This window comes from Mustelus asterias (assembly GCF_964213995.1).
Source record: "Mustelus asterias chromosome 26 unlocalized genomic scaffold, sMusAst1.hap1.1 SUPER_26_unloc_38, whole genome shotgun sequence".
Classification (NCBI taxonomy): domain Eukaryota; kingdom Metazoa; phylum Chordata; class Chondrichthyes; order Carcharhiniformes; family Triakidae; genus Mustelus; species Mustelus asterias.
Genome location: NW_027590107.1, coordinates 64,422 through 208,600, shown reverse-complemented (window position 1 = coordinate 208,600; position 144,179 = coordinate 64,422).

Sequence of the window (144,179 nt, the reverse complement as noted above, 5' to 3'; positions counted from 1 at the left end):
GCCCCACACCAATGTGGTTGACTCAACTGTCCTCTGAAGTGACTGAGTCTGCCCTGTGTTTGTAAGAAAGCTCCAACGATGAATTTCCAAGGATGGACACTAAAGTCAGCAATGCCCACACACTGAGAATGAACAATACTGATTTTGGCACGAAACATCGGTTATGTTACACCACACTAAGGGCCTCATGGTCTGATTTGCCAGCGGGATAAAGCCTCAGACCAGCAGGTTGTGTAGTGTCCAAAGATGTGCAGGTTGGGTGGATTGGCCATGCTAAATTGCCCCTTCGTGTCCAAAGATGAGAAGGACAGGTGGATTAACCATGCTAACTTGCCCCTTCGTGTCCAAAGATATGGAGGATGGGTTGATTGGCCATGTTAAATTGCCTTAACGGGCGCGAAAACTTGGTAAAGTCAGGTGTGAGGCGATTAGTACAATCCGTGCAGATGTCCACTTTACCAAGGCCCGAAAATGGCCACGATCCGAACCGCGCCCGAAATGGGTGATGCATTTAAATTGACTTAATGAGCTGGATGCCCAATCTTACCTGCATTTCCCCCCTTACCATCGCGTTCGCCCGTCCAGATTCGGCGCGGAACAGATGTGCTCGGCAAAGGTCTGTTTCGGGCAGTCCAGCTCTGAGGGGGTAAGATCAGAGCTTCTGGCGGCTCTCTGACTCAGATCAGTGGTGGGGGGAGAGGGGGTGTGGGTGCGGGAGGCCGGAGGTGGATCAGGTCATTCTCTGGTCATGGGGGGAGGGGAGGGAGGTGGATCAGATCATTCTCTGGTGAAGGGGGCAGGGGTGGGAGGGTTGCTGTTGCCATTCTGCGGGTGATTGGTGGGGGGGGGGGGGTCGCGATCGGTCTGGGTAGTGGGGGAGGTGGGTGTAAAGGGGGATAGTTATGTTGTGGGGTGGGGCGATGTCTGTGGGGGCCATCACTCCCACCTTTCGCTCCCAGGTCACTTGATCCGCTTGTTGCTGCCCGGGAGCGATGTGACAGGGGCGCCCATTTCAGATGTATTTCTCACTGCGCACGCGCAGTTCAGAGCTCCGATCGGAGTTGCAGCGTTTCGAGAGCGAGAAGCCCCGCCCACAGAGCGATTCACACTCACAATGTTTTTTCCAGGGTAAGTGCGTATGGGGCCCCCGGAGAACAGATTTCCAATTCAGATCTGAATTGCGTCCAGATTCAGTGCATGAAATCAAAATGGTAAAATCGGGCCCTTAGTGTGCAAAGGTGTACAGGTTCGGGGGATTGGCCATGCTAAATTGCCCCTTAGTGTCCAAAGACATGCTGGTCAGGTGCATTGACCATGCTAAATTCTCCCTAAGTACATGCGAACAGGTGCCGGAGTGTGGCGACTCGGGGATTTTCACAGTCGATTCATAGAGATTTACAGCATGGAAACAGGACCTTTGGCCCAAACTGTCCACACATCCCAGTTTTCACCAATAAGCTAGTCTCAATTGCCCGCATTTGGCCCACATCCCTTTATACCTGTAGAAATCATAGAATCCCTAATGTGCAGAAGGAGGCCATTTGGCCCATCGTGTCTGCACCAATCACAATCCCACCCAGACCCTATCCCTGTAACCCCACCCATTTATCATGCTCGTCCACCTGACACTAAGGGGCAATTTACTATAGCCAATCAACCTAACCTGCTCACCTTTGGACTGTGGAAGGGAACTGTAGCACCCGGGGGAAACCCACGCAGACACGGGGAGAATGTGCAGACTCCACACAGACAGAGACCTGAGGCTGGAATTGAACCCGGGTCCCTGCCGCTGTGAGGCAGCAGTGCTAACCACTGTGCCACCGTGCAGCCCATCTTACCCATGTAACTGTCTAAATGCTTTTTGAAAGGCAAAATTTTACCCGCCTCCACTACTGCCTCTGGCAGCTCGTTTGCAATAAGTGACTTTTCAACAAAATTAACTTAATTGCAGAGTTAATATAAGCCTACTTGTGACCAATAAATAAACTTTAATCTGTAAACGGTGCCATCTTTGATGAAGAGTAAGATAAAAGCAAAATACCGTGGATGCTGGAATCTGAAATAAAAACAGGAAATGCTGGAAAAACTCAGCAGGTCCGACAGCATCTGAGAGAATAGAGCAAATGTTTCAACTCTGGATGACCCTTCGTCAGACTCAAAGCGTTGTTTCTATTCTCTCTTCTGTCTGTGTGGAGTTTGCACATTCCCTCCGTGTCTGTGTGGGTTTCCTCCGGGTGCTCCGGTTTCCTCCCGCAGTCCAAAGATCTGCAGGTTAGGTGGATCGACCATGATAAATCGGCACTTAGTGTCAGGGGGACTAGCAGGGTAAATATGTGGGGTTACGGGGATAGGGCCTGGGTGGGATTGTTGTTGGTGTAGGCTCGATGGGCCAAATGGCCTCCTTCTGCACTATAGGGATTCTATGATTCACAGATGCTGTCAGACCTGCTGAGATTTTCCAGTATTTTCTGTTTTTGATAAAGTTATACCTCCCAAAGTAAACAGACAGTGGAAACAGAAGGTCCCTTATTTTATAACAAAATGGCGATTCTCGAACCACTGCCCAGAATCGACAGTCAGAAAAGGAACTTTGCTGTTAAATTAAAGTACTGTGTTCAGTGACACACGTTAAAATAATCTGGGTCAAATACCTTCAATTCACAATATTGATTACACAATAATGATTACACAATACTGATTACACAATACTGATTACACAAGACTGATTACACAACATTGATTACACAATACTGATTACACAACATTGATTACACAATATTGATTACACAACATTGATTACACAATTTTGATTACACAACATTGATTACACAACATTGATTACACAATACTGATTACACAGTATTGACTACACAATACTGATTACACAACATTGATTACACAATATTGATTACACAATATTTATTACACAACATTGATTACACAATATTGATTACACAGTATTGATTACACAACATTGATTACACAGTAATGATTACACAACATTGATTACACAATATTACAAAGAACAAAACAGCACAGGAACAGGTCCTTCGGCCCTCCAAGTCCGCGCCACTCCCTGGTCCAAACTAGACCATTCTTTTGTATCCCTCCATTCCCACTCCGTTCATGTGGCTAACCAGATAAGTCTTAATGGTTCCCAGTGTATCCGCCTCCACCACCTTGACGGCAGCGCATTCCAGGCTCCCACCATCCTCTGTGTAAAATACGTCCTTCTGATATCCGTGTTAAACCATCCCCCCCCTCACCTTGAACCTATGACCCCTCGTGAACGTCACCGCCGGCCTGGGAAAAAGCTTCCCACCGTTCACCCTAACTATGCCTTTCATAATTTTATACACCTCGATTAGGTCACCCCTCATCCTCCGTCTTTCCAGTGAGAACAACCCCAGTTTACCCAATTTCTCCTCATAACTAAGCCCTTCCATACCAGGCAACATCCTGGTCAACCTCCTCTGTACTCTCTCTAAAGCCTCCACGTCCTTCTGGTAGTGTGGCGACCAGAACTGGACGCAGTATTCCAAATGCGGCCGAACCAACGTTCGATACAATTGCAACATCAGACCCCAACTTTTATACTCTCTGCCCCATCCTATGAAGGCAAGCAAGCCATATGCCTTATTCACTGCCTTCTCCACCTGTGACGTCACCTTCAAGGATCTGTGGACTTGCACACCCAGGTCCCTCTGCGTATCTACACCCTTTATTGTTCTGCCATTTATCGTATAGCTCCTCCCTACGTGAGTTCTACCAAAATGCATCACTTCGCATTCATCTGGATTGAACTCCATCTGCCATTTCTTTGCCCAAATTTCCAGCCCATCTATATCCTTCTGTAGCCTCTGACAATGTTCCTCACTATCTGCAAGTCCAGCCATTTTCGTGTTGTCCGCAAAGTTACTGATCACTCCAGTTACAGCTTCTTCCAGATCGTTTATGCTATCACAAATAGCAGAGGTCCCAATACAGAGCCCTGCGGAACATCACTAGTCACAGGCATCCAGCCGGAAAAGGACCCTTCCACTACCACCCTCTGTCTTCTGTGACCAAGCCAGTTCTCCACCCATCTAGCCACCTTCCCCTTTATCCCATGAGATCCAACCTTTTGCACCAACCTACTATGAGGGACTTTGTCAAACGATTTACTAAAGTCCATATAGACGACATCCACGGCCCTTCCCTCGTCAACCATTCTAGTCACTTCTTCAAAAAACTCCACCAGGTTAGTGAGGCATGACCTCCCTCTCACAAAACCATGCTGACTATCGTTAAGGAGTTTATTCCTTTCTAAATGCGCATACATCCTAGCTCTAAGAATCCTCTCCAACAACTTCCCTACCACAGACGTCAAGCTCACCGACCTATAATTTCCCGGGTTATCCTTCCTACCCTTCTTAAATAACGGGACCACATCAGCTATCCTCCAATCATCTGGGACCTCACCTGTGTCCAGTGACGAGACAAAGATTTGCGTCAGAGGCCCAGCGATTTCATCTTTCGTCTCCATGAGCAGCCTTGGATAGATTCCATCAGGCCCTGGGGATTGGTCAGTCTTTATATTCCTCCTTTGTAATGGAGATTTTCTCTAATGGGTCAACACTCCCCTCCGAGACACTCCCAGTCAACACATCCCTCTCCTTTGCGAATGCCGATGCAAAGTATTCATTTAGTATCTCCCCTACTTCTTTGGGCTCTGAAGCATAATTCCCCACTTTTGTCCCTGAGAGGTCCGATTTTTTCCCTGACAACCCTTTTGTTCCTAACGTATGAATAAAATGCCTTGGGATTCTCCTTAATCCTGTCTGCCATGACATTTCGTGACCCGTTTTTGCCCTTCTAATTCCTCGTTTGAGTTCTTTCCGACTTTGTATTACTCCGGAGCTCCCTCTGTTTTTAGCTGCCTGGACCTAACGTACGCCTCTCTTTTCTTTTTCACCAATCCCTCAATTTCCCTGGTTATCCATGGTTCTCGATTCCTACCTTTCCTATCCTTCTTTTTTACAGGCACATGCCTATCCTGCAGCCCTATCAAATGTTCCTTAAAAGACTCCCACATGCCAGATGTGGATTTACCCTCAAACAGCCTCTCCCAATCAACAGCTGCCAATTTCTGCCTAATCCCACTTAAGTTAGCCTTCCCCCAATCCAACACCTTACCCTTGGGACACCACTCATCCTTTTCCATCACTATCCTAAAGCTAACAGAATTGTGGTTATTTTTGCCACATGTTCCCCTACCGTAACTTTGAAAACCTGACCGGGCTCATTCCCCGGTACTAGGTCCAGTATAGCCCCCTCTCTAGTCGGGCTATCTACATATTGTTCCAAAGAACCTTCCTGTACACATTTTACAAATTCCTCCCCATTCAGACTCCCAGCTCTACGCGATTTCCAGTCTATGCCAGGAACATTGAAGTCTCCCACTACAACAACCCTATTTTTCCTGCACCTATCCATTATCTCCTGACATATCCGTTCTTCCACTTCCCTTGGGCTGTTGGGGGGCCTGTAGCATACCCCCAACATCGTGACTGTGCCCTTCCTGTTTCTAAGCTCCACCCACAGTGACTCGTTACACGACCCCTCTGAATTGTCCCCCCTCTGCACCGCTGTACTATATTCTCTAACTAATACTGCTACTCCCCCACCTCTTTTGGTCCCTCCTCTGTCTCGCCTAAAACACTTGTACCCCGGAATATTCAGAATATTGATTCCACAACATTGATTACACAATATTGATTAAACAATATTGATTAAACAACTTTGATTACACAGTATTGATTACAGCACTTTGATTACAGAATTTTGATTACACAACTTTGATTACACAATATTGATTACACAACATTGATTACACAACATTGATTACACAATGTTGATTCGACAACATTGATTACACAACATTGATTACACAATACTGATTGTACAATATTTGTTGCACAATATTGATTTGACAACATTGATTACACAATACTGATGACACAATATTGATTATACAACATTCAGACAGACAGTGAAGAAATATAAACGGCATCATAATCTCTGTAAACTACTCAGTTTCCTTTAATTGACTGGTACTGGAGTGTGAAAAGACTACAATGTGACCAGCAAATATTCACTTAGCAAAAGCGAGTCACAATCTAAGAGATGTATCATAAAGAGTGCATTATACATGCTGAATTCCAAGATCACAGCATTCCCGTGAACCATCGAACCCACGGCAGTGCAGAAGGAGGCCCTACGGCCCATCGAGTCTGCACTGACTCTCTGACAGAGCATCTTACCTGCATTGGAATGATCCGGGTACATGTTTTCTTTTAAGACCAAAGTTAATATTTAAATGTGAAGACCTGAACGCCTCTCAATGCACAAATATTGTTCGTTTCAACATCATTTCCTGCAAACTTTAACATAAATCTGTTTGTTCTGTATCAGGATATGTCCCTAAATATTACAGTGAGGATAACAAACTTCATTGAACTTTTTGCCATTCATCTCCTCCAATAAATTCGTGAGGTGATTGATTAAGCGCTAAAATAATTCACTAAATTTGTTTCAAGCTTGAGAATACTTGAAACATACAGTGCAAAATCACTGGGGACTTCATTGGGGCAGCACAGTGGTCAGCACTGCTACCTCACAGCGCCAGGGACCCAGGTTCGATTCCCGGCTTGGGTCACTGTGTGGAGTTTGCATGTTCTCCCCCATATCAGCGTGTGTTTTGTCCGGGTGCTCCGGTTTCCTCCCACAGTATGAAAGACGTGCCGATTGCAGTGCAGAAGGTGTCTATTCGGCCCTTCACGCCTGCACTGACCACAAACCCACCCAGCCCCCATGCCGGTAATCCCTCTTTACCCTTGCTAGTGCCCCCTGGCACTGAGGGGGAATTTAGGCATGGCCAATCCACCTAACCCGCACATCTTTGGAGTGTGGGAGGAAGCTGGGGCACCCGGAGGAAACCCACGCAGACACGGGGAGAACGTGCAGACATCACACAGACAGTGATCCAAGTTGGGAATTGAACCCGGGTTCCTGTGCTGTGAGGCAGTAGTGCTAACCATTGTGTCACGGTATGGTCCAGTCATTCACTGGCGCTTGAGACCTTGCAATGTAATCAGAACCTGTCTGATACAGTAAACAATAAATCACATTCTAAAAGATTTATCACAAACTGTGCATCAAATGCTGCTATCCCAGAGTGGTTAGCACTGCTGCATCACAGCGCCAGGGACCTGGGTTTGATTCTTGGCTTGGGTCAGTGTCTGTGCTGAATCTGCATGTTGATATAGAATAGTCATAGAATCCCTACACAGCAGAAGGAGGCCATGCAGCCCATCACATCTGCACCGACCACAATCCCACACAGACCCTGTCCCCGCAACCCCACATATCTATTCTGCTAGTCCTCCTGACACTCAGGGGTAATGTAGCGTGACCAATCCACGTAACCCAGACATCTTTGGCGTGTGGGAGGAAAGCGGAACACCCGGAGGAAACCCATACAGACAGGGGGAGAACATGCAGACTCCGCACAGAGAGCGACCCAAGGCTGGAATTGAACACGGGTCCCTGGCGCTGTGAGACGGCACTGCTAACCACTGTGCCACCGTGCCGCGTTGTCCCCATGTCTGTGTCTCCATGGGTTTCCTCCGGGTGCTCTGGTTTCCTCCCACAGTCCGACCGACGTGCTGGTTAGATGTATTGGCCATGCAAAATTGTCCCTCAGTGGAAGAACAAATGTAGGGGGGACGTATACAATAAATGGCAGAGCCATCAAGAGTATAGAAACACAGAGGGACCTCGGTGTGCAAGTCCACAAATCCTTGAAGGCGGCAGTAGAGGTGGAGAAGGTGGTGAAGAAGGAATATGGCATGCTTTCCTTGATAGGACGGGGTATAGAGTATAAAAGCTGGAGTCTGATGTGGCAGTTGTACAGAACGCTGGTTAGTCCACATTTGGAATATTGCATCCATTTCTGGTCGCCACACTACTGGGGCGGCACGGTAGCACAGTGGTTAGCACTGCTGCTTCACAGCTCCATGGTCCTGGGTTCGATTCCCGGCTCGGGTCACTGTCTGTGTGGAGTTTGCACATTCTCCTCGTGTCTGCGTGGGTTTCCTCCGGGTGCTCTGGTTTCCTCCCACAGTCCAAAGATGTGCGGGTTAGGTTGATTGGCCAGGTTAAAGAAATTGCCCCTTAGAGTCCTGGGATGCGTAGGTTAGAGGGATTAGCAGGTAAAATATGTGAGGGTAGGGCCTGGGTGGGATTGTGGTCGGTGCAGACTCGATGGGCCGAATGGCCTCCTTCTGCACTGTAGGGTTTCTATGATTTCTATGATTTCTACCAGGAGGACGTGGAGGCTTTAAAGAGAGTGCAGAGAAGGTTTGCCAGGATGTTGCCTGGTAGGGAGGGTCTTAGATATGAGGGGAGATTTGGTGAGCTGGGCTTGTTCTCCCTGGAAAGACGGAGAATGAGGGGAGACCTAATAGAGGTGTACAAAATTATGAAGGGTATAGATAGAGTGAACAGTGGGAAGCTTTTTCCCAGGTCGGAGGTGACGATCACGAGGGGTCACGGGCTCAAGGTGAGAGCGGCGAGGTATAACTCAGACATCAGAGGGACGTTTTTTACACAGAGGGTGGTGGGGCCTGGAATGCGCTGCCAAGTAGGGTGGTGGAGGCAGACACGCTGGCATCATTTAAGACTTACCTGGATAGTCACATGAGCAGTCTGGGAATGGAGGGATACAAACGAATGGTCTAGTTGGACCAAGGAGCGGCACAGGCTTGGAGGGCCGAAGGGCCTGTTTCCTGTGCTGTACTGATCTTTGTTCTTTGTACTCGAACAGGTGCCGGAGTGTGGCGACTATGGGATTTTCACAACGTCATTGCTGTGCTAATGTAAGCCGACATGTGACACGAATAAATAAACTTATCTCAAACAATGACGAGACAGAGTACAGGAATGAGATAGGGAATCTGGTGAACTGGTGCAGCCACAGTAATCCCTCCCTCAATGTCAGCAAAATGAAGGAGATTGTCATCGACTTCAGGAAGCGTAAAGGAGAACATGCCCCTGTCTACATCAATGGGGACGAAGAAGAAAGGGTCAAGAAATTCAAGTTTTTAGTGTCCAGAACACCAACAACCTGTCCTGATCCCCACATGCCGACACTATAGTTCAGAAAGCCCACCAACGCCTCTTACTTTCTCAGAAGACTGAGGAAATTTGGCATGTCAGCTCCGAATCTCAGTAACTTCTACAGATGCATTCTTTCTGGTTGGGTCACAGCTTGGTATGTCTCCTGCTCTGCCCAAGACTGTAAGGAAGTACAAAAGGTTTTGAATGTAGCCCAATCCATCACGCAAACCAGCCTCGCATCCATTGACTCTGTCTATACTTCCCGCTGTCTCGGCTACGCATCCAGCATTATTAAGGACCCCACGTACCCGGGACATTCTCTCTTCCACCTTCTTTCTTCGGGAAAAAGATACAAAAATCTGAGGTCACGTATCAATCGACTGAAGAACAGCTTCTTCTCTGCTGCTGTCAGACTTTTGAATTGACTTACCTCGCATTTAGTTGATCTTTCTCTGCACCCTCGCTATGACTGTGACACTACATTCTGCACTCTCTCCTTTCCTTCTCTATGTTTTGTCTGTATCGCGCGCAAGAAACAATACTTTTCATTATATATTAATAAATGTGACAATAATAAATCAAATCAAATCCAGATAAGCTGAAAATTAAGCTCACATCAATTTTGTGAAGCCCTTTCAGTCCCAGCAAGTCATTTGCAGTTGTCTTATTTACCAAACGGTCGCTACTTATCCGTTTGAGACATTAATATTCAAAAGAAAACAAGAATAAATGACCTTCTTGTTGCCAGGATCTGAGATTTAGTGTTGATCTAAAAGGTAACTCAGTAAAAAGAAAGGTAATTCGACAAGAAAACCAGATGAATGGGAAATCGAATAGCTTTTTCCATAATTCACACAGACCCATAATTTGCAAAATCGTGGTTACATGATGCAGTCATATAACAAAGTGAATTTTAAATTGTATCTCTGCAAATCATCTTAATTTGGATTGCTCATCCACACAGACCACGATTCCAGCTGTGGAAACTCTTTTAATTCATATCATTCATTCTCTCTCTCTATATTTGTTTACCCAACAATAATAAGATCAGATAGTCTGAGACTAGGTGACACAGTGGTTAGTGCTGCTCCCTCACAGCGTCAGAGACCAGGGTTCGCTTCCCGGCTTGGGTTACTGTCTGTGCGGAGTCTGACTGTTGTCCCCCATGTCATAGAGTCAGAGAGGTTTACAGCATGGAAACAGGCCCTTCAGCCCAACTGGTCCATGCCACCTTTTTTTAACTACTCAGCTACTCCCAATTGCCTGTATTTGGCCCATATCCCTCTATACCCATCTTACCCATGTAACTGTCTAAATGCTTCTTAAAAGACAAAATTGTATCCGCCTCTGCTACTGCCTCTGGCAGCTTCTTCCAGACATTCACCGCCCTCTGTGTGAAACAATTGTCCCTCTGGGCCTTTTTGCATCTCTCCCCTCTCACCTTAAAGCTATGTCCTCTACGTTTGGAGTCCCCTACCTTCGGGAAAAGATGTGGACTATCTGGGGCGGCACAGTGGCACAGTGGTTAGCACTGCTGCTTCACAGCACCAGGGACCCGGGTTCAATTCTGGTCTCACGTCACTGACTGTGTAGAGTTGGCACATTCTCCCTGTGTCTGCGTGGGTTTCCTCCGGGTGCTCCGATTTCCTCCCACATTCCAAAGATGTGTGGGTTAGGTTGATTGGCCATGCTAAATTGACCCTAGTGTCAGGAGAATTAGCAGGGATATGTGGGGTTATGGGAATAGGGCCTGGGTGGGATTGTGGTCGGTGCAGACTTGATGGGCCGAATAGCCTCCTTCTGCACACCAGGGATTCTGTGATTTGATGTTTAACACAGAAGTGAATTTGAAACATTATTTCTGTTTTCCTCCCCAGACAAACACGTTCTTTCCTGGCTGGTCTTTCGGGGCGTGGTTGTTGTTTGCGCTTAGAATCTGCTTCAGCACTTGATGTAACATCAACCCAGTCGTTGCATAAGCAGTAACACCGAATATATCATTGTAGAGGACATCAACTCACTTCCTGCGAGCTTCATTGCAGCTGAATATCACATGAAGCAACTAGAGCAGCATCACCTTCTGAGAAATGAAGACCAGAGTGCGATTGTAAACTGTCAACATTTTTAAAATCTTAAGGAGACATTCGACCTTCGGCATTTGTTGAAACTTCTTTTTGTAAAAGTCTTTGAAGAACAATGAGCCAAACTGTCGTGGAAACTGCATTTTATTTCAGGATTTGAATATTTCAAGCAGCCTCATTGTAAGGTTTACTAGTTCCTCAACAGAAAACAGAAGATTCATTCCTGAAACATTACACTGTGCATCACATCATTGAGCTGACAGCAAATCAGCATCATGACATTGCTGTTTTAACGGGGGAATTTGGCCGAAAAATCTCTTATTTATAATGTCGTGCGGAATAAAAAAAGACGTTCCTTCTCATTTTAAACATCGCCATCTGTGAAACATGGGAGCTAAAAAAAACATAGCACGGGAGTTATTCATGACGATGCTTTGTCCGTCAGGCTCCCTTCTCATTTCTCATTCTGAAACCATCCAGTAAATCCCGGTGGCCACATGATGCTTTTGCCTTGTTAAATGTTGCATTATTTTGGGTTGAATGGAATCCAGTGGTTCAGTTCTGTTTTTGCATTGGCTTCAAGCGGATCGAGTTTATACAGCTTTACATTCCATGGCATGACTTGAGCTGAGCTCAAAGCAGGTTGGACGGTTGAGTTCAGTTGAACGGTAAGATGTCACAGTAATTTCATTGCAATGTTAATGTAAGCCGACTTGTGACACTAATAAATAAACTTTTAAACTAACATTTTTATTAAAGACAACCTTTCTTGATTAGTGCCCTGCACCCTAACAGCCTCTCCACCTACAGGGAAACATCTACACTCGAGATACAGAATTTCAGTGACTCCCTATTCACAGGATAATATATCGACATATCGATTGTGGTCCTTCAGTACTTTTCCATTCACAGAGATATACGTTCTAAATATGTCTCTTTGCGCATCTCTATCCACACCTCCCATCCATTGACTCTGTCTACACTTCCCGCTGCCTCGGAAAAGCAGCCGGCATAATCAAGGACCCCACACACGCCGGGCACTCTCCCTCCCACCTTCTTCCATCAGGTGACCTCCGTCTGAGGTCACGTACCAACCAACTCAAGAACAGCCTCTTCCTTGCTGCCATCAGACTTTTGAATGGACCTACCCCGCATTAAGTTGACCTTTCTCTCCACCCTGGATATGACTGTAACATTCAGCACCCTCTCCTTTCCCTGGAATCATAGAAACCCGACAGTGAAGAAAGAGGCCATTCGGCCCATCGAGTCTGCATTGACAACAATCCCACCCGGGTCCTATCCCCATCGTCCCAAATATTTACCCTGCTAATCCCTCTAACCTACATATCCCAGGACACTAAGGGGCAATTTATCATTGCCAATGCACCGAACCCGCACACCTTTGGATTTTGGGAGGAAACCAGATCCGGAGGAAACCCACGCAGACACAGGGAGAATGTGAAAACTCCACACAGACAGTGGCCCAAGCCGGGAATCAAACCCAGTTCTCTGGAGCTGTGATGCAGCAGTGCTAACCACCATGCCATTGTGCTGCTCACCACTGTGCAATATGCATTGTCTGTATAGCGTGCAAGAAACAATACCTTTCACTGTATACTAATACATGTGACAAGAATCAAATCAAATCAAAACAAATCATCACAAAATTAAATAATTTAATTTATTCCTCCATCTGCCAACTTGTTCCCCATTCTGTTCTATTGTCTATATCTCTGTGCAGCCCCTTTGAATCCTCCTCATAGCTTTAATTCACAATTAGTTTAGAATCATATTGGAAATCTGGTAGCTTACTCCCAGCAACTTCAGTTATTTTGTTGACATATATTGGCCGAGTGGTATTATCGCCAGACTATTAATCCAGAAACTCAGCTAATGTTCCAGGGACCCGGGTTCGAATCCCGCCACGACAGACGATGGAATTTGAATGCAATAAAAAATATCTGGAATTAAGAATCTACTGATGACCATGAAACCATTGTCGACTGTCGGAAAAGCCCGTCTGGTTCACGAATGTCCTTCAGGGAAGGAAATCTGCCGTGCGGACCCGGTCTGGCTCACATGTGACTCCAGAGCCGCAGCAATGTGGTGGACTCTCAACTGCCCTCGAGCAAGTAGGGATGGGCAATAAATGTTGGCCCAGCCAGCGACGCCCATGTACCACGAACAAATAATAAAAAAAACATAAACAGCTACATCCCCAATACAAATTTTTGCAATATTTCATAAGTTACAGCCAACCAGCCTGAATGTGCTTCATTATCCCGACTCACTGTTCCGTGCCTGCTGACGAATTATCTATCCAATCCAGGCTGACAACCTGAGCCACAATCGGACACCTCGACTCTTTGTGCTGCATGCTATGGGATTGTTGTAATCCAAATCTATGACATCAACTGGCCCCATCGTGTAGGGCGGTGAACTCACTTGCCTACATGACAAGGGTGTGATTCAGTATACTACCAATGATGTGAGTTCAATCTCCCTACAGGCTGCAGTGATTTGTAAATATTGTCTCCACAACTTGTCCAAGAGTGGCATAGACAGAGTGGATAGTCAGAGGGTCTTTCCTCGGGTAGAAACGTCAAGTACTAGGGGACATAGGTTAAAGGTGCGTGGGGAAAAGATCAGAGGAGATCTGTGAGGCAAGTTTTTTACACAGAGGGTGGTGAATGGCTGGAACGCACTGCCCGAGGAGGTGGTGGGAGCAGGTACGATAGCGGCATTTAAGGGGCATCTCGATGAATACATGAATGGAATGGGAATGGAAGGATACGGATTCTGTAAGTGCATACGGTTTTAGTTTAGGCAGGCATTATGATCGGCGCAGGCTTGGAGGGCCGAAGGGCCTGTTCCTTTGCTGCACTGTTCTTTGTTCTTTGAGTGGTAAACTGAAATGGGCAGCACGGTGGTACAGTGGTTAGCACTGCTGCCTCACAGTGCCAGGGACCCGGGTTCGATTCCTGGCTTGGATCACTGTCTGTGCGGATCTGCATGTTCTCTCCATTTATTGCCCATCCCTACTTGCTCGAGGGCAGTTGAGAGTCCACCACATACCCAAACAGGCGCTGGAGTGTGGGGACTAGGGGATTTTCACAGTAACTACATTGCAGTGTTAATGTAAGCCTACTTGTGACATTAATAAAAACAGCACATTTACTATATCAGCAGTTATCTATTTCAGAGCACTAAAGTCAGCTTTAAGTTTTGGCGATGTTATATGGTTTAATTCCCTCGACTTATATTTATACTTCCACTCCAGATATTGAGAGCTCCTTGCTCTTATGAGTAAGTCCATTGGTTATCCTCTATTCCTGCTATGGAAATGACGTGTTCCACTGTGAAAACAGATGCAGAACACAGAATCCTCAAAATAAAGATTCAGAAGGGTCCAGAGGGGGAATTCTTTCACATAGAGTGTGGTGAGTTTCTGGAACAAGCTGCCAGAGGCAGTAGGAGAGGGGGGTACAATTTTGTACGTTAAAAAGCCTTTAGTCAGTTACATGGGTACGATGGGTATAGAGAGACACGGACCAATTGCGGGCAATTGGGACGAGGTTAAAGGTAAAAACTTGGCGGCACGGACACGTTGGGCCGAAGGGCCTGTTTCCATGCTGTAAACCTCAATGACTCGATAACATAGGAACATAGGAATTAAGAGCAGAAGTCGGCAAATTCAGCCCTTCGAGCCTGATCCGTCATTCAATCAGATCATGGCTGATCTCTCCCTGGTCTCAAATCCACCTCCCCACCTGTTCCCCATATCCCCTAATCCCTTTTTTATTAGAAATATATCCATCTCCTTCTTGAAACCATTCAATGATTCAGACTCCCCCGCACTCTGGGGCAGCGAGTTCCACAAATTCACCACCCTCTCTGCGAGAAGTAGTTCCTCCTCATCTCAGTTTTAAATCTATCGCCTCTCAACCTATACTCTGTGACCTCTTGTTCGAGATTGCCCCATAAGAGGAAACATTTGGTCTACAGTTACTTTATCAATCCCTTTTAAAATTTTATATACCTCCATCAGATCCCCTCTCATCCCTCTGAACTCCAGTGAGTACAAGCCCAAAGTGATTAATCTCTCCTCATACGTCAATCCTCTCACCCCCAGAATCAATCTGGTGAACCTCCTCTGAACTGCCTCCAATGCAGCAACATCCTTCCTCAAATAAAGAGACCAAAACTGGACACAATACTCCAGATACTCTGTGGGATTTTCATAGAATCATAGATAAAGATTCTTATCACTTGGAAAGGTTTCATCAGTAATGAGGGGACCTTAGTACATTTTGTTTGACCCGAAGTGGGAGGCAGCCATTCCTGATCGAAACTGGACGATCTTAATATCTTGGAACAGTGGAGTTCAAAGAGGTGCGAGAGACAATGAAATGGGGGATGGGAGGGAAGGAGGAAATGTAAGGAAAGTCACTGAGCTGAGTTATATGATTATATATAGAGGTGAGAGGGGAAAGATTTCAAAGGGAACTGAGGGGCAACTTCTTCAAACGGAGGGTGGTGTGTGTATGGAATGAGCTGCCAGAGAAAGTGGTTGAGGCAAGTTCAATAGCAACATTTAAAAAGTATTTGGATAGAGGGAAAGGATTAGAGGGATATGGACCGAACGCGGGCAATTGGGACCAACTGGGAGGGCACCATGGTTAGCATGGACTGTTTGGGCCGAAGGGCCTGTTTCCATGCTGTATTGCTCTGTGACTCGATATAGGCTGTGTGACGAGATATTCTGTGACTAGCACTCTGCTGAGTGAAGTTGTAAAACTTGAAGAGTCCATCCAGAAACCAAGAAAGATTTATGTTTCAAAATACACCCCTGTTTCTGAATATTTTGGATTTCCACAGTGCAGTGGAAGAGTGTCAGAATTCATGTGGTTTGCCTTGAATATTGTGATAGCAGTTTTGCCTTGAGTCTTATTTCTGGAATTTGATCGATCAACATCTGGAAGAGATAATTGACAAGAAATTAACAGGGGGGTAGCAGGGTAAATATGTGGGGTTATGGGGATAGGGCCTGGGTAGGAATGTGGTCAGTGCAGACTCGATGGGCCAAATAACCTCCTTCTGCACTGCAGGGATTCTATGATTCTATGATCTTGGTTTCAGATAAAGCTCGGCACAACATTGTGGGCCGAAGGGCCTGTTCTGTGCTGCACTGTTCTATGTTCTATCTATGAAAGTGCTTATAAGACTATTCTCACCAACTGGAATTTTAATAAGACTGTCCATAATATACCACCTAAATCTCCCACACCTCATTTTTAAATTTTGCCTCCTCGTAACTGACCCTTCAGCTCAGGGGAACAGCTGCTCTCTCACCACCCTGTCCATGTCCTTCATAATCTTGTACACCTCGATCAGGTCACCCCTCAGTCTTTGCTCCAGAGAGAACAAACCAAACCGATCCTACCTCTCTTCATAGCTTAAATGTTCCATCCCAGGCAGTATCCTGGTGAATCTCCTCTGGACCACCTCCAGTGCAATCACATCCTTCCTATAATGTGTCGACCAGAACTGCACACAGTACTCCAGCTGTGGCCAAACCAACGCTCCTATACAACTCCATCATGACTTCTACGTTTTTGTAATCTATACCCCGATTGACAAAGTTGAACAATAATATTCCAGCAAAGACGAATCGCTGGCAACCCCTCATCACACCTCAGCAGCTATAGACGCTGGTCGGGTCTGTGGTCCCGTGAGCCGTCCCTCTGGTCAGGAGGGAACCACTGCCGTTCCACCAGCCCAGGTATTCTGCTGCGGGGAAGCAACTTCACTCTCTCCAAAGTTAGGAGGTGGTGGGAGGAAGCTTCCTCATAGCAGACGTTATGTCCAATCTATTTAGGGTCTACCGGTGACGGAGTGGTTAGCACTGCTGCCTCACAGAGCGAGGGACCCGGGTTCGGTTCCCGGCTTGTGTCACTGCCTGTGTGGAGTCTGCATGTTCTCTCCATGTGTGCGTGGGTTTCCTCTGGTTTCCTCCCACAGTCTGAAAGACGTGCTGGTTAGGTGCATTGGCCATGCTAAATTTTCCCTCAGTGTACACGAACAGGAACCGGAGTGTGGTGACTGGGGGATTTTCACAGTAACTTCATTGTAGTGTTAATGTAAGCCCGCTTGTGACACGAATAAACATATTTTAATCTGTTGCAATCACCGACCAGGAACTCCAATGGCAGCGAGAATAGGATAGTAACTGGCTCCAGCTTGACCGATAGTGGATGTGTGTTTTCTGAGAGAAGCGATGGTGTCTGTCTATGGCATAAACCATGGCCATTGACTGAGGTCTCACACTGAATGTCTTCTCTTTAATAAACAGCAGAAACACTCCTGAGACTCGGCAGAGCAACCTATTAGAGTAATCAATTACAGGTGAGAAAACAAACAACACACTGCAATGCTGGCGCTGAGAAGGAGCAATGATTGGATTTGATTTGATTTATTATTGTCACATGTGTTAGTATACAGTGAAAAACACTGTTTCTTGCGCGCTACACGGACAAAGCATACCATTCATAGAGAAGGAAAGGAGAGAGTGCAGAATGTAGTGTTACAGTCATGGCTACCGTATAGAGAAGGATCAACTTCACATAATAATTCAGTATTATATAATATATATATTATATGTTGTATGCGGCTACCTGAATATAAGGTAGGTTCATTCAAAAGTCTGACGGCAGCAGGGAAGAAGCTGTTCTTGAGTCGGTTGGTACGTGACCCCAGACTTTTGTATCTTTTTCCCGACAGAAGAAGGTGGAAGAGAGAATGTCCGGGGTGTGTGGGGTCCTTGATTATGCCGGCTGCTTTTCCCGAGGCAGCGGGAAGTGTAGACAGAGTCAATGGGTGGGAGGCTGGTTTGAGTGATGGACTAGGCTTCGTTCACAACCCTTTATAGTTTCTTGCAGCCTTGGACAGAGCAGAAGCCAGACCAAGCTGTGATACAACCAGAAAGAATGCTTTCTATGGTGCATCTGTAAAAGTTGGTGAGAGTCGGAGCTGACATGCCAAATTTCCTTAGCCTCCTGAGAAAGTAGAGGCACCGGTGGGTTTTCTTAACTTTTGCATCGGTGTGGGGGGATCAGGGCAGGTTGTTGGTGATCTGGACACCTAGAAACCTGAAGCTCTCGATCATTTCCACTTCATCCCCAATTTTCAATGAAAATAGTGTTTCATTGTGATGAGAAATTCAGTTCAGAAATAAGTTTCATGTTTTTCATTCCGGTCTGTTTCATTACATTAAAGATACAATATAATTGCAATTTATTCAGGCTGTCAGTGGGGTGAATTATAGGCTAAATTTCCCCTTCGTGTCCCGGAATGTGTCGGTTCGAGGTGTTGGTGGGGTAATTACGTGGGGTTGTGGGGATAGGGCCTGGGCGGGATTGTTGTTGGTGCAGACTCGATGGGCCGAATGGCCTCTTTTGCACTGTTGGGTTTCTGTGATACAATTTATGATGAGTCTGTACTGACCACAACCCCACCCAGGCTCTATTTCCGTAACCCCACGCATCCACCCTGACAATAACAGGCAATTTTTAGCACGGCCAATGCACCCAACCTGCACATCTTTGGACTGTGGGAGGAAAGTGGAGCACCCAGAGGAAACACATGCAGACACGGGGAGAATGTGCGGACTCCACACAGAGGCCGGATTTGAACCAGGATCCCTGGCGCTGTGTGGCCCCTTTGAGAATGTTACTGATACAATGGTGTAAGACAGGCATTCTCTGCTTTGCACACAGGGCTGATCACGTTTCTAAAGCTTATTTATTCATGAAACAAGTAGGCTCACATTCACAGTGCAAATAAGTTACGGTGAAAATCCCCTAGTTGCCACACTCCGGCGCCTGTTCGGGTACACTGAGGAAGGATTTAGCATGATCAATGCAACTAAACAGCACGTCTTCTGGTCTGTGGGAGGAAACCGGAGCACCCGGAGGAAACCCATGCAGACACGGGGAGAACGTGCAGACTGCGCACAGGCAGTGACCCAAACCGGGGATCAAACCCGGGTGTCTGGCACTGTGAGGCAGCAGTGCTAACCACTGTGCCACCATGTCACCCATACATACACAGAACAAAGGAAAGGACAGCACCGGAACAGGCCCTTCGGCCCTCGAATTCCCTACTCCCCCATGACTGTATCCAGCAGTCCAAACAGAAGGATGATGCTCTGGAACGTCCACATTATGGTAAATTCTCAACCTCAGCGTCTCCTGTATTGTGAATTCTCGCTTTATAAACAAGTGTGCTGCTCCCAACTGAGTCTCTGGCTCTTGGCTTCATGCGGAGCTTGTGACCTGGCAGAGGAATGAGCCAAGGTGACGATACTCTTGGCAAGGATGAAGAAAGGGTTGTTGCAATGTATAGGAGAGACGTAAAGGATGGGGGAGCTGGCGCGAGATGGATTGAGGAATGATGTATTTTTCGGGGACTTGCCTTAATATTTCCAGGAATTATCCAGCAGTTTGCTGAACATTTCAACATTTACATATCAACTGAACAGGAGAAAGCTGCGTGGGAATGAAAGCAAATGGAGTCAATAAATGAATACAAAAACAGAAAATGCTGGGAGATCTCAGCAGGTCTGACAGTATCTGTGGAGAGAGAATAGAGCCAATGTTTCACGTCTGTGTGACTCTTCCTCAGGGTCCATTCGTGAGACCATTTTGATGATAATGTAAGCAAAGTTGTCAGTAAAGGAGACTACATCCTGAGGGTGTCATCCAAGGTAGTCAATAATCAACAAAGAACAAGGGAAAGTACAGCACAGGAACAGGCCCTTCGGCCCTCCAAACCTATGCCAATCATGATGCCCTAACTAAACTACAAAAAACAACTTCTGCCCTTACCCGGGACTGTCGGGGATGAGGACCTTAAAACGATCACTATTACTAAAGAGGTAGGCTAATGGAACTAAAGGTAGGCAAGTCTCCTAGTCCGGATGGAATGCATCCCAGCGTACAAAAAGAAACAACAGAAGTAATAGCAAATTCATTAGTTGTAATTTTTCAAAATTCACTGGACTCTGGGGAGGTGCCAGCTGATTGGAAAACAGCTAATGTAACGCCACTGTTTAAAAAAGGAGGTAGACAAAAGGCAGGTAACTACAGGCCGGTTAGCCTAACATCCGTCGTTGGGAAAATGCTGGAATCTATCATTAAGGAAGAAATGACAGGACACCTGGAAAAGAATGGTTCAATCAAGCAGACGCAGCATGGATTCTTGAAGGGAAAGCCATGTTTGACTAATTTACTGGAATTGTTTGAGGATGCGACGAGTGCAGTTGACAGAGGGGAACCGGTGGATGTTGTGTAAATAGATTTCCAGAAGGCATTCGATCAGGTGCCTCACAAAAGGTTGCTGCATAAGATAAAGGTACACGGAGTTGGGGATAAAGTGTTAGCGTGGATTGAGGATTGGCTATCTAACAGAAAGCAGAGAGTCGGAATAAATGGGTGCTTTTCCGGTTGGCAATCAATGAGTAGTGGCATGCCGCAGGGATTAGTGCTGGGGCCTCAACTATTTACCATATACATCGACGATCTGGAGGAGGGGAGCGAGTGTAGGGTAACAAAGTTTGCGGATGACACAAAGATGAGTGGGAAAGCAAATCGCGTGGAGGACAGAAAGAGTCTGCAGAGAGATTTGGATCAGCTAAGTTAGTGGGGAAGGATCTGGCAGATGGAGTATAACGTTGGTAAGTGTGAGGCTATCCACTTTGGAAGGAATAATAGTAAAATGGACTCTTATTTAAACGGTGAAGAATTACAACATGCTACTGTGCAGAGGGACCTGGGGGTCCTTGTGCATGAATCACAAAAACTCAGTTTGCAGGTGCAGCAGGTGATCAAGAAAGCAAATGGAATGTTGGCCTTTATCGTGCGAGGGATGGAGTATAAATGCAGGGAGGTCATGCTGCAACTGTACAGGGTACTGGAGAGGCCGCACCTAGAGTACTGTGTCCAGTTTTGGTCCCCTTATTTAAGAAAGGATATATTAGCTTTGGAGGGGGGACAGAGAAGGTTCACCAGGTCGATTCCGGAGATGAGGGGGTCAGCTTATGAGGAGAGATTGAGTAGACTGGGCCTGTACTCATTGGAGTTTAGAAGCTTGAAGGGAGATCTTTTAGATACATATATGACAATGAAGGGGCTAGACAGGGTAGAAGAAGCGAGGTTATTTCCACTTCCAATGTAAACAAGAACTAGGGGGCATCGGCTCAAAATATGGGGGAGTCAATTTAGAACAGAGTTGAGGAGGAACTTCTTCTCCCAGAGCGGAGTGAATCTTTGGAATTCTCTGCCCAATGAAGCAGTCGTGGCTACCTCGTTAAATGTGTTTAAGTCACAGATAGATAGATTTTTAACCATTATGGGAATTAAGGGTTATGGGGAGCGGGCGGGTAAGTGGAACTGAACCCACTATCAGATCAGCCATGATCTTATTGAATGGCGGAGCAGGCTTGAGGGGCTCGATGGCCTACTCCTGCTCTTATTTCTGATGTTCTTATGTTCTAACATTCCAGTCTATTGTTGTCAGATTCTGATCCAGTATTGTAACATCCCGTTCTATTATTCCCAGATCCTGATGCGGTATTGGAACATTCCAGTCTATCGTTCTCAGATTCTGATACATTATGGGAACATTGCAGTCTATTGTTCTCAGATTGTGGTCCATTATTCGAACATTGCAGTCTATTGTTCTCAAATTATGATCTTTTAGTGCAACATGACAGTCTATTGATCTCAGATTCTGATCCAATATTGGAACATTAATGTCCATTGTTCTCGGATTATGATCCTTTATTGGAACATTACAGTCCATTGTTCTCAGATTCTGATCAATTATTGAAACATTACCATCTTTTGATGTCAGATTCTGATCCCGTATTTGAACTTTAGAGTACTGTTCTCAGATTATGATCCTTTATTGAAACGTTACAGTCCATTGTTCTCAGATTCTGATCTATTACTGAAACATTACCGTCCTTTGTTCTCAGATTAGGATCCTTTATTGGAACATTGCAGTCCATTGTTCTCAGATTCTGATCCAGTATTGGGACATTACAATCTATTGTTCGCATATTCTGATCCGGTATTGGAACATTGCAGTGCATTGTTCTCAGATTATGATCCAGTCTTGGAACATTTCAGTCTATTGTTCTCAGATTCTGGTCCAGTATTATTAAATCCATGTCTATCGTTCCCAGATTCTGATCCAGTATTGAAACATTGCAGTCTCTTGTTCTCAGATTTTGATCAAGTTTTGAAACATTGCCGTCTATTGATCTGAGATTGTGATTCATTATTGGAAAAACAGTAGAACAGCAATGGCAGGAGTTTCTGGGAGTAATTGAGGACACAGTGCAGAGGTTCATCCGAAACAAAAGAAAGGTTATCAGTGGGGGGATTAGGCAGCCATGGCTGACAAAGGAAGTCAGGGAATGCATCAAGGCAAAAGAGAGAGCCTATAATGTGGCAAAGAGTAGTGGGATGTCAGAAGATTGGGAAGGCTATAAAAACAAACATAGAACATAGAACATAGAAAGCCACAGCACAAACAGGCCCTTCGGCCCACAAGTTGCGCCGATCACATCCCCACCTCTAGGCCTATCTATAGCCCTCAATCGATCACATCCCCACCTCAAAGCCTATCTATCGCCCCCAATCGTGGGGGATCTGCACACTGAGGTAATATGGGCTGAAGTTAGAAATAGGAAAGGAGCGGTCACGTTGCTCGGAGTTTACTATAGGCCCCCAAATAGTAATAGAGATGTGGAGGAAGAAATTGCTAAGCAGATTATGGATATGTGTGGGGGTCACAGGGCAGTTGTCATGGGGGACTTTAACTTTCCAAATATTGATTGGAACCTTTGTAGGTCAAATAGTTTGGATGGGGCCGTTTTTGTGCAGTGTGTGCGGGAGGGTTTCCTGACACAATATGTGGATGGGCCGACTAGAGGTGAGGCCACATTGGATTTGGTACTGGGAAATGAACCGGGCCAAGTGTTAGATTTGGTTGTGGGAGAGCAATTTGGAGATAGTGACCACAATTCGGTGTATTTTGTTATTGCAATGGAGAGGGATAGGGCCGTACGGCAGGGCAAGGTTTACAATTGGGGGAGAGGTAATTATGATGCGATTAGGCAAGAATTAGGGGGCATAAGTTGGGAACAGAAACTGTCAGAGAAAGGAACTAATGAAAAGTGGAACTTTTTCAAGGAACAAATACTGGATGTCCTTGATAGGTATGTTCCTGTCAGGCAGGGAGGAAATGGCCGAGTGAGGGAACCATGGTTCACAAAAGAGGTGGAATGTCTTGTGAAAAGGAAGAGGGAAGCTTATGTAGGGATGAGGAAACAAGGTTCAGATGGCTCGATTGAGGGTTACAAGTTAGCAAGGAATGAGCTGAAAAAGGGGCTTAGGAGAGCTAGGAGGGGACACGAGAAGTCCTTGGCGGGTCGGATCAAGGAAAACCCCAAGGCTTTTTACTCTTATGTGAGGAATAAAAGAATGACCAGGGTGAGGTTAGGGCTGGTCAAGGACAGTAGTGGGAACATGTGTATGGAGTCAGTAGAGATAGGCGAGGTGATGAATGAATACTTTTCTTCAGTGTTCACCAAGGAGAGGGGCCATGTTTTTGAGGAAGAGAAGGTGTTACAGGCTAATAGGCTGGGGGAAATAGATGTTCGGAGGGAGGATGTCTTGGCAGTTTTGAATAAACTGAAGGTCGATAAGTCCCCTGGGCCTGATGAAATGTATCCTAGGATTCTGTGGGAGGCAAGGGATGAGATTGCAGAGCATTTGGCGTTGATCTTTGGGTCCTCGCTGTCCACGGGGATGGTGCCAGAGGACTGGAGAATGGCGAATGTTGTTCCTCTATTTACGAAAGGGAATAGAAATGACCCTGGTAATTATAGACCGGTTAGTCTTACTTCGGTGGTTGGTAAATTGATGGAAAGGGTCCTTAGGGATGGGATTTACGACCATTTAGAAAGATGCGGATTAATCCGAGATAGTCAGCACGGATTCGTGAAGGGCAAGTCGTGCCTCACAAATTTGATAGAATTTTTTGAGGAGGTAACTAAGTGTGTTGATGAAGGTAGGGCAGTTGATGTCATATACATGGATTTTAGTAGGGCGTTTGATAAGGTCCCCCATGGTCGGCTTATGATGAAAGTGAGGAGGTGTGGGATAGAGGGAAAGTTGGCCGATTGGATAGGTAACTGGCTGTCTGACCGAAGACAGAAGGTGGTGGTCGATGGAAAATTTTCGGATTGGAGGCAGGTTGCGAGCGGTGTGCCGCAGGGATCAGTGCTTGGTCCTCTGCTCTTTGTGATTTTTATTAATGACTTAGAGGAGGGGGCTGAAGGGTGGATCAGTATATTTGCTGATGACACCAAGATTGGTGGAGTAGTGGATGAGGTGGAGGGCTGTTGTAGGCTGCAAAGAGACATAGATAGGATGCAAAGCTGGGCTGAAAAATGGCAAATGGAGTTTAACCCTGATAAATGTGAGGTGATTCATTTTGGTAGGACAAATTTAAATGTGGATTACAGGGTCAAAGGTAGGGTTCTGAAGACTGTGGAGGAACAGAGAGATCTTGGGGTCCATATCCACAGATCTCTAAAGGTTGCCAGTCAAGTGGATAGAGCTGTGAAGAAGGCCTATAGTGTGTTAGCTTTTATTAACAGGGGGTTGGAGTTTAAGAGCCGTGGGGTTATGCTGCAACTGTACAGGACCTTGGTGAGACCACATTTGGAATATTGTGTGCAGTTCTGGTCACCTCACTATAAGAAGGATGTGGAAGCGCTGGAAAGAGTGCAGAGGAGATTTACCAGGATGCTGCCTGGTTTGGAGGGTAGGTCATATGAGGAAAGGTTGAGGGAGCTCGGGCTGTTCTCTCTGGAGCGGAGGAGGCTGAGGGGAGACTTAATAGAGGTGTATAAAATGATGAAGGGGATAGATAGAGTGAACGTTCAAAGACTATTTCCTCGGGTGGATGGAGCTATTACAAGGGGGCATAACTATAGGGTTCGTGGTGGGAGATACAGGACGGATATCAGAGGTAGGTTCTTTACGCAGGGAGTGGTTGGGGTGTGGAATGGACTGCCTGCAGTGATAGTGGAGTCAGACACTTGAGAAACATTTAAGCGGTTATTGGATAGGCACATGGAGCACACCAGGATGATAGGGAGTGGGATAGCTTGATCTTGGTTTCAGATAAAGCTCGGCACAACATCGTGGGCCGAAGGGCCTGTTCTGTGCTGTACTGTTCTATGTTCTATGTTCTATCCCATTAAATCCCATGTACTCATCCAGAAGTCTCTTAAAAAACCCCAACGAGTTTGCCTCCACCACCACCGACGTCAGCCGATTCCATTCACGCACCACCCTCTGAGTGAAAAACTTACCCCTGACATCTCCTCTGTACCTACCCCCCAGCACCTTAAACCTGTGTCCTCTCGTAGCAACCATTTCAGCCCTTGGAAATAGCCTCTGAGAGTCTACCCTACCCAGACCTCTCAACATCTTGTAAACCTCTATCAGGTCACCTCTCATCCTTCGTCTCTCCAGGGAGAAGAGACCAAGCTCCCGCAACCTATCCTCATAAGGCATGCCCCCCAATCCAGGCAACATCCTTGTAAATCTCCTCTGCACCCTTTCAATGGCTTCAACATATTTCCTGTAATGAGGTGACCAGAACTGCGCGCAATACTCCAAGTGGGGTCTCACCAGGGTCCTATAAAGCTGCAGCATTATCTCCCGACTCCTAAACTCAATTCCTCGATTAATGAAGGCCGGTACGCCGTACGCCTTCTTGACCGCATCCTCCACCTGCGAGGCCGATTTAAGAGTCCTATGGACCCGGACCCCAAGGTCCTTCTGATCCTCTACACTGCTAAGAATGGTACCCTTCATATTATACTGCTGCTTCATCCCATTGGATCTGCCAAAATGGATCACCACACACTTATCCGGGTTGAAGTCCATCTGCCACTTCTCCGCCCAGTCTTGCATTCTATCTATGTCTCGCTGCAACTTCTGACATCCCTCCAAACTATCCACAACACCACCTACCTTGGTGTCGTCAGCAAACCTACCAACCCATCCCTCCACTTCCTCATCCAGGTCATTTATGAAAATGACAAACAGCATGGGTCCCAGAACAGATCCCTGGGGCACTCCACTGGTCACTGACCTCCATGCAGAGAAAGACCCCTCCACAGCCACTCTCTGCCTTCTGCAGGCAAGCCAGTTCTGGATCCACAAGGCAACAGCCCCTTGGATCCCATGCCCTCTCACTTTCTCAAGAAGTCTTGCATGGGGGACCTTATCGAACGCCTTGCTGAAGTCCAAATAGACCACATCCACCGCTCTTCCTTCGTCAATGTGTTTGGTCACATTTTCAAAGAACTCAACCAGGCTCGTAAGGCACGACCTGCCCTTGTCAAAGCCGTGCTGACTACTTTTGATCATACTAAACTTCTCTAGATGATCATAAATCCTGTCTCTCAGGATCCTCTCCATCAACTTACCAACCACTGAGGTTAGACTCACCGGTCGGTAATTTCCCGGGCTGTCCCTGTTCCCTTTCTTGAATATAGGGACCACATCTGCAATCCTCCAATCCTCCGGAACCTCTCCCGTCTCCATCGACGATGCAAAGATCATCGCCAAAGCCTCCGCAATCTCCTCCCTCGCCTCCCACAGTAACCTGGGGTACATCCCATCCGGTCCCGGCGACTTACCAACCTTGATGCCATTCAATAGTTCCAACATATCCTCTTTCTTTATGTCCACATGCTCGATCCTTTCTGTCCACCGCAAACCAGCAGTACAACCACCCAGATCCCTTTCCACCGTGAATACCGAGGTAAAGTATTCATTTCGCAGCTCCGCCATTCTAACGGTTCCACACAAACTTTTCCCCCTTCACCTTTTAAGGGTCCTATGCCTTCACATCTCATCCTTTTACTCTTGACATATTTGTAGAAAGCCTTGGGATTCTCCTTACTCTTACCCGCCAAGGCCTTCTCATGACCCCTTCTCGCTCTCCTAATTTCCTTCTTAAGCTCCTTCCTACATCCCGTATACTCCTCTAAATCCTTAACACCTCCTAGCTCTCTGAACCTTCTGTACGCCTCTCTTTTCTTATTCACCAGGTTCATCACAACCTTCGTGCACCACGGTTCCCATACCCTACCAACACCCCCCTGTCTCATCGGAACGTTGTCATGCAGAGCTCCAGACAAACATTCCTTGAAAATCCTCCACTTTCCTTCGGTACTTTTCCCCAAGAATGCCTCCTTCCAATTTACCCATCTAATTTCCTCCCTGATGACACTATATTTCCCTTTACTCCAGAGAAACACTTTCCTAGCCTGCCTGATCCTATCTCTTTCCAATGCTATCGTGAAGGAGATAGAATTATGATCGCTATCCCCAAGATACTCACCCACCGAGAGATCCTCCACCTGTCCAGGTTCATTAGCCAGCACCAGATCAAGTACAGCCTCTCCTCTAGTAGGCTTATCCACATACTGTGTCAGGAAACTCTCCTGGACACACCTAACAAACTCCTCTCCATCCAAACCCCTAGCCCTAGGGATATTCCAATCTATGTTTGGGAAATTAAAATCTCCCATCACGACAACTCTGTTATTCCTACATCTCTCCAGGATCTGTTTCCCCATCTGCTCCTCAACATCTCTGTTACTATTGGGCGGCCTATAGAAAACACCCAGCAACGTTACCGACCCCTTCCTGTTCCTAACCTCCACCCACAGAGACTCCGTAGTCAATCCCTCCACGGCGTCCACCTTCTCTACAGCCGTGACACTATCCCTGATCAACAGTGCCACTCCCCCCCCTCTCTTGCCTCCCTCCCTGTCCTTCCTGAAACATCTAAAACCCGGCACCTGAAGCACCCAGTCCTGTCCCTGAGACATCCAAGTCTCCGTAATGGCCACCACATCACAATTCGAAGCAGCAATCCACGCTCTAAGCTCATCCACTTTATTCACTACACTCCTGGCATTAAAATAGACACATCTTAGACCTTCAGCCTGAGCACTTCCCTTCTCCATCACTCGTCTAACCTCCCTCTTACCCTGTTTACATTCCTTATCTATTTGCGAGCTAACCTCCTCGCTTTCAGTCCCCTCATTTCGATTCCCTCCCCCCAACCTTTCTAGTTTAAAGTCTCTCCAGTCGCCTTAGCCAACCTTCCCGCCAGGATATTGGTCCCCCTGGGATTCAAGTGCCACCCGTCTTTTTTAAACAGGTCACACCTGCCCCTAAAGAGGTCCCAATGATCCAAGTACCCAAATCCTTGTCCCTTGCTCCAGTCCCTCAGCCACGCATTCATTCTCCACCGATTCCTGTTCTCACTCTCCCGCGGCACAGGCAGCAATCCCGAGATTACTACCTTTGCATTCCTCTTTCTCAGCTGTCTACCTAACTCCCTATATTCTCTTTTCATGACCCCTTCCCTCTTCCTACCTATGTCAGCAGTACCTATATGCATCACGACCTTCGGCTCCTCTCCCTCCCCCTTCAGGATTTCTGGGACTCGACCAGAGACATCCCGGACCCCTGCACCAGGGAGGCAAACCACCATCCGAGAGTCCCGTCTGTGTCCGCAATAACGCCTATCTGACCCCCTCACCGTAGAGTCCCCAATTAGCACTACCCTCCTTTCCTTTCCCTTTTGCACTACTGGGCCAGGCTCAGCTCCAGAGACACTGCCACCGCTGCTTCCCCCAGGTGGGCTGTCCTCCCCAGTAGTACTCAGACAGGAGTACATATTATTAAGGGGCACATCCACCGGGGTGCTCACCATCAACCGAGCTTTCTCCTTCCTCACTGTTACCCAGTTACCCTCCTCCCGCGGTCCCGGTGTGACCACCTGCCGATAGCTCCTGTCAATGACCTCCTCACTATCCCTAACCCGGCGAAGGTCCTCGAGCTGCAATTCCAGTTCCCTAACATGGTCCCTTAGGAACCGCAGCTCAACACACCCAGCACAGATATGGTCGTCCGGAAGGCTAGGCGCCTCCAGGACCTCCCACATCCTACATTGGGAACAACATACTGGCCTCACACTCATAATTGCCCCTTTAAACACACAGGGAAAAAAAAAGTGAATGAAAATTTTAAACTTACCTTTCCTCCTCCTGTTTTCTCCAAAGCCCTGCTCTCACTGGGTCTTTTTTCTTAGGTTAGAGGAGGAGGGAGGGTGGGATACTCTACAAGTGTAGAGTATCGGGATTCCTCTCTGTTCCAATTTATTGGGGAAAAAAAAATCTCTCTCTCCCAGACCTCCCTGCGCGACCACTTCCGGGTTTAGCTATTTTTAAAGAAAAAACCCGCGAAAAAGTAAGTTAAAAAATAACAGCGCTTACCCGCAGCACTCCTCTCGCGAATCTCTCCCTCTCTGCTGCACTTCCAAGACGCAATGAGGAAAACAGAGGATAACAAAGAGAGAAATAAGGAAGGAGAGGATCAAATATGAAGGTAGGCTCGCCAGTAACATTAGGAATGATAGTAAAAGTTTCTTTAAATACATTAAAAACAAACGGGAGGCAAAAGTAGACATTGGGCCGCTCCAAAATGACGCTGGTAATCTAGTGATGGGAGACAAGGAAATAGCTGAGGAACTTAATAAGTACTTTGCGTCAGTCTTCACAGTAGAAGACATGAGTAATATCCCAACAATTCAGGAAAGTCAGGGGGCAGAGTTGAATATGGTTGCCATCACGAAGGAGAAAGTGCTAGAGAAACTCAAAGGTCTGGAAATTGATAAATCTCCGGGCCCAGATGGGCTACATCCTAGAGTTCTAAAGGAGATAGCTGAAGAAATAGTGGAGGCGTTAGTCATGATCTTTCAAAAGTCACTGGAGTCAGGGAAAGTCCCAGAGGATTGGAAAATCGCTGTTGTAACCCCACTGTTCAAGAAGGGAACAAGAAAAAAGATGGAAAATTATAGGCCAATTAGCCTAACCTCAGTTGTTGGCAAAATTCTAGAATCCATCGTTAAGGATGAGATTTCTAAATTCTTGGAAGTGCAGGGTCGGATTAAGACAAGTCAGCTTGGATTTAGTAAGGGGAGGTCGTGCCTGACAAACCTGTTAGAGTTCTTTGAAGAGATAACAAATAGGTGAGACCAAGGAGAGCCAATGGATGTTATCTATCTTGACTTCCAAAAGGCCTTTGACAAGGTGCCTCACGGGAGACTGCTGAGTAAAATAAGGGCCCATGGTATTCGAGGCAAGGTACTAACATGGATTGACGATTGGCTGTCAGACAGAAGGCAGAGAGTTGGGATAAAAGGTTCTTTCTCAGAATGGCAACCGGTGACAAGTGGTGTCCCGCAGGGTTCAGTGTTGGGGCCACAGCTGTTCTCTTTATATATTAACGATCTAGATGACGGGACTGGGAGCATTCTGGCCAGGTTTGCCGATGATACAAAGATAGGTGGAGGGGCAGGTAGTATTGAGGAGGTGGGGAGGCTGCAGAAAGATTTAGACAGTTTAGGAGAGTGGTCCAAGAAGTGGCTGATGAAATTCAACGTGGGCAAGTGCGAGGTCGTACACTTTGGAAAAAAGAATAGAGGCATGGACTATTTTCTAAACGGTGACAAAATTCATCATGCTCAAGTGCAAAGGGACTTCGGAGAACGAGTCCAGGATTCTCGAAAGGTAAACTTGCAGGTTGAGTCCGTAATTAAGAAAGCAAATGTAATGTTGTCATTTATCTCAAGAGGCTTGGAATACAAAAGCAGGGATGTACTTCTGAGGCTTTATAAAGCACTGGTTAGGCCCCATGTGGAGTACTGTGAGCAATCTTGGGCCCCACACCTCAGGAAGGACATACTGGCACTGGAGCGGGTCCAGCGGAGATTCACACGGATGATCCCAGGAATGGTAGGCCTGACATACGATGAACGTCTGAGGATCGTGGGATTATATTCATTGGAGTTGAGGAGGTTGAGGGGAGATCTGATAGAAACTTACAAGATAATGAACGGCTTAGATAGGGACGTAGGGAAGTTGTTTCCATTAACAGGGGAGACGAGGACCCGGGGGCACAGCCTTAGAATAAAAGGGAGTCACTTTAGAACAGAGATGAGGAGAAATTTCTTCAGCCAGAGAGTGGTGGGTCTGTGGAATTCATTACCACAGAGGGCGGTGGAGGCCGAGACCTTGAGCGTCTTCAAGACAGAAATTGATAAATTCTTGATTTCTCGAGGAATTAAGGGCTATGGGGAGGGAGCGGGTAAATGGAGTTGAAATCAACCATGATTGAATGGTGGAGTGGACTCGATGGGCCGAATGGCCTTACTTCCGCTCCTATGCCTTATGGTCTTATGGTCTTATGGAATGTTAGAGACTATTGTTCTAAGATTCTGATCCATTATTTGTACATTGCAGTCTATTGTTCTCAGATGCTGATCCAGTATTAGAACATGACAGTGTATTTTTCTCGGATTCTATTCTGTATTGTAACATTACAGCCTATAGTTCTCAGATTCTGATCAATTATTGGAACATTACAGTCTACTGTTCTCAGGTTCTGATCCAGTATTGTAACATTACAGTGTATTGTTCTTCGAATGCTATCCATTATTGGAACATCCCGGTCCATTGTTTCCAGCTTCTCATCCATTATTGGAACATCCCAGTCTACTGTTCACAGATTCTGATCCATAATGGAACATTGCAGTCTATTGTTCTCAGATTCTAATCCAGTATTGGATCATTACAGCGTATTGTTCTCAGATTCCGATCCAGTATTGGAACATTGCAGTCTATTCTTCTCAGGTTCTGAACCAGTATTGGAACATTACTGTCTATTGTTCTCAGATTCATATCCATTATTGGACCATTGCAGTCTATTGTTCTCAGATTTTGATCCAGTATTGGAACAATACAGTGTATTGTTCTCAGATTCTGATCCATTATTGTAACATCCCTTTCCATTGTTCCCAGACTCTGAACCAGGATTGGAACATTGCAGTCTATTGTTCTCAGAATTTGAGCCAGTATTCGAACATTGAAGTCTATTGTTCTCAGATTCTGATCAATGATTGGAACATTACAGCCCATTGTTCTCAGAGTCCGATCCAGTATTCGAACTTTGCAGTGTATTGTTCTCAGATTCTGATCCAGTACTGGAACATTACAATCTCTTTTTCACAGAAACTGATCCATTATTGGAAATTTGCAGTCTGTTTTTTTCTCAGAGTCTGAACCAGTATTGGAACATTACAACCGCTTGTTCCCAGAGTCCGATCCAGTATTCAAACATTGCAGTCTATTGTCCTCAGATTCTGATCCAGTATTGGAACATTGCAGTCTCTTTTCCTCAGATTCTGATGCAGGATTGAAACTTTGCAGTCTATTGATCTCAGATTCTGATCCATTATTGGAACATTGCAGTCTATTGTTCTCAGAATGTGATCCATTATTGGAACATCCCGGTCTATTGTTCCCAGATACTGATCCAGTACTGGAACATTGCAGTCTCTTGCTCTCAGCTTCTGATCCAGTTTAGGAATATTATATTCTATTGTTCTCAGATTCTGATCCAGTATTGTAACATCCCGGTCATTTGTTCCCAGATTCTAATCCGTATTGGAACATTACAGCCTATAGTTCTCAGACTCTGATCCATTATTGGAACATTGCAGTCTACTGTTCTTAGGTTCTGAACCAGTATTGGAACATTACAGTGTATGGTTCTTCGATTCCAATCCATTATTGGAACATCCCGGTCCATTGTTTCCAACTTCTGATCCATGTTCTGCCGGCGGCATGGTAGCACAGTGGTTAGCACTGCTGCTTCACAGCTCCAGGGACCTGAGTTCGAATCCCGGCTTGGCTCACTGTCTGTATGGAGTTTGCACATTCTCCTCGTGTCTGCGTGGGTTTCCTCCGGGTGCTCCGCTTTCCTCCCCCAGTCCAAAGATGCTCGGGTTAGGTTGATTGGCCATGCTAAAAATTGCCCTTAGTGTCCTGAGATGCGTAGGTTGGAGGGATTAGTGGGTAGATATGGGGGTAGGGCCTGGGTGGGATTGTGGTCGGTGCAGACTCGATGGGCCGAATGGCCTCTTTCTGTACTGTAGGGTTTCTATGATTATTGGAACATTCCAGTCTATTGTTCTCAGATTCTGATCCATTTTTAGAAAATTGCAGTCTATTTGTTTCAGATTCTGATCCAGTATTGGAACATTGCAGTCTGTTGATTTCAAATTCTAATCCTGTATTGGAACATTAAAGTCTATTTGTCTCAGATTCTGATCCAGTATTGGAACATTGCAGTCTATTGTTCGTAGATTCTGATCAATTATTGGAACATTACAACCTATTGTTCTCAGATTCTGATCCCGTATTGGAACTTTACAGAGTATTGTTCTCGGATTATGATCCTTTATTGGAACATTACAGTCCATTGTTCTCAGATTCTGATCCGTTATTGGAACATTGCAGTCTGTTGTTCTCAAATTCTGATCCAGTATTGGAATATTACAGAGTATTGTTCTCAGATTATGATCCATTTTGGAACATTGCAGTCCATTGTTCTCAGATTCTGATCCAGTGTTGGAACATTTCAGTCTATTGCTCTCAGATTCTGATCCATAATTAGAACATTACAGCCTACTGTTCTCAGATTCTGATCCAGTATTGGAATATTACAGAGCATTGTTCTCAGATTCTGATCCAGTGTTGGAACATTTCAGTCTATTGTTCTCAGATTCTGGTCCAGTAATGGAACATTTCAGTCTGTTGTTCTCAGATTCTGGTCCATAATAAGAACATTACAGCCTATTGTTCTCAGATTCTGATCCAGTATTGGAACATTCCGGTCCATTGTTCCCACATTCTGATCCAGTATTGGAACATTGCAGTCTCTTGTTCTCAGATTCTGATCCAGTTTTGAAACATTGCCGTTTATTGATCTGAGATTCCGATTCATGATTGGAATGTTAGAGACTATTGTTCTAAGATTCTGATCCATTATTTGAACATTGCAGTCTATTGTTCTCAGATTCTGATCCAGTAATAGAACATGACAGTGTATTTTTCTCAGATTCTAATCCGTATTGGAACATTACAGCCTATAGTACTCAAGTCCTGATCAATTATTGAAACATTGCAGTCTGCTGTTCTCAGGTTCTGATCCAGTATTCGAACATTACAGTCTATTGTTCTTCGAATCCTATCTATTATTGGAACATCCCAGTGTATTGTTCTCAGATTCTGATCCAGTGTTGAACAGTGCAGTCTATTGTTTTCGGATTCTGTTCAATTATTCTAACATTGCACTCTCCTGTTCTCAGATTATGATCCTTTATTGGAACAGTACAGTCTATTGCTCTCAGATTCTGATCCATTATTGAAACTTTGCAGTCGATTGATCTCAGTTTCTGATCCATTATTGGAACATTACAGTCTATTGTTCAGATTCTGATCAATGATTGGAACATTGCAGTCGATTGTTTTCAGATTCTGTTCAATTATTCTAACATTGCCGTCTATTGTTCTCAGGTTCTCCTCCAGTATTGGAACGTTACGGCCGATTGATCTCAGATTCTGATCCATCATTGTAAAATCCTGGTCAATTGTTCTAAGATTCTGATCCAGTGTTCGAAAATTCCAGTCTATTGTTCAGATTCTGATCAATGATTGGAACATTACATTCTGTTGTTCTCAAATTCTGATCCTTTATTGGAACATTGTAATCTCTTTTTCTCAGGTTCCGATCCAGTATTGGAACAATACAGTCTATTGTTCAGAATCTGATCAATGAGTGGAACATTACAGTCTTTGTTGTTCTCAGATTCTGATCCTTTATTGGAACATTACAGTCTACTGTTCTCAGGTTCTGATCCAGGATTGGAACATTACGGTTTATTGTTCATAGATTCTGATCCATTATTGGAAAATTGCAGTCTATTATTCTCAGAGTCCGATCCATTATTCGAACATTGCAGTGTATTGTTCTCAGATTCTGATCTTGCATTGGAACATTACAGTCTAATGATCTCAGATTCTGATCCATCATTGTAATATCCCGGTTCATTGTTCTCAGATTCTGATCCAGTATTGGAACATTTCAGTCTATTGTTTAGATTCTGATCAATGATTGAAAGATTACAGTGTTGTTCTCAAATTCTGATCCTTTATTGGAACATTACAGTCTATTGTTCTCAGATTCTGATCCAGTATTGGAAAATTACAGTCTATTGTTTTCAGATTCTGATCCAGTATTGGACCATTGCAATCTATTGTTCCCAGATTCTGATTCATAATGGACGATTACAGTGTATTGTTCTCAGATTCTGATCCAGTATTGGAACATTGCAGTCTATTTTTCTCAGATTCTGATCCATTATAGGAGCAGCCCGGACCATTGTTCCCACATTCTGGTCCATTATTGGAACATTGCAGTCTACTATTCTCAGATTCTGTTCAATATTCTAACATTGCGGTCTATTGTTCTCAGATTCTGCTCCAGTATTGGAACAAACCGGACCATTGTTCCCACATTCTGATCCAGTATTGGAACACGCAGTTTCTTTTTCTCAGATTCTGCTGCATTAATGGAACATCCGTTTCTATTGTTCCCAGACTCTGATTCGGTATTGGAAATTTAAAGTCTATTGTTCTCAGATTCCAATCCAGTATTGGAACATTACAGTCTATTGTTCTCAGATTCTGATCCATTATTGGAACATTGCAGTCTATTGTTCTCAGATGGTGATCCTTTATTGGAACATTACAGTCGATTGTTCTCAGATTCTGATCCAGCATTGCAACATTACAGTATATTGGTCTCAGATTCGGATCCATTATTGGAACATCCCTTTCCATTGTTCCCAAACTCTGAACCAGAATTGGAACATTACAGTCTAATATTCACCGTTTCTGATCCAGTATTGGAACATTGCAGTCTCTTGTTCTCAGAATCTGAACCAGTATGGGAACATTACAATCTATTGTTCTCAGATTCTGCTCAGTGATTGGAACATTACAGTCTATTGTTCTCAGATTCAGATCACTTATTGGAATATTACAGTCTGTTGTTCTGAAATTCTGATCCAGTATTGGAACATCCCAGTCTATTGTTCTCAGATTCTGATCCATTATTGGAACATTGCAGCCTATTGTTCTCAGACTCTGATCCAGTATTGGAACAGCGCAATGTATTGTTCTCGGATTCTGATCCATTATTGGGAAATTGCACACTATTTTCTCATAGTGTGAACCAGGATTGGAACATTGGCCATAGGAGACAGAGGGTAGTGTTCGAAGGGTCCTTTTCCGGCTGGAGGTCTGTGACCAGTGGTGTTCCGCAGGGCTCTGTACTGGGACCTCTGTTATTTGTGATATATATAAATGATTTGGAAGAAGGTGTAACTGGTGTAATCTGCAAGTTTGCGGATGACACGAAGGTGGCTGGACTTGCGGATAGCGAAGAGCATTGTCGGGCAATACAGCAGGATATAGATAGGCTGGAAAATTGGGCGGAGAGGTGGCAGATGGAGTTTAATCCGGATAAATGCGAAGTGATGCATTTTGGAAGAAATAATGTAGGGAGGAGTTATACAATAAATGACAGTCAACAGGAGTATAGAAACACAGAGGGACCTAGGTGTGCAAGTCCACAATTCCTTGAAGGTGGCAACACAGTTGGAGAAGGTGGTGAAGAAGGTATATGGTATGCTTGCCTTTATAGGACGGTGTATAGAATATAAAAGCTGGAGTGTGATGATGCAGCTGTATAGAACGCTGGTTAGGCCACATTTGGAGTACAGCGTCCAGTTCTGGTCGCCGCACTACCAGAACGACGTGGAGGCGTTAGAGAGAGTGCAGAGAAGGTTTACCAGGATGTTGACTGGTATGGAGGGTCTGAGCTATGAGGAGAGATTGTGTAAACTGGGGTTGTTCTCCCTGGAAAGACGGAGAATGAGGGGAAATCTAATAGAGGTGTAGAAGATTATGAAGGGGATAGATAGGGTGAACGGTGGGAAGCTTTTTCCCAGATCAGAAGTGGCGTTCACGAGGGGTCACGGGCTCAAGGTGAGAGGGGCGAAGTACAACTCAGATATTAGAGAGATGTTTTTTACACAGAGTGTGGTGGGGGCCTGGAATGCGCTGCCAAGTAGGGTGGTGGAGGCAGGCATGCTGACATCATTTAAGACGTACCTGGATAGTCACATGAGCAGCCTGGGAATGGAGGGATACAAACGATTGGTCTAGTTGGACCAAGGAGCGGCACAGGCTTGGAGGGCCGAAGGGCCTGTTTCCTGTGCTGTACTGTTCTTTGTTCTTTGTATTACAGCCGATTGTTCTCAGAGTTCGATCCAGTATTCGAACATTGCAGTCGATTGTTCTCAGATTCTGATCCAGTATTGGATCAGAATAGTCGACTGATTTCAGATTCGGATCCGTCATTGCCACATCCTGGTCCCGTGTTCCCAGATTCAGATGAATTATTGGAACATTACAGTGTGTTGTTCTCAGATTATGATGCTTTATTGAAACATTACAATCTATTATTCTCAGATTCTCATCCAGTATTGAAACTTTGCTGTCTATTGATCTCAGATTCTGATCCATTATTGGAACATTGCAGTTTATTGTTCTCAGATTCTGATCCAGTATTGGAACATGACAATCTATTGCTCTCAGATTCTGATCCAGTGTTGGAATATTACATTCTATTGTTCACAGGTTCGGATCCAGTATTGAGCCCTGTCTATTGTTCCCACTTTCTAATCCATTATTTGAAGATTACAACTTTTGGTTCTCCGATTCTGATCCATTATTGGAACATTGCAGTCTATTGTTTTCAGATTCTGATCCAGTATTGAAACATTGTAGCCTATTTATCTCAGATTCTGATCCATTATTGGAACATCCCGGTCTATTGTTCCCAGATTCTGATCCAATATTGGAACTTTGCAGTGTCTTGTTCTCAGATTCTGATCCAGGATTGGACCATTGCAGTCTATTGTTCTCAGATTCTGATCCAGGATTGGACCATTGCAGTGTATTGTTCTCAGATTCTGATCCATTAATGGAACATCCATTTCTATTGTTCGCAGATTCTGATACATTATTGGAACATTACAGTCTGTTGTTCTCAGATTCTGATCCAGTATTGGAATCCAGTATTCAATCCAGTATTGGAACATTGCAGTCTATTTCTCTCAGATTCTGACCCATTATAGGAACAACCCCGGACCGTTGTTCACACATTGTGATTCAGAATTGAAACTTTGCAGAATTTGAGAACAACAGACTGTAATGTTCCAATAATTGATCTGAATCTGAGAACAAATGAGTGCAATGTTCTAATACAGGCTCAGATTCTGAGAACAGTAAACTGTAATGTTCCAATACTGGATCAGAATCTGAGAGTATTCGATTTCAATGTTCAAATACTGGAACAGAATCGGAGAATATTAGACTGTAATGTTCCAATTCTGGTTCAGAGTCTGGGAACAATGGAAAGGGATGTTCCAATAATCGATCAGAATCTGAGAACAATAGACTACAATTTTCCAGTAATGGATCAGAATCTGAGAACAATCGACTGTAATGTTCCAATAAAGGATCATAATCTGAGAACAATAGACTGCAATGTTCCTATACTGGATCAGAATCTGAAAACAATAGACTATAATTTTCCAATACTGGTTCAGAATCTGAGACAAATGGACTGCAATTTTCCAATAATGGAACAGAATCTGAGAATAACAGACCGTAATGTTCCAATAATGGATCACAATCTGGGAACAATAGGCTGTTATGTTCCAATAATGGATCAGAATCTGGAAACAATGGACAGGGATGTTCCAATAATGGATAGGATTCTAAGAACAATACACTGTAATGTTCCAATACTGAATATGAAACTGAGAACAATAGACCGCAATGTTCCAATAATTTATCAGAATCTGAGAACGAGAGGTTTTAATGTTCCAATACAGATTAGAATCTGGGAACACTAGACTATAATGTTCCAATAATGAATCAGAATCTGAGAACATTAGACTGTAATGTTTCAATACTGCGTCAGAATCTGAAATCAATAGACTGCAATGTTCCAATAATGAATCAGAAGCTGTGAAAAATACACTCTCATATTTACTTTATCGGAACCTGAGATCAATAGACTGCAAAGTTGCAATACTGGATCAGAATCTGGGAACAATAGACCGGGATGTTCCAATAATTGATCAGAATCTCAAAACTATAGGCTGTAATTTTCCAATACTGGATTAGAATTTGGGAACAATGGACCAGGGTTTTACAATACTGGATCAGAATCTGAGAAAAATAGACTGCAATGTTCCAATACTGGATCAGAATCTGAGAACAGTCGGCTGCAATGTTCCAATAATGGATCAGAATCTGAAAAATATAGGCTGTAATATTCCAATACTGGATTAGAATCTGGGAACAAGAGACCGGGATTTTACAATACTGGATCAGAATCTGAGAAAAATAGACTGTCATGTTCCAATAGTGGATCAGAATCTGAGAACAATACACTGCAATGTTCGAATAATGGATCGGACTCTGAGAACAATAGGCTGCAATGTTCAAATACTGGTTCAGAATCTGAGAAAAATAGACTGCAATTTTCCAATAATGGACCAGACTTTATGAACAATAGACTGTAATGTTCCAACACTGGTTCATAATCTGAGAACAATACACTGCAACGTTCAAATAATCGATTGGACTCTGAGAACAAGAGGCTGTAATGTTCCAATCCTGCTTCAGAACTTGAGAGAAATAGACTGCAATTTTCAAATAATGGATCAGAATCTGAGAACAAAAGACTGTCACGTTCCAATACTGGATCAGAATTTGAGAACAACAGACCGTAATGTTCCAATAATGGAAAATAATTTGAGAACAACACTGTAATGTTCCAATGATTGATCAGAATCTAAACAATAGACTGAAATGTTCCAATACTGGTTCAGAATCTGAGTAAAATAGACTGCAAAGCTCCAATACTGGATCAGAATGTGGGAACCATGGTCCGGGTTGTTCCTATAATGGATTAGAATCTGAGAAAAATAGAATCTGTGATCAATGGACTGTAATATTCCAATACTGGATCAGAATCTGAGAAGAATAGACTGCAATGTTCCAATAATGGATCAGAATCTGAGAAAAAGAGACTGTAATGTTCCAATAAAGGATTATAATCTGAGAACAATGGAATGCAATGTTCCAATACTGGATCAGAATTTGAGAACAACAGATTGTAATGTTCCAATCATTGATCAGAAACTGAGAACAATAGACTGCAATGTTCAAATAATGGACCAGAATGAGGGCTGTTCCTATAATGGATCAGCATCTGAGAAAAATAGACTGCAATGTTCCAATACTTGATGAGAATCTGATAAGAATAGACTGTAATGTTCCAATGCTGGAACAGAATCTGAGAACAATACACTGTAATGTTCCATTATGGATCAGAATCTGGGAACAATAGATTGCAATGTTACAACACTGGACCAGAATCTGAAAACAATAGACTGTAATTTTCCAATACTGGTTCAGAATCTGAGATAAAAAGACTGTCATGTTCCAATAATGGATCAGAAGCTGGAAACAATGGCCCGGGATGTTCCAATAATGGATAAGATTCTAAGAACAATAGACTGTAATGTTCTAATACTGGACCAGAACCTGAGAACAATAGACTGCAATGTTCCAATAATTGTTCAGAATATGAGAACTATAGGCTGTAATGTTCCAACACTGGATTAGAATCTGAGAAAAACACACTCTCATGTTCCAATAATCGTTCAGAATCTGAGAACAATAGACTGTAATGTTCCAATACTAGATCAGAATCTGGGAACAATGGACCAGGATTTTCCAATAATGTATCATATTTGGAGAACAATACACTGTAGTGTTGAATTACTGGATCAGAGTCTGAGAACAATAGACTGCAATGTTCCAATAATGGATCAGAAACTGAGAACTATAGTCTGTAATGTCCCAATACGGATTAGAATCTGGGAACAATTGACCGGGATGTTACAATAATGGATCTGAATCTGAGAACAATAGAATGTAATATTCCAACACTGGATCAGAATCTGAGAACAATAGACTCTATTGTTCCAGTACTGGATCAGAATCTGAGAACAATGGACCGGGATATTACAATGATGGGTCAGAATCTGAGAACAATAGACTCTATTGTTCCAATACTGGATCAGAATCTGAGAACAATAGACCGGAATGTCAGAATAATTGAAAAGAATCTGAGAATAGTAGACTGCATTGTTCCAATAATGGACCAGAATGAGGGAACAATGGTCCGGGCTGTTCCTATAATGGATCCGAATCTGAGAAAAATAGACTGCAATGTTCCAATACTGGATCAGAATATGAGAACAATACAGTGCAATGTTCCATTATGGATCAGAATCTGGGAACAATAGATTACAATGGTCCAATACTGGATCGGCATCTGAGAACAATAGACTGTAATTTTCGAAAACTGGTTCAGAATCTGAGATAAATAGACTGTCATGTTCCAATAATGGATCAGAAGCTGGAAACAATGGCCCGGGTTGTTCCAATAATGGATAAGATTCTAAGAACAATAAACGGTAATGTTCCAATAAAGGTTCAGAATTTGAGAACAGCAGACTGTGATGTTCCCATCGTTGATCAGAATCTGAACAATAGGCCGTAATGTTCCAATACTGCATCAGAATCGGAGAACAATAGACTCTATTGTTCCAGTACTGGATCAGAATCTGAGAACAATGGACCGGGATATTACAATGATGGATCAGAATCTGAGATCAACAGGCTGGAATGTTCCAATACTGGATCAGAGTCTGAGAACAATATTTTGCAATGTTCGAATACTGGATCGGACTCTGGGAACAATACGCTGTAATGTTCCAATACTGGTTCAGACTCTGAGAAAAAAACAGACTGCAAATTAAAATTTCCAATAATGGATCAGTATCTGTGAACAATAGTTTGTAATGTTCCAATGCTCCATCAGAATCTGAGAACAATACACTGCAAAGTTCGAATACTGGATCGGACTCAGAGAACAATAGGCTGTAATGTTCCAATCATTGATCAGAATCTGGGAATAGTAGACTTCAATGTTCCAATACTGGATCAGAATCTGAGAACAGTGGACCGGGATATTACAATGATGGATCAGAATCTGAGCTCAATAGACAGTCATGTTCCAATACTGGAGCAGAATTTGAGAACAATAGACTCCAATGTTCCAACCGTTGATCAGAATCTGAACAATAGACTGTAATGTTCCAATACTGGATCAGAATCTGAGAACAGTGCACCTGGATATTGCAATGATGGATCAGACTGTAATGTTCCAATACTGGATCAGAATCTGAGAACAATAGACTGCAATGTTCCAATACTGGGCCAGAATCGGAGAATATTAGACTGTAATGTTCCAATACTGGTTCAGTGTCTGGGAACAATGGAAAGGGATTTTCCAATAATGAATGAGAAACTGAGAACAATACACTAGTGTTCCAATAATGGATGACAATGTGGGAACAATGGACCGGGATGCTCTAATAATGGATCAGATTATGAGAACAATAGACTGCAATGTTCGAATAATGGATCAGAATCAGGGAAACATCGACTGCAATTTTCCAATAATGGATCAGAATCCGAGAACAATAGACTATCATGTTCCAATAATGGATGGCAATGTCGGAAAAATGGACCGGGATGTTCTAATAAAGGATCAGAATCTGAGAACAATCGACTGCAATGTTTCAATACTGGATCAGATTCTGAGGGCAATAGACTGTAAAGTCACAGACCTCCAGCCGGAAAAAGACTCTTCGACTGCTACCCTCTGTCTCCTGTGGCCAAGATGTGGAGATGCTGGCGTTGGACAGTAAGAAGTTTAACAACACCAGGTTAAAGTCCAACAGGTTTATTTGGTAGCAAAAGCCACAAACGCTTTCGGAGCCCTCACCCGAGGAAGGGGCTTGGAGCTCCGAAAGCTTGTGTGGCTTTTCCTGCCAAATAAACTGTTGGACTTTAACCTGGTGTTATTAAACTTCTTCCTGTGGCCAAGCCAGTTCTCTACCCATCTAGCCACCTCTCCTTGTATCCCATGAGCCTTAACCTTCTTAACCAACCTGCCATGAGGGACTTTGTCAAATGCCTTACTGAAATCCGTATAGACGACATCCACAGCCCTTCCTCCGTCAACTGTTTTTGTCACTTCCTCAAAAAGCTCCACCAATTTTGTAAGGCACGACCTCCCTCTTACAAATACTGGATCAGAATCTGAGAACAATGGACTGTAAAGTTGCACTAAAGGATCATAATCTGAGTAAAATACACTGCAATGTTCGAATAATGGATCGGACTCTGAGAACAATAGGTTGTAATGTTCCAATCCTGGTTCAGAATCTGGGAACAATAGACTGCAATTTTCCTATAATGGATCAGAATCTGAGAACAATCGACTGTAATGTTCTAATTCTGGATTAGAATTTGAGATCAAAAGACTGCAATGTTCCAATACTGGATCAGAAACTGAGAGCAATAGACTGCAATGTTCCAATACTGGATCAGAATCTGAGAACAATAGACTGTAAAGTTCCAATACTGGATCAGAGTCTGGGAATAATATCAATGGATGTTCCATTAATGGATCAGAATCTGAGAACAATACACTGTAATGTTCCATTATGAATCAGAATCTGGGAACAATAGACTCTAATTTTCCAATACTGGTTCAGAATCTGAGACAAATAGACTGGAATGTTCCAATAATGGATCAGAAGTTGGAAACATTGGACCGGGATGTTCCAATAATGGATAAGATTCTAAGATCCATACACTGCAATGTTCCAATACTGGTTCAGAACCTGAGAACAATAGACTGCAATGTTCCATGAATTGATCAGAATCTGAGAACTATAAGCTGTAATGTTCCAATACGGATTAGAATCTGGGAACAAATGACTGGGATGTTACAATAATGGATCAGAATCTGAGAACAATAGAATGTAATATTCCAAAACTGCATCAGAATCTGAGAACATTAGACTGCAATGTTCCAGTACTGGATCAGAATCTGAGAACAATAGACCGGGATGTTCCAATAATGGATCAGATTCTGAGAACAGTAGGCTGCAATGTTCCAATAATGGATCAGAATCTGAAAACTAAAGGTTGTAATGTTACAATGCTGGATCAGAGTCAGGGAACAATGGACCGGGATGGTCCAATACTGCAGCAGAATCTGACAACAATACACTGTTATGTTCCAATACAGGATCAGAATCAGAGAACAATAGACTGGAATGTTCCAATACTGGATCAGGATCTGGGAAGAATAGAACGGGATGTTACAATACTGGATCAGAATCTGACAACAATAGACTGTAATGTTAGAACATAAGAACATAAGAAATAGGAGCAGGAGTAGGCCATCCAGCCCCTCAAGCCTGCTCCGCCATTCAATAAGATCATGGCTGATCTGATAGTGGGTTCAGTGCCACTTACCCGCCCGCTCCCCATAACGCTTAATTCCCTTAATGGTTAAAAATCTATCTATCTGTTACTTAAACACATTTAAGGAGGTAGCCACGACTGCTTCATTGGGCAGAGAATTCCAAAGATTCACTCCGCTCTGGGAGAAGAAGTTCCTCCTCAACTCTGTTCTAAATTGACTCCCCCATATTTTGAGGCTATGCCCCCTAGTTCTTGTTTACATTGTAAGTGGAAATAACCTCGCTTCTTCTACCCTGTCGAGCCCCTTCATTATATTTTATGTATCTATAAGATCTCCCCTCAACCTTCTCAACTCCAATGAGTACAGGCCCAGTCTACTCAAACTCTCCTCATAAGCTGACCCCCTCATCTCCGGAATCGACCTGGTGAACCTTCTCTGTCCCGCCTCCAAAGCTAATATATCCTTTCTTAAATAAGGGGACCAAAACTGTACACAGTACTCTAAGTGCGGCCTCTCCAGTACCCTGTACTGTTGCAGCATGACCTCCCTGCTTTTATACTCCATCCCTCTCACGATAAAGGCCAACATTCCATTTGCCTTCTTGATCACCTGCTGCACCTGCAAACTGAGTTTTTGTGATTCATGCACAAGGACACCCAGGTCCCTCTGCACAGTAGCATGTTGTAATTTTACACTGTTTAAATAAGAGTCCATTTTACTATTATTCCTTCCAAAGTGGATAACCTCACACTTACCAACGTTATCCTCCATCTGCCAGATCCTTGCCCAATGACTTAGCCGATCCAAATCTCTCTGCAGACTCTCTGTGTCCTCCACGCAATTTGCTTTCCCACTCACCTTTGTATCATCCGCAAACTTTGTTACCCGACACTCGCTCCCCTCCTCCAGATCGTCGATGTATATGGTAAATCGTTGAGGCCCCAGCACCGATCCCTGCAGCGCGCCACTAGTCATGGATTGCCAACCGGAAAAGCACCCATTTATTCCGACTCTCTGCTTTCTGTTCGATAGCCAATCCTCAATCCACGCTAACACTTTACCCCCAACTCCGTGTACCTTTATCTTATGCAGCAACCTTTTGTGAGGCACCTTATCGAAAGCCTTCAGGAAATCTATTTACACAACATCCACCGGTTCCCCTCTGTCAACTGCACTCGTCGTATCCTCAAAAAATTCCAGTAAATTAGTCAAACATGGCTTTCCCTTCAAAAATCCATGCTGCGTCTGCTTGATTGAACCATTCTTTTCCAGGTGACCTGTTATTTCTTCCTCAATGATAGATTCCAGCATTTTCCCAACTACGGATGTTAAGCTAACCGGCCTGTAGTTACCTGCCTTTTGTCTACCTCCTTTTTTAAACAGTGGCGTTACATTAGCTGTTTTCCAATCAGCTGGCACCTCCCCAGAGCCCAGTGAATTTTCAAAAATTACAACTAATGAATTTGCTATGACTTCTGCCGTTTCTTTTAGTGCCCTGGGATGCATTCCATCCGGACCAGGGGACTTGTCTACCTTTAGTCCCATTAGCCTACCCAGCACTACCTCTTTAGTAATAGTGATTGTTTTAAGGTCCTCAACCCCGACCGTCTTGAGTAAGGGCAGAAGTTGTTTTTTGTAGTTTAGTTCGGGCTTCATGATCGGCAGGGGTTTGGAGGGCCGAAGGGCCTGTTCCGGTGCTGTACTTTCCTTTGTTCTTTGTATGTATGGGTGACATGGTGACACAATGGTTAACACTGCTGCCTCACAGCTCCAGAGAGCCGGGTTTGATCCCCGGTTTGGGTCACTGCCTGTGCGCAGTCTGCACGTTCTCCCCGTGTCTGCATGGGTTTCCTCCGGGTGCTCTGGTTTCCTCCCACAGATCAGAAGACGTGCTGTTTAGTTGCATTGATCATGCTAAATCCTCCCTCAGTGTACCCGAACAGGCGCCGGAGTGTGGCAACTAGGGGATTTTCACAGTAACTTCATTGCACTGTTAATGTGAGCCGACTTGTTACATGATTAAATAAACTTTAGAAACTTGACCAGCGCTGTGTGAAAAGCAGAGAATGCCTGTCTTACACCATTGTATCAGTCACATTCTCAAAGGGGCCACACATTCAAAAAGAAATCCAAGCACCTCATGCTAAACAGTAACTTGTGGGCAGGAAATGCAGCCTTGGCACAGTCACCATCTCGTACCAGGACTACATTTATAATGAAATGAAATATGAGCTTTACTAAAAATTGTACATCTTTTACACAAAAAGAAACAGTCCAGTGACTAAGCTGGGGCATCATACTCTGCTGCACAGATTGGCAACAGGGCTTCCCTCAGCACCCCTCGTGCTGATGTTGCTGTTATTGCTTTCATCAGAGGGCATGGAACAAGTAACATCTGACTCGATAATTCATGGAAGCCGAAAGGACAGAACACAACTGCATTCTTTGTCAGAAAGGCACCTGGATTGAGCTTTGCACCATGGGGTTAGTGCTCCCTCACAGCGCCAGGGATCCTGGTTCGAATCCGATCTTGGGTCACTCCATGTGTGGAGTCCGCACGTTCTCCCAGTGTCTGCATGGGTTTCCTCCAGGTGCTCCACTTTCCTTCCACAGTCCAAAGATGTGCAGGTTAGGTGAATTGGCCGTGCTAAAAATTGCCCGTTATTGTCAGGGAGACTATCAGGGTGGATGCGTGGGGTTACGGAAATAGGGCCTGGGTGGGGTTGTGGTCAGTACAGACTCATCATAAATTGTATCATAGAAACCCAACAGTGCAAAAGAGTCCATTCGGCCCATCGAGTCTGCACCAACAACAATCCCACCCAGGCCCTATCCCCATAACCCCACATAATTACCCCACCAACACCTCGAACCGACACATTCCGGAACACGAAGGGGAAATTTAGCCTATAATTCACCCCACTGACAGCCTGAATAAATTGCAATTATATTGTATCTTTAATGTAATGAAACAGACCGGAATGAAAAACATGAAACTTATTTCTTAAAATGAATTTCTCATCACAATGAAACACTATTTTCATTGAAAATTGGGGATGAAGTGGAAATGATCGAGAGCTTCAGGTTTCTAGGTGTCCAGATCACCAACAACCTACCCTGATCCCCCCACACCGATGCAAAAGTTAAGAAAACCCACCGGTGCCTCTACTTTCTCAGGAGGCTAAGGAAATTTGGCATGTCAGCTCCGACTCTCACCAACTTTTACAGATGCACCATAGAAAGCATTCTTTCTGGTTGTATCACAGCTTGGTCTGGCTTCTGCTCTGTCCAAGGCTGCAAGAAACTATAAAGGGTTGTGAACGAAGCCTAGTCCATCACTCAAACCAGCCTCCCATCCATTGACTCTGTCTACACTTCCCGCTGCCTCGGGAAAAGCAGCCGGCATAATCATGGACCCCACACACCCCGGACATTCTCTCTTCCACCTTCTTCTGTCGGGAAAAAGATACAAAAGTCTGGGGTCACGTACCGACCGACTCAAGAACAGCTTCTTCCCTGCTGCCGTCAGACTTTTGAATGAACCTATCTTATATTCAGGTAGCCGCATACAACACATAATAAATATATTATATAATACTTTATTATTATGTTAAGTTGATCCTTCTCTACACGCTAGCCATGACTGTAACACTACATTCTGCACTCTCTCCTTTCCTTCTCTATGAATGGTATGCTTTGTCCGTGTAGCGCGCAAGAAACAATGTTTTTCACTGTATACTAACACATGTGACAATAATAATTCAAATCAAATCCAATCATTGCTCCTTCTCAGCGCCAGCATTGCAGTGTGTTGTTTGTTTTCTCACCTGTAATTGATTACTCTAATAGGTTGCTCTGCCGAGTCTCAGGAGTGTTTCTGCTGTTTATTAAAGAGAAGACCTTCAGTGTGAGACCTCAGTAAATGGCCATGGTTTATGCCACAGGCAGACACCATCGCTTCTCTCAGAAAACACACTGATCCACTATCGGTCAAGCTGGAGCCAGTTACTATCCTATTCTCGCTGCCATTGGAGTTCCTGGTCGGTGATTGCAACCGATTAAAATATATTTATTCGTGTCACAAGCGGGCTTACATTAACACTACAATGAAGTTACTGTGAAAATCCCGGAGTCACCACACTCCGGTTCCTGTTCGGGTACACTGAGGGAAAATTTAGCATGGCCAATGCACCTAACCAGCACGTCTTTCAGCCTGTGGGAGGAAACCAGAGGAAACCCACGCAGACATGGAGAGAACATGCAGACTCCACACAGGCAGTGACACAAGCCGGGAACCGAACCCGGGTCCCTCGCTCTGTGAGGCAGCAGTGCTAACCACTCCGTCACCGCTACACCCTAAATAGATTGGACATAACGTCTGCTATGAGGAAGCTTCCTCCCACCACCTCCTAACTTTGGAGAGAGTGAAGTTGCTTCCCCGCAGCAGAATACCTGGGCTGGTGGAACGGCAGTGGTTCCCTCCTGACCAGAGGGACGGCTCACGGGACCACAGACCCGACCAGCGTCTATAGCTGCTGAGGTGTGATGAGGGGTTGCCAGCGATTCCTCGTTGCTGGAATATTATTGTTCAACTTTGTCAATCGGGGTATAAATTACAAACACGTAGAGGTCATGATGGAGTTGTACAGAGCGTTGGTTTGGCCACAGCTGGAGTACTGTGTGCAGTTCTGGTCGACACATTATAGGAAGGATGTGATTGCACTGGAGGTGGTGCAGAGGAGATTCACCAGGATACTGCCTGGGATGGAACATTTAAGCTATGAAGAGAGGTTGGATAGGTTTGGTTTGTTTTCTCTGGAGCAGAGAAGACTGAGGGGTGACCTGATCGAGGTGGACAAGATTATGAAGGACATGGACAGGGTGGAGAGAGAGCAGCTGTTCCCCTGAGCTGAAGGGTCAGTTACGAGGAGGCAAAATTTAAAAATGAGGTCTGGGAGATTCAGGTGGTATACTATGGACAGTCTTATTAAAATTCCAGTTAGTGAGAATAGTCTTATAAGCACTTTCATAGATAGAACATAGAACAGTACAGCACAGAACAGGCCCTTCGGCCCACAATGCTGTGCCGAGCTTCATCTGAAACCAAGATCATAGAATCATAGAATCCCTGCAGTGCAGAAGGAGGTTATTTGGCCCATCGAGTCCGCACTGACCACATTCCCAACCAGGCCCTATCCCCATTACCCCACATATTTACCCTGCTACCCCCCTGCTAATTTCTTGTCAATTATCTCTTCCAGATGTTGATCGATCAAATTCCAGAAATAATATTCAAGGCAAAACTGCTATCACAATATTCAAGGCAAACCACATGAATTCTGACACTCTTCCACTGCACTGTGGAAATCCAAAATATTCAGAAACAGGGGTGTATTTTGAAACATAAATCTTTCTTGGTTTCTGGATGGACACTTCAAGTTTTACAACTTCACTCAGCAGAGTGCTAGTCACAGAATATCTCGTCACACAGCCTATATCGAGTCACAGAGCAATACAGCATGGAAACAGGTCCTTCGGCCCAAACAGTCCATGCTGACCATGGTGCACTCCCAGTTGGTCCCAATTGCCCGCGTTCGGTCCATATCCCTCTAATCCTTTCCCTCTATCCAAATGCTTTTTAAATGTTGCTATTGAACTTGCCTCAACCACTTTCTCTGGCAGCTCATTCCATACACACACCACCCTCTGCGTGAAGAAGTTGCCCCTCAGGTCCGTTTGAAATCTTTCCCCTCTCACCTCTATATATAATCATACAATTCAGCTCAGTGACTTTCCTTACATATCCTCCTTCCCTCCCATCCCCCATTTCATTGTCTCTCGCACCTCTTTGAACTCCACTGTTCCAAGATATTAAGATCGTCCAGTTTCGATCAGGAATGGCTGCCTCCCACATCGGGTAAAACAAAATGTACTAAGGTCCCCTCATTACTAATGAAACCTTTCCAAGTGATAAGAACCTTTTTATCTATGATTCTATGAAAATCCCGCAGAGTATCTGGAGTATTGTGTCCAGTTTTGGTCTCTTTATTTGAGGAAGGATGTTGCTGCATTGGAGGCAGTTCAGAGGAGGTTCACCAGATTGATTCTGGGGGTGAGAGGATTGACGTATGAGGAGAGATTAATCACTTTGGGCTTGTACTCACTGGAGTTCAGAGGGATGAGAGGGGATCTGATGGAGGTATATAAAATTTTAAAAGGGATTGATAAAGTAAATGTAGACCAAATGTTTCCTCTTATGGGGCAATCTCGAACAAGAGGTCACAGGGTATAGGTTGAGAGGCGATAGATTTAAAACTGAGATGAGGAGGAACTACTTCTCGCAGAGGGTGGTGAGCTTGTGGAACTCGCTGCCCCAGAGCGCGTGGGAGTCTGAATCATTGAATGGTTTCAAGAAGGAGATGGATATATTTCTAATAAAAAAGGGATAAGGGGATATGGGGAACAGGTGGGGAGGGGGATTTGAGACCAGGGAGAGATCAGCCATGATCTGATTGAATGGCGCATCAGGCTCGAAGGGCTGAATTTGCCGACTTCTGCTCTTAATTCCTGTTCCTATGTTATCGAGTCATTGAGGTTTACAGCATGGAAACAGGCCCTTCGGCCCAACCTGTCCGTGCCGCCCAGTTTTTACCTTTCAGCTCGTCCCAATTGCCCGCATTTGGCCCATGTCTCTCTATACCCATCGTACCCATGGAACTGACTAAACGCTTTTTAAAATACAAAATTGTACCCCCCTCTCCTACTGCCTCTGGCAGCTTGTTCCAGACACTCACCACACTCTATGTGAAAGACTTCCCCCTCTGGACCCTTCTGAATCTTTATTTTGAGTATTCTGTATTCTGCATCTGTTTTCACAGTGGAACACATCATTTCCATAGCAGGAATAGAGGATAACCAATGGACTTACTCATAAGAGCAAGGAGCTCTCAATATCTGGAGTGGAAGTATAAGTATAAGTTGAGGGATTTAAACCATATAACATCGCCAAAACTTAAAGCCGACTTTAGTGCTCTGAAATAGATAACTGCTGATATAGTAAATGTGCTGTTTTTATTAGTCTCACAAGTAGGCTTACATTAACACTGCAATGTAGTTACTGTGAAAATCCCCTAGTCCCCACACTCCAGTGCCTGTTTGGGTACACAGAGGGAGAATTTAACATGGCCAATGCACCTAACCAGCACGTCTTTCAGACTGTGGGAGAAAACGGGGACAGCCGGAGGAAACCCATGCAGACATGGAGAGAACTTGCAGACTCCGCACAGACAGTGATCCAAGCCAGGAATCGAACCCGGGTCCCTGGCACTGTGATGCAGCAGTGCCAACAACTGTACCACCGTGCTGCCCATTTCAGTTCACCACTCAAAGAACAAAGAACAATGCAGCACAGGAACAGGCCCCTCGGCCCTCCAAGCCTGCGCCGATCATAATGCCTGCCTAAACTAAAACCGTATGCACTTACAGAATCCGTATCCTTCCATTCCCATTCTATTCATGTATTCATCGAGATGCCCCTTAAATGCTGCTATCGTACCTGCTCCCACCACCTCCTCGGGCAGCGCGTTCCAGCCATTCACCACCCTCTGTGTAAAAGACTTGCCTCACAGATCTCCTCTGATCTTTTCCCCACGCACCTTAAACCTATGGCCCCTCGTACTTGACTTTTCTACCCTAGGAAAGAGCCTCTGACTATCCACTCTGTCTATGCCACTCTTGGACAAGGTGTGAAGACAATATTTACAAATCACTGCAGCCTGTAGGGAGATTGAACTCACATCATTGGTAGTATACTGAATCACACCCTTGCCATGTAGGCAAGTGAGTTCACCGCCCTACACGATGGGGCCAGTTGATGTCATAGATTTGGATTACAACAATCCCATAGCATGCAGCACAAAGAGTCGAGGTGTCCGATTGTGGCTCAGGTTGTCAGCCTGGATTGGATAGATAATTCGTCAGCAGGCACGGAACAGTGAGTCGGGATCCTGAAGCACATTCAGGCTGCTTGGCTGTAACTTACGAAATATTGCAAAAATTTGTATTGGGGATGTCGCTGTTTATGTTTTTTTTATTATTTGTTCGTGGTACATGGGCGCCGCTGGCTGGGCCAACATTTATTGCCCATCCCTACTTGCTCGAGGGCAGTTGAGAGTCCACCACATTGCTGCGGCTCTGGAGTCACATGTGAGCCAGACCGGGTCCGCACGGCAGATTTCCTTCCCTGAAGGACATTCGTGAACCAGATGGGCTTTTCCGACAGTCGACAATGGTTTCATGGTCATCAGTGGATTCTTAATTCCAGATATTTTTTATTGCATTCAAATTCCATCGTCTGTCGTGGCGGGATTCGAACCCGGGTCCCTGGAACATTAGCTGAGTTTCTGGATTAATAGTCTGGCGATAATACCACTTGGCCAATATATGTCAACAAAGTAACTGAAGATGCTGGGAGTAAGCTACCAGATTTCCAATATGATTCTAAACTAATTGTGAATTAAAGCTATGAGGAGGATTCAAAGGGGCTGCACAGAGATATAGACAAAATAACAGAATGGGGAACAAGTTGGCAGATGGAGGAATAAATTAAATTATTTAATTTTGTGATGATTTGTTTTGATTTGATTTGATTCTTGTCACATGTATTAGTATACAGTGAAAGGTATTGTTTCTTGCACGCTATACAGACAATGCATATTGCACAGTGGTGAGCAGCACAATGGCATGGTGGTTAGCACTGCTGCGTCACAGCTCCAGAGAACTGGGGTTGATTCCCGGCTTGGGCCATTGTCTGTGTGGAGTTTTCACATTCTCCCTGTGTCTGCGTGGGTTTCCTCCGGGTCTGGTTTCCTCCCAAAATCCAAAGGTGGGCGGGTTAGGTGCATTGGCAATGATAAATTGCCCCTTAGTGTCCTGGGATATGTAGGTTAGAGGGATTAGCAGGGTAAATATTTGGGACGATGGGGATAGGACCCGGGTGGGATTGTTGTCAATGCAGACTCGATGGGCCGAATGGCCTCTTTCTTCACTGTCGGGTTTCTATGATTCCAGGGAAAGGAGAGGGTGCTGAATGTTACAGTCATATCTAGGGTGGAGAGAAAGGTCAACTTAATGCGGGGTAGGTCCATTCAAAAGTCTGATGGCAGCAAGGAAGAGGCTGTTCTTGAGTTGGTTGGTACGTGACCTCAGACGGAGGTCACCTGATGGAAGAAGGTGGGAGGGAGAATGCCCGGCGGGTGTGGGGTCCTTGATTATGCCGGCTGCTTTTGCGAGGCAGCGGGAAGAGTAGACAGAGTCAATGGATGGGAGGTGTGGATAGAGATGCGCAAAGAGACATATTTAGAATGTATATCTCTGTGAATGGAAAAGTACTGAAGGACTACAATCGATATGTCGACATATTATCCTGTGAATAGGGAGTCACTGAAATTCTGTATCTCGAGTGTAGATGTTTCCCTGTAGGTGGAGAGGCTGTTAGGGTGCAGGGCACTAATCAAGAAAGGTTGTCTTTGATAAAAATGTTATTTTAAAAGTTTATTCATTAGTGTCACAAGTAGGCTTACATTAACATTGCAATGAAATTACTGTGACATCTTAGCGTTCAACTGAACTCAACCGTCCAACCTGCTTTGAGCTCAGCTCAAGTCATGCCATGGAATGTAAAGCTGTATCAACTCGATCCGCTTGAAGCCAATGCAAAAACAGAACTGAACCACTGGATTCCATTCAACCCAAAATAATGCAACATTTAACAAGGCAAAAGCATCATGTGGCCACCGGGATTTACTGGATGGTTTCAGAATGAGAAATGAGAAGGGAGCCTGACGGACAAAGCATCGTCATGAGTAACTCCCGTGCTATGTTTTTTTTAGCTCCCATGTTTCACAGAATGGCGATGTTTAAAATGAGAAGGAACGTCTTTTTTTATTCCGCACGATATTATAAATAAGAGATTTTTCGGCCAGATTCCCCAGTTAAAACAGCAATGTCATGATGCTAATTTGCTGTCAGCTCAATGATGTGATGCACAGTGTAATGTTTCAGGAATGAATCTTCTGTTTTCTGTTGAGGAACAAGTATACCTGACAATGAGGCTGCTTGAAATATTCAAATCCTGAAATAAAATGCAGTTTCCACGACAGTTTGGCTCATTGGTCTTCAAAGACTTTTACAAAAAGAAGTTTCAACAAATGCCGGAGGTCGAATGTCTCCTGCAGGTTTTAAAAATGTTGGTAGTTTACAATCGCACTCTGGTCTTCATTTCTCCGAAGGTGATGCTGCTCTAGTTGCTTCATGTGATATTCAGCTGCAATGAACCTCGCAGGAAGTGGGTTGATGTCCTCTACAATGATATCTTCGGTGTTACTGCTTATGCAACGACTGGATTGATGTTACATCAAGTGCTGAAGCAGATTCTAAGCGCAAACAACAACCACGCCCCGAAAGACCAGCCAGGAAAGAACGTGTTTGTCTGGGGAGGAAAACAGAAATAATGTTTCAAATTCACTTCTGTGTTAAACATCAAATCACAGAATCCCTGGAGTGCAGAAGGAGGCTATTCGGCCCATCAAGTCTGCACCGACCACAATCCCACCCAGGCCCTATTCCCATAACCCCACACATCCCTGCTAATTCCCCTGACACTAGGGTCAATTTAGCATGGCCAATCAACCTAACCCACACATCTTTGGAATGTGGGAGGAAACCGGAGCACCCGGAGGAAACCCACGCAGACACAGGGAGAATGTGCCAACTCCACACAGTCAGTGACGTGAGACCAGAATTGAACCCGGGTCCCTGGTGCTGTGAAGCAGCAGTGCTAACCACTGTGCCACCGTGCCGCCCCAGATAGTCCACATCTTTTCCCGAAGGTAGGGGACTCCAAAGGTAGAGGACATAGCTTTAAGGTGAGAGGGGAGAGATGCAAAAAGGCCCAGAGGGACAATTGTTTCACACAGAGGGCGGTGAATGTCTGGAAGAAGCTGCCAGAGGCAGTAGCAGAGGCGGATACAATTTTGTCTTTTAAGAAGCATTTAGACAGTTACATGGGTAAGATGGGTAGAGAGGGATATGGGCTAAATGCAGGCAATTGGGAGTAGCTAAGTGGTTAAAAAAGGTGGCATGGACCAGTTGGGCTGAAGGGCCTGTTTCCATGCTGTAAACCTCTCTGACTCTATGACATGGGGGACAACAGTCAGACTCCGCACAGACAGTAACCCAAGCCGGGAAGCGAACCCTGGTCTCTGGCGCTGTGAGGGAGCAGCACTAACCACTGTGTCACCTCGTCTCAGACTATCTGATCTTATTATTGTTGGGTAAACAAATATAGAGAGAGAGAATGAATGATATGAATTAAAAGAGTTTCCATAGCTGGAATCGTGGTCTGTGTGGATGAGCAATCCAAATTAAGATGATTTGCAGAGATACAATTTAAAATTCACATTGTTTTATGACTGCATCATATAACCACGGTTTTGCAAATTATGGGTCTGTGTGAATTATGGAAAAAGCTATTCGATTTCCCATTCATCTGGTTTTCTTGTGGAATTACCTTTCTTTTTACTGAGTTACCTTTTAGATCAACACTAAATCTCAGATCCTGGCAACAAGAAGCTCATTTATTCTTGTTTTCTTTTGAATATTAATGTCTCAAACGGATCAGTAGCGACCGTTTGGTAAATAAGACAACTGCAAATGACTTGCTGGGACTGAAAGGGCTTCACAAAATTGATGGGAGCTTAATTTTCAGTTTATTTTGATTTGACTTATTATTGTCACATTTATTAACATATAATGAAAAGTATTGTTTCTTGCGCGCTTTCCAGACAAAACATAGAGAATGAAAGGAGAGAGTGCAGAATGTAGTGTGTCACAGTCATAGCTCGGGTGCAGAGAAAGATCAACTAAATGCGAGGTAAGTCAATTCAAAAGTCTGACGGCAGCAGAGAAGAAGCTGTTCTTTAGTCGATTGGTACGTGACCTCAGATTTTTGTATCTTTTTCCCGAAGAAAGAAGGTAGAAGAGAGAATGTCCCGGGTACGTGGGGTCCTGAATAATGCTGGATGCGTTGCCGAGACAGCGGGAAGTATAGACAGAGTCAATGGATGCGAGGCTGGTTTGCGTGATGGATTGGGCTACATTCAAAACCTTTTGTACTTCCTTACAGTCTTGGGCAGAGCAGGAGACATACCAAGCTGTGACCCAACCAGAAAGAATGCATCTGTAAAAGTTATTGAGATTCGTAGCTGTCATGCCTAATTTCCTCAGTCTTCTGAGAAAGTAAAAGGCGTTGGTGGGCTTTCTGAACTATAGTGTCGGCATGTGGGGATCAGGACAGGTTGTTGGTGTTCTGGACACTAAAAACTTGAAGTTCTCTGGAATAGCAGCATTTGATGCACAGTTTGTGATAAATCTTTTAGAATGTGATTTATTGTTTACTGTATCAGACAGGTTCTGATTACATTGCAAGGTCTCAAGCGCCAGTGAATGACTGGGCCACACGGTGACACAATGGTTAGCACTACTGCCTCACAGCGCAGGAACCCGGGTTCAATTCCCAACTTGGGTCACTGTCTGTGTGATGTCTGCACGTTCTCCCCGTGTCTGCGTGGGTTTCCTCGGGGTGCCCAAGCTTCCTCCCACACTTCAAAGATGTGCGAGTTAGGTAGTTTGGCCATGCCTAAATTCCCCCTCAGTGCCAGGGGGCACTAGCAAGGGTAAATAGGGATTACCGGCATGGGGGCTGGGTGGGTTTATGGTCAGTGCAGGCGTGAAGGGCCGAATAGACACCTTCTGCACTGCAATCGGCACGTCTTTCATACTGTGGGAGGAAACCGGAGCACCCGGACAAAACACACGCTGATATGGGGGAGAACATGCAAACTCCACACAGTGACCCAAGCCGGGAATCGAACCTGGGTCCCTGGCGCTGTGAGGTAGCAGTGCTGACCACTGTGCTGCCCCAATGAAGTCCCCAGTGATTTTGCACTCTACGTTTCAAGTATTCTCAAGCTTGAAACAAACTTTGTGAATTATTTTAGTGCTTAATCAATCACCTCACGAATTTATTGGAGGAGATGAATGGCAAAATGTTCCATGAAGTTTGTTAACCTCACTGTAATATTTAGGGACATATCCCGATACAGAACAAACAGATTTATGTTAAAGTTTGCAGGAAATGATGTTGAAACGAACAATATTTGTGCATTGAGAGGCGTTCAGGTCTTCACATTTAAATATTAACTTTGGTCTTAAAAGAAAACATGTACCCGGATCATTCCAATACAGATAAGATGCTCTGTCAGAGAGTCGGTGCAGACTCGATGGGCCGTAGGGCCTCCTTCTGCACTGCCGTGGGTTCGATGGTTCACGGGAATGCTGTGATCTTGGAATTCAGCATGTATAATGCACTCTTTATGATACATCTCTTAGAATGTGAATCGCTTTTGCGAAGTGAATATGTGCTGGTCACATTGTAGTCTTTTCACACTCCAGTACCAGTCAATTAAAGGAAACTGAGCAGTTTACAGAGATTATGATGCCGTTTATATTTCTTCACTGTCTGTCTGAATGTTGTATCAACAATATTGTGTAATCAGTATTGTGTAAGCAATGTTGTGTAATCAATATTGTGTAATCAACATTGTGTAATCAATGTTGTGGAATCAATGTTGTGTAATCAATGTTGTGTAATCAATGTTGTGTAATCAATATTGTGTAATCAATATTGTGTAATCAAAGTTCTGTAATCAAAGTTGTGTAATCAATATTCTGAATATTCCGGGGTACAAGTGTTTTAGGCGAGACAGAGGAGGGACCAAAAGAGGTGGGGAAGTTGCAGTATTAGTTTGAGAGCATATTACAGCGGTGCAGAGGGAGGACAATTCAGCGGGGTCGTGTAACGAGTCACTGTGGGTGGAGCTTAGCAACAGGAATGGAGCTGTCACTATGTTGGGGGTATACTGCAGGCCCCCCAACAGCCCAAGGGAAGTGGAAGAACGGAAATGTCAGGAGAGAATGGGTATGTGCAGGAAAAATAGGGTTGTTGTCGTGGGAGACTTCAATTTCCCTGGTATAGAATGGAAATCGCGTAGGGCTGGGAGTCTGAATGAGGAGGAATTTGTAAAATGTGTACAGGAAGGTTCTGTGGAACAATATGTAGATCGCCCGACTAGAGAGGGGGCTATACTGGACCGAGTACTGGGGATTGAGCCCGGTCAGGTTTTCAAAGTTTTGGTAGGGGAACATGTGGCAAATAGTGACCACAATTCTGTTAGCTTCAGGATAGTGATGGAAAAGGATGAGTGGTGTCCCAAGGGTAAGGTGTTGGATTGGGGGAAGGCTAACTTAAGTGGGATTAGGCAGAAATTGGCAGCTGGTGATTGGGAGAGGCTGTTTGAGGGTAAATCCGCATCTGGCATGTGGGAGTCTTTTAAGGAACGGTTGTTAGGGCTACAGGACAAGCATGTGCCTGTAAAAAAGAAGGACAGGAAGGGTCGGATTCGAGAACCATGGATAACCAGGGAAATTGAGGGATTGGTGAAAAAGAAAAGAGTGGCGTACGTTGGTCCAGGCAGCTAAAAACGGAGGGAGCTCTGGAGGAATACAAAGAAAGTAGGAAAGAATTCAAACGAGCAATTAGAAGGGAAAAAAGAGGTCACGAAATGTCCTTGGCAGACAGGATTAAGGAGAATCCCAAGGCATTTTATTCATACGTTCGGAGCAAAAGGATTGTCAGGGAAAAAAATCGGACCCCTCAGGGACAAGAGTGGGGAATTATGCTTAGAGCCCAAAGAAGTAGGGGAGATCCTAAATGAATACAGTGCGTCGGTACTCACAAAGGAAATGGATGTGTTGACTGGGAGTGTCTCGGCAGGACTGTTGACCCGTTAGAGAAAATCTCCATCACAATGGAGGAAGTGTTAGGTTTTTTAGGGAATATAAAGACTGACAAATCTCCAGGGCCTGATGGAATCTATCCAAGGCTGCTCAGGGAGACGAGAGATGAAATCGCTGGGCCTCTGACGCATTGTGGTCTATTGTTCTCAGATTCTGATCCAGTATTGGAACATTACAGTCTATTGTTCAGATTCTGATCAACGATTGGAACATCACAGTCTGTTGTTCTCAAATTCTGATCATTTATTGGAACATTACAGTCTTTTTTTCTCAGATTCTGCTCCAGTATTGGAACATGACTGTCTATTGATCACAGATTCTGATCCATCGTTGTAATATCCCAGTCCACTGTTCTCAGATTCTGATACAGTTTTGGAACATTACAGTCTATTGTTCACAGAATCTGAGCCAGTATTGGAACATTGAAGTCTACTGTTCTCAGATTCTGATAAATGATTGGAACATTAGAGTCCGATCCAGGATTCGAACTTTGCAGTGGATTGTTCTCAGATTCTGATCGAGCATTGGAACATTACAATCTATTGTTCACAGATACTGATCCATTATTGGAAATTTGCAGTCTGTTTTTTTCTCAGAGTCTGAACCAGTATTGGAACATTACAGCGTATTGTTCCCAGAGTCCGATCCAGTATTCGAACATTGCAGTCTATTGTTCTCAGACTCTGCTCCAGTATTGGAACATTACGGCCTATTGATCTCAGATTCTGATCCATCATTCTAATATCCCGGTCCATTGTTCTCAGATTCTGATCCAGTATTGGAACATTACGGCCTATTGATCTCAGATTCTGATCCATCATTCTAATATCCCGGTCCATTGTTCTCAGATTCTGATCCAGTATTGGAACATTACAGTCTATTGTTCAGATTCTGATCAACGATTGGAACATCACAGTCTGTTGTTCTCAAATTCTGATCCTTTATTGGAACATTACAGTCTATTGTTCTCAGATTCTGATCCAGTGTTGGAACATTGCAGTCTATTTGTCTCAGATTCTGATGCATTATTGGAACATTGTAGTCTATTGTTCTCAGATTCTGATCCATTATTGGAACATTGCACTCTCTTGTTCTCAGATTCTTGCAATTATTCTCACATTGTGGTCTATTGTTCTCAGATTCTGACTCAGTATTGGAACATTACAGTCTATTGTTCAGATTCTGATCAACGATTGGAACATCACAGTCTGTTGTTCTCAAATTCTGATCGTTTATTGGAACATTACAGTCTATTGTTCTCAGATTCTGCTCCAGTATTGGAACATTGCAATCTGTTTGTCTCAGATTCTGATCCAGTATTGCAACATTGCAGTCTATTGTTCTCAGATTCTGATCCATTGTAGGAACAACCCGTACCATTGTTCCCACATTCTGATCCAGTATTGGAACATTGCAGTCTCTTTTTCTCAGATTCCGATCCAGTATTGGAACTTTACAGTCTATTGATCTGAGATTCTGACCCATCATTGTAATATCCCCGTCTATTGCTCTCAGAATCTGATCCAGTATTGAAACATTGCAGTCTATTGTTCTCAGATTCTGATCCAGTATTGGGACATTACAATCTATTGTTCTCAGATTCTGGTCCAGTACTGTAACATTCCGCTCTATGGTTCCCAGATTCTGATCCAGTGCTGGAACATTACAGTCTATTGTTCTTAGATTCTGCTCCATTATTGGAACATTGCAGTTGATTGTTCTCAGAATCTGATCCTTTATTAGAACATCCCGGTCCATTTTCCCGACATTGCCCATCCATTATTGGAACATGATGGACTATTGTTCTCGGATTCTGATCCATTATTGGAAAATTGCAGTCTATTTTTCTCAGATTCCGATCCATTATTAGAGCATCCCGGTCCATTGTTCCCACATTGTCATCCATTATTGGAACACTACAGTATGTTGTTCTCAGAATTTCATCCATTATTGGATAATCCCTTTCCATTGTTCCCAGAATTTGGACCAGTATTGGAACATTACAGTCTAATATTCTCCGATTCTGGCCCAGTATTGGAACATTCCGGTCCATTGTTCTCAGATTCTGATCCAGTATTGGAACATTGCAGTCTATTGTTCTCAGATTCTGCTCCAGTATTGGAACATGACTGTCTATTGATCTCAGATTCTGATCCATCATTGTAATATCCCAGTCCACTGTTCTCAGATTCTGATACAGTTTTGGAACATTACAGTCTATTGTTCAAAGAATCTGAGCCAGTATTGGAACATTGAAGTCTACTGTTCTCAGATTCTGATAAATGATTGGAACATTAGAGTCCGATCCAGGATTCGAACTTTGCAGTGGATTGTTCTCAGATTCTGATCGAGCATTGGAACATTACAATCCATTGTTCACAGATACCGATCCATTATTGGAAATTTGCAGTCTGTTTTTTTCTCAGAGTCTGAACCAATATTGGAACATTACAGCGTATTGTTCCCAGAGTCCGATCCAGTATTCGAACATTGCAGTCTATTGTTCTCAGACTCTGCTCCAGTATTGGAACATTACGGCCTATTGATCTCAGATTCTGATCCATCATTCTAATATCCCGGTCCATTGTTCTCAGATTCTGATCCAGTATTGGAACATTACGGCCTATTGATCTCAGATTCTGATCCATCATTGTAATATCCCGCCCCATTGTTCTCAGATTCTGACCCAGTATTGGAACATTACAGTCTATTGTTCAGATTCTGATCAACGATTGGAACATCACAGTCTGTTGTTCTCAAATTCTGATCGTTTATTGGAACATTACAGTCTATTGTTCTCAGATTCTGCTCCAGTATTGGAACATTGCAATCTGTTTGTCTCAGATTCTGATCCAGTATTGCAACATTGCAGTCTATTGTTCTCAGATTCTGATCCATTGTAGGAACAACCCGTACCATTGTTCCCACATTCTGATCCAGTATTGGAACATTGCAGTCTCTTTTTCTCAGATTCCGATCCAGTATTGGAACATTACAGTCTATTGATCTGAGATTCTGACCCATCATTGTAATATCCCCGTCTATTGCTCTCAGAATCTGATCCAGTATTGAAACATTGCAGTCTATTGTTCTCAGATTCTGATCCAGTATTGGGACATTACAATCTATTGTTCTCAGATTTTGGTCCAGTACTGTAACATTCCGCTCTCTTGTTCCCAGATTCTGATCCAGTGCTGGAACATTACAGTCTATTGTTCTCAGATTCTGCTCCATTATTGGAACATTGCAGTTGATTGTTCTCAGAATCTGATCCTTTATTAGAACATCCCGGTCCATTTTCCCGACATTGCCATCCATTATTGGAACATGATGGACTATTGTTCTCGGATTCTGATCCATTATTGGAAAATTGCAGTCTATTTTTCTCAGATTCCGATCCATTATTAGAGCATCCCGGTCCATTGTTCCCACATTGTCATCCATTATTGGAACACTACAGTATGTTGTTCTCAGAATCTCATCCATTATTGGATAATCCCTTTCCATTGTTCCCAGAATTTGGACCAGTATTGGAACATTACAGTCTAATATTCTCCGATTCTAGCCCAGTATTGGAACATTCCGGTCCATTGTTCTCAGATTCTGATCCAGTATTGGAACATTGCAGTCTATTGTTCTCAGATTCTGCTCCAGTATTGGAACATGACTGTCTATTGATCTCAGATTCTGATCCATCATTGTAATATCCCAGTCCACTGTTCTCAGATTCTGATACAGTTTTGGAACATTACAGTCTATTGTTCAAAGAATCTGAGCCAGTATTGGAACATTGAAGTCTACTGTTCTCAGATTCTGATAAATGATTGGAACATTAGAGTCCGATCCAGGATTCGAACTTTGCAGTGGATTGTTCTCAGATTCTGATCGAGCATTGGAACATTACAATCCATTGTTCACAGATACTGATCCATTATTGGAAATTTGCAGTCTGTTTTTTTCTCAGAGTCTGAACCAATATTGGAACATTACAGCGTATTGTTCCCAGAGTCCGATCCAGTATTCGAACATTGCAGTCTATTGTTCTCAGACTCTGCTCCAGTATTGGAACATTACGGCCTTTTGATCTCAGATTCTGATCCATCATTCTAATATCCCGGTCCATTGTTCTCAGATTCTGATCCAGTATTGGAACATTACGGCCGATTGATCTCAGATTCTGATCCATCATTGTAATATCCCGCCCCATTGTTCTCAGATTCTGACCCAGTATTGGAACATTACAGTCTATTGTTCAGATTCTGATCAACGATTGGAACATCACAGTCTGTTGTTCTCAAATTCTGATCGTTTATTGGAACATTACAGTCTATTGTTCTCAGATTCTGCTCCAGTATTGGAACATTGCAATCTGTTTGTCTCAGATTCTGATCCAGTATTGCAACATTGCAGTCTATTGTTCTCAGATTCTGCTCCATTGTAGGAACAACCCGTACCATTGTTCCCACATTCTGATCCAGTATTGGAACATTGCAGTCTCTTTTTCTCAGATTCCGATCCAGTATTGGAACATTACAGTCTATTGATCTGAGATTCTGACCCATCATTGTAATATCCCCGCCTATTGCTCTCAGAATCTGATCCAGTATTGAAACATTGCAGTCTATTGTTCTCAGATTCTGATCCAGTATTGGGACATTACAATCTATTGTTCTCAGATTCTGGTCCAGTACTGTAACATTCCGCTCTATGGTTCCCAGATTCTGATCCAGTGCTGGAACATTACAGTCTATTGTTCTCAGATTCTGCTCCATTATTGGAACATTGCAGTTGATTGTTCTCAGAATCTGATCCTTTATTAGAACATCCCGGTCCATTTTCCCGACATTGCCCATCCATTATTGGAACATGATGGACTATTGTTCTCGGATTCTGATCCATTATTGGAAAATTGCAGTCTATTTTTCTCTGATTCCGATCCATTATTAGAGCACCCCGGTCCATTGTTCCCACATTGTCATCCATTATTGGAACACTACAGTATGTTGTTCTCAGAATCTCATCCATTATTGGATAATCCCTTTCCATTGTTCCCAGAATTTGGACCAGTATTGGAACATTACAGTCTAATATTCTCCGATTCTGGCCCAGTATTGGAACATTCTGGTCCATTGTTCTCAGATTCTGATCCAGTATTGGAACATTGCAGTCTATTGTTCTCAGATTCTGCTCCAGTATTGGAACATGACTGTCTATTGATCTCAGATTCTGATCCATCATTGTAATATCCCAGTCCACTGTTCTCAGATTCTGATACAGTTTTGGAACATTACAGTCTATTGTTCACAGAATCTGAGCCAGTATTGGAACATTGAAGTCTACTGTTCTCAGATTCTGATAAATGATTGGAACATTAGAGTCCGATCCAGGATTCGAACTTTGCAGTGGATTGTTCTCAGATTCTGATCGAGCATTGGAACATTACAATCTATTGTTCACAGATACCGATCCATTATTGGAAATTTGCAGTCTGTTTTTTTCTCAGAGTCTGAACCAGTGTTGGAACATTACAGCGTATTGTTCCCAGAGTCCGATCCAGTATTCGAACATTGCAGTCTATTGTTCTCAGACTCTGCTCCAGTATTGGAACATTGCGGCCTATTGATCTCAGATTCTGATCCATCATTCTAATATCCCGGTCCATTGTTCTCAGATTCTGATCCAGTATTGGAACATTACCGCCTATTGATCTCAGATTCTGATCCATCATTGTAATATCCCGCCCCATTGTTCTCAGATTCTGACCCAGTATTGGAACATTACAGTCTATTGTTCAGATTCTGATCAACGATTGGAACATCACAGTCTGTTGTTCTCAAATTCTGATCGTTTATTGGAACATTACAGTCTATTGTTCTCAGATTCTGCTCCAGCATTGGAACATTGCAATCTGTTTGTCTCAGATTCTGATCCAGTATTGCAACATTACAGTCTATTTGTCTCAGATTCTGATCCATTATTGGAACAACCCGGACCATTGTTCCCATATTCTGATCCAGTATTGGAACTTAGCAGTCTCTTTTTCTCAGATTCTGATGCAGTATTGAAACTTTGCACTCTATTGATCTCAGATTCTGATCCATTATTGGAACATTGCAGTCTCTTGTTCTCAGATTCTGTGCAATTATTCTCACATTGTGGTCTATTGTTCTCAGATTCTGATCCAGTAATGGAACATTACAGTCTATTGATCTGAGATTCTGACCCATCATTGTAATATCCCCGTCCATTGTTCTCAGATTCTGATCCAGTATTGGAACATTACAGTCTATTGTTCTCAGATTAAGATCCTTTATTGGAACATTACAGTCAATTGTTCTCAGATTCTGATCCAGTATTGGAGCATCCCTGTCTATTGTTCTCAGATTATGATCCAGTATTGGATCATTGCAGTCTATTGTTCTCAGTTTCTGATCAATGATTGGAACATTACAATCTGTTGTTCTCAAATTCTGATCCAGTATTGGAACATTGCATTCCATTGTTCTCAGATTATAATCCTTTCTTGGAACATTACAGTCTATTGTTCTCAGATTCTGAACCAGTATTGGAACTTTACAGTCTATTGCTCTCAGAATCTGATACAGTATTGAAACATTGCAGTCTATTGTTCTCAGATTCTGATCCAGTATTGGGACATTACAATCTATTGTTCTCAGATTCTGGTCCAGTACTGTAACATTCCGCTCTATTGTTCCCAGATTCTGATCCAGTGCTGGAACATTACAGTCTATTGTTCTCAGTTTCTGATCCAGTATTGAATCATTGCAGTCTATTGTTCTCAGATTCTGATCCATTATTGGTACATTACAGTTTATATTTCTCAGATTCTGATCCATTATTGGAACATTGCACTCTCTTGTTCTCAGATTCTTGCAATTATTCTCACATTGTGGTCTATTGTTCTCAGATTTTGATCCAGTATTGGAACATTACAGTCTATTGTTCAGATTCTGATCAACGATTGGAACATCACAGTCTGTTGTTCTCAAATTCTGATCGTTTATTGGAACATTACAGTCTATTGTTCTCAGATTCTGATCCAGCCTTGGAACATTGCAATCTGTTTGTCTCAGATTCTGATCCAGTATTGCAACATTACAGTCTATTTGTCTCAGATTCTGATCCATTATTGGAACAACCCGGACCATTGTTCCCACATTCTGATCCAGTATTGGAACTTAGCAGTCTCTTTTTCTCAGATTCTGATGCAGTATTGAAACTTTGCAGTCTATTGTTCTCAGATTCTGATCCATTATTGGTACATTACAGTTTATATTTCTCAGATTCTGATCCATTATTGGAACATTGCACTCTCTTGTTCTCAGATTCTTGCAATTATTCTCACATTGTGGTCTATTGTTCTCAGATTCTGATCCAGTATTGGAACATTACAGTCTATTGTTCAGATTCTGATCAACGATTGGAATATCACAGTCTGTTGTTCTCAAATTCTGATCGTTTATTGGAACATTACAGTCTTTTTTTCTCAGATTCTGCTCCAGTATTGGAACATGACTGTCTATTGATCACAGATTCTGATCCATCGTTGTAATATCCCAGTCCACTGATCTCAGATTCTGATCCATTATTGGAACATTGCAGTCTCTTGTTCTCAGATTCTGTGCAATTATTCTCACATTGTGGTCTATTGTTCTCAGATTCTGATCCAGTAATGGAACATTACAGTCTATTGATCTGAGATTCTGACCCATCATTGTAATATCCCCGTCCATTGTTCTCAGATTCTGATCCAGTATTGGAACATTACAGTCTATTGTTCTCAGATTAAGATCCTTTATTGGAACATTACAGTCAATTGTTCTCAGATTCTGATCCAGTATTGGAGCATCCCTGTCTATTGTTCTCAGATTATGATCCAGTCTTGGATCATTGCAGTTTATTGTTCTCAGTTTCTGATCAATGATTGCAACATTACAATCTGTTGTTCTCAAATTCTGATCCAGTATTGGAACATTGCATTCCATTGTTCTCAGATAATAATCCTTTCTTGGAACATTACAGTCTATTGTTCTCAGATTCTGAACCAGTATTGGATCATTGCAGTCTATTGTTCTCAGATTCTGATCCAGTATTGGGACATTACAATCTATTGTTCTCAGATTCTGGTCCAGTACTGTAACATTCCGCTCTATTGTTCCCAGATTCTGATCCAGTGCTGGAACATTACAGTCTATTGTTCTCAGTTTCTGATCCAGTATTGGATCATTGCAGTCTATTGTTCTCAGACTCTGCTCCAGTATTGGAACATTACGGCCTATTGATCTCAGATTCTGATCCATCATTGTAATATCCCGCCCCATTGTTCTCAGATTCTGACCCAGTATTGGAACATTACAGTCTATTGTTCAGATTCTGATCAACGATTGGAACATCACAGTCTGTTGTTCTCAGATTCTGATCCAGTATTGGAACTTAGCAGTCTATTTGTCTCAGATTCTGATGCATTATTGGAACATTGTAGTCTATTGTTCTCAGATTCTGTTCAATTATTCTAACATTGCGGTCTATTGTTCTCAGATTCTGTTCAATTATTCTCACATTGTGGTCTCTTGTTCTCAGATTCTGCTCCAGTATTGGAACATGACTGTCTATTGATCTCAGATTCTAACCCATCATTGTAATCTCCCGGTCCACTGTTCTCAGTATCTGATTCAGTATTGGAACATTACAGTGTGTTGTTCTCTGATTCTGAACCAGTTTTGTAACATTACAGTGTATTGTTCTCAGATTATTATCCAGTATTGGAACATTGCAGTCTATTGTTCAGATTCTGATCAATGTTTGGAACATTACAGTGTTGTTCTCAAATTCTGATCCTTTATTGGAACATTACAGTCTATTGTTCTCAGATTCTGATCCAGTGTTGGAACACTGCAGTCGATTGTTTTCGGAATCTGTTCAATTATTCTAACATTGCAGTCTGTTGTTCTCAGATTATGATCCTTTTTTGGAACATTGCAGTCTATCTTTCTCAGATTCTGATCCATTGTAGGAACAACCCGTACCATTGTTCCCACATTCTGATCCAGTATTGGAACATTGCAGTCTATTGTTCTCAGATTCCGATCCAGTATTGGAACATTACAGTCTATTGATCTGAGATTCTGACCCATCACTGTAATATCCCCGTCCATTGTTCTCAGATTCTGATCCAGTATTGAAACATTACAGTCTATTGTTCTCAGATTCTGATCCAGTATTGAAACATTACAGTCTATTGTTCTCAGATTATGATCCTTTATTGGAACATTACAGTCAATTGTTCTCAGATTCTGATCCAGTATTGAAACATTACAGTCTATTGTTCTCAGATTATGATCCTTTATTGGAACATTACAGTCAATTGTTCTCAGATTCTGATCCAGTATTGGAGCATCCCTGTGTATTGTTCTCAGATTATGATCCAGTATTGGAACATTACAGTCTATTGTTCTCAGTTTCTGATCCAGTATTGGATCATTGCAGTCTATTGTTCTCAGTTTCTGATCAATGATTGGAACATTACAATCTGTTGTTCTCAAATTATGATCCAGTATTGGAACATTGCATTCCATTGTTCTCAGATTATAATCCTTTCTTGGAACATTACAGTCGATTGTTCTCAGATTCTGAACCAGTATTGGAACTTTACAGTCTATTGCTCTCAGAATCTGATCCAGTATTGAAACATTGCAGTCTATTGTTCTCAGATTCTGATCCAGTATTGGGACATTACAATCTATTGTTCTCAGATTCTGGTCCAGTACTGTAACATTCCGCTCCATTGTTCCCAGATTCTGATCCAGTGCTGGAACATTACAGTCTATTGTTCTCAGATTCTGCTCCATTATTGGAACATTGCAGTTGATTGTTCTCAGAATCTGATCCTTTATTAGAACATCCCGGTCCATTTTCCCGACATTGCCATCCATTATTGGAACATGATGGACTATTGTTCTCGGATTCTGATCCATTATTGGAAAATTGCAGTCTATTTTTCTCAGATTCCGATCCATTATTAGAGCATCCCGGTCCATTGTTCCCACATTGTCATCCATTATTGGAACACTAAAGTATGTTGTTCTCAGAATCTCATCCATTATTGGATAATCCCTTTCCATTGTTCCCAGAATTTGGACCAGTATTGGAACATTACAGTCTAATATTCTCCGATTCTGGCCCAGTATTGGAACATTCCGGTCCATTGTTCTCAGATTCTGATCCAGTATTGGAACATTGCAGTCTATTGTTCTCAGATTCTGCTCCAGTATTGGAACATGACTGTCTATTGATCTCAGATTCTGATCCATCATTGTAATATCCCAGTCCACTGTTCTCAGATTCTGATACAGTTTTGGAACATTACAGTCTATTGTTCACAGAATCTGAGCCAGTATTGGAACATTGAAGTCTACTGTTCTCAGATTCTGATAAATGATTGGAACATTAGAGTCCGATCCAGGATTCGAACTTTGCAGTGGATTGTTCTCAGATTCTGATCGAGCATTGGAACATTACAATCCATTGTTCACAGATACCGATCCATTATTGGAAATTTGCAGTCTGTTTTTTTCTCAGAGTCTGAACCAATATTGGAACATTACAGCGTATTGTTCCCAGAGTCCGATCCAGTATTCGAACATTGCAGTCTATTGTTCTCAGACTCTGCTCCAGTATTGGAACATTGCGGCCTATTGATCTCAGATTCTGATCCATCATTCTAATATCCCGGTCCATTGTTCTCAGATTCTGATCCAGTATTGGAACATTACGGCCTATTGATCTCAGATTCTGATCCATCATTGTAATATCCCGCCCCATTGTTCTCAGATTCTGACCCAGTATTGGAACATTACAGTCTATTGTTCAGATTCTGATCAACGATTGGAACATCACAGTCTGTTGTTCTCAAATTCTGATCGTTTATTGGAACATTACAGTCTATTGTTCTCAGATTCTGCTCCAGTATTGGAACATTGCAATCTGTTTGTCTCAGATTCTGATCCAGTATTGCAACATTGCAGTCTATTGTTCTCAGATTCTGCTCCATTGTAGGAACAACCCGTACCATTGTTCCCACATTCTGATCCAGTATTGGAACATTGCAGTCTCTTTTTCTCAGATTCCGATCCAGTATTGGAACATTACAGTCTATTGATCTGAGATTCTGACCCATCATTGTAATATCCCCGTCTATTGCTCTCAGAATCTGATCCAGTATTGAAACATTGCAGTCTATTGTTCTCAGATTCTGATCCAGTATTGGGACATTACAATCTATTGTTCTCAGATTCTGGTCCAGTACTGTAACATTCCGCTCTATTGTTCCCAGATTCTGATCCAGTGCTGGAACATTACAGTCTATTGTTCTCAGTTTCTGATCCAGTATTGGATCATTGCAGTCTATTGTTCTCAGATTCTGATCCATTATTGGTACATTACAGTTTATATTTCTCAGATTCTGATCCATTATTGGAACATTGCACTCTCTTGTTCTCAGATTCTTGCAATTATTCTCACATTGTGGTCTATTGTTCTCAGATTTTGATCCAGTATTGGAACATTACAGTCTATTGTTCAGATTCTGATCAACGATTGGAACATCACAGTCTGTTGTTCTCAAATTCTGATCGTTTATTGGAACATTACAGTCTATTGTTCTCAGATTCTGATCCAGCCTTGGAACATTGCAATCTGTTTGTCTCAGATTCTGATCCAGTATTGCAACATTACAGTCTATTTGTCTCAGATTCTGATCCATTATTGGAACAACCCGGACCATTGTTCCCACATTCTGATCCAGTATTGGAACTTAGCAGTCTCTTTTTCTCAGATTCTGATGCAGTATTGAAACTTTGCAGTCTATTGTTCTCAGATTCTGATCCATTATTGGTACATTACAGTTTATATTTCTCAGATTCTGATCCATTATTGGAACATTGCACTCTCTTGTTCTCAGATTCTTGCAATTATTCTCACATTGTGGTCTATTGTTCTCAGATTCTGATCCAGTATTGGAACATTACAGTCTATTGTTCAGATTCTGATCAACGATTGGAATATCACAGTCTGTTGTTCTCAAATTCTGATCGTTTATTGGAACATTACAGTCTTTTTTTCTCAGATTCTGCTCCAGTATTGGAACATGACTGTCTATTGATCACAGATTCTGATCCATCGTTGTAATATCCCAGTCCACTGATCTCAGATTCTGATCCATTATTGGAACATTGCAGTCTCTTGTTCTCAGATTCTGTGCAATTATTCTCACATTGTGGTCTATTGTTCTCAGATTCTGATCCAGTAATGGAACATTACAGTCTATTGATCTGAGATTCTGACCCATCATTGTAATATCCCCGTCCATTGTTCTCAGATTCTGATCCAGTATTGGAACATTACAGTCTATTGTTCTCAGATTAAGATCCTTTATTGGAACATTACAGTCAATTGTTCTCAGATTCTGATCCAGTATTGGAGCATCCCTGTCTATTGTTCTCAGATTATGATCCAGTCTTGGATCATTGCAGTTTATTGTTCTCAGTTTCTGATCAATGATTGCAACATTACAATCTGTTGTTCTCAAATTCTGATCCAGTATTGGAACATTGCATTCCATTGTTCTCAGATAATAATCCTTTCTTGGAACATTACAGTCTATTGTTCTCAGATTCTGAACCAGTATTGGAACTTTACAGTCTATTGCTCTCAAATTCTGAACCAGTATTGAAACTTTACAGTCTATTGCTCTCAAATTCTGAACCAGTATTGGATCATTGCAGTCTATTGTTCTCAGATTCTGATCCAGTATTGGGACATTACAATCTATTGTTCTCAGATTCTGGTCCAGTACTGTAACATTCCGCTCTATTGTTCCCAGATTCTGATCCAGTGCTGGAACATTACAGTCTATTGTTCTCAGTTTCTGATCCAGTATTGGATCATTGCAGTCTATTGTTCTCAGACTCTGCTCCAGTATTGGAACATTACGGCCTATTGATCTCAGATTCTGATCCATCATTGTAATATCCCGCCCCATTGTTCTCAGATTCTGACCCAGTATTGGAACATTACAGTCTATTGTTCAGATTCTGATCAACGATTGGAACATCACAGTCTGTTGTTCTCAGATTCTGATCCAGTATTGGAACTTAGCAGTCTATTTGTCTCAGATTCTGATGCATTATTGGAACATTGTAGTCTATTGTTCTCAGATTCTGTTCAATTATTCTAACATTGCGGTCTATTGTTCTCAGATTCTGTTCAATTATTCTCACATTGTGGTCTCTTGTTCTCAGATTCTGCTCCAGTATTGGAACATGACTGTCTATTGATCTCAGATTCTAACCCATCATTGTAATCTCCCGGTCCACTGTTCTCAGTATCTGATTCAGTATTGGAACATTACAGTGTGTTGTTCTCTGATTCTGAACCAGTTTTGTAACATTACAGTGTATTGTTCTCAGATTATTATCCAGTATTGGAACATTGCAGTCTATTGTTCAGATTCTGATCAATGTTTGGAACATTACAGTGTTGTTCTCAAATTCTGATCCTTTATTGGAACATTACAGTCTATTGTTCTCAGATTCTGATCCAGTGTTGGAACACTGCAGTCGATTGTTTTCGGAATCTGTTCAATTATTCTAACATTGCAGTCTGTTGTTCTCAGATTATGATCCTTTTTTGGAACATTGCAGTCTATCTTTCTCAGATTCTGATCCATTGTAGGAACAACCCGTACCATTGTTCCCACATTCTGATCCAGTATTGGAACATTGCAGTCTATTGTTCTCAGATTCCGATCCAGTATTGGAACATTACAGTCTATTGATCTGAGATTCTGACCCATCACTGTAATATCCCCGTCCATTGTTCTCAGATTCTGATCCAGTATTGAAACATTACAGTCTATTGTTCTCAGATTCTGATCCAGTATTGAAACATTACAGTCTATTGTTCTCAGATTATGATCCTTTATTGGAACATTACAGTCAATTGTTCTCAGATTCTGATCCAGTATTGAAACATTACAGTCTATTGTTCTCAGATTATGATCCTTTAATGGAACATTACAGTCAATTGTTCTCAGATTCTGATCCAGTATTGGAGCATCCCTGTGTATTGTTCTCAGATTATGATCCAGTATTGGAACATTACAGTCTATTGTTCTCAGTTTCTGATCCAGTATTGGATCATTGCAGTCTATTGTTCTCAGTTTCTGATCAATGATTGGAACATTACAATCTGTTGTTCTCAAATTATGATCCAGTATTGGAACATTGCATTCCATTGTTCTCAGATTATAATCCTTTCTTGGAACATTACAGTCGATTGTTCTCAGATTCTGAACCAGTATTGGAACTTTACAGTCTATTGCTCTCAGAATCTGATCCAGTATTGAAACATTGCAATCTATTGTTCTCAGATTCTGATCCAGTATTGGGACATTACAATCTATTGTTCTCAGATTCTGGTCCAGTACTGTAACATTCCGCTCCATTGTTCCCAGATTCTGATCCAGTGCTGGAACATTACAGTCTATTGTTCTCAGATTCTGCTCCATTATTGGAACATTGCAGTTGATTGTTCTCAGAATCTGATCCTTTATTAGAACATCCCGGTCCATTTTCCCGACATTGCCATCCATTATTGGAACATGATGGACTATTGTTCTCGGATTCTGATCCATTATTGGAAAATTGCAGTCTATTTTTCTCAGATTCCGATCCATTATTAGAGCATCCCGGTCCATTGTTCCCACATTGTCATCCATTATTGGAACACTAAAGTATGTTGTTCTCAGAATCTCATCCATTATTGGATAATCCCTTTCCATTGTTCCCAGAATTTGGACCAGTATTGGAACATTACAGTCTAATATTCTCCGATTCTGGCCCAGTATTGGAACATTCCGGTCCATTGTTCTCAGATTCTGATCCAGTATTGGAACATTGCAGTCTATTGTTCTCAGATTCTGCTCCAGTATTGGAACATGACTGTCTATTGATCTCAGATTCTGATCCATCATTGTAATATCCCAGTCCACTGTTCTCAGATTCTGATACAGTTTTGGAACATTACAGTCTATTGTTCACAGAATCTGAGCCAGTATTGGAACATTGAAGTCTACTGTTCTCAGATTCTGATAAATGATTGGAACATTAGAGTCCGATCCAGGATTCGAACTTTGCAGTGGATTGTTCTCAGATTCTGATCGAGCATTGGAACATTACAATCCATTGTTCACAGATACCGATCCATTATTGGAAATTTGCAGTCTGTTTTTTTCTCAGAGTCTGAACCAATATTGGAACATTACAGCGTATTGTTCCCAGAGTCCGATCCAGTATTCGAACATTGCAGTCTATTGTTCTCAGACTCTGCTCCAGTATTGGAACATTGCGGCCTATTGATCTCAGATTCTGATCCATCATTCTAATATCCCGGTCCATTGTTCTCAGATTCTGATCCAGTATTGGAACATTACGGCCTATTGATCTCAGATTCTGATCCATCATTGTAATATCCCGCCCCATTGTTCTCAGATTCTGACCCAGTATTGGAACATTACAGTCTATTGTTCAGATTCTGATCAACGATTGGAACATCACAGTCTGTTGTTCTCAAATTCTGATCGTTTATTGGAACATTACAGTCTATTGTTCTCAGATTCTGCTCCAGTATTGGAACATTGCAATCTGTTTGTCTCAGATTCTGATCCAGTATTGCAACATTGCAGTCTATTGTTCTCAGATTCTGCTCCATTGTAGGAACAACCCGTACCATTGTTCCCACATTCTGATCCAGTATTGGAACATTGCAGTCTCTTTTTCTCAGATTCCGATCCAGTATTGGAACATTACAGTCTATTGATCTGAGATTCTGACCCATCATTGTAATATCCCCGTCTATTGCTCTCAGAATCTGATCCAGTATTGAAACATTGCAGTCTATTGTTCTCAGATTCTGATCCAGTATTGGGACATTACAATCTATTGTTCTCAGATTCTGGTCCAGTACTGTAACATTCCGCTCTATGGTTCCCAGATTCTGATCCAGTGCTGGAACATTACAGTCTATTGTTCTCAGATTCTGCTCCATTATTGGAACATTGCAGTTGATTGTTCTCAGAATCTGATCCTTTATTAGAACATCCCGGTCCATTTTCCCGACATTGCCCATCCATTATTGGAACATGATGGACTATTGTTCTCGGATTCTGATCCATTATTGGAAAATTGCAGTCTATTTTTCTCTGATTCCGATCCATTATTAGAGCACCCCGGTCCATCGTTCCCACATTGTCATCCATTATTGGAACACTACAGTATGTTGTTCTCAGAATCTCATCCATTATTGGATAATCCCTTTCCATTGTTCCCAGAATTTGGACCAGTATTGGAACATTACAGTCTAATATTCTCCGATTCTGGCCCAGTATTGGAACATTCTGGTCCATTGTTCTCAGATTCTGATCCAGTATTGGAACATTGCAGTCTATTGTTCTCAGATTCTGCTCCAGTATTGGAACATGACTGTCTATTGATCTCAGATTCTGATCCATCATTGTAATATCCCAGTCCACTGTTCTCAGATTCTGATACAGTTTTGGAACATTGCATTCTATTGTTCACTTAATCTGAGCCAGTATTGGAACATTGAAGTCTACTGTTCTCAGATTCTGATAAATGATTGGAACATTAGAGTCCGATCCAGGATTCGAACTTTGCAGTGGATTGTTCTCAGATTCTGATCGAGCATTGGAACATTACAATCTATTGTTCACAGATACCGATCCATTATTGGAAATTTGCAGTCTGTTTTTTTCTCAGAGTCTGAACCAGTATTGGAACATTACAGCGTATTGTTCCCAGAGTCCGATCCAGTATTCGAACATTGCAGTCTATTGTTCTCAGACTCTGCTCCAGTATTGGAACATTGCGGCCTATTGATCTCAGATTCTGATCCATCATTCTAATATCCCGGTCCATTGTTCTCAGATTCTGATCCAGTATTGGAACATTACGGCCTATTGATCTCAGATTCTGATCCATCATTGTAATATCCCGCCCCATTGTTCTCAGATTCTGACCCAGTATTGGAACATTACAGTCTATTGTTCAGATTCTGATCAACGATTGGAACATCACAGTCTGTTGTTCTCAAATTCTGATCGTTTATTGGAACATTACAGTCTATTGTTCTCAGATTCTGCTCCAGCATTGGAACATTGCAATCTGTTTGTCTCAGATTCTGATCCAGTATTGCAACATTACAGTCTATTTGTCTCAGATTCTGATCCATTATTGGAACAACCCGGACCATTGTTCCCATATTCTGATCCAGTATTGGAACTTAGCAGTCTCTTTTTCTCAGATTCTGATGCAGTATTGAAACTTTGCACTCTATTGATCTCAGATTCTGATCCATTATTGGAACATTGCAGTCTCTTGTTCTCAGATTCTGTGCAATTATTCTCACATTGTGGTCTATTGTTCTCAGATTCTGATCCAGTAATGGAACATTACAGTCTATTGATCTGAGATTCTGACCCATCATTGTAATATCCCCGTCCATTGTTCTCAGATTCTGATCCAGTATTGGAACATTACAGTCTATTGTTCTCAGATTAAGATCCTTTATTGGAACATTACAGTCAATTGTTCTCAGATTCTGATCCAGTATTGGAGCATCCCTGTCTATTGTTCTCAGATTATGATCCAGTCTTGGATCATTGCAGTTTATTGTTCTCAGTTTCTGATCAATGATTGCAACATTACAATCTGTTGTTCTCAAATTCTGATCCAGTATTGGAACATTGCATTCCATTGTTCTCAGATAATAATCCTTTCTTGGAACATTACAGTCTATTGTTCTCAGATTCTGAACCAGTATTGGATCATTGCAGTCTATTGTTCTCAGATTCTGATCCAGTATTGGGACATTACAATCTATTGTTCTCAGATTCTGGTCCAGTACTGTAACATTCCGCTCTATTGTTCCCAGATTCTGATCCAGTGCTGGAACATTACAGTCTATTGTTCTCAGTTTCTGATCCAGTATTGGATCATTGCAGTCTATTGTTCTCAGACTCTGCTCCAGTATTGGAACATTACGGCCTATTGATCTCAGATTCTGATCCATCATTGTAATATCCCGCCCCATTGTTCTCAGATTCTGACCCAGTATTGGAACATTACAGTCTATTGTTCAGATTCTGATCAACGATTGGAACATCACAGTCTGTTGTTCTCAAATTCTGATCGTTTATTGGAACATTACAGTCTATTGTTCTCAGATTCTGCTCCAGCATTGGAACATTGCAATCTGTTTGTCTCAGATTCTGATCCAGTATTGCAACATTACAGTCTATTTGTCTCAGATTCTGATCCATTATTGGAACAACCCGGACCATTGTTCCCATATTCTGATCCAGTATTGGAACTTAGCAGTCTCTTTTTCTCAGATTCTGATGCAGTATTGAAACTTTGCACTCTATTGATCTCAGATTCTGATCCATTATTGGAACATTGCAGTCTCTTGTTCTCAGATTCTGTGCAATTATTCTCACATTGTGGTCTATTGTTCTCAGATTCTGATCCAGTAATGGAACATTACAGTCTATTGATCTGAGATTCTGACCCATCATTGTAATATCCCCGTCCATTGTTCTCAGATTCTGATCCAGTATTGGAACATTACAGTCTATTGTTCTCAGATTAAGATCCTTTATTGGAACATTACAGTCAATTGTTCTCAGATTCTGATCCAGTATTGGAGCATCCCTGTCTATTGTTCTCAGATTATGATCCAGTATTGGATCATTGCAGTCTATTGTTCTCAGTTTCTGATCAATGATTGGAACATTACAATCTGTTGTTCTCAAATTCTGATCCAGTATTGGAACATTGCATTCCATTGTTCTCAGATTATAATCCTTTCTTGGAACATTACAGTCTATTGTTCTCAGATTCTGAACCAGTATTGGAACTTTACAGTCTATTGCTCTCAGAATCTGATACAGTATTGAAATATTGCAGTCTATTGTTCTCAGATTCTGATCCATTGTAGGAACAACCCGTACCATTGTTCCCACATTCTGATCCAGTATTGGAACATTGCAGTCTCTTTTTCTCAGATTCCGATCCAGTATTGGAACATTACAGTCTATTGATCTGAGATTCTGACCCATCATTGTAATATGCCCGTCTATTGCTCTCAGAATCTGATCCAGTATTGAAACATTGCAGTCTATTGTTCTCAGATTCTGATCCAGTATTGGGACATTACAATCTATTGTTCTCAGATTTTGGTCCAGTACTGTAACATTCCGCTCTCTTGTTCCCAGATTCTGATCCAGTGCTGGAACATTACAGTCTATTGTTCTCAGATTCTGCTCCATTATTGGAACATTGCAGTTGATTGTTCTCAGAATCTGATCCTTTATTAGAACATCCCGGTCCATTTTCCCGACATTGCCATCCATTATTGGAACATGATGGACTATTGTTCTCGGATTCTGATCCATTATTGGAAAATTGCAGTCTATTCTTCTCAGATTCCGATCCATTATTAGAGCATCCCGGTCCATTGTTCCCACATTGTCATCCATTATTGGAACACTACAGTATGTTGTTCTCAGAATCTCATCCATTATTGGATAATCCCTTTCCATTGTTCCCAGAATTTGGACCAGTATTGGAACATTACAGTCTAATATTCTCCGATTCTGGCCCAGTATTGGAACATTCCGGTCCATTGTTCTCAGATTCTGATCCAGTATTGGAACATTGCAGTCTATTGTTCTCAGATTCTGCTCCAGTATTGGAACATGACTGTCTATTGATCTCAGATTCTGATCCATCATTGTAATATCCCAGTCCACTGTTCTCAGATTCTGATACAGTTTTGGAACATTACAGTCTATTGTTCACAGAATCTGAGCCAGTATTGGAACATTGAAGTCTACTGTTCTCAGATTCTGATAAATGATTGGAACATTAGAGTCCGATCCAGGATTCGAACTTTGCAGTGGATTGTTCTCAGATTCTGATCGAGCATTGGAACATTACAATCCATTGTTCACAGATACCGATCCATTATTGGAAATTTGCAGTCTGTTTTTTTCTCAGAGTCTGAACCAATATTGGAACATTACAGCGTATTGTTCCCAGAGTCCGATCCAGTATTCGAACATTGCAGTCTATTGTTCTCAGACTCTGCTCCAGTATTGGAACATTACGGCCTATTGATCTCAGATTCTGATCCATCATTCTAATATCCCGGTCCATTGTTCTCAGATTCTGATCCAGTATTGGAACATTACGGCCTATTGATCTCAGATTCTGATCCATCATTGTAATATCCCGCCCCATTGTTCTCAGATTCTGACCCAGTATTGGAACATTACAGTCTATTGTTCAGATTCTGATCAACGATTGGAACATCACAGTCTGTTGTTCTCAAATTCTGATCGTTTATTGGAACATTACAGTCTATTGTTCTCAGATTCTGCTCCAGTATTGGAACATTGCAATCTGTTTGTCTCAGATTCTGATCCAGTATTGCAACATTGCAGTCTATTGTTCTCAGATTCTGATCCATTGTAGGAACAACCCGTACCATTGTTCCCACATTCTGATCCAGTATTGGAACATTGCAGTCTCTTTTTCTCAGATTCCGATCCAGTATTGGAACATTACAGTCTATTGATCTGAGATTCTGACCCATCATTGTAATATCCCCGTCTATTGCTCTCAGAATCTGATCCAGTATTGAAACATTGCAGTCTATTGTTCTCAGATTCTGATCCAGTATTGGGACATTACAATCTATTGTTCTCAGATTCTGGTCCAGTACTGTAACATTCCGCTCTATGGTTCCCAGATTCTGATCCAGTGCTGGAACATTACAGTCTATTGTTCTCAGATTCTGCTCCATTATTGGAACATTGCAGTTGATTGTTCTCAGAATCTGATCCTTTATTAGAACATCCCGGTCCATTTTCCCGACATTGCCCATCCATTATTGGAACATGATGGACTATTGTTCTCGGATTCTGATCCATTATTGGAAAATTGCAGTCTATTTTTCTCTGATTCCGATCCATTATTAGAGCACCCCGGTCCATTGTTCCCACATTGTCATCCATTATTGGAACACTACAGTATGTTGTTCTCAGAATCTCATCCATTATTGGATAATCCCTTTCCATTGTTCCCAGAATTTGGACCAGTATTGGAACATTACAGTCTAATATTCTCCGATTCTGGCCCAGTATTGGAACATTCTGGTCCATTGTTCTCAGATTCTGATCCAGTATTGGAACATTGCAGTCTATTGTTCTCAGATTCTGCTCCAGTATTGGAACATGACTGTCTATTGATCTCAGATTCTGATCCATCATTGTAATATCCCAGTCCACTGTTCTCAGATTCTGATACAGTTTTGGAACATTACAGTCTATTGTTCACTTAATCTGAGCCAGTATTGGAACATTGAAGTCTACTGTTCTCAGATTCTGATAAATGATTGGAACATTAGAGTCCGATCCAGGATTCGAACTTTGCAGTGGATTGTTCTCAGATTCTGATCGAGCATTGGAACATTACAATCTATTGTTCACAGATACCGATCCATTATTGGAAATTTGCAGTCTGTTTTTTTCTCAGAGTCTGAACCAGTATTGGAACATTACAGCGTATTGTTCCCAGAGTCCGATCCAGTATTCGAACATTGCAGTCTATTGTTCTCAGACTCTGCTCCAGTATTGGAACATTGCGGCCTATTGATCTCAGATTCTGATCCATCATTCTAATATCCCGGTCCATTGTTCTCAGATTCTGATCCAGTATTGGAACATTACGGCCTATTGATCTCAGATTCTGATCCATCATTGTAATATCCCGCCCCATTGTTCTCAGATTCTGACCCAGTATTGGAACATTACAGTCTATTGTTCAGATTCTGATCAACGATTGGAACATCACAGTCTGTTGTTCTCAAATTCTGATCGTTTATTGGAACATTACAGTCTATTGTTCTCAGATTCTGCTCCAGCATTGGAACATTGCAATCTGTTTGTCTCAGATTCTGATCCAGTATTGCAACATTACAGTCTATTTGTCTCAGATTCTGATCCATTATTGGAACAACCCGGACCATTGTTCCCATATTCTGATCCAGTATTGGAACTTAGCAGTCTCTTTTTCTCAGATTCTGATGCAGTATTGAAACTTTGCACTCTATTGATCTCAGATTCTGATCCATTATTGGAACATTGCAGTCTCTTGTTCTCAGATTCTGTGCAATTATTCTCACATTGTGGTCTATTGTTCTCAGATTCTGATCCAGTAATGGAACATTACAGTCTATTGATCTGAGATTCTGACCCATCATTGTAATATCCCCGTCCATTGTTCTCAGATTCTGATCCAGTATTGGAACATTACAGTCTATTGTTCTCAGATTAAGATCCTTTATTGGAACATTACAGTCAATTGTTCTCAAATTCTGATCCAGTATTGGAGCATCCCTGTCTATTGTTCTCAGATTATGATCCAGTATTGGATCATTGCAGTCTATTGTTCTCAGTTTCTGATCAATGATTGGAACATTACAATCTGTTGTTCTCAAATTCTGATCCAGTATTGGAACATTGCATTCCATTGTTCTCAGATTATAATCCTTTCTTGGAACATTACAGTCTATTGTTCTCAGATTCTGAACCAGTATTGGAACTTTACAGTCTATTGCTCTCAGAATCTGATACAGTATTGAAACATTGCAGTCTATTGTTCTCAGATTCTGATCCAGTATTGGGACATTACAATCTATTGTTCTCAGATTCTGGTCCAGTACTGTAACATTCCGCTCTATTGTTCCCAGATTCTGATCCAGTGCTGGAACATTACAGTCTATTGTTCTCAGTTTCTGATCCAGTATTGGATCATTGCAGTCTATTGTTCTCAGATTCTGATCCATTATTGGTACATTACAGTTTATATTTCTCAGATTCTGATCCATTATTGGAACATTGCACTCTCTTGTTCTCAGATTCTTGCAATTATTCTCACATTGTGGTCTATTGTTCTCAGATTTTGATCCAGTATTGGAACATTACAGTCTATTGTTCAGATTCTGATCAACGATTGGAACATCACAGTCTGTTGTTCTCAAATTCTGATCGTTTATTGGAACATTACAGTCTATTGTTCTCAGATTCTGATCCAGCCTTGGAACATTGCAATCTGTTTGTCTCAGATTCTGATCCAGTATTGCAACATTACAGTCTATTTGTCTCAGATTCTGATCCATTATTGGAACAACCCGGACCATTGTTCCCACATTCTGATCCAGTATTGGAACTTAGCAGTCTCTTTTTCTCAGATTCTGATGCAGTATTGAAACTTTGCAGTCTATTGTTCTCAGATTCTGATCCATTATTGGTACATTACAGTTTATATTTCTCAGATTCTGATCCATTATTGGAACATTGCACTCTCTTGTTCTCAGATTCTTGCAATTATTCTCACATTGTGGTCTATTGTTCTAAGATTCTGATCCAGTATTGGAACATTACAGTCTATTGTTCAGATTCTGATCAACGATTGGAATATCACAGTCTGTTGTTCTCAAATTCTGATCGTTTATTGGAACATTACAGTCTTTTTTTCTCAGATTCTGCTCCAGTATTGGAACATGACTGTCTATTGATCACAGATTCTGATCCATCGTTGTAATATCCCAGTCCACTGATCTCAGATTCTGATCCAATATTGGAACATTGCAGTCTCTTGTTCTCAGATTCTGTGCAATTATTCTCACATTGTGGTCTATTGTTCTCAGATTCTGATCCAGTAATGGAACATTACAGTCTATTGATCTGAGATTCTGACCCATCATTGTAATATCCCCGTCCATTGTTCTCAGATTCTGATCCAGTATTGGAACATTACAGTCTATTGTTCTCAGATTAAGATCCTTTATTGGAAAATTACAGTCAATTGTTCTCAGATTCTGATCCAGTATTGGAGCATCCCTGTCTATTGTTCTCAGATTATGATCCAGTCTTGGATCATTGCAGTTTATTGTTCTCAGTTTCTGATCAATGATTGCAACATTACAATCTGTTGTTCTCAAATTCTGATCCAGTATTGGAACATTGCATTCCATTGTTCTCAGATAATAATCCTATCTTGGAACATTACAGTCTATTGTTCTCAGATTCTGAACCAGTATTGGAACTTTACAGTCTATTGCTCTCAAATTCTGAACCAGTATTGAAACTTTACAGTCTATTGCTCTCAAATTCTGAACCAGTATTGGATCATTGCAGTCTATTGTTCTCAGATTCTGATCCAGTATTGGGACATTACAATCTATTGTTCTCAGATTCTGGTCCAGTACTGTAACATTCCGCTCTATTGTTCCCAGATTCTGATCCAGTGCTGGAACATTACAGTCTATTGTTCTCAGTTTCTGATCCAGTATTGGATCATTGCAGTCTATTGTTCTCAGACTCTGCTCCAGTATTGGAACATTACGGCCTATTGATCTCAGATTCTGATCCATCATTGTAATATCCCGCCCCATTGTTCTCAGATTCTGACCCAGTATTGGAACATTACAGTCTATTGTTCAGATTCTGATCAACGATTGGAACATCACAGTCTGTTGTTCTCAGATTCTGATCCAGTATTGGAACTTAGCAGTCTATTTGTCTCAGATTCTGATGCATTATTGGAACATTGTAGTCTATTGTTCTCAGATTCTGTTCAATTATTCTCACATTGTGGTCTCTTGTTCTCAGATTCTGCTCCAGTATTGGAACATGACTGTCTATTGATCTCAGATTCTAACCCATCATTGTAATCTCCCGGTCCACTGTTCTCAGTATCTGATTCAGTATTGGAACATTACAGTGTGTTGTTCTCTGATTCTGAACCAGTTTTGTAACATTACAGTGTATTGTTCTCAGATTATTATCCAGTATTGGAACATTGCAGTCTATTGTTCAGATTCTGATCAATGTTTGGAACATTACAGTGTTGTTCTCAAATTCTGATCCTTTATTGGAACATTACAGTCTATTGTTCTCAGATTCTGATCCAGTGTTGGAACACTGCAGTCGATTGTTTTCGGAATCTGTTCAATTATTCTAACATTGCAGTCTGTTGTTCTCAGATTATGATCCTTTTTTGGAACATTGCAGTCTATCTTTCTCAGATTCTGATCCATTGTAGGAACAACCCGTACCATTGTTCCCACATTCTGATCCAGTATTGGAACATTGCAGTCTATTGTTCTCAGATTCCGATCCAGTATTGGAACATTACAGTCTATTGATCTGAGATTCTGACCCATCACTGTAATATCCCCGTCCATTGTTCTCAGATTCTGATCCAGTATTGAAACATTACAGTCTATTGTTCTCAGATTCTGATCCAGTATTGAAACATTACAGTCTATTGTTCTCAGATTATGATCCTTTATTGGAACATTACAGTCAATTGTTCTCAGATTCTGATCCAGTATTGAAACATTACAGTCTATTGTTCTCAGATTATGATCCTTTATTGGAACATTACAGTCAATTGTTCTCAGATTCTGATCCAGTATTGGAACACTACAGTCTATTGATCTGAGATTCTGACCCATCACTGTAATATCCCCGTCCATTGTTCTCAGATTCTGATCCAGTATTGAAACATTACAGTCTATTGTTCTCAGATTCTGATCCAGTATTGAAACATTACAGTCTATTGTTCTCAGATTATGATCCTTTATTGGAACATTACAGTCAATTGTTCTCAGATTCTGATCCAGTATTGAAACATTACAGTCTATTGTTCTCAGATTATGATCCTTTATTGGAACATTACAGTCAATTGTTCTCAGATTCTGATCCAGTATTGGAGCATCCCTGTGTATTGTTCTCAGATTATGATCCAGTATTGGAACATTACAGTCTATTGTTCTCAGTTTCTGATCCAGTATTGGATCATTGCAGTCTATTGTTCTCAGTTTCTGATCAATGATTGGAACATTACAATCTGTTGTTCTCAAATTATGATCCAGTATTGGAACATTGCATTCCATTGTTCTCAGATTATAATCCTTTCTTGGAACATTACAGTCGATTGTTCTCAGATTCTGAACCAGTATTGGAACTTTACAGTCTATTGCTCTCAGAATCTGATCCAGTATTGAAACATTGCAGTCTATTGTTCTCAGATTCTGATCCAGTATTGGGACATTACAATCTATTGTTCTCAGATTCTGGTCCAGTACTGTAACATTCCGCTCCATTGTTCCCAGATTCTGATCCAGTGCTGGAACATTACAGTCTATTGTTCTCAGATTCTGCTCCATTATTGGAACATTGCAGTTGATTGTTCTCAGAATCTGATCCTTTATTAGAACATCCCGGTCCATTTTCCCGACATTGCCATCCATTATTGGAACATGATGGACTATTGTTCTCGGATTCTGATCCATTATTGGAAAATTGCAGTCTATTTTTCTCAGATTCCGATCCATTATTAGAGCATCCCGGTCCATTGTTCCCACATTGTCATCCATTATTGGAACACTACAGTATGTTGTTCTCAGAATCTCATCCATTATTGGATAATCCCTTTCCATTGTTCCCAGAATTTGGACCAGTATTGGAACATTACAGTCTAATATTCTCCGATTCTGGCCCAGTATTGGAACATTCCGGTCCATTGTTCTCAGATTCTGATCCAGTATTGGAACATTGCAGTCTATTGTTCTCAGATTCTGCTCCAGTATTGGAACATGACTGTCTATTGATCTCAGATTCTGATCCATCATTGTAATATCCCAGTCCACTGTTCTCAGATTCTGATACAGTTTTGGAACATTACAGTCTATTGTTCACAGAATCTGAGCCAGTATTGGAACATTGAAGTCTACTGTTCTCAGATTCTGATAAATGATTGGAACATTAGAGTCCGATCCAGGATTCGAACTTTGCAGTGGATTGTTCTCAGATTCTGATCGAGCATTGGAACATTACAATCCATTGTTCACAGATACCGATCCATTATTGGAAATTTGCAGTCTGTTTTTTTCTCAGAGTCTGAACCAATATTGGAACATTACAGCGTATTGTTCCCAGAGTCCGATCCAGTATTCGAACATTGCAGTCTATTGTTCTCAGACTCTGCTCCAGTATTGGAACATTACGGCCTATTGATCTCAGATTCTGATCCATCATTCTAATATCCCGGTCCATTGTTCTCAGATTCTGATCCAGTATTGGAACATTACGGCCTATTGATCTCAGATTCTGATCCATCATTGTAATATCCCGCCCCATTGTTCTCAGATTCTGACCCAGTATTGGAACATTACAGTCTATTGTTCAGATTCTGATCAACGATTGGAACATCACAGTCTGTTGTTCTCAAATTCTGATCGTTTATTGGAACATTACAGTCTATTGTTCTCAGATTCTGCTCCAGTATTGGAACATTGCAATCTGTTTGTCTCAGATTCTGATCCAGTATTGCAACATTGCAGTCTATTGTTCTCAGATTCTGATCCATTGTAGGAACAACCCGTACCATTGTTCCCACATTCTGATCCAGTATTGGAACATTGCAGTCTCTTTTTCTCAGATTCCGATCCAGTATTGGAACTTTACAGTCTATTGATCTGAGATTCTGACCCATCATTGTAATATCCCCGTCTATTGCTCTCAGAATCTGATCCAGTATTGAAACATTGCAGTCTATTGTTCTCAGATTCTGATCCAGTATTGGGACATTACAATCTATTGTTCTCAGATTCTGGTCCAGTACTGTAACATTCCGCTCTATGGTTCCCAGATTCTGATCCAGTGCTGGAACATTACAGTCTATTGTTCTCAGATTCTGCTCCATTATTGGAACATTGCAGTTGATTGTTCTCAGAATCTGATCCTTTATTAGAACATCCCGGTCCATTTTCCCGACATTGCCCATCCATTATTGGAACATGATGGACTATTGTTCTCGGATTCTGATCCATTATTGGAAAATTGCAGTCTATTTCTCTCTGATTCCGATCCATTATTAGAGCACCCCGGTCCATTGTTCCCACATTGTCATCCATTATTGGAACACTACAGTATGTTGTTCTCAGAATCTCATCCATTATTGGATAATCCCTTTCCATTGTTCCCAGAATTTGGACCAGTATTGGAACATTACAGTCTAATATTCTCCGATTCTGGCCCAGTATTGGAACATTCTGGTCCATTGTTCTCAGATTCTGATCCAGTATTGGAACATTGCAGTCTATTGTTCTCAGATTCTGCTCCAGTATTGGAACATGACTGTCTATTGATCTCAGATTCTGATCCATCATTGTAATATCCCAGTCCACTGTTCTCAGATTCTGATACAGTTTTGGAACATTGCATTCTATTGTTCACTTAATCTGAGCCAGTATTGGAACATTGAAGTCTACTGTTCTCAGATTCTGATAAATGATTGGAACATTAGAGTCCGATCCAGGATTCGAACTTTGCAGTGGATTGTTCTCAGATTCTGATCGAGCATTGGAACATTACAATCTATTGTTCACAGATACCGATCCATTATTGGAAATTTGCAGTCTGTTTTTTTCTCAGAGTCTGAACCAGTATTGGAACATTACAGCGTATTGTTCCCAGAGTCCGATCCAGTATTCGAACATTGCAGTCTATTGTTCTCAGACTCTGCTCCAGTATTGGAACATTGCGGCCTATTGATCTCAGATTCTGATCCATCATTCTAATATCCCGGACCATTGTTCTCAGATTCTGATCCAGTATTGGAACATTACGGCCTATTGATCTCAGATTCTGATCCATCATTGTAATATCCCGCCCCATTGTTCTCAGATTCTGACCCAGTATTGGAACATTACAGTCTATTGTTCAGATTCTGATCAACGATTGGAACATCACAGTCTGTTGTTCTCAAATTCTGATCGTTTATTGGAACATTACAGTCTATTGTTCTCAGATTCTGCTCCAGCATTGGAACATTGCAATCTGTTTGTCTCAGATTCTGATCCAGTATTGCAACATTACAGTCTATTTGTCTCAGATTCTGATCCATTATTGGAACAACCCGGACCATTGTTCCCATATTCTGATCCAGTATTGGAACTTAGCAGTCTCTTTTTCTCAGATTCTGATGCAGTATTGAAACTTTGCACTCTATTGATCTCAGATTCTGATCCATTATTGGAACATTGCAGTCTCTTGTTCTCAGATTCTGTGCAATTATTCTCACATTGTGGTCTATTGTTCTCAGATTCTGATCCAGTAATGGAACATTACAGTCTATTGATCTGAGATTCTGACCCATCATTGTAATATCCCCGTCCATTGTTCTCAGATTCTGATCCAGTATTGGAACATTACAGTCTATTGTTCTCAGATTAAGATCCTTTATTGGAACATTACAGTCAATTGTTCTCAGATTCTGATCCAGTATTGGAGCATCCCTGTCTATTGTTCTCAGATTATGATCCAGTATTGGATCATTGCAGTCTATTGTTCTCAGTTTCTGATCAATGATTGGAACATTACAATCTGTTGTTCTCAAATTCTGATCCAGTATTGGAACATTGCATTCCATTGTTCTCAGATTATAATCCTTTCTTGGAACATTACAGTCTATTGTTCTCAGATTCTGAACCAGTATTGGAACTTTACAGTCTATTGCTCTCAGAATCTGATACAGTATTGAAACATTGCAGTCTATTGTTCTCAGATTCTGATCCAGTATTGGGACATTACAATCTATTGTTCTCAGATTCTGGTCCAGTACTGTAACATTCCGCTCTATTGTTCCCAGATTCTGATCCAGTGCTGGAACATTACAGTCTATTGTTCTCAGTTTCTGATCCAGTATTGGATCATTGCAGTCTATTGTTCTCAGATTCTGATCCATTATTGGTACATTACAGTTTATATTTCTCAGATTCTGATCCATTATTGGAACATTGCACTCTCTTGTTCTCAGATTCTTGCAATTATTCTCACATTGTGGTCTATTGTTCTCAGATTTTGATCCAGTATTGGAACATTACAGTCTATTGTTCAGATTCTGATCAACGATTGGAACATCACAGTCTGTTGTTCTCAAATTCTGATCGTTTATTGGAACATTACAGTCTATTGTTCTCAGATTCTGATCCAGCCTTGGAACATTGCAATCTGTTTGTCTCAGATTCTGATCCAGTATTGCAACATTACAGTCTATTTGTCTCAGATTCTGATCCATTATTGGAACAACCCGGACCATTGTTCCCACATTCTGATCCAGTATTGGAACTTAGCAGTCTCTTTTTCTCAGATTCTGATGCAGTATTGAAACTTTGCAGTCTATTGTTCTCAGATTCTGATCCATTATTGGTACATTACAGTTTATATTTCTCAGATTCTGATCCATTATTGGAACATTGCACTCTCTTGTTCTCAGATTCTTGCAATTATTCTCACATTGTGGTCTATTGTTCTCAGATTCTGATCCAGTATTGGAACATTACAGTCTATTGTTCAGATTCTGATCAACGATTGGAATATCACAGTCTGTTGTTCTCAAATTCTGATCGTTTATTGGAACATTACAGTCTTTTTTTCTCAGATTCTGCTCCAGTATTGGAACATGACTGTCTATTGATCACAGATTCTGATCCATCGTTGTAATATCCCAGTCCACTGATCTCAGATTCTGATCCATTATTGGAACATTGCAGTCTCTTGTTCTCAGATTCTGTGCAATTATTCTCACATTGTGGTCTATTGTTCTCAGATTCTGATCCAGTAATGGAACATTACAGTCTATTGATCTGAGATTCTGACCCATCATTGTAATATCCCCGTCCATTGTTCTCAGATTCTGATCCAGTATTGGAACATTACAGTCTATTGTTCTCAGATTAAGATCCTTTATTGGAACATTACAGTCAATTGTTCTCAGATTCTGATCCAGTATTGGAGCATCCCTGTCTATTGTTCTCAGATTATGATCCAGTCTTGGATCATTGCAGTTTATTGTTCTCAGTTTCTGATCAATGATTGCAACATTACAATCTGTTGTTCTCAAATTCTGATCCAGTATTGGAACATTGCATTCCATTGTTCTCAGATAATAATCCTTTCTTGGAACATTACAGTCTATTGTTCTCAGATTCTGAACCAGTATTGGAACTTTACAGTCTATTGCTCTCAAATTCTGAACCAGTATTGAAACTTTACAGTCTATTGCTCTCAAATTCTGAACCAGTATTGGATCATTGCAGTCTATTGTTCTCAGATTCTGATCCAGTATTGGGACATTACAATCTATTGTTCTCAGATTCTGGTCCAGTACTGTAACATTCCGCTCTATTGTTCCCAGATTCTGATCCAGTGCTGGAACATTACAGTCTATTGTTCTCAGTTTCTGATCCAGTATTGGATCATTGCAGTCTATTGTTCTCAGACTCTGCTCCAGTATTGGAACATTACGGCCTATTGATCTCAGATTCTGATCCATCATTGTAATATCCCGCCCCATTGTTCTCAGATTCTGACCCAGTATTGGAACATTACAGTCTATTGTTCAGATTCTGATCAACGATTGGAACATCACAGTCTGTTGTTCTCAGATTCTGATCCAGTATTGGAACTTAGCAGTCTATTTGTCTCAGATTCTGATGCATTATTGGAACATTGTAGTCTATTGTTCTCAGATTCTGTTCAATTATTCTAACATTGCGGTCTATTGTTCTCAGATTCTGTTCAATTATTCTCACATTGTGGTCTCTTGTTCTCAGATTCTGCTCCAGTATTGGAACATGACTGTCTATTGATCTCAGATTCTAACCCATCATTGTAATCTCCCGGTCCACTGTTCTCAGTATCTGATTCAGTATTGGAACATTACAGTGTGTTGTTCTCTGATTCTGAACCAGTTTTGTAACATTACAGTGTATTGTTCTCAGATTATTATCCAGTATTGGAACATTGCAGTCTATTGTTCAGATTCCGATCAATGTTTGGAACATTACAGTGTTGTTCTCAAATTCTGATCCTTTATTGGAACATTACAGTCTATTGTTCTCAGATTCTGATCCAGTGTTGGAACACTGCAGTCGATTGTTTTCGGAATCTGTTCAATTATTCTAACATTGCAGTCTGTTGTTCTCAGATTATGATCCTTTTTTGGAACATTGCAGTCTATCTTTCTCAGATTCTGATCCATTGTAGGAACAACCCGTACCATTGTTCCCACATTCTGATCCAGTATTGGAACATTGCAGTCTATTGTTCTCAGATTCCGATCCAGTATTGGAACATTACAGTCTATTGATCTGAGATTCTGACCCATCACTGTAATATCCCCGTCCATTGTTCTCAGATTCTGATCCAGTATTGAAACATTACAGTCTATTGTTCTCAGATTCTGATCCAGTATTGAAACATTACAGTCTATTGTTCTCAGATTATGATCCTTTATTGGAACATTACAGTCAATTGTTCTCAGATTCTGATCCAGTATTGAAACATTACAGTCTATTGTTCTCAGATTATGATCCTTTATTGGAACATTACAGTCAATTGTTCTCAGATTCTGATCCAGTATTGGAGCATCCCTGTGTATTGTTCTCAGATTATGATCCAGTATTGGAACATTACAGTCTATTGTTCTCAGTTTCTGATCCAGTATTGGATCATTGCAGTCTATTGTTCTCAGTTTCTGATCAATGATTGGAACATTACAATCTGTTGTTCTCAAATTCTGATCCAGTATTGGAACATTGCATTCCATTGTTCTCAGATTATAATCCTTTCTTGGAACATTACAGTCGATTGTTCTCAGATTCTGAACCAGTATTGGAACTTTACAGTCTATTGCTCTCAGAATCTGATCCAGTATTGAAACATTGCAGTCTATTGTTCTCAGATTCTGATCCAGTATTGGGACATTACAATCTATTGTTCTCAGATTCTGGTCCAGTACTGTAACATTCCGCTCCATTGTTCCCAGATTCTGATCCAGTGCTGGAACATTACAGTCTATTGTTCTCAGATTCTGCTCCATTATTGGAACATTGCAGTTCATTGTTCTCAGAATCTGATCCTTTATTAGAACATCCCGGTCCATTTTCCCGACATTGCCATCCATTATTGGAACATGATGGACTATTGTTCTCGGATTCTGATCCATTATTGGAAAATTGCAGTCTATTTTTCTCAGATTCCGATCCATTATTAGAGCATCCCCGTCCATTGTTCCCACATGGTCATCCATTATTGGAACATTAGTGTGTATTGTTCCCAGATACTCATCCATTATTGGAAAATCTCTTTCCATTGTTCCCAGACTTTGAACCAGCATTTGAACATTACAGTCTAATGTTCTCCGATTCTGACCCAGTATTGGAACATGACCGTCTATTGTTCTCAAAATCTGATCCATTATTGGATAATTGCAGTCTAATGTTCTCCGATTCTGACCCAGTATTGGAACATGACCGTCTATTGTTCTCAAAATCTGATCCATTATTGGATAATTGCAGTCTATTTTTCTCAGATTCTGAACCAGGATTGGAACATTACACCTATTGTTCTCAGAGTCCGATCCAGTATTCAAACTTTGCAGTGTATTGTTCTCAGATTCTGATCCAGCATTGAAACATTACAATCTATTGTTCACAGAAACTTATCCATTATTGGAAATTTCCAGTGTGTTTTTTTCTCAGAGTCCGAAACAATTACAGCGTATTGTTCCCAGAGTCCCATCCAGCATTCGAACATTTCAGTCTATTGTTCTCAGATTCTGATCCTGGATTGGGACATGAGTCAATGGATCTCAGATTATGATCCATCATTGTAATATCCCGGTCCACTTTTCTCAGATTCTGATCCAGTATTGGAACATTACAGTCTATTGTTCTCAGATTATGATCCAGTATTGGAACATTGCAGTCTGTTGCTCTCAGATTCTGATCCTTTATAGGAAGAGCCCGTTCCATTGTTCCCACATTGTCATCTATTATTGGAAGACTACAGTGTATTGTTCTCAGATTCTCATCCATTATTGGATCATCCCTTCCATTGTTCCCAGACTCTGACACAATATGTGGATGGGCCGACTAGAGGTGAGGCCACATTGGATTTGGTACTGGGAAATGAACCGGGCCAAGTGTTAGATTTGGTTGTGGGAGAGCAATTTGGAGATAGTGACCACAATTCGGTGTCTTTTGTTATTGCAATGGAGAGGGATAGGGCCGTACGGCAGGGCAAGGTTTACAATTGGGGGAGGGGTAATTATGATGCGATTAGGCAAGAATTAGGGGGCATAAGTTGGGAACAGAAACTGTCAGAGAAAGGAACTAATGAAAAGTGGAATTTTTTCAAGGAACAAATACTGGATGTCCTTGATAGGTATGTTCCTGTCAGGCAGGGAGGAAATGGCCGAGTGAGGGAACCATGGTTCACAAAAGAGGTGGAATGTCTTGTGAAAAGGAAGAGGGAAGCTTATGTAGGGATGAGGAAACAAGGTTCAGATGGCTTGATTGAGGGTTACAAGTTAGCAAGGAATGAGCTGAAAAAGGGGCTTAGGAGAGCTAGGAGGGGACATGAGAAGTCCTTGGCGGGTCGGATCAAGGAAAACCCCAAAGCTTTTTACTCTTATGTGAGGAATAAAAGAATGACCAGGGTGAGGTTAGGGCCGGTCAAGGACAGTAGTGGGAACTTGTGTATGGAGTCAGTAGAGATAGGCGAGGTGATGAATGAATACTTTTCTTCAGTGTTCACCAAGGAGAGGGGCCATGTTTTTGAGGAAGAGAAGGTGTTACAGGCTAATAGGCTGGAGGAAATAGATGTTCGGATGGAGGATGTCTTGGCAGTTTTGAATAAACTGAAGGTCGATAAGTCACCTGGGCCTGATGAAATGTATCCTAGGATTCTTTGGGAGGCAAGGGATGAGATTGCAGAGCCTTTGGCGTTGATCTTTGGGTCCTCGCTGTCCACGGGGATGGTGCCAGAGGACTGGAGAATGGCGAATGTTGTTCCTCTGTTTAAGAAAGGGAATAGAAATGACCCTGGTAATTATAGACCGGTTAGTCTTACTTCGGTGGTTGGTAAATTGATGGAAAGGGTCCTTAGGGATGGGATTTACGACCATTTAGAAAGATGCGGATTAATCCGAGATAGTCAACACGGATTCGTGAAGGGCAAGTCGTGCCTCACAAATTTGATAGAATTTTTTGAGGAGGTAACTAAGTGTGTTGATGAAGGTAGGGCAGTTGATGTCATATACATGGATTTTAGTAAGGCGTTTGATAAGGTCCCCCATGGTCGGCTTATGATGAAAGTGAGGAGGTGTGGGATAGAGGGAAAGTTGGCCGATTGGATAGGTAACTGGCTGTCTGACCGAAGACAGAGGGTGGTGGTCGATGGAAAATTTTCGGATTGGAGGCAGGTTGCTAGCGGTGTGCCGCAGGGATCAGTGCTTGGTCCTCTGCTCTTTGTGATTTTTATTAATGACTTAGAGGAGGGGGCTGAAGGGTGGATCAGTAAATTTGCTGATGACACCAAGATTGGTGGAGTAGTGGATGAGGTGGAGGGCTGTTGTAGGCTGCAAAGAGACATAGATAGGATGCAAAGCTGGGCTGAAAAATGGCAAATGGAGTTTAACCCTGATAAATGTGAGGTGATTCATTTTGGTAGGACAAATTTAAATGTGGATTACAGGGTCAAAGGTAGGGTTCTGAAGACTGTGGAGGAACATAGAGATCTTGGGGTCCATATCCACAGATCTCTAAAGGTTGCCAGTCAAGTGGATAGAGCTGTGAAGAAGGCCTATAGTGTGTTAGCTTTTATTAACAGGGGGTTGGAGTTTAAGAGCCGTGGGGTTATGCTGCAACTGTACAGGACCTTGGTGAGACCACATTTGGAATATTGTGTGCAGTTCTGGTCACCTCACTATAGGAAGGATGTGGAAGCGCTGGAAGGAGTGCAGAGGAGATTTACCAGGATTCTGCCTGGTTTGGAGGGTAGGTCATATGAGGAAAGGTTGAGGGAGCTAGGGCTGTTCTCTCTGGAGCGGAGGAGGCTGAGGGGAGACTTAATAGAGGTGTATAAAATGATGAAGGGGATAGATAGAGTGAACGTTCAAAGACTATTTCCTCGGGTGGATGGAGCTATTACAAGGGGGCATAACTATAGGGTTCGTGGTGGGAGATACAGGACGGATATCAGAGGTAGGTTCTTTACGCAGAGAGTGGTTGGGGTGTGGAATGGACTGCCTGCAGTGATAGTGGAGTCAGACACTTTAGAAACATTTCAGCGGTTATTGGATAGGCACATGGAGCACACCAGGATGATAGGGAGTGGGATAGCTTGATCTTGGTTTCAGATAAAGCTCGGCACAACATCGTGGGCCGAAGGGCCTGTTCTGTGCTGTACTGTTCTATGTTCTATGAACCAGTATTGGAACATACAGTCTAATGTTCTCCGATTCTGATCCAGTATTGGAACATTGCAGTCTATTGTTCTCAGTTTCTGATCAATGATTGGAACATTACAATCTGTTGTTCTCAAATTCTGATCCAGTATTGGAACATTGCATTCCATTGTTCTCAGATTATAATCCTTTCTTGGAACATTACAGTCTATTGTTCTCAGATTCTGATCCATTATTGGAACGTTGCAGTCTATTGTTCTCAGATTCTGATCCAGTATTGGAATATTACAGTCTATTGATATCAGATTATATTTTTCTCAGATTCTAATCCATTATAGGAACAACCCGGACCATGGTTCCCACATTCTGATGCAGTATTGGAACATTGCAGTCTATTTTTCTCAGATTCTGCTCCATTATAAGAACAACCCGGACCATTGTTCCCACATTCTGATCCAGTATTGAAACTTTTCAGTCTATTTTTCTCAGATTCTGAACCAGTATTGGAACATTACAGTCTATTGTTCTCAGAGTCTGATCCATTTTTCGAACATTGCAGTGTATTGTTCTCAGATTCCGATCTAGTATTAGAACATTTCAGTCTATTTTTCAGATTCAGATCAATGATTGGAACATTACAGTCTGTTGTTCTCAGATTCTGATCCAGTGCTGGAACATTGCAGTCTATTGTTCTCAAATTCTGTTCAATTATTCTAACATTACAGTCTATTGTTCAGATTCGGATCCATCATTGTAATATCCCGGTCCGTTGTTCACAGATTCTGATCCAGTATTAGAACATTACAGTCTATTGTTCAGATTCTGATCAATGATTGGAACATTACTGTCTGTTGTTCTCAGGTTCTGATCTATTATTGGAAAAATTGCAGTCTATTTTTCTCAGATTCTGAACCAGTAGTGGAACATTACAGTCTATTGTTCTCAGACTCCGATCCATTATTCGAACATTGCAGTGTATTGTTCTCAGATTCTGATCTCGCGTTGGAACATTACATTCTCATGATCTCAGATCCTGATCCATCATTGTAATATCCCGGTGGATTGTTCTCAGATTCTGATCCAGTATTGGAACATTACAGTCTTTTATTCAGATTCTGATCAATGATTGGAACCTTGCAGTGTTGTTCTCAAATTCTAATCTTTATTGGAACATTTCCGTCTATTGTTCTCAGATTATGATCCTTTATTGGATCATTACAGTCTATTGTTCTTCGATTCTGATCCAATATTGGAACATTGCAGTCTCTTTTTCTCAGATTCTGAACCAGTACTGGAACATTTCAGTCTATTGTTTAGATTCTGACCAATCATTAGGACATTACAGTGTTGTTCTCAAATTCTGATCCTTTATTGGAACATTACTGTCTGTTGTTCTCAGATTCTGATCCAATATTGGAACGTGACAGTCTTTTGTTCTCAGATTCTGATCCATTATTGGAAAATTGCAGTCTATTTTCCTCAGGTTCTGAACCAGGATTGGAACATTACAACCTCTTGTTCTCAGAGTCCGATCGATTATTTGAACATTGCAGTGTATTTTGTTCTCAGATTATGATCCAGTGTAGGAACATTACAGACTATTGTTCATAGAGTCTGATCCATTATTGGAAAATTGCAGTCAAATTTTCTCAGATTCTGAACCAGTATTTGAACATTACAGTCTATTGTTCTCAGAGTCCGATCCATTATTCGAACATTGCAGTGCATTGTTCTCAAATACTGATCTAACATTGGAACATTCCAGTCTATTATTCTCAGATTCTGATCCAGTGTTGTAAAATCCCGGTCTATTGTTCCCAGATTCTAATCCAGTATTGGAATATTACAGCCTATAGTTTTCAGATTCTGATCCATTATTGGAACATTACAGCCTACTGTTCTCAGATTCTGATCCAGTATTGGAACATTGCAGTCTATTTTTCTCATATTCTGATCCAGTATTGTAAAATCCTGGTCTATTGTTCCCAAATTGTAATCCAGTATTGGAAAATTACAGCCTATAGTTTTGAGATTCTGATCAATTATTGGAACATCCCGCTCTATTGTTCCCAGATTCTGATCCAGTATTGGAACTTTGCAGTCTATTGATCTCAGATTCCGATAAAGTAAATATGAGAGTGTATTTTTCTCAGCTTCTGATTCATTATTGGAACATTGCAGTCTATGGACCTCAGATTCTGATCCAGTATTGGAACATTACAGTCTATTGATCTCAGATTCTGATCCAGTATTGGAACATTACAGTCTATTGATCTCAGATTCTGATCCAGTATTTTAACATTACTGTCTATTGTTCTCAAATTCTGAGCCATTATTGGAACATTGCAGTCTATTGATTTCAGAGTCTGATCAATTCTTGAAACATTACAGTCTAATGCTCTCAGATTCTGATTCATTATTGGAACATTATAGTCGAGTGTTCCCAGATTCTAATCTGTATTGGAACATTAAAACCCCTCGTTCTCAGATTCTGATAAATTATTGGAACATTGCAGTCTCTTGTTCTCAGTTTCATATTCAGTATTGGAACATTACAGTGTATTTTTCTTAGAATCTTATCCATTATTGGAACATCGCTGTCCATTTTTTCCAGATTCTGATTCATTATTGGAACATGACAGCCTATTGTTCCTAGATTGTGATCCATTATTGGAGCATTACGGTCTGTTATTCTCAGTTTCTGTTCCATTATTGGAAAATTGCCGTCTATTTGTCTCAGATTCTGAACCGGTATTGGAAAATTACAGTCTACTGTTTTCAGATTCTGATCCAGTATTGGAACATTAGAGTTGATTGTTCTCAGATTCTGATCCATTACTGGATAATTGTAGTCTATTGTTCTCAGATTCTGATCCATTATTGGAACATCCCTTTCCATTGTTCCCAGACTCTGAACCAGAATTGGAACATTACAGTCTAATATTCTCAGATTCTGGCCCAGTATCTGAACAATGAAATCGATTCTTCTCAGATTCTGATCCATTATTCGAACATTGCAGTCGAATATTCTCAGATTCTGATCCAGTATTGGAACATTACAGTTTATTGTTCTCAGTATCTGAGCCAGTATTAGAACATTGCAGTCATTTGTTCTCAGATTCAGATCAATTATTGGAACATTACAGTCTGTTGTTCTCAAATTCTGCAAAGTTTCAATTCTGAATCAGAGTGTGGGAACAATGGTCCGGGGTTGTTCCTATAATGGATCAGAATCTGAGAGAAATAGACTGCAATGTTCCAATACTGGATTGAATACTGGATTCCAATACTGGATCAGAATCTGAGACCAATAGACTGTAATGTTCCAATAATGTATCAGAATCTGAGAACAATAGACATGGATGTCCCATTAATGGATCAGAATCTGAGAACAAAACACAGTAATGTTTGATTATGGATCAGAATCTGGGAACAATAGACTGCAATGGTCCAATCCTGGATCAGAATCAGAGAACAAGACACTGCAAAGTTCCAATATTGGATCAGAATCTGGGAACAATAGACTACAATGTTCCAATAATGGATCAGAATCTGAGATCAATAGACTGTAATGTTCCAATAATGGATCAGAATCGGAGAACCAAAGGCTGTAATCTTCAAATAATGGATCAGAAAGTGGGAACAATAGACCGGGCTGTTACAATAGTGGATCCGAATCTGTGAACAATAGAATGTAATATTCCAACACTGGATCAGAATCCGAGAACAATAGACTGCAATACTGGGCGGCACGGTAGCGCAGTGGTTAGCACTGCTGCTTCACAGCTCCAGGGGCCTGGGTTCAATTCCCGGCTCGGGTCAGTGTCTGTGTGGAGTTTGCACATTCTCCTCGTGTCTGCGTGGGTTTCCTCCGGGTGCTCCGGTTTCCTCACACTGTCCAGAGATGTGCGGGTTATGTTGATTGGCCAGGTTAAAAAATTGCCCCATGGAATCCTGGGATGCGTAGGTTAGAGGGATTAGCGGGTAAATATGTCGGGGTCGGGCCTGGGTGGGATTGTGGTCGGTGCAGACTCGATGGGCCGAATGGCCTCCTTCTGCACTGTAGGGTTTCTATGATTTTCTTCTATGATATTCCAACACAAATTCTGCAAAGTTTCAATTCTGAATCAGAGTGTGGGAACAATGGTCCGGGGTTGTTCCTATAATGGATCAGAATCTGAGAGAAATAGACTGCAATGTTCCAATACTGGATTGAATACTGGATTCCAATACTGGATCAGAATCTGAGACCAATAGACTGTAATGTTCCAATAATGTATCAGAATCTGAGAACAATAGACATGGATGTCCCATTAATGGATCAGAATCTGAGAACAAAACACAGTAATGTTTGATTATGGATCAGAATCTGGGAACAATAGACTGCAATGGTCCAATCCTGGATCAGAATCAGAGAACAAGACACTGCAAAGTTCCAATATTGGATCAGAATCTGGGAACAATAGACTACAATGTTCCAATAATGGATCAGAATCTGAGATCAATAGACTGTAATGTTCCAATAATGGATCAGAATCGGAGAACCAAAGGCTGTAATCTTCAAATAATGGATCAGAAAGTGGGAACAATAGACCGGGCTGTTACAATAGTGGATCCGAATCTGTGAACAATAGAATGTAATATTCCAACACTGGATCAGAATCCGAGAACAATAGACTGCAATACTGGGCGGCACGGTAGCGCAGTGGTTAGCACTGCTGCTTCACAGCTCCAGGGGCCTGGGTTCAATTCCCGGCTCGGGTCAGTGTCTGTGTGGAGTTTGCACATTCTCCTCGTGTCTGCGAGGGTTTCCTCCGGGTGCTCCGGTTTCCTCACACTGTCCAGAGATGTGCGGGTTATGTTGATTGGCCAGGTTAAAAAATTGCCCCATGGAATCCTGGGATGCGTAGGTTAGAGGGATTAGCGGGTAAATATGTCGGGGTCGGGCCTGGGTGGGATTGTGGTCGGTGCAGACTCGATGGGCCGAATGGCCTCCTTCTGCACTGTAGGGTTTCTATGATTTTCTTCTATGATATTCCAACACTGGATCTGAGAATCTGAGAACAATAGAATGTAATATTCCAACACTGGATCAGAATTTGAGAACAATAAACTGTAATGTTCCAAAAATGGATCAGAATCTGAGAACAATAGATTGTAATGTCCCAATACTGGATCAGAATCTGAGATCAATAGACAGCAAAGTTTCAATACTGGATCATAATCTGAGAATAATAGACGGTAATGTTTCAATAAAGCATCATAATCTGAGAACAATACACTGTAATGTTCCAATAATTCATCTGAATCTGGGAACACGGGACCGGGATGTGGCAATGATGGATCAGAATCTGAAATCAGTCGACTATTCTGATCTAATACTGGATCAGAATCTGAGAACAATCGACTGCAATGTTCGAATACTGGATCGAACTCTGAGAACAATAGGCTGTAATGTTCCAATCTTGGTTCACACTGTGAGAAAATAGAGTGCAATTTTCCAATAATGGATCAGAATCCGAGAACAATACATTGCCCTGTTCCAATACTGGATCAGAGTCTGAGAACAATAGGCTGCAATGTTCGAGTAACGGATCGGACTCTGGGAACAATAGACTGTAATGTTCCAATACTGGATCAGAATATCAGAACAACAGACTGTAATATTACATTAAGTGATCTGAATCTGAGAACAACAGAATGCAATGTTCCAATCATTGAGCAGAATCTCAGAACAATAGACTGCAATGTTCCAATACTGGTTCAGATTCTGAGAACAAAAGACTGCAATGTTCCAATCCTGGTTCAGATTCTGAGAACAAGAGACTGCAATGATCCAATACTGGATGAGAATCTGAGAATATAAGACTCTAATGTTCCAATTCTGGTTCAGAGTCTGGCAACAATGGAAAGGGATGTTTCAATACTGGATCAGAATTTGAGTACAACAGACTGTAATGGTCCAATACTGGCTCAGATTCTGAAAAGAATAGACTGCAATGTTGGAATACTGGATCACAATCTGAGAACAATAGACTGTAATGTTGCACTAAAGGATCATAATCTGAGAACAAAACTCTGTAATGCTCCAGCACAGGATCACAATTTGAGAACAACAGACTGTAATGTTCCAATAATGAATCCGAATCTGAGGACAATAGACTAATGTTCCAATAATGGATCAGAATCAGGTAACAATGGACTGGGATGTCCGATTAGTGGATCAGAATCTGAGAACAATAGGCTGTAATGTTCCAATATTGGTTCAGAACCAGAGAAAAACAGACTGCAATTTTCCAATAATGGGTCAGAATCTGAGAACAATCGACTGTAATGTTCCAATAATGGATCAGAATTTATGTACAACAGACTGTAATGGTCCAATTTTGGATCAGATTCTGAGAGCAATAGACTGCAATGTTCCAATAATGGATCAGAATCTGAGAACAATAGACTGAAATGTTCCAATAATGGATCAGAATGTGAGAACAATAGACTGCAATGTTCCAATAATGGATCAGAATCTGAGAACAATAGATTGCAATGTTCCAATAATGGATCAGAATCTGAGAACAATAGATTGCAATGTTCCAATAATGGATCAGAATCTGAGAACAATAGATTGTAATGTTCCAATAATGGATCAGAATCTGAGAACAATAGACTGCAATGTTGCAATACTGGATCACAATCTGAGAACAATAGACTGTCATGTTGCACTAAAGGATCATAATCTGAGAACAAACCTCTGTAATGCTCCAGCACAGGATTACAATTTGAGAACAACAGACTGTAATGTTCCAATAATGAATCCGAATCTGAGGACATTATACTAATGTTCCAATAATGGATCAGAATCAGGTAACAATGGACTGGGATGTCCGATGAGTGGATCAGAATCTGAGAACAATAGACTGTAATGTTCCACCAAAGGATCATAATCTGAGAATAAAACTCTGTAATGTTCCAGCACAGGATCAGAATTTGAGAACAAAAGACTGGAATGTTCCAATAATGAATCTGAATCTGAGGGCAAAAGAGTAATGTTCCAATAATGGATCAGAATCAGGTCACAATGGACTGGGATGTCCGAATCGTGGATCAGAATCTGAGAACAATAGATTGTAATGTCCCAATACTGGATCAGAATCTGAGAACAACAGACTGCAATGTTCGAATAATGGATCGGACTCTGAGAACAATAGACTGTAATGTTCAAGTACTGGATAAGAATTTGAGAACAATAGACTTCAATGTTCCCAAACAGGATCAGAATCTGAGAACAAGGGAGTGTAATGTTCCAATGCTGGATCAGAGTCAGGGAACAATGGACCGGGATGTTCCAATACTGCAGCAGAATCTGAGAACAATAGACTGTAATGTTCCAATACAGGATCAGAATCTGAGAACAATAGACTGCAATGTTCCCAAACAGGATCGGAATCTGAGAACAAGAGAGTGTAATGTTCCAATGCTGGATCAGAGTCAGGGAACAATGAACCGGGATGTTCCAATACTGCAGCAGAATCTGAGAACAATAGACTGGAATGTTCCAATACTGGGTCAGGATCTGGGAATAATAGAACGGGATGTTACAATACTGGATCAGAATCTGACAACAATAGACTGGAATGTTAGAACATAAGAACATAAGAAATAGGAGCAGGAGTAGGCCATCTAGCCCCTCAAGCCTGCTCCGCCATTCAATAAAATCATGGCTGATCTGATAGTGGGTTCAGTGCCACTTACCCGCCCGCTCCCCATAACCCTTAATTCCCTTAATGGTTAAAAATCTATCTATCTGTGACTTAAACATATTTAACGAGGTAGCATCGACTGCTTCATTGGGCAGAGAATTCTAAAGATTCACTAAGCTTTTGGAGAAGAAGTTCCTCCTCAACTCTGTTCTAAATTGACTCCCCCATATTTTGAAGCTATGCCCCCGAGTTCTTGTTTCCATTGTAAGTGGGAATAACCTCACTTCTTCTAACCTGTTTAGCCCCTTCATTATCTTTTATGTCTCCATAAGATCTCCCCTCAACCTTCTAAACTCCAATGAGTACAGGCCCAGTCTACTCAATCTCTCCTCATAAGCTGACCCCCTCATCTCCGGAATCGACCTGGTGAACCTTCTCTGTACCCCCTCCAAAGCTAATATATCCTTTCGTAAATAAGGGGACCAAAACTGTACACAGTACTCTAGGTGCGGCCTCACCAGTACCCTGTACAGTTGCAGCAAGACCTCCCTGCTTTTATACTCCATCCCTCTCACGATAAAGGCCAACATTCCATTTGCCTTCTTGATCACCTGCTGCACCTGCAAACTGAGTTTTTGTGATTCATGCACAAGGACCCCCAGGTCCCTCTGCACAGTAGCATGTTGTAATTCTTCACCGTTTAAATAAGAGTCCATTTTACTATTATTCCTTCCAAAGTGGATAACCTCACACTTACCAACGTTATACTCCATCTGCCAGATCCTTGCCCACTGACTTAGCCGATCCAAATCTCTCTGCAGACTCTCTGTGTCCTCCACGCAATTTGCTTTCCCACTCATCTTTGTGTCATCCGCAAACTTTGTTACCCCACACTCGCTCACCTCCTTCAGATCGTCTATGTATATGGTAAATAGTTGAGGCCCCAGCACCGATCCCTGCGGCACGCCACTAGTCATTGATTGCCAACCGGAAAAGCACCCATTTATTCCGACTCTCTGCTTTCTGTTACATAGCCAATCCTCAATCCAGGCTAACACTTTACCCCCAACTCCGTGTACCTTTATCTTCTGCAACAACCGTTTGTGAGGCACCTTATCGAATGCCTTCTGGAAATCTATTTACACAACATCCACCGGTTCCCCTCTGTCAACTGCACTCGTCGTATCCTCAAAGAATTCCAGTAAATTAGTCAAACATGGCTTTCCCTTCAAGAATCCATGCTGCGTCTGCTTGATTGAACCATTCTTGTCCAGGTGTCCTGTTATTTCTTCCTTAATGATAGATTCCAGCATTTTCCCAACTACGGATGTTAAGCTAACCGGCCTGTAGTTACCTGCCTTTTGTCTACCTCCTTTTTTAAACAGTGGCGTCACATTAGCTATTTTCCAATCAGCTGGCACCTCCCCAGAGTCCAGTGAATTTTGAAAAATTACAACTGATGAATTTGCTATTACTTCTTCCGTTTCATTTAGTGCCCTGGGATGCATTCCATCCGGACCAGGGGAATATCATAGAATATCATTGAAACCCTACAGTGCAGAAGGAGGCCATTCGGCCCATCGAGTCTGCACCGACCACAATCCCACCCAGGCCCTACCCCCACATATTTTACCCGCTAATCCCTCTCACCTACGCATCCCAGGACTCTAAGGGGCAATTTTTTAAACCTGGCCAATCAACCTAACCCGCACATCTTTGGACTTGTCTACCTTTAGTTCTATTAGCCTACCCAGCACTACCTCTTTAGTAATAGTGATCGTTTTAAGGTTCTCACCCCCGACAGTCCCGAGTAAGGGCAGAAGTTGTTTTTTGTAGTTTGGTTAGGGCATCATGATCGGCATAGGTTTGGAGGGCCGAAGGGCCTGTTCCTGTGCTGTACTTTCCTTTGTTCTTTGTTGATTATTGATTACCTTGGATGACACCCTCAGGATATAGTCTCCTTTACTGACAACTTTGCTTATATTATCATTAAAATGGTCTCACGAATGGACCCTGAGGAAGGGTCACACAAACGTGAAACATTGGCTCTATTCTCTCTCCACAGATACTGACAGACCTGCTGAGATCTCCCAGCATTTTCTGTTTTTGTATTCATTTACTGACTCCATTTGCTTTCATTCCCACGCAGCGTTCTCCTGTTCCGTTGACATGTAAATGTTGAAATGTTCAGCAAACTGCTGGTTAATTCCGGGAAATATTAAGGCAAGTCCCCGAAAAATACATCATTCCTCAATCGATCTCGCGTCAGCTCCCCCATCCTTTACATCTCTCCTATACATTGCAACAACCCTTTCTTCATCCTCGCCAAGAGTATCGTCACCTTGGCTCATTCCTCTGCCAGGTCACAAGCTTCGCATGAAGCCAAGAGCCAGAGAACCAGTTGGGAGCAGCACACCTGTTTATAAAGCGAGAATTCACAATACAGGAGACGCTGAGGTTGAGAATTTACCATAATGTGGACGTTCCAGAGCATCTTCCTTCTGTTTGGATTGCTGGACACAGTCATGGGGGGGTAGGGACTTCGAGGGCCGAAGGGCCTGTTCCGGTGCTGTACTTTCCTTTGTTCGTTGTATGTATGGGCGGCATGGTGGCACAGTGGTTAGCACTGCTGCCACACAGCTCCAGATATCCGGGTTTGATCCATGGTTTGGGTCACTGCCCGTGTGGAGTCTGCACGTTCTCCCCGTGTCTGCATGGGTTTCCTCCGGGTGCTCCGGTTTCCTCCCACAGATCAGAAGACGTGCTGATTAGTTGCACTGACCATTCTAAATCCTCCCTCAGTGTACCCGAGCAGGCGCCGGAGTGTGGCAACTAGGAGATTTTCACAGCAACGTCATTGCACTGTTAATGTGAGCCTACTTGTTACATGAATAAATAAGCTCATTGATCCACTGGAGCAAGCTGAGAGGGGTGATTGAAAGCAGCAGTGCTGGTGAGAGATTAATTGAATTGTTTATTTATTTAATTAGTCAGCTAGTGTGTGTATTTTTTTGGCCTTTACTTTAACAGCAGTTTTTCAAGTTTAAAGTGAAAACTGGAAGTGGGCAGCAAAGGAGTCTGGGAAGGGTTTTTTAAGCGCGTGAAGTATAAAAGGTAGGCTGCAGTATACAGCGGGCAGCGTCGGGAGCGGGCAGTGTAGTGTGTGGGAAGCAGAGTGTGAGCTATAAGACTTTGGCTCACAGGGCTTAGGCTGAAAGGGCGAGCAGGGGTGAGTTGAATTCATTTTTGCACTTTCTACCTGGTACTGGCAAGGTATCTAGAGGGGATGGGTGTGCAGGCAGTGCAATGTTCCTCTTGCACTATGTTTGAGGTGAGGGACGACGACAGTGTCCCTACTGATTACACCTGTGGGAAGTGCACCCATCTGCAGCTCCTCCAAAACCGTGTTGGGGAACTGGAGCTGGAGTTGGATGAACTTAGGATCATCAGGGACGCAGAGATGGCCATAGACACAAGCTTTAGGAATACAGTTACTCCGAGGATTGAAAACAGATGGGTGACGGTGAGAGGGGCTGGGAGGAAGCAGTCCGTGCAGGGATCCCCGGTGGTCGTTCCCCTTCGCAACAAGTATTCCGCTTTGGATACGGTTGAGGGGGATGACATACCAGTGGGGAGCCGCAGTGAGAGGATCTCCAGCACTGTGTCCGTCTCTGTGGCTCGGGAGGGAAAGGGGGAGAGCGGGAGGGCGATAGTTATTGGGGACTCGTTAGTTAGAGGGATAGATAGGAGGTTCTGTGGCAGCAAAAGAGACTCACGGATGGTATGTTGCCTACCGGATGCCAAGGTCCGTGATGTCTCAGACCGTGTTTTCCAGATTCTGAAGGGGGAGGGGAAACAGTCACAAGTCGTGGTGCACATTGGTACCAATGACATAGGTAAGAGAAGGGACGGGGATTTAAAGCAGGAATTTCTGGAGCTGGGCTGGAAGCTGAGAGCCAAGACGAAACATGTGGTCATCTCTGGTACGTTGCCGGTACCACGTGATAGCGAGTTGAGGAACAGGGAGAGAGTGCAGTTAAATATGTGGTTGCAGGGATGGTGTAGGAGGGAGGGTTTCAGATACGTGGATAATTGGAACACGTTCTGGGGAAGGTGGGACCTGTACAAACAGGACGGGGTGCACCTGAACCAGAGGAGCACCAATATCCTCGGAGGGAAATTTGTTACGGCTCTTCAGGGGGGTTTAAACTAATTTGTCAGGGGAGTCGGAAAGGGAGTTGTAGTCCAGAAGTCAGTGAGGGTGGTGAGGTATTGGGGAAGGTATCAGGGTCAAGGGTGGGTACTGGTAGACAGGAAGGTGGGTTGAAGTGTGTCTACTTCAATGCAAGGAGCATCCGGAACAAGGTAGATGAACTTGGGGCGTGGATTGGTACTTGGGACTACGATGTTGTGGCCATTACGGAGACGTGGGTAGAACAAGGACAGGAATGGTTGTTGGACGTTCCGGGGTATAGATGTTTCACTAAGTGTAGGGAAGCTGGTAAAAGAGGTGGAGGAGTGGCATTGTTAATCAAGGATAGTTTAACGGCTGCAGAAAGGCACTTCGTGGGGGATCTGCACACTGAGGTAATATGGGCTGAAGTTAGAAATAGGAAAGGAGCGGTCACGTTGCTAGGAGTTTACTATAGGCCCCCAAATAGGTAATAGAGATGTGGAGGAAGAAATTGCTAAGCAGATTATGGATATGTGTGGGGGTCACAGGGTAGTTGTCATGGGGGACTTTAACTTTCCAAATATTGATTGGAACCTTTGTAGGTCAAATAGTTTGGATGGGGCAGTTTTTGTGCAGTGTGTGCGGGAGGGTTTCCTGACACAATATGTGGATGGGCCGACTAGAGGTGAGGCCACATTGGATTTGGTACTGGGAAATGAACCGGGCCAAGTGTTAGATTTGGTTGTGGGAGAGCAATTTGGAGATAGTGTCCAAAATTCGGTGTCTTTTGTTATTGCAATGGAGAGGGATAGGGCCGTACGGCAGGGCAAGGTTTACAATTGGGGGAGGGGTAATTATGATGCGATTAGGCAAGAATTAGGGGGCATAAGATGGGAACAGAAACTGTCAGGGAAAGGCACTGATGAAAAGTGGAACTTTTTCAAGGAACAAATACTGGATGTCCTTGATAGGTATGTTCCTGTCAGGCAGGGAGGAAATGGCCGAGTGAGGGAACCATGGTTCACAAAAGAGGTGGAATGTCTTGTGAAAAGGAAGAGGGAAGCTTATGTAGGGATGAGGAAACAAGGTTCAGATGGCTCGATTGAGGGTTACAAGTTAGCAAGGAATGAGCTGAAAAAGGGGCTTAGGAGAGCTCGGAGGGGACATGAGAAGTCCTTGGCGGGTCGGATCATGGAAAACCCCAGGGCTTTTTACTCTTATGTGAGGAATAAAAGAATGACCAGGGTGAGGTTAGGGCCGGTCAAGGACAGTAGTGGGAACTTGTGTATGGAGTCAGTAGAGATAGGCGAGGTGATGAATGAATACTTTTCTTCAGTGTTCACCAAGGAGAAGGGCCATGTTTTTGAGGAAGAGAAGGTGTTACAGGCTAATAGGCTGGAGGAAATAGATGTTCGGAGGGAGGATGTCTTGGCAGTTTTGAATAAACTGAAGGTCGATAAGTCCCCTGGGCCTGATGAAATGTATCGTAGGATTCTGTGGGAGGCAAGGGATGAGATTGCAGAACCTTTGGCGTTGATCTTTGGGTCCTCGCTGTCCACGGGGATGGTGCCAGAGGACTGGAGAATGGCGAATGTTGTTCCTCTGTTTAAGAAAGGGAATAGAAATGACCCTGGTAATTATAGACCGGTTAGTCTTACTTCGGTGGTTGGTAAATTGATGGAAAGGGTCCTTAGGGATGGGATTTACGACCATTTAGAAAGATGCGGATTAATCCGGGATAGTCAGCACGGATTCGTGAAGGGCAAGTCGTGCCTCACAAATTTGATAGAATTTTTTGAGGAGGTAACTAAGTGTGTTGATGAAGGTAGGGCAGTTGATGTCATATACATGGATTTTAGTAAGGCGTTTGATAAGGTCCCCCATGGTCGGCTTATGATGAAAGTGAGGAGGTGTGGGATAGAGGGAAAGTTGGCCGATTGGATAGGTAACTGGCTGTCTGACCGAAGACAGAGGGTGGTGGTCGATGGAAAATTTTCGGATTGGAGGCAGGTTGCTAGCGGTATGCCGCAGGGATCAGTGCTTGGTCCTCTGCTCTTTGTGATTTTTATTAATGACTTAGAGGAGGGGGCTGAAGGGTGGATCAGTAAATTTGCTGATGACACCAAGATTGGTGGAGTAGTGGATGAGGTGGAGGGCTGTTGTAGGCTGCAAAGAGACATAGATAGGATGCAAAGCTGGGCTGAAAAATGGCAAATGGAGTTTAACCCTGATAAATGTGAGGTGATTCATTTTGGTAGGACAAATTTAAATGTGGATTACAGGGTCAAAGGTAGGGTTCTGAAGACTGTGGAGGAACAGAGAGATCTTGGGGTCCATATCCACAGATCTCTAAAGGTTGCCAGTCAAGTGGATAGACCTGTGAAGAAGGCCTATAGTGTGTTAGCTTTTATTAACAGGGGGTTGGAGTTTAAGAGCCGTGGGGTTATGCTGCAACTGTACAGGACCTTGGTGAGACCACATTTGGAATATTGTGTGCAGTTCTGGTCACCTCACTATAAGAAGGATGTGGAAGCGCTGGAAAGAGTGCAGAGGAGATTTACCAGGATGCCGCCTGGTTTGGAGGGTAGGTCATATGAGGAAAGGTTGAGGGAGCTAGGGCTGTTCTCTCTGGAGCGGAGGAGGCTGAGGGGAGACTTAATAGAGGTGTATAAAATGATGAAGGGGATAGATAGAGTGAACGTTCAAAGACTATTTCCTCGGGTGGATGGAGCTATTACAAGGGGGCATAACAATAGGGTTCGTGGTGGGAGATACAGGACGGATATCAGAGGTAGGTTCTTTACGCAGAGAGTGGTTGGGGTGTGGAATGGACTGCCTGCAGTGATAGTGGAGTCAGACACTTTAGAAACATTTAAGCGGTTATTGGATAGGCACATGGAGCACACCAGGATGATAGGGAGTGGGATAGCTTGATCTTGGTTTCAGATAAAGCTCGGCACAACATCGTGGGCCGAAGGGCCTGTTCTGTGCTGTACTGTTCTATGTTCTATGAAACTTGACCAGCGCTGTGTGAAAAGCAGAGAATGCCTGACTTACACCATTGTATCAGTAACATTCTCAAAGGGGCCACACATTCAAAAGGAAATCCAAGCACCTCATGCTAAACAGTAACTTGTGGGCAGGAAATGCAGCCTTGGCACAGTCACCATCTCGTACCAGGACTACATTTATAATGAAATGAAATATGAGCTTTACTAAAAATTGTACACCTTTTACTGAAAACGAAACAGTCCAGTGACTAAGCTGGGGCATCATACTCTGCTGCACAGATTGGAAACAGGGCTTCCCTCAGCACCCCTCGTGCTGATGTTGCTGTTATTGCTTTCATCAGAGGGCATGGAACAAGTAACATCTGACTCGATAATTCATGGAAGCCGAAAGTACAGAACACAACTGCATTCTTTGTCAGAAAGGCGCCTGGATTGAGCTTTGCACCATGGGGTTAGTGCTCCCTCACAGCGCCAGGGATCCTGGTTCGAATCTGACCTTGGGTCACTCCATGTGTGGAGTCCGCACATTCTCCCCGTGTCTTCATGGGTTTCCTCCAAGTGCTCCACTTTCCTCCCACAGTCCAAAGATGTGCAGATGAGGTGCATTGGCTGTGCTAAAAATTGCCCGTTCTTGTCAGGGAGACTATCAGGGTGGATGCGTCGGGTTACGGAAATAGGGCCTGGGTGGGATTGTGGTCAGTACAGACTCATCATAAATTGTATCACAGAAACCCAACAGTGCGAAAGAGTCCATTCGGCCCATCGAGTCTGCACCAACAACAATCCCGCCCAGGCCCTATCACCATAACCCCACATATTTACCCCACGAACACCTCTAATGGACACATTCTGGACACGAAGGGAAAATTTAGCCTATAATTCACCCCACTGAGAGTCTCAATAGATTACAATTATATCGTCTCTTTAATGTAATTAAACAGAACGTAATGAAAAACATGAAACTTATTTCTAATCTGAATTTCTCATCACAATGAAACACAATTTTCATTGAAAATTGGGGATGAAGCGGAAATGATCGAGAGTTTCAGGTTTCTAGGTGTCCAGATCACCAACAACCTGTCCCGATCCCTCCACACATTCGCGACAGTTAAGAAAACCCACCAACTCTTGTACTTCCTCAGGAGGCTAAGGAAATTTGGCATGTCCACTACGACTCCCAACAACTTTTATAGATGCATCATAGAAAGCATTCTTTCTGGTGTATCACTGTTCCTGCTCTGCCCAAGGCTGCAAGAAACTATAAAGGGTCATGAACAATGCCGAATCCATCACTCAAACCAGCCTCCCACCCATTGACTCTGTCTACACTTCCTGCTGCGTCGGGAAAAGCAGCCGGTATAATCAAGGACCCCACACACCCCGGACATTCTCTCTTCCACCTACTTCCATCGGGGAAAAGAGACAAAAGTCTAAGGCCATGTACCGACGGATGCGAGAGCAGCTTCTTCCCTGCTGCCATCAGACTTTTGAATGGACCCATCTTATATTAATTAGGTCACCATATATATAATATATATATATATATAGATACTATATATATATATATATATATATATATATAATGTAATACCTTATTATTATATTAAGTTGATATTTCTCCAGCTATGATGGTAACACTACATTCTGCATCCTCTCCTTTTTGAAGGGTATGCTTTGTCTGTATAGCTTGCAAGAAACAATGTATTTAACTGTAGACTAATACATGTGACAATAATAAATCAAATCAAATCCAATCATTGCTCCTTCTCAGCACCAGCATTGCAGTGTGTTGTTTGTTTTCTCACCTGTAATTGATTACTCTAATAGGTTGCTCTGCCGAGTCTCAGGAGTGTTTCTGCTGTGTATTAAAGAGAAGACCTTCAGTGTGAGACCTCAGTAAATGGCCATGGTTTACGCCACGGGCAGACAGAAGCCAGAGGGTGGTTGTAGAGAGCTGTTTTTCAAACTGGAGGCCTGTGACCAGTGGTGTGCCTCAGGGATCAGTGCTGGGTCCACTGTTATTGTCATTTACATAAACGATTTGGATGAGAATATAGGGGGCATGGCTAGTAAGTTTGCAGATGACACCAAGATTGGTGGCATAGTGGACAGTGAAGAAAGATATCTCCAATTGCAACGGGATCTTGATCAACTGGCCAGTGGGCGGACGAATGTCAGATGGAGTTTAATTTAAATAAATGCGAGGTGATGCATTTTGGTAGATTGAACCAGGGCACGACTTACTCAGTTAATGGTAGGGCGTTGGGGAGAGTTACAGAATAAAGAGATCAAGGAGTAAATGTACATAGCTCCTTGAAAGTGGAGTCATAGGTGGACACAGTGGTGAAGAAGGCATTCGACATGCTTGGCTTTATCGGTCAGAACATTGAATATAGTAGTTGGGACGTCTTGTTGAAGTTGGATAAGACATTGGTAAGGCCACACGTGGAATACTGTGTGCACTCCTGGTCATCTTATTATAGAAAGGATATTATTAAACTAGAAAGAGTGCAGAAAAGATTTACTGGGTTGCGACTGGGACTTGATGGATTGAGTTATAAGGAGAGGCTGAATAGACTGGGACTTTTTCCCCTGGAGCGTAGGAGGCAGAGTGCTGATCTTATAGAGGTCTATCAAATAATGAGGGGCACAGATCAGCTAGATAGTCAATATCTTTTCCCCAAAGGTAGGGGAGTCTAAAACTAGACGGCATAGTTTTAAGGTGAGAGGGGAGAGATACAAAAGTGTCCAAAGGGGCAAATCTTTCACACAGAGGGTGGTGAGTGTTTGGAACAAGCTGCAAGAGGTAGTAATAGAGGCGGGTACAATTTTATCTTTTGAAAAGCATTTAGATAGTTACATGTGTATAATGGGTATAGAGGGCTACAGGGCACATCCGGGCAATTGGGATTAGCTTAGGGGTTAAAAAAAAAAAGGGTGGCATGGACAAGTTGGGCCGAAGGGCCTGTTTCCATGCTGTAAACCTCTCTGACTCTATGACACCATCGCTTCTCTCAGAAAACACACTGATCCAATATCGGTCAAGCTGGAGCCAGTTACTATCCTATTCTCGCTGCCATTGGAGTTCCTGGTAGGTGATTGCAACAGATTAAAATGGATTTATTCATGACACAAGTGGGCTTACATTAACACTACAATTAAGTTACTGTGAAAATCCCCTAGTCGCCACACTCCGGCTCCTGTTCGGGTACACTGAGGGATAATTTCGCATGGCCAAAGCAACTAACCAGCACGTCTTTCAGACTGTGGAAGGAAACCGGAGGAAACCCACGCAGACATGGGGAGAACCTGCAGACTCTGCACAGGCAGTGGTTCAAGCCGGGAACTGAACCCGGTCCCTTGTTGTTGAGGCAGCAGCGCTGTCCACTGTGATACCGCTCCACCCAAAAAAGAGTATACATGACGTCTGCTATGAGGAGGCTCCCTCCCATCACCTCCTAACTTTGGAGAGAGTGAAGTTGCTCCCCGGAGCAGTATACCTGGGCTGATGGAACGGCAGAGGTTCCCTCCTGACCAGAGTGACAGCTCATGGGACCACAGACCCGACCAGCATCTATAGCTACTGAGGTGTGATGAGGGGTTGCCAGTGATTAGTCTTTGCTGGAATATTACTGTTCAACTTTGTCAGTCGAGGTATAGATGACAAAAGCAGAGATGTCATGATGGAGTTGTATTAGAGGGATGAGCGTTGGCGAGGCCACGGCTGGAGTACTGTGTGCAGTTCTGGTCACCACATTATAGGAAGGATGTGACTGCACTGTGGGGGGTGCAGAGGAGATTCACCAGGATACTGCCTGGGATGGAACATTTAAGGTAGGAGGAGAGGTTGGATAGGCTTGCGTTGTTTTCATTGTAGCAGCGAAGACTGAGGGGCGACCCGATTGAGGTGTTGAAGATGATGAGGGATGTGGACGGGGTGGAGAGGGAGCAGCTGTTCCTGTTATTTGAAGGGTCAGTTACAAGGGGACACAAGTTAAAAATGAAGGGTGGGAGGTTTATGGGGGATTTGACGAAAAACGTTTTTACTCAAATGGTTTTGATGATCAGGAATGCGCTGCGTGGGAGGGTGGTGGAGGTGGGATGCCTCACATCCTTTAAAAAGTACCTGGATGAGAATTTGGTGCGTCATAACATTCAGGGCTATGGGACTGCTGGCAAGTGGGATTGGGTGGGCAGGTCAGGGCAGTTCATGCGTCGGTGCAGACTCGATGGGCTGCAGGGCCTCTTCTGCTCTGTGGTATTCTGTGATTCTGTGATTCTGTGAACTTGATTCACCTGCTGTTTCCCCTCGCTTGAGGAATCATTCTTCCTTGTGGTGGGCGTTGGGAGGGAGAGCTGTGGTCGGGGTGATGAATTTTAACTCGTGAACACAAATAACAATCATGAATTCGAAAGCAAATCTAACATCGGCTTTTTGCAGCTCTTTGATTTCATACAGGAAGTGTACAAAATGTGTCCCATATAATTGGAGCTGCTTTATCATTCTTCTGAAGGTTAGTCAGATGTTGCCCCGCACCGTCCTCTTCCCCACCCTCACACACATTCCCAGCATGGCTTGGCACAGTGGCAAAGTGGTTAGCACTGCTGCCTCACAGCGCCAGGGACCCGAGTTCAATTCTGGCCTCGGGTCACTGTCTGTTCGCACGTTCTCCCCATGTCTGCATGGGTTTCCTCCGGATGCACCGGCTTCCTCACAGTCCAAAAATGTTTCGGTTAGGTGGATTGTCCATGCTAGATTGTCTCTTAATATCCAAAGACGAGCTGGTTAGGTGCATTGGCCATGCCAAATTCTCCCTCAAAGTACACAAACAGGCGCCAAAGTGTGGCGACCAGGCGATTTTCACAGTAACTTCATTGCAGTGTCAATGTAAGCCTATTTGTGAGTAATAAATATACTTCAACGTTTAACAGCATTTTGCTAATTTCGGAGCCTAGAGCTCTGGTTAACTTTCACAGCAACTGTCTCCCTTCTCTCCAGGGCACAAACCTCATGATGAATACCTACTGACCTTCAGATGGGACAATGGAGAATCACCAGAATGATAGAGGGATTGTCAGGATTGTAGAAGATTAATAGTTGGCACGGTGGCACAGTGGTTAACACTGCTGCCTCACAGCGTCAGAGACTCAAATTCAATTCCTGGCTTGGGTCTCTGTCTATGTGGAGTTTGCACGTTCTCCCCGTGTCTGTGTGGGTTTCATCCGAATGCTGCAGTTTTCCCCCACAGTCCAAAGATGTCTCAGGTCGGTTAATTGACCTTGTCAAATTGACACTTAGTGTCAGGGGGACCAGCAGGGTAAATATATCGGGTTACGGGGATAGGGAGAGAAATTTGTTGAGTGTATTCAGGAGGAGTTTCTCATTCAGTATGTGGATGGCCCAAATAGAGTGGGGGCAAAACTTGAACTCCTCTTGGGAAATAAGGAAGGGCAGGTGACAGAAGTGTTAGTGAGGGATCACTTTGGGACCAGTGACCATAATTCTATTAGTTTTAAGATAGCTATGGAGAATGATATGTCTGGTCCAAAAGTTAAAATTCTAAATAGGGGCAAGGCCAATTTTGATGGTATCAGGCAGGAACTTTCAAAAGTTAACTGGGGGAGTTTGTGGGAAGGCAAAGGGGCGTCTGGTAAGTGGCACGCTTTCAAAAGTGTGTTTACCAGGGTTCAGTGTAAGTACATTCCTCGTAGAATCAAGGGCAAGGCTGGTAGAAGGAGGGAATCCTGGATGACTTGGGATATTGAGGCCATGGTCAAGAAGAAGAAGGCACATGACATGCATACGCAGCTGGGATCAAATGAACCCCTTGAAGAGTATAGAGGGTGTAGGAGTAGAGGTAAGAGAGAAATCAGGAGGGCAAAAAGAATGCATGAGATTGTTTTGGCAGATAAGGCAAAGGAGAATCCAAAGTGCTTCCACAAATACATAAAGGGCAAAAGAGGAACAAGGGAGAGAGTAGGGCCTCTTTAAGATCAACAAGGTCATCTATTTGCGGATCCACAAGAGATGGGTGAGATCCTAAATGAATATTTCTCATCAGTATTTACAGTTGAGAAAAGCATGGATGTTCGGGAACTTGGGGAAATAAATAGTGATGTCTTGAGGAGTGTACACATTACAGAGAAGAAGGTGCTGGAAGTCTTAAAGCGCATCAAGGTAGATAAATCCCCGGGACGTGATGAAGTGTATCCCAGGATATTGTGGGAGGCTAGGGAGGAAATTGCGGGTCCCCTAACAGAGATATTTGAATAATCGATTTTCACAGGTGAGGTGCCTGAAGGTTGGAGGGTGGCAACTGGTGTGCCTTTGTTTAAAAAGGGCTGTTGGGAAAAACCTGGTAACTACAGGCCAGCGAGCCTCACATCTGTAAGGTGTTGGAAGGTATTTTGAGAGACAGGATGTACAGGCGTTTAGAGACGCAAGGACTGATTAGGGACAATCAGCATGGCTTTGTGAGTGGAAAATCCTGTCTCACAAATTTGGTTGAATTTTTTGAAGGGGTAACCAGGAAGGTAGATGAGGTCAGTGCAGTTGATGTTATCTATAGACTTTAGCAAAGGCCGTTGACAATGTACCACGTGGTAGGTTGTTGCATAAGGTTAAAACTCACGGGATCCAGGGTGAGGTAACTATATGGGTACAAAAGTGGCTTGATGACAGAAGCCAGAGTTTGTAGAGGGTTGTTTTTCAAACTGGAGGCCTGTGACCAGCGGAGTGCCTCAGGGATCAGTGCTGGGTCCACTGTTATTTGTCAAATACATCAATGAGTTGGATGAGAATTTAGGAGGGATGATGAGCAAGTTTGCAGATGACACCAAGATTGGTGGCATAGTGGACAGTGAAGAAGGTTATCTCAGATTGCAACGAGATCTTGATCAATTGGGCCAGTGGGCTGACGAATGGCAGATGGAGATTAATTTAGATAAATGCGAGGTGATTCATTTTGGTAGATTGATCCACGGTAGGACTTACTCAGTTAATTGTAGGGCATTTTGGAGAGTGAAAGAACAAAGAGATCTCGGGGTACACGTTCATAGCTCCTTGAAAGTGGAGTCACAGGTGGATAAGGTAGTGAAGAAGGTTTTTCCCAGAGCAGAAGTGGTGATCACGAGGGGTCACCGGCTCAAGGTGAGAGGGGCGAAGTATAACTCAGATATTCGAGGGATGTTTTTTACACATAGGGTGATGGGGGCCTGGAATGCGCTGCCAAGTACGGTGGTGGAGGCAGACACGCTGACATCGTTTAAGACTTACCTGGATAGTCACATGAGCAGCCTGGGAATGGAAGGTTACAAACGATTGGTCTAGTTGGACCAAGGAGCGGCATAGGCTTGGAGGGCCGAAGGGCCTGTTTCCTGAGCTGTACTGTTCTTTGAAGGCATTCCGCATGCTTGGTTTCATTGGCCACAACGTTGAATACTGTATTTGGGACGTCTTGTTGAAGTTGTACAAGACATTAAACATAGAAACATAGAAACCCTACAGTACAGAAAGAGGCCATTCGGCCCATCGAGTCCGCACCGACCACAATCCCACCCAGGCCCTACCCCCATATTGCTACATATTTTACCCGCTAATCCCTCTAATCTACGCACCCCAGGACTCTCAGGGGCAATTTTAGCATGGCCAATCAAACTAACCCGCACATCTTTAGACTGTGGGAAGAAACCGGAGCACCCGGAGGAAACCCACGCAGACACGTGGAAAATGCGCAATCTCCACACAGACAGTGACCCAAGCCGGGAATCGAACCCAGGTCCCTGGAGCTGTGATTCAGCAGTGCTAACCACTGTGCTACCGTGCCACACTTGGAATACTGTGTACAGTTCTGGTCACCCTATTGGAGAAAGGATATTATTAAACTAGAAAGAGTGCAGAAAATATTCGTTAGAATGCTCCCGAGGCTTGATGGTTTGGGTTATAAGGAGAGGCTGGATAAACTGGGACTTTTTTCCCTGGAACGCAGTAGGTTTAGGGGTGATCTTACAGAGGTTGATAAAATAATGAGAGGCATAGATCAGCTAGAGAGTCGACATCATTTCCCAAAGGTGAGGGAGTCTAAAACTAGAGGGCATAGGTTTAAGCTGAGAGAGGAGAGATACAAAAGTGTCCAGAGGGGCAACCTTTTCACTCAGAGTGTGGTGAGTGTCAGGAGCAAGCTGCCAGAGGCAGTAGTAGAGGCGGGTGCATTTTTGTATTAAAAAAAAACATTTAGAAAGTTGCATGGATAAGATGGGTATAGAGGGATATGGGCCAAATGCGGGCAATTGGGGCTAGTTTAATGGTCAAAATTGGGCGGCATGGACAAGTTGGGCCGAAGGGCCTATTTCCATGCTGTAAACCTCGATGACTCTTCCACCCTTTCTTCTCCACTCTCATCCAAACCAGCTGAAAGAACCTCAAACCTGTTTGACAATACAGTAAGAAGTCTCACAACATGAGGTGAAAGTCCGACAGGTTTATTTGTTAGCACTGTTGCACATTTGCAGTCGCTGACACTTCTGCACTCCTGTCCTCTGGGTTCCCTTACCTACCTCAGCAGCCGTCACATCCTCCTGTCCCTGACCACTTTCCAAACTGGAAAGTTTTTTCAGAAGCCGTGTGACCTTCTCCTGAAACTAAGCTTCCAGGTAAAACTCTCCCTCCCTGATATGTTGCAGTGTCAAACTCCAGCTGAATGTCTCTGAGCCAAAGCTCCTCAAGCCGCAGATACTTACTGCAGACATACTTGCTCTGAATAACACCAGTATCCATGAGCACCCACATACTGCAGTCATCACACATCAACTGTCCTGATATACTTCTGATCATAAACTAACGACTTAATTATTTTATTCAGTTATTTATTTTAGATATTAATAAACCTTATCGCAAAGTGCAGGACAAATTTCAACCTTGAGAAAATGGACCTTGACCACTTACGAGATATTCACCAACAGCTCGCCACCTCCCCTGTTGAAAAGCAGAAACCAATTCCCACAGGAAAAAAACGTTAGAACATACTCCCCACAAGGACCGACAAACAGACAACAGGAAACTACTGGATGCTGAATGAATAGAGTTTTACAACGTATCAGTTTATCAGCACTACCTTACATCCTCATCTCGAAACTAAATGCTCAGTCAGTCTCAGTGTTGTCCCTTCAAATACGTGTCTCACTCTCACCCTGCGCAAACACTGTCTTTGTTTTCACTTCACTCAATGCATTTCCCACTCTCACAATTCACTATTTTCAACCCTTTCAATAAAGAGTGAGCAGAACTGCAGGGAAGGAAGAGGACAGGATGTGATCCTCCAGTGACAGGCACCTTAACAAGCATTGGCAATGCATGTCCTCCTGCTCCACTGTGGGGGAGGCCTTGTTACCAGGGGCTGCAGACATCAGCAAGACCTGCCATGAAAGTCTGAGCCTCCTGATTCAGCTTGATTGTGTGGACCTGGTGCTCACACATGTCATCATCAGAGGTTCAAGGTGCTTCCGTGGTGTGGTGAGACAGTCGGGAAGTGCATATCAAGGTGAGTGATGCCCTGGACATCTGTCTCAGTAAAATATCTTCAGGCCTGATACACTTGTCAGACAATTATTTTGATACTAAAACTCTGTAGATCACATCGATTTGGTTTCCACAACCCGTGTGCCTCTATTGATCGGTCATTTTTAGCAGCCGAGCATTCAGCTTGTTGACACCGAAATATAACTCAGGATGAAGTACAGAAATCAAGCAAATAATCCCCCAATCACCGGGGCTGAGGCAGGTAAGAGGAAAATGCTGCATTAGCAGCAGGATGAACCGGGTTTTACAATGTACAGGTACTGGATCCCGTATCGGAGGCGTTGGGCACTGGACCTGTTCCAGAATTGTGGATTTGGAGTTCTGGATCGCGTGCTTGTAAAACATGGAGAATCAGTGAGAAATAAAGACCCTGAGGCTTTTCTAATTTAATTATTATACTTTTATTATTTCATAATTTTACATATTGCATTGCAACCGAGGGAGAGGCAGCTGTCACACTGACAGATGCTGTGAAAATTGAAGGTTCGGGCTGATTTGGCAGATTTTGTGCCCTATCTGCTGGGTTGATAAAACATGGAGAAGGAATGAGAAATAAAGACGACAAGGCTTTTAGCTCATTATTGTACATTTATTATCTCATCATTTTACAACTCAAATTACAGATCCACTGAGGAAGAGACAGCTGCCATTCAGACACAGGCTGTGAATATTCACAGTTCAGGGTTTAATGTGTGTCTTTTAAACATGTCCTGCAGCTTAAATTGTTTCAAGGACATGGGGTTTTCTTACCGAAACACCTCTTGTACCTTTTAGACCCACATAATATGCTGCTCTGTAATGAAGCTCTTCTGATCGATGCCATGAATCAATTCCTCCGTGATCCTTATTCACCTGTCAATGGACAGATTCATCTTCATCATCACCGCTCTCATTCTCTTTATTCTTGGTCAAGACCATGGTGTCTATTCCATTGTGTGGAACTTGGCAGTGAATTTCAGCATTGTTGCCGATATTACAGAATCCTCAACATCTTCTTCATCCAACAGCTGGGCTTCAGCACAGGAAAGTCTTTCAAAAATACCAGCAATATTTACAAAATATCTTTCTTCTCGGACACACGGACACCGTTAAATTCAGGTTTAATTTCATCATCACCAATCAAGGAAATTTCTCGAAGATGGCAGGAAAATGCTGCATTTCTCACAGATGGGAGAGGATTTTACAATGTACAGGTACCAGACCCATACCTGGGATGTCTTGGATCCAACATGTTCTGATCTTGTGGATTTGGCAGATTTTGGGCTCTTTATGGCGTACTTATAAAACACGGAGAAGGAATGAGAAATAGAGACGACAAGGCGTTTAGTTCATTATTTTACATTTATTGTTTCATAATTTTACAACTCAAATTACACAACCACCGAGGATGAGATATCGACCGGACTGAGACAGGCTGTGAATATTGAAGGTTCAGGCACTGACTACACCGTTTAAACATGTCCTGTAGTTTATGGATTCTGGTTTCTGGATGGCATGCTGATAAAACACGGAGAAGGAATGAGAAATAAATACTTTTATTTCATTATTGTACTTTTATTATTTCATAATTTTACAACTCAAATTGCATATCATCTGAGGAAGAGAAAGCAGGTCTTTCACATCTGCGAATAGATCTTTAGCAACGTTTTTTCCTCAGAGAGATGAAAAACTCTAAATTCAGGTTTAATTTCACCATCACCATTTAGGAACATGGGAAATGGCTTGAGGTTGTGCCTTCCATTTATCAAACTACCTTGGGGTACCATTGGCCCAGCCTTGGCAGCACTGCAGAGTGCATGGTTAACATTGAATACTACTTGGAATTCCCTCCCACACAAGCCTCTGTTCAATGCAATGAGCATTTTGTGCATTTTGTGCATTTGTGCATTTTGTGCATTTTGTGCCTTGTATCTGGTCGCGATTGCCCGCAAAATGCATTGATCCTTGGGCTGAATGGAGGACACACATTTGGCAGAAAATAAGTTCTGAAAACAATGTTCCTGATGAGGACAAAATAACCATGCAGCTCTCAGGAACCCCCAGAGACCGACACTGAGCCCTGGCTTCAGGGACAAAATGGCTCTCGGACCAATCAAGGGAAATTGGTTGAGGCATCCATGTGCACTGATTGATTGGCCTTGTAAACAACAGGGAAGACTCTGATCCCTTTGAACAATGTAATCTTCTGACTGTCACCAATAACACATGTTCACATGCCCTGCTCTTTGACCTTCTTCCAATATTATCATGGAAAATTCATCCAAGTATGTCTCTGCAGCTTCATGGCCAGCGAAGGTTTCTTCACCATATACTTTCAGCACACACACACACCATGGCAGTTTGTAAACTTGTTCTGCCACCCTGACGCTCAATAACATGGTGTTGTTAGGCCTAGCTCTTTATGGAACACTTTCGCTTTGGCCATGGTAATGGATATGTTGCACTCTGACTGTGTATGATTCACTCTAATAACACTTTGTCTACATGGACAGTCTTTAACTGATGGAGGGTTTTCCTATTATCCATTAATTTGGGCACATCACTGTCAGAATAACATTTAATTTCTCCATTTGCTTCTTCACATCATAAATGGGTGATGTCCCAACACCATTCTATTTGCTTAACCTTTTCCCTGAGGTGCCTTTCTCCAGACGCATCAGTAACTCTACTTTCTGCTTAATAGTCAGTGACCTTTTGTCTTGGTGCTCCTGCCAGCCACGGGACTTTTGACATGAAAACACTCGTAATAAAGTCTGGAATTATACAGAGAGATACATGTTCGAGCAATGGTTAAACTGCGTGTGCTGGTTATGGATATGGGAATCTGGGACTTGACAAAATACTCTGTGCGTCAATTCCAAATTGTATCATGTGGCGTCAGCGTCAAGTGTAATAGGTTTTTGAGACCCTCCTGTTTCTGGGACGCTGGATAAGTGGTCCAGTACCTTTACCAGTTTACAAGGGGGATGATTCTCATTCAAATATACTGCACAGAATTCTAGGAAGTAGCCAAGTAGTGCTGAGGTCAACGATGGTGGAGACACTTGTGTGGGAATGGTGACTTAAATCAGCTGATGAAATATTAGCCAATGGTTCCAGCGTGAATAGTGAAATCAGCTTGAGCTATAAGTGTGACACATGCTGTCGGTGTATTTGCAGCAGATGGAGTGTCTGTAGTTTTCCTGTTCTTACACTGCTGGTGAACAATAAGCTGATGAGAATTCTACCTCAACATCCAGCCCAGTGTTTGGGAAAATTATGATTCACTAAATTAAAGTTGGGTTGTCCATCAACAACACTCCAGTGATATACTTGGCCTCGCAGTATCAAGCTTCATTACCCAGAGTAACAATTGGATCGTGTTTGGAAAAATTATGATTCCCTAAATTAAAGGAGGGTTGTCCTTATTCTTAAAATGAATTGGGATTCTCGATGATGTCTCTGAGGTCAGAATGGCAGCATTTAACACATTTAATTCAACCAAGGCATTAGCACCCTGATTCTGAGTCTGGCATTGATTCACTGAATCTTTGAAAGGAAACATTTCTCAAGAGGATTTGGATTTCATAGCAGGTCATTGCTGAGATCTGCATCAGCTGGATAACGTTTGACCAGCCAGAGGTTCTGATGGCTGAATTGTTCAATCCTCTCCTGAGGCTTCAGCAATCACAGGAATGGAGAGGAGAATTGGAAAAGCCGTGTCCACATTTCCCCTCACATCCCGCATGGCTCAGACACTCAGATGGAGCTCTTGCTGTGGGATCTGGTGATTGAAATGAGGTCACATTTGCCAAGGATGGAAGGAAACGGCCAGCCTCGTAAAACCAGCAGGCATGAATGGAAGTGGCTGAGAAAGTGAGCAGGAACATTGTGGGACATGGGAAAAGTGTTTCAAGAAGTTCATGGACATCAGGAGGTCAGGAAAGTGCGTGACGTAACTCGCTCAGGAGCCGAGACTCACACTCTTATTTTCCCAGCATTTCCCAGCACAACTGGATAGCAGGGCGGCACGGTAGCACAGTGGTTAGCACTGCTGCTTCACAGATCCAAGGACCTGGGTTCGATTCCCGGCTTGGGTCACTGTCTGTGTGTGAGTTTGCACATTCTCCTCGTGTCTGCATGGGTTTCCTCCGGGTGCTCCGGTTTCCTCCCACAGTCCAAAGATGTGTGGGTTAGTTTGATTGACCACGCTAAAATTGCCCTTAGTGTCCTGAGAAGCGTAGGTTAGAGGGATTAGTGGGTAAATATGTAGGGATATGGGGGTAGGGCCTGGGTGGGATTGTGGACGGTGCAGATTCGATGGGCCGAATGGCCTCTTTCTGTGCTGTAGGGTTTCTATGATTCTATGAACTCCACAAAACAACACCCCTTACACCTGCATTCATTCCTGTCTCTCCAGACACTTCCTCACATCCTAATCTGAAAAGCCAAGTGCTCACTCAGCCATATCATTGTGCCATCACAGCCATGTCTCACTCTCACCCTGCACTAACACTGACTTTGTTTTCACTCCACTCAATGCATTTCTCACTCTCACAATTCTCTATTCCCATCCCTTTCAGTTCGACGAACAAATTCTACTACTTCAGATATTTATCTAACTTTCCGGTAACAGTTGCAATGTTCTCATCCCTCAACCATTCCCAGTGACACAGCATTAAGATAGAGGTCGGTGGGAAGGTAGCTACAGACCGTCAATTATAAATAAATTAAAGGATGTAGAGCTGCACTGAGAAAAAAGACTGGGACACAGAGGATGATGACGTGAGGTGCATTTCAATTGTCCTCCATTCCTCCTTAGCTTTCTACAGACAATGATTGGTCTTGGGTTGGGATTCGATCTCTCTTCTAATTAATCCACTTGCCTTTGATACTTCATTTCTCATGATTTCACTCTGTGGCAGTTTGGTCAAAACCCCATTTCTGCACATTCACCCTGACACGAACCATGTACCTGTAGCAGAAGAAGCAATTAGACACAGAAAATACTGGACAGTAACAAGTATAACAACAGGTATTTTATAGCTTCCCTCAAATAGTAAAACCATTCACCCCATAAATACTGAAGATTCTGAGAGTAAAACTGACTGGTTTGTTACATTTCTTGTAATTTTACTGGTGTCAGCTCAGCACGAAAAGCAGAAGATTCCATAAGTTCTGGAGTTGAACAACTTACAACTTCTTCAAACTATTTCCCAGTTTCTGCCTCCAAAACTTTTCGTGCTAAGTGTCTGAGTGAAGAATTTCTTCAACTCTCCACACTTCCTTTCTCACGTCTGAGTGCTCGGTGTTGGTGGAAAATCTGAGCAGCTGAATGTTGATGTGTTCACTCTGCCCTAATTTAATCATTCCTTCCATCCCGACACTGCACTCAATATCAATCAGTCGCCTCAAGAGGAAGGTTCTCAACTACCTGTAAAAATAAACATTTTACAGCACCAACCTTGTGAGTGCCAGCTGGCTACCAATGTTCCATTGTTCAAGCTCCCTTCGCAAAACAAAGATGTTCAGACCTTCTGCACATCCACTTTCACTCCTAAAGGGGACAACCAGAGAGTAAGGGTCGGTGCAGCTCCATTTCTGTCACTGGAACGGGGTGTGAAGCCTCCTGTCTCTACTTTATCCAGTTTACAAACCCAATGAAATGTGTGATCTCACTGTGATACCACAGTTTCCCTCATCCAGTTAAAGGGCCTCATCCTGATGCGGGTCTTGGGGAAACATCCCTGGGTTTCACTTTGGCCGTCATGATAGAAGGAGCTAGAATGTAAAAACAAATTCAGCGAATAAGAGGAGGGACTGGCCTTAATAAGAATATCAGCCTTCTCCCTGCCACATTCCCCGAGTGAAGGATGAACCCAATGTTCCAACATCCTGTTGAGTTTGTAGAGCTGAATGCTCCAGATCATCAATGATGCCGGAGACATTGATCAGGACCCACTGAGGCTGGGCTTTAATCATTGGCTGGGGAATTGATTGCTGCCAATGGGAAGGTTTACATGGAGCCGATTCCAATTCAGACTGCACTATACATGTTGTTTAGATCCAGACTTTTCAATAAGTCGCTGCCCAAGAGAAGGGCAATAGTTGATGAACCGCTTCTGTTCAGATTTATTATGTACAGTGGAGGGGAGAGTGGAGAAGGTGGTAAATGCCTTCCTGAACCTTTAGTGTGAGGCACAGTAAAGGAAGGTACTAATGCCCACACTTCAGACTGGCGCCAGTAATACAGCTGCAAACATTCACACAGCACGGAGTGAGCACCAAATTCAAGGACAGGTAGCAGCCAGTCAGTGAGAGACATACCTGAGAGTTGGGCTGTGTGACCATCTTTACCCAAGTTCCAGGACCCAGACTATCTATGAGCAACAATATTGAAGATTTATTCGCAACCACAACTTCAACTAATCCATCCTACTCTGCATCAATATTACTGGCTCTGTTGTAATCATCACATTGCTCATTATCATGTTCACACATTACATTACAAGGTAATGATATTGAGACAAACCAATCACTTCTTACCCGCCCACCTTCACTCCGAGATAGATCAGGCCGTTAGTAAGAGCCTGTGAGTTCCACTGGAACTGGTTGTGCTGATGAACCGACTCTGATGTTTAATCTCAAGGTGATGCTCAGTGTGAGAGCGAGGCTTGCTCTGTAATATCATGAAATATCAACCAACCAAGGGCCTTGGCTTGATGGACAAATACCCTTGGGTTTCATTTGGGTCACAATCAGAGTGAGAAGATTATCTGATATATTCTGTCCGACAGGTTGCGCAATGTTTGGAACTCTCTTCCCCAGAAAGTTGTGGAGGACAGGGTCAATGAACATTTTGAAGACAGAAGTAGATAGATTCCTGACTAACAAGGGAGTCAATGGTTCTCAGAGGTCGGCAGAGATAAGGCACATTCAGATCAGCTGTGATCTTACTGAATGGCAGAACAGGCTCGAGCGCTCGAATGGGCCACTTCTACTCCTAATTCATATGTTGGTATCAGCTAAAATATAACCTTTCCATATGGATACAACCCAGTGGACATGGCAGGTAGGGCAATGGTGATGGGATTGATGGCCTTCTCCATGTCCTCCTACTGGGTAAACCATGTTTAAAATTGCTTCGATATCCTTTGAATCAGTGTTTGTGGTTTCTGGGATATGGAGCACTGAAGGGCAGAATACTCGGGATAATCAGTGGTGCCAGCGAACATTGGTCATGATCCATTGGTGCTGGCTTGGTACCAGGGGCAGAGGAGCCAATCAGTGCTGTTGGGAGAAGCTGAACCAAAATCTTGCTGGAATATATGTGTTGTTGTAGCCGAGGATTCACAACGAGTTCAACCGAGAGAAAGGCTGTGGAAGATGAATCATTTCCATTGAGCTCCATTGTGTAGATTCAGTGAGCAGGGGACAGATATCTACCTGGAACTTTACAGTGAATCGAGCAAACATTGAACATTTCTGCCAAGCACTAGAAATCTCACAGCCAATCCTATAGGAGATGAATCCAATACAGAACAAGGCAACAAAACACAACTATTTCATCTTGCAGCCGTTTAACTGAATTTGTTGGGTTAATAAGAAAATTAAAATTAAAATACAACTATACCTTTCTGGCTACCTTCTCGAAGCTTCTGAAGATTCGGTCTATCATGTGTTTTGGTCTGATTTGTTTCACAGCATTTTTGATGGGTTTCAATGGGTGTTAATGTGTTTTAATTATGGACCCTTTGTGTTTGTGTGATGTGCACCAAAATGTCTAGTTTCAGCCATATTGGTGAAGCATTGAACCAATATTTCTCTTCGGTGTTCACGCAAGGGGACATGAATATAGCTGAGGAGGACACTGGGTTGCAGGGGAGTAGAATAGACAGTATTACAGTTGATAAGGAGGATGTGCAGGATATTCTGGAGGGTCTGAAAATAGATAAATCCCCTGGTCCGGATGGGATTTATCCAAGGATTCTCTGGGAGGCAAGAGAAGTGATTGCAGAGCCTCTGGCTCTGATCTTCAGGTCGTCGTTGGCCTCTGGTATAGTACCAGAAGATTGGAGGTTAGCGAATGTTGTCCCATTGTTTAAGAAGGGGAACAGAGACTTCCCCGGGAATTATAGACCGGTGAGTCTCACTTCTGTTGTCGGCAAGATGTTGGAAAAAATTATAAGGGATAGGATTTATAGTTATTTGGAGAGTAATGAATTGATAGGTGATAGTCAGCATGGTTTTGTGGCAGGTAGGTCGTGCCTTACTAACCTTATTGAGTTTTTTGAGAAAGTGACCAAGGAGGTGGATGGGGGCAAGGCAGTGGACGTGGTATATATGGATTTTAGTAAGGCGTTTGATAAGGTTCACCATGGTAGGCTTCTGCAGAAAATGCAGATGTATGGGATTGGGGGTGATCTAGGAAATTGGATCAGGAATTGGCTAGCGGATAGGAAACAGAGGGTGGTGGTTGATAGTACGGGCGGCACGGTAGCACAGTGGTTAGCACTGCTGCTTCACAGCTCCAGGGACCTGGGTTCGATTCCCGGCTTGGGTCACTGTCTGTGTGGAGTTTGCACGTTCTCCCTGTGTCTGCGTGGGTTTCCTCCGGGTGCTCCGGTTTCCTCCCACAGTCCAAAGATGTGCGGGTTAGGTTGATTTGGCCATGCTAAAATTGTCCCTTAGTATCTTGAGATGCGTAGATTAGAGGGATTAGTGGGTAAAATATGTAGGGATATGGGGGTAGAGCCTGGGTGGGATTGTGGTCGGTGCAGACTCGATGGGCCGAATGGCCTCTTTCTGTACTGTAGGGATTCTATGATTCTATTCTATGATAAATATTCATCATGGAGTGCGGTTACAAGTGGTGTACCTCAGGGATCTGTTTTGGGGCCACTGCTGTTTGTAATATTTATTAATGATCTGGATGAGGGTATAGTTGGGTGGATTAGCAAATTTGCTGATGACACCAAAGTCGGTGGTGTGGTAGACAGTGAGGAAGGGTGTCGTAGTTTGCAGGAAGACTTAGACAGGTTGCAAAGTTGGGCCGAGAGGTGGCGGATGGAGTTTAATGCGGAGAAGTGTGAGGTAATTCACTTTGGTAGGAATAACAGATGTGTTGAGTATAGGGCTAACGGGAGGACTTTGAATAGTGTGGAGGAGCAGAGGGATCTAGGTGTATGTGTGCATAGATCCCTGAAAGTTGGGAATCAAGTAGATAAGGTTGTTAAGAAGGCATATGGTGTCTTGGCGTTTATTGGTAGGGGGATTGAATTTAGGAGTCGTAGCGTTATGTTGCAACTGTACACAACTCTGGTGCGGCCGCACTTGGAGTACTGTGTGCAGTTCTGGTCCCCACATTACAGGAAGGATGTGGAGGCTTTGGAGAGGGTGCAGAGGAGGTTTACCAGGATGTTGCCTGGTATGGAGGGGAGATCCTATGAGGAGAGGCTGAGGGATTTGGGATTGTTTTCGCTGGAAAGGCGGCGGCTAAGAGGGGATCTTATTGAAACATATAAGATGATTAGAGGTTTAGATAGGGTGGATAGTGATAGCCTTTTTCCTCTGATGGAGAAATCCAGCACGAGGGGGCATGGCTTTAAATTGAGGGGGGGTAGTTATAGAACCGATGTCAGGGGTAGGTTCTTTACCCAGAGGGTGGTGAGGGATTGGAATGCCCTGCCAGCATCAGTTGTAAATGCGCCTAGTTTGGGGGCGTTTAAGAGATCCGTAGATAGGTTCATGGACGAAAAGAAATTGGTTTAGGTTGGAGGGTCACAGTTTTTTTTTTAACTGGTCGGTGCAACATCGTGGGCCGAAGGGCCTGTTCTGCGCTGTAATGTTCTATGTTCTATGTTCTATATATAGGCATCAAGTATTTTGTTTGACTGAAACAAGTCTGCCCCATGTATCTAGTGGTGACTTGTTTGTCGGGAAATGTATAACTGCCCTTTTACAGTTGCTAATGTGTCCTGGTGCATCTCTGGTTTCGAATTGCCTGATCTTGAATTTTGCAAAAAGCCTGTCTCTCGGCAGAATTGCCTCTGTGCATTTGGACTGAGGTAATCGCAGCTTACCGAGGCTAGTGAGCCTCACATCTGTGGTGGGTAAGTTGTTGGAAAGCATTTTGAGAGACAAGACCGACAGGCATTTAGAGACACAAGGACTGATTAGGGACAGTCAGCATGGCTTTGTGAGTGGAAAATCATGTCTCACAAATTTGATTCAGTTTTTTTCAATGGGTAACCAAGAAGGTAGATGATGGCAGTGCAGTTGTTGTTGTCTGCATGGATTTTAGCAAGGCGTTTGAAAAGGTACCGCATGGTAGGTTGTTGCATAAGGTTAAATCTCACGGGATCCAGGGTGAGGTGTCTCAGTGGATACAAAATTGGCTTGATGACAGAAGCCAGAGGGTGGTTGTCGAGGGTTGTTTTTCAAACGGGAGGCCTGTGACCAGCGGTGTGCCTCTCAGATCAGTGCTGGTCCACTGTTATTTGTCATTTATATTATTGATTTAGATGAGAAAAAAGGAGTCATGGTTAGTAAGTTTGTAGATGATACCAAGATTGGTGGCATATTGGACAGTGAACAAAGTTATCTCCGATTGCAACAGGATTTTGATCAATTGGGCTGTCAAATGGCAGATGGATTTCAATTTAGATAAATGCGAGGTGATGTATTTTGGTAGATTGAACCAGGGCAGGACTTGCTCAGTTAATGGTAGGGCACTGGGGAGAGTTACAGAACAAAGAGATCTCGGGGTACATGTTCATAGCTCCTTGAAAGTGGAGTCACAGGTGGACAGAGCGGTGAAGAAGGCATTCGGAATGCTTGGTTTCATCGGTCAGAACATTGAATAAAGGATTTGGGACGTCTTGTTGAAGTTGTACAAGACATTGACAAAACCACACTTGGAATACTGTGTACAGTTTTGGTCACCCTATTGTAGAAAGAATATTATTAAACAAGAAAGAGTGCAGGAAAGATTTACGAGGATGCGACCCGGACTTGATGGTTTGAGTTATAAGGAGAGGCTGGATAGACTGGGACTTTTTTCTTGGGAGCGTAGAAGGCTGAGGGGTGATGAGGGGCACAGATCAGCTTGATAGTCAATATATTTTTCCAAAGTTGATGGGGGGCGGGGGGGGGGGGGGAGGTGGTCTAAAACTAGAGGGCACAGGTTTAAGGTGAGAGGCGAAAGATCCAAAGTGTCCAGAGGGGCAATTTTCTTTACACAGACAGTGGTGAGTGTCTGGAACAAGCTGCCAGAGGTAGTAGTAGAGGCGGGTACAATTTTGTGCTTTAAAAAGCATTTAGACAGTTACATGGTTAAGATGGGCATAGAGGGATATGGGCCAAATGCGGGCAATTGGGATGAGCTGAGATCATGGAACAGTACAGCACAGTACAGGCCCTTCGGCCCTCGATGTTGTGCCACGCTTTCCCCGAAACCAAGATCAAGCTATCCCACTCCCTATCATTCTGGTGTGATCCATGTGCCTATTCAAGAACAGCTTGAAAGTTGCTAAAGTGTCCGACTCCACTATCACAGCAGGCAGTCAATTCCACAACTCAACCACTCTCTGCGTAAAGAACCTACCTCGGACATCCCTCCTATATCTCCCACCATGAACCTTATAGTTATGCCCCCTCGCAAACAGCTACATCCATCCGAGGAAATGGTCTCTGAACGTCCACTCTATCTATCCCCCTGATCATCTTATAAACCTCTATTAAGTCGCCTCTCAACCTCCTCCTCTATAAAAAGAAAAGCCCCAGCACCCTCAACCTTTCCTCATGAGACCTAACCTCCAAACCAGGCAGCATCCTGGTAAACCCCCTTTGCACCCTCTCCAAAGCTTCCACATCCTGAGGGACAAGATTTATGAGCATTAAGAGGGGTTTAGTATGCTCAAGAATACTCAGCATGGCTTTGTCAAAGGCAGATCGTGCCTTACGAGCCTGGTGGAGTTCTTTGAAAATGTGACGAAACACATTGACGAAATGAAAGCGATCGATGTGGTTTATATGGATTTTAGCAAGGCGTTCGATAAGGTCCCCCATGCAAGGCTTCTCGAAAAAGTGAGAGGGCATGGGATCCAAGGGGCTTCTGCCCAGTGGATCCAGAACTGGCTTGCCCAAAGGAGGCAGAGAGTGTCTATAGATGGGTCTTTTTCTAATTGGAGGTCGGTCACCAGTGGTGTGCCCCAGGGATCTGTTCTGGGACCCTTACTGGTTGTCATTTTCATAAATGACCTGGATGAGGAAGTGGAGGGATGGGTTGGTAAGTTTGCTGACGACACGAAGGTTGGTGGGGTTGTGGATAGTCTGGAGGGATGTCAGAAGTTACAGAGGGACATAGATAAGATGCAAGACTGGGCGGAGAAGTGGCAGATTGACTTCTACCCAGATAAATCCGTCGTGGTCCATTTTGGCAGGTCGAATGGGATGAAGGAGTACAATATAAAGGGAAAGACTCTTAGTACTGTAGAGGATCAGAAGGACCTTGGGGTCCGGGTCCATAGGACTCTAAAATCGGCCCCGCAGGTGGAGGAGGTGGTTAAGAAGGCGTATGGTGTGCTGGCCTTTATCAATCGAGGGATTGAGTTTAGGAGTCCGGGGATAATGATGCAGCTATATAAGACCCTCGTCAGACCCCACTTGGAATACTGTGCTCTGTTCTGTTCGCCTCCTTACAGGAAGGATGTGGAAAAGATTGAAAGGGTGCAGAGGAGATTTACAAGGATGTTGCCTGGATTGAGTGGCATGCCTTATGAGGATAGGCTGAGGGAGCTCGGTCTTTTCTCCTTGGAGAGCCGGAGGATGAGACGGGACCTAATAGAGGTATATAAGATGTTGAGAGGCATAGATCGGGTGGACTCTCAGAGGCTTTTTCCCAGGGTGGAAATGGCTGCTACGAGAGGACACAGGTTTAAGGTGCTGCGGGGTAGGTACAGGGGAGATGTTAGGGGGAAGTTTTTCCCACAGAGAGTCGTGGGCGAGTGGAATCGGCTGCCGTCAGTGGTGGTGGAGGCAAACCCAATAGGGTCTTTTAAGAGACTCCTGGATGAGTACATGGGATTTAATAGGATGGAAGGTTATAGGTAGGCCTGAAGGGTGGGGATATGTTCGGCACAGCTTGTGTGGCCGAAGGGCCTGTTTTGTGCTTTAGTTTTCTATTTTTCTATCCTTCTTATAGTGAGGTGATCAGAACTGCACACAATATTCCAAATGTGGTCTCACCAAGGTCCTGTACAGTTGCAGCATAACTCCACGGCTCTTAAACTCAAACCCCCTGTTAATAAACGCTAACACACTATAGGCCTTCTTGACGGCTCTATCCACTTGAGTGGCAACCTTCAGAGATCTGTGGATATGAACCCCAAGATCTCTCTGTTCCTCCACATTCCTCAGAACCCTACCGTTGACCCTGTAATCCACATTCAAATTTGTCCTACCAAAATGAATCACCTCGCATTTGTCAGGGTTAAACTCCATCTGCCAGTTTTCGGCCCAGCCTTGCATCCTATCAATGTCTCTTTGCAGCCTACAACAGCCCTCCACCTCATCTACTACTCCACCAATCTTGGTGTCATCAGAAAATTTACTGATCCACCCTTCAGCCCCCTCCTCCAAGTCATTGATAAAAATCACAAAAAGCAGGGGACCCCGCACTGATCCCTGTGGTATTCCGCTGGTAACTCGTCTCCAGTCTGAAAATTTTCCATCCGCCACCACCCTCTGTCTTCTATGAGATAGCCAGTTACGTATACAATCGGCCAAATTCCCCTCTATCCCACACCTCCTTATTGTCTTCATGAGCCGACCATGGTGGAGCTTATTAAACGCCTTACTAAAATCCATGTATATGACATCAACTGCTCTATCTTCATCAACACACTTAGTTACCTCCTCAAAGAATTCAATCAAGTTTGTGAGTCAAGACTTACCCTTCACGAATCCGTGTTGACTATCCCGGATTAAGCTGCATCTTTCCAAATGGTCATAAATCCTATCCCTCAGGACATTTTCCATGAGCTTCCCGACCACTGAAGTAAGACTAACCGGCCGATAATTACCATGGTCATTCCTATTTCCTTTCTTGAACAGAGGAACGACATTCGCCACTCTCCAGTCCTCTGACACTATCCCCGTGGACAGTGAGGACCCAAGGATCAAAGCCAAAGGCTCGGCAATCGCATCCCTTGCCTCCCAAAGAATCCTAGGATATATCTCAGCTGGCCCAGGGGACTTAACGACCCTCAGTGTTTTCAAAATTGCTAATGCATCTGCCCTCAGAACATCTACCTCCTCCAGCCTATCAGCCTGTATCACACTCTCATCCTCAAAAACATGGCCCCTCTCCTTGCTGAACACTGAAGAAGAGTATTCATTCAAAGCCTCTCCTATCTTTTCTGACTCCATGTACACGTTCCCACTCCTGTCCTTAGGGGTATTTAAAAAACGGGCGGCATAGACAAGTTGGGCCGAAGGGCCTCTTTCCATGCTGTAAACCTCTATGACTCTACCTTTCATTCAGGTCTCTTTCTGTGCCCTTGTGTCAGTTTTTATGTCAGCTCCCTGTGCTTGTGTTTCTGGCCTCATGGCTGTCTGCAGCGGGTTCCCTTCCAATGATTCTACTTTACTCGAGCAGTCGCCGGCTGCTACAAATTCCATTGGGTTCACCAATTCCCTTCAGGGAAGGAAATTTGCCATCAACCTGGTCTTATCTTGATCTGTCCAATGTGAATCCAGACTCAAAGCAATGTGGTTGACTCTCAACTGCTGTGTGAAATGGCCGAGGCAAGCGACTGGGAAATGAGGGGTGAGCAACAGTTCTGGGTTTGCCACTGACACCCACATCCAATGAAATAAATCAAAGAACACATCCCCCATCTTCGATCCGTGTCCCTCTAATTTTAAAAAAATGCCCATTTACTGGATTCCTTCAACCGAGGGACCAAATTCTCCCTGTCGAATCTATCATCTTGAAAAAACATTTTAAACACCAGACTAATCATCTATGCAACACATGTTGTGATAATTTGACCTGTTAGTTCTCTGATATCCTCCTGCACCCCCCTCCAGGGCCAATATATCCTGAGTTGTGATGTTCAGGCTGGAACTCAAAACTCCCGATGGGGACTAATGAAGTGAGTGGTGACATTTTGTTTGGCAAATCCTTGGGCTGCATTTAAATGACAATGACTTACCCGTGCTGCAGCGCAAGGTGTCCATGTGGTCACGTCGCAGAGAACAGGGAGTGCGGACAATGACAGCAATGGGATTCCTCGCCGCCGTCTATTGACCTTAAGAAGTTTTTATGCTTGAATCATATTTCACCATTGTTGGTAGTTTCAAAATCAGTTGTTTTAGTGTGACTATCTTCATGTAGTTTGAATTAATGGTATTACATATTGTAGCTGAATTAACAAAAGCCATTTAAAACAAAAACGACACCTGCCATATTGGAAAGCAGTTTAACAACACCAGGTTAAAGTCCAACAGGTTTATTTAGTAGCAAAAGCCACACAAGCTTTCGGCTTTTGCTACCAAATAAACATGTTGGACTTTAACCTGGTGTTGTTAAACTTCTTACTGTGTTTACCCCAGTCCAACGCCGGCATCTCCACATCATTGGAAAGCAGACAGATTAGTTCAACAGACAGCCTTAATTGTGGAACAGTTAAAGGATAACTAATTCATTAAAATATGTGTTAGGTTGGTATGGTGATCATATCCTCCGCTCCAGAACCATCCCTTCCTCTATTGAGTTTAAAGCCCTCTCTGCTTCCCTAGTTATGTAGTTTGCAAGAACGTTGCTGGCAGCAGGTTCAGATGTAGATCATCCCAACGGTACAGCCCCCACTTTCTCCAGAACTGATTTTAATTCCCACAAGCTGAAACTTACCTCTTCCACCAGTCTTTCAAACCATGTATTCATCTCTCTAATGTGATGTGCACGATGCCAATTTGCACGCGGCTGAGGTAATCATCTCCAAATTATAACCTTGTGTGTTCTGTTGTTTAATTCAGTGTCTATTTCATGTTAATGTCTGTGCAGAAGCTGCTTCTTCATTCTACCTATGTCACTGGTACCGACATGGTCCACAACAGTGGGATCCTCCTCACAACCACGGTCATCTCCAGCCAGATGTCCTGAACTCTGGCATGGGGCAGGCAACACAGTCAACAGCACTCTGACTCCTTGTTACAGAGAAAATTGTCAATCCCTCTGAGGAAGGAGCAGCACTCCGAAAGCTCGTGCTCCCAAATAAACCTGTTGGACTTGAACCTGGTGTTGTGAGACTTCTTACGTTGCCTACCCCAGTCCAACGCCGGCATCTTCACATCATCAATGCCTCTCACTGTACTGTCACTTACTCCCACTAATTTACTCTGTGCCTCTCCCATCCCAGCCCCTCACCTCCCCCCACGGCCCACTGAACAGCTTCCTATACCGCAGTGCCACAGTCAGTCACATCATGTGTGTCCAACTGACGCACATGTTAGACGGCTTGACAGCTCTGGAGCGGTGGGTGAATTCACTTTGGAGCATCCACGATGCTGAAGAAGTCGTGGATATCACGTTCAGTGAGTTGGTGACACCGCAGATAACAGTTACTGAGGGAGATAGAGAATGGGTGACCACCAGACAGAGGAAGAGTCGGAAGGCAGTGTAGGGGTCCCCTGCAATCATCTCCCCCCAAAGCAGATATACCATTTTGGATACTGTTGGGGGAGATGGCTCACCGGGGGAAGGTGGCAGCAGCCAGGTTCATGGCACCCTGGCTGGCTCTGCTGGACAGGAGGGCAGGAAAAAGAGTGGCAGAGCGACAGTGATAGGGGACTCAATTGTAAGGGGAATAGACGGGTGTTTCTGTGGATGCAAACAAGACTCCAGGATGGTATGTTGCCTACCTGGTGCAAGGATCAAGGGTGTCTCGGAGCAGCTGCAGGACATTCTGGAGGGGGGAGGGTGAAGAACCAGCTGTCGTGGGGCATATCGGCACCAACACTGTAGGTAAAAAATGGGATGAAGTTCGACAAGCTGAATTTAAGGAGTTAGGAGTTAAACTAAAATGTAGGAGCTCAAAGGTAGTAATCTCAGGATTACTTCCAGTGCCACGTGTTAGTCAGAGTAGGAATGTCAGGAGAGCCAAGATGAATATGTGGCTTGAGAGATGGTGCAAGATGGAGGGATTCAAATTCCTGGGACATTGGAACCGGTTCTGAAGGAGATGGGACCAGTACAAAACAGACGGTCTGCACCTGGGCAGGACTGGAACCAATGTCCTGAGGGGAGTGTTTGCTCGTGCTGTTGGGGAGGGGTTTAAATTAATGTGGCGCGGGGATGGGGACCGACGCAGGAAGTCAGAGGGAAGTAAAGTGGGGACAGAAACTAAAGGCAGCAAAAGGAAAAGTGGAAGACAGAAAAACCGAAGACAAAAATCAAAAAGGGCCAGAGTACAGAGTACAGAGACTGTGGAGAACTCAGTGATTGGCTCCAGTAAAGGGCCAGAGTACAGAGTACAGAGACTGTGGAGAACTCAGTGAATGGGTCCAGTAAAGGGCCAGAGTACAGAGTACAGAGACTGTGGAGAACTCAGTGAATGGCTCCAGTAAAGGGCCAGAGTACATAGTACAGAGACTGTGGAGAACTCAGTGAACGGGTCCAGTAAAGGGCCAGAGTACAGAGACTGTGGATAACTCAGTGAATTGGTCCAGTAAAGGGCCAGAGTACAGAGACTGTGGAGAACTCAGTGAATGGGTCCAGTAAAGGGCCAGAGTACAGAGACTGTGGGGAACTCAGTGAATGGGTCCAGTAAAGGGCCAGAGTACAGAGTGCAGAGACTGTGGAGAACTCAGTGAATGGGTCCAGTAAAGGGACAGAGTACAGAGACTGTGGAGAACTCAGTGAATGGGTCCAGTAAAGGGCCAGAGTACAGAGTACAGAGAGTGTGGAGAACTCAGTGAATGGGTCCAGTAAAGGGCCAGAGTACAGAGTACAGAGAGTGTGGAGAACTCAGTGAATGTGTCCAGTAAAGGGCCAGAGTACAGAGTACAGAGACTGTGGAGAACTCAGTGAATGGGTCCAGTAAAGGACCAGAGTACAGAGTACAGAGACTGTGGAGAACTCAGTGAATGGGTCCAGTAAAGGACCAGAGTACAGAGACTGTGGAGAACTCAGTGAATGGCTCCAGTAAAGGGCCAGAGTACAGAGTGCAGAGACTGTGGAGAACTCAGTGAATGGGTCCAGTAAAGGGACAGGGTACAGAGTACAGAGACTGTGGAGAACTCAGTGAATGTGTCCAGTAAAGGGACAGAGTACAGAGTACAGAGACTGTGGAGAACACAGTGAATGGGTCCAGTAAAGAGCCAGAGTACAGAGTACAGAGACTGTGGAGAACTCAGTGAATGGGTCCAGTAAAGGACCAGAGTACAGAGTACAGAGACTGTGGAGAACTCAGTGAATGGGTCCAGTAAAGGGCCAGAGTACAGAGACTGTGGAGAACTCCGTGAATGGGTCCAGTAAAGGGCCAGAGTACAGAGACTGTGTAGAACTCAGTGAATGGGTCCAGTAAAGGGCGAGAGTACAGAGACTGTGGGGAACTCAGTGAATGGGTCCAGTAAAGGGACAGAGTCCAGAGACTGTGGGGAACTCAGTGAATGTGTCCAGTAAAGGGACAGAGTACAGAGTACAGAGACTGTGGACAACTCAGTGAATGGGTCCAGTAAAGGGCCAGAGTACAGAGTACAGAGACTGTGGAGAACTCAGTGAATGTGTCCAGTAAAGGGCCAGAGTACAGAGTACAGAGACTGTGGAGAACTCAGTGAATGGGTCCAATAAAGGGCCAGAGTACAGAGTACAGAGACTGTGGAGAACTCAGTGAATGGGTCCAATAAAGGGCCAGAGTACAGAGTACAGAGACTGTGGAGAACTCAGTGAATGCGTCCAGTAAAGGGCCAGAGTACAGAGACTGTGGAGAACTCCGTGAATGGGTCCAGTAAAGGGCCAGAGTACAGAGACTGCGGAGAACTCAGTGAATGGGTACAGTAACGGGCCAGAGTACAGAGTACAGAGACTGTGGAGATCTCAGTGAATGGCTCCAGTAAAGGGCCAGAGTACAGAGTACAGAGACTGTGGAGAACTCAGTGAATGGCTCCAGTAAAGGGCCAGAGTACAGAGACTGTGGAGAACTCAGTGAATGGGTCCAGTAAAGGGCCAGAGTACAGAGACTGTGGAGAACTCAGTGAATGGGTCCAGTAAAGGACCAGAGTACAGAGTACAGAGACTGTGGAGAACTCCGTGAATGGGTCCAGTAAAGGGCCAGAGTACAGAGACTGTGGAGAACTCAGTGAATGGGTCCAGTAAAGGGCCAGAGTACAGAGACTGTGGAGAACTCAGTGAATGAGTCCAGTAAAGGGCCAGAGTACAGAGACTGTGGAGAACTCAGTGAATGGGTCCAGTAAAGGACCAGAGTACAGAGTACAGAGACTGTGGAGAACTCAGTGAATGTGTCCAGTAAAGGACCAGAGTACAGAGGACAGAGACTGTGGAGAACTCAGTGAATGGGTCCAGTAAAGGACCAGAGTACAGAGACTGTGGAGAACGCAGTGAATGGGTCCAGTAAAGGGCCAGAGTACAGAGTACAGAGACTGTGGAGAACTCAGTGAATGGGTCCAGTAAAGGGCCAGAGTACAGAGTACAGAGACTGTGGAGAACTCAGTGAATGGGTCCAGTAAAGGGCCAGAGTACAGAGTACAGAGACTGTGGGGAACTCAGTGAATGGGTCCAGTAAAGGGCCAGAGTACAGAGACTGTGGAGATCTCAGTGAATGGGTCCAGTAAAGGGCCAGAGTACAGAGACTGTGGAGAACTCAGTGAATGGGTCCAGTAAAGGGCCAGAGTACAGAGTACAGAGACTGTGGAGAACTCAGTGAATGGGTCCAGTAAAGGACCAGAGTACAGAGTACAGAGACTGTGGAGAACTCAGTGAATGTGTCCAGTAAAGGACCAGAGTACAGAGTACAGAGACTGTGGAGAACTCAGTGAATGGGTCCAGTAAAGGGCCAGAGTACAGAGACTGTGGAGAACTCAGTGAATGGGTCCAGTAAAGGGCCAGAGTACAGAGTACAGAGACTGTGGAGAACTCAGTGAATGGGTCCAGTAAAGGGCCAGAGTACAGAGTACAGAGACTGTGGGGAACTCAGTGAATGGGTCCAGTAAAGGGCCAGAGTACAGAGTACAGAGACTGTGGGGAACTCAGTGAATGGGTCCAGTAAAGGGCCAGAGTACAGAGTACAGAGACTGTGGGGAACTCAGTGAATGGGTCCAGTAAAGGGCCAGAGTACAGAGACTGTGGAGAACTCAGTGAATGGGTCCAGTAAAGGGCCAGAGTACAGAGACTGTGGAGAACTCAGTGAATGGGTCCAGTAAAGGGCCAGAGTACAGAGACTGTGGAGAACTCAGTGAATGGGTCCAGTAAAGGGCCAGAGTACAGAGACTGTGGAGAACTCAGTGAATGGGTCCAGTAACGGGCCAGAGTACAGAGAGTGTGGAGAACTCAGTGAATGCGTCCAGTAAAGGGCCAGAGTACAGAGTACAGAGACTGTGGAGAACTCAGTGAATGGGTCCAGTAAAGGGCCAGAGTAAAGAGTACAGAGACTGTGGAGAACTCAGTGAATGGGTCCAGTAAAGGGCCAGAGTACAGAGTACAGAGACTGTGGAGAACTCAGTGAATGGGTCCAGTAAAGGGCCAGAGTACAGAGTACAGAGACTGTGGAGAACTCAGTGAATGGCTCCAGTAAAGGGCCAGAGTAAAGAGTACAGAGACTGTGGAGAACTCAGTGAATTGGTCCAGTAAAGGGCCAGAGTACAGAGTACAGAGACTGTGGAGAACTCAGTGAATGGGTCCAGTAAAGGGCCAGAGTACAGAGTACAGAGACTGTGGAGAACTCAGTGAATGGGTCCAGTAAAGGGCCAGAGTACAGAGACTGTGGAGAACTCAGTGAATGGGTCCAGTAAAGGGCCAGAGTACAGAGATGGTGTAGAACTCAGTGAATGGGTCCAGTAAAGGGCCAGAGTACAGAGTACAGAGACTGTGGAGAACTCAGTGAATGGGTCCAGTAAAGGGCCAGAGTACAGAGTACAGAGACTGTGGAGAACTCAGTGAATGGGTCCAGTAAAGGGCCAGAGTACAGAGTGCAGAGACTGTGGAGAACTCAGTGAATGGGTCCAGTAAAGGGCCAGAGTACAGAGACTGTGGAGAACTCAGTGAATGGGTCCAGTAAAGGGCCAGAGTACAGAGACTGTGGAGAACACAGTGAATGGGTCCAGTAAAGGGCCAGAGTACAGAGACTGTGGAGAACTCAGTGAATGGGTCCAGTAAAGGGCCAGAGTACAGAGTACAGAGACTGTGGAGAACCCAGTGAATGGGTCCAGTAAAGGACCAGAGTACAGAGACTGTGTAGAACTCAGTGAATGGCTCCAGTAAAGGGCCAGAGTACAGAGTACAGAGACTGTGGAGAACTCAGTGAATGGGTCCAGTAAAGGGCCAGAGTACAGAGTACAGAGACTGTGGGGAACTCAGTGAATGTGTCCAGTAAAGGGCCAGAGTACAGAGTACAGAGACTGTGGAGAACTCAGTGAATGGGTCCAGTAAAGGGCCAGAGTACAGAGACTGTGGAGAACTCAGTGAATGGGTCCAGTAAAGGGCCAGAGTACAGAGACTGTGGAGAACTCAGTGAATGGCTCCAGTAAAGGGCCAGAGTACAGAGTACAGAGACTGTGTAGAACTCAGTGAATGGGTCCAGTAAAGGGCCAGAGTACAGAGTACAGAGACTGTGGAGAACTCCGTGAATGGGTCCAGTAAAGGGCCAGAGTACAGAGAGTGTGGAGAATTCAGTGAATGGGTTCTGTAAAGGGCCAGAGTACAGAGTACAGAGACTGTGGAGAACTCAGTGAATGGGTCCAGTAAAGGGCCAGAGTACAGAGTACAGAGACTGTGGAGAACTCAGTGAATTGGTCCAGTAAAGGGACAGAGTACAGAGTACAGAGACTGTGGAGAACTCCGTGAATGGGTCCAGTAAAGGGCCAGAGTACAGAGACTGTGGAGAACTCAGTGAATGGGTCCAGTAAAGGGCCAGAGTACAGAGTACAGAGACTGTGGAGAACTCAGTGAATGGGTCCAGTAAAGGACCAGAGTACAGAGTACAGAGACTGTGGAGAACTCCGTGAATGGGTCCAGTAAAAGGCCAGAGTACAGAGACTGTGGAGAACTCAGTGAATGGGTCCAGTAAAGGGCCAGAGTACAGAGACTGTGGAGAACTCAGTAAATGGGTCCAGTAAAGGGCCAGAGTACAGAGTACAGAGACTGTGGAGAACTCAGTGAATGGGTCCAGTAAAGGACCAGAGTACAGAGTACAGAGACTGTGGAGAACTCAGTGAATGGGTCCAGTAAAGGGCCAGAGTACAGAGACTGTGGAGAACGCAGTGAATGGGTCCAGTAAAGGGCCAGAGTACAGAGTACAGAGACTGTGTAGAACTCAGTGAATGGGTCCAGTAAAGGGCCAGAGTACAGAGTACAGACACTGTGGAGAACTCAGTGAATGGGTCCAGTAACGGGCCAGAGTACAGAGACTGTGGAGAACTCAGTGAATGGGTCCAGTAAAGGGCCAGAGTACAGAGTACAGAGACTGTGGAGAACTCAGTGAATGGGTCCAGTAAAGGACCAGAGTACAGAGTACAGAGACTGTGGAGAACTCAGTGAATGGCTCCAGTAAAGGGCCAGAGTACAGAGTACAGAGACTGTGGAGAACTCAGTGAATGGGTCCAGTAAAGGGCCAGAGTACAGAGTACAGAGACTGTGGAGTACTCAGTGAATGGGTCCAGTAAAGGGCCAGAGTACAGAGACTGTGGAGAACTCAGTGAATGGGTCCAGTAAAGGGCCAGAGTACAGAGACTGTGGAGAACTCAGTGAATGGGTCCAGTAAAGGACCAGAGTACAGAGTACAGAGACTGTGGAGAACTCAGTGAATGTGTCCAGTAAAGGGCCAGAGTACAGAGTACAGAGACTGTGGAGAACTCAGTGAATGGGTCCAGTAAAGGGCCAGAGTACAGAGACTGTGGAGAACTCAGTGAATGGGTCCAGTAAAGGGCCAGAGTACAGAGACTGTGGAGAACTCAGTGAATGGCTCCAGTAAAGGGCCAGAGTACAGAGTACAGAGACTGTGTAGAACTCAGTGAATGGGTCCAGTAAAGGGCCAGAGTACAGAGTACAGAGACTGTGGAGAACTCCGTGAATGGGTCCAGTAAAGGGCCAGAGTACAGAGAGTGTGGAGAATTCAGTGAATGGGTTCTGTAAAGGGCCAGAGTACAGAGTACAGAGACTGTGGAGAACTCAGTGAATGGGTCCAGTAAAGGGCCAGAGTACAGAGTACAGAGACTGTGGAGAACTCAGTGAATTGGTCCAGTAAAGGGACAGAGTACAGAGTACAGAGACTGTGGAGAACTCCGTGAATGGG